This window comes from Gracilinanus agilis, chromosome 5 (genome assembly GCF_016433145.1).
Source record: "Gracilinanus agilis isolate LMUSP501 chromosome 5, AgileGrace, whole genome shotgun sequence".
Taxonomy (NCBI): Eukaryota; Metazoa; Chordata; class Mammalia; order Didelphimorphia; family Didelphidae; genus Gracilinanus; species Gracilinanus agilis.
Genome location: NC_058134.1, coordinates 14,932,002 through 15,076,180, shown reverse-complemented (window position 1 = coordinate 15,076,180; position 144,179 = coordinate 14,932,002). Strand labels below are relative to the sequence as shown.

General features: G+C 40.0%; 1 protein-coding gene across 1 annotated transcript; it reads right to left on the bottom strand.

Moving 5' to 3' along the window:
* Window positions 1–81,055: 81,055 nt before the first annotated feature.
* On the bottom strand, window positions 81,056–138,037 carry STK31 (serine/threonine kinase 31). Its single transcript, XM_044678340.1, has 23 exons — window positions 137,995–138,037; window positions 137,861–137,913; window positions 136,020–136,118; window positions 133,962–134,036; window positions 130,621–130,779; window positions 125,806–126,152; window positions 124,718–124,892; window positions 123,012–123,127; window positions 121,643–121,802; window positions 117,060–117,182; window positions 109,750–109,929; window positions 107,094–107,210; window positions 105,720–105,839; window positions 103,746–103,877; window positions 100,413–100,514; window positions 99,807–99,887; window positions 97,863–97,988; window positions 96,092–96,217; window positions 95,798–95,884; window positions 94,517–94,666; window positions 89,556–89,681; window positions 84,999–85,067; window positions 81,056–81,277 (listed from the first exon to the last, which is right to left on the bottom strand). The coding sequence occupies exons 1-23, from the start codon at window positions 138,020–138,022 to the stop codon at window positions 81,056–81,058; spliced, it is 2,973 nt and encodes a 990-aa protein (XP_044534275.1). The 5' UTR covers window positions 138,023–138,037.
* Between the last annotated feature and the right edge of the window lie 6,142 nt (window positions 138,038–144,179).

The window sequence follows — 144,179 nt, the reverse complement described above, 5'->3', positions numbered from 1 at the left end:
CAAAAATTCACTAAAGAAAATAACTTTTTTAAAAGTAGACTTGGCCAAATGGAAAAAGAGGTACAAAAGCTCATTGAAGAAAATGATTCCTTTAAAAATAGAATTTGGCAACTAGAAGCTAATGACTCCTTGTAAAATCAAGAAACAATAAAACAAATTTAAAAGAATGAATAAAAAAGAAAATATGAAATGTCTCATCTTGTGTACCAACTGACATAGAAAATAGATCAATAAAGAATAGGTAATTTGAGATTTACTGGACTACTTGCAAACTATGATTTTAAAAAAGCCTAAATATTATATTTAAAGAAATTATCAAGGAAAACTGATTTGATACCTTAGTTCCACAGTATAAAAAATTGAAAGAATCCACCAATTACCTCCTAAGAGATTCCAAAATGAAAAATCCATGAATATTATAGCCAAATTCCAGAACTCCCCATTCAAAGAGAAAATATTGCAAGAAGCCAGAAATAAATCATTCAAAAATCATGAAGTCTCAGTCAGATTCATACATATTTAGCAGCTTCCATGTTAAAAGAGTGAGGGCATCCAGAATATGATATTCTGGAAGGCAAAGGAATTGGGATTACAACCAAGAATAACCAACTCAGCAAAATTCAATACAATCCTTCACATGCAGAGAATAGATATTTAATGAAATAGAGGATTTTCAAGCATTCTTAATGAAAAGACTAAGACTTAATAGAAATTTTGATATTTAAAACAAGACTCAAGAGAAGTATTAAAAGGGGAAACAGGAAAGAGGAATCTTAAAGGACTTGATAAGATTAAACTCTTTATGTTCCTATATGAGAAGATGATACATGTAACTCATAAGAACTTTCTCATTATTAGGGCAGTTAGAAGTCTACATAAACATAGGGCACAGGTATGAGTTCGTTATGTTGGAATTATATCCAAAAATGAAGGGGTGTGAAATAAGAATGCACTGGGAGAAGGGAAATGGGAAAAGAAAATTGGAGAAAATTATCTCACATAAAAGAGGCAAGCAAGGAAGAGCTTTTATAGTGGAGGAAATGGGGGAGGGGTGGCAGGCACAAGAGAACCTCACCCTCAGTTGGATGTAAAAGTTTGTCTTACCCAACAGGGAAGTAGGAGGAGAAGGGTTGAGAGGATGAGGAAGGTGATTAAAGGGAACCAACTGGATATAGAGTGCTGAGGGAAAGTGTCATGGACATCTTGGAAGCTGTGAATTTGGTTGGCTTGATGAATGGTAATACTTTCAAAAGAGATGGGAGAGTAAGGAAGAGAGGCCAGTTTAGGAGAAAAAGATAGTTTTTTTTCATACATATTCAGTCTGAAACATCTACAGACCTCTAGATAAAGGTACCTATCATTCAATTTGAGATGTAGAACTAGAGTTCAGAAGATAAAAGAATGTATTTAACTCACATTTCTGCAGTGCTTTAAAACCTTTTTTATGAATATTTGATCCTTGTAACAACTTGGAATAGTTGGGTGGGGTCAGTGATATTATTACCTTCCTCTCCTGATGAAGAAACTGAGGCAAACTTGCTCAGAGACAGTAAGTATCTGAGGCTGGATTCTAACTCAAGGACTAGTATTTCCTGACCTGGCATGCTATCCACTCTGCCCTTTAACTACTCATCAGCATTATAGGGTTTGAGACAGGCTCAACTTCACAACTTGCCAGAATAGACTACCATCCCAGGGGTCCTGGCTACTGTTTTTTTCAAGGGTAGGTTATAGCTGTGGTAGCCTTTTGAATGCTTTTGAGATTGTCATTTTTTTAAAATAAAAATCAAAAGCAGCTAACTTTGATCCAATGGCCATTCACAAGACCAGACCTGCCAGAATCCATTTGTTAATTACTATCTAGTTCCTATTGTGTTTTGTCAGAATTTGAAGTGGAGTACCAAAAGCCAGTCCATTAGGCATTTGAAGATATAAATGGAAACTCATGTTCCCATGGCTGATCGTTCTTAATTTATGAGAAAAGAAAGGCTTTTTGTGGACAAACAACAACAATCAAATAGATATCCTTGCCTGGGTTCATAAAATAAAATGTAATTGGCCTGGTTTTCTCCAGTTATGATGCTTTAAGCAATCTTAATATCTTTAAGGAACTAAAAGCTTCTTCTGTAAACCAGTTCTGCTTAATTGATGATCTCAAGGTCAAAGCCAATACATTTATATTCAGCTTTCTCCTCCACAGACCTGACAATGAGGCTTACACATATATCAAATGTCAAATCAGGAAGCAGCAGGAAAATAATGCCCAGGAGGGCTCTGCATATCACAGGTGAATTCAGACAGCAAAAGAAGCAAGAACTCTACCTTCAAAGCTCTGCTCTCCCATTGATAAACTCAGTCCATCTTGGGTCTCTGGCTTTACCTCAGTCTTCCCTCCATAAAATGATTGTAATAGTACTGCCCTTACCAAATGGCCAGTGGTGGCATATATCCACCACCTAGACCTACCAAGGGTTTATAATCTGAAAAGTAAGTATAGTACACATGCTCAACACCATAATACTTAAATATGTAGAGGACCTGTAATTTCATCAATGTGGTATATTCCTGTTATGAGAATTCTCTTCTACCAATGTGGGTTGCAACCTTCCCATGACTTAGTCACTATCCTCAGAAATTGCTTGAGGAATATAGAGGTTTAGTGAGACTATCTCACTTAGTGGATACTGAGGATAGTCTTCCCACCTAGAAGATAGTGAGACTATCAATCTTCCATTGGGACTATCTATTTCACCTAAAGTCAAAGAGGACATGTCAGAGGCAAGATATGAATTCAGATCTTCATGATTTCACAGCCATCATTCTTTGCACTGTCATGTTGCTATAACACTACAATAATCTGAGAGTTCATTTAGATATTCTTTCCAGAGATGTAGTTTGCAACCCATCCATAGCTCCCCTTTCTGTGTAGTCCTCATCCATCTTTCCAAAGGTATGTCACAAAAGAGCCTTCTCTAATTTCTCTCAATACCATCAGGATACCAATGGAGTAGGTAGGTGGCACATTGATTATCCCTCAGTCTTATCATGTGACCAACCTATCCATTTTTTTCATAATACTTTCCTTTGATAGCATTTTACATCTTTTATGTCACTTCTCCTTGGCAGTTCCTTGTTATTTTTTCATGTGTTACAACCTGCTTACACCCACCATGCACCTTTTCATTGCCTTATTGTGTACCGGAAGAATGCCATTAGAACTCTCTGTCCTACTTAAAATAGATTAGTAAAGCCATCAGCCTTCCAAAAAGTATTGCCAATGAATTTCCTTTCCAATATACAATTTTTACATGTAATTTACTCATAGAATTTGAATCAAATTCATTAATGATAGTTTCACTTAATGTTTACTGAATGGTCAGTACATCAAAAGCAGAAAGAGTCCAGGGCATTTTATAGTGAGTCATCAGCAATATGCAACACTTATCAAATAGTCTCAGAGGGCATAAAATCTCACAGGGTACCATGTAGAGTCTGGCTAATTCCATGGGAGTTCTATTTGGGAAGGGTAAAGACAGTCATTTCATTGGCATAAAAAATTACACTGAGGAAACTTCATCTGTCACTACAGATCAAAACCCACTCTGAAATATGAAATCTTGCCCAGTTGACTGGGGGCATTGGGTCAGAATGTGTCAAAAGTAGAACTTAAACCCAGGTGTTCCAAAAGTCAATGCCAACTTTCTATCCACTATTCCATTCAAATGGTCTAGCTCTGAGCACCAGCTCAAAAATTCTGCCCTGGATCTTAGATGCTTCCAGAAATCAAATTATATCCATTTCCAGCCCTCTATTATTCTTCTCATATCCTCTTCTTTGGAGTTTCATATCTCTAAGATTTCTTCCATCACTTCTTTGCTCCATGAGAAAGTGGGGTGAAGTTGGGCAATCAGAAATTAAAGGCATTGATGAACTAACATCATCAGCTTGAATATAAAAGGAGAAGAATGACAAGGGAGTGAGATGATGATGATGACTGAGATCATCAGAGTCATAACTAGTCATTCGTACTCTCCAATCACTTTTATAATTCATGACATGAAAATAATATAAGAAACAATTGTGACAAATTCATTTGAGCAGAATGAGGCATTACTTTAATGGCTTCTATACAGCCAAAGTTGTATATGTATTAATTTATGGGTCTTCTCAATTTTACTGCCCTTGGCAAATGCCCATAACTGCACCCTAGTTGCAGGTCATGAGCCAAGTACTTAAGTCATTGTGAAAAGTGAGAGAGTGGTATGAATAAGAAGACAACGCAACGAGGATGGAGAAAAGTCAGTGTACATAGATTGTATGAACTTCAAAGGAGGAAAAGTTTTGAGGGATGGTAACGAAGCAAGGGTCTGAGAGCAACAGTGGGAAATATTCTTCCTAGGGTCATGAGAGAAGATCTGGCCTCCTTTGGAGAGGATTCTAAGGTTCTAAGACAGTTCTAAGATGTACATTCTCAGAGCAAAGCCCAAGCCTCAGTTAATGACTGGATGGCAGGTGGAGCACATGCAGAGAAGATCTGAGAATGAAAGGGTGTTTCTTTGGAATAGCAGTTGTTCCAAAGGGCACAGTAATGGGAGCCAGAAGAGTAGGAAACAGGGCTAGAATGGCACTGATCTGAAGACCAGAGAGTATACGAAAGAAGGCAGGAGGGGTGGGTAATTTTCATTCTAGGTAATAAAAGAGGCTATTGGACCCTGAAGATCCAGGAGGTTGGGAGGTACACAGGAGAGGTGTTAGCAATAAGGGAAGGCCATAGAATTTCAGATTTGGATCTAAAAAGGATATTGAAGGCATTGAGTTTAAACTCATTTTACAGAGGAGGAAACTGAGGCACAGAGCAGTTGAATGACTTGCCCAAGTCACACAGTAACTGAAAAGTTAGCATTTTAATTAGTTTCGAGCTTCCACTGAGATTCTCTATGAAATGTAATGTTGGCTTGCTAGAAAATGGTCACCAATCTGTTCCCAAGGTAGGCCAGAGGTCATCTCTGATTCATTGTGGATTCATCCTTTTCTGCATATTTCCACCACCTTCATTCTAGTCTATACCCTCCTTACTACAATAGTGTCCTAACTGACTTTCCTGCCTCACTGCAGTCCCTGTCCAATCCATCCTGTACAACTATTGTGGCAATTCTCCTACAGTGACAACTTCCACATCAACTCTTGCTCAAGAATCAATCATTCAAAAAAGCATTTAGTAAGCTTCTATTCTGTGCCAGTGACTGTCCAAAGTAGAGGATGTGTTCTGTTCTATCATTCATTCCATCATAGAAAACATAAAAGTAGAAAAAGATTGTGTATAAAATAAGGATAGGGCAAGGGATTGAACTTGCGATTTCATTGGCATAGGGAGCTCTCAGGTAAGGAGGCTCATTCTCTCAATGCAAGTTGGCACCTTTTCCAAAACTTAGTCCTAGCCTGAGACACCTACAGGTTAAGTATCTTATCCAGAGTCACAAAGTCAGTATGTGTGAGAAGAGGGCCTTGAATTCAGGATTTCCAGACTTTGAGGCCATGTCTTTAAACATTTTGCCATGCTGCCTCTCATGCAAAATTCATGTAAGGTAATAAGAAGAGCAACATAGGAGGGGGTTAGTAGAACATTCAGCTGGGGGCATGAGGAGAGCGTTCAGGAATCTAAAAATGCTCTTCATTTCGAGCTGATTCAAGGTGCAGCACTGATTGGTTTTTAGCACTCTCCACAAAGTCCCGGTGCCCCTTCTCCAGTGCTCTTTCCCATTACTCTCCAGTGTCTTCCTCTTCAATGAGGTCCATCTTTTCACTCTTCCTTCTCCATCCCATCACCTCTCCATCTCTCAGGGTCTCCCTCAAGGGACCACCTCCTCCATGAAGCCTTGCCATGTTCCTCAGTCCACTCTTATCCCAAAATAAATTCATAGGATTGAGAACTGGAAGGAAATCATCAGTTTAGCAGGGAAGGAAATTGAGGTCCAGAGATCCCAGGATCATAGGTTGAGAACTAGAAGGGGCTGCCAGGCTTTCCAGTCTAATTATTCCCTATTTGAGGAAGCCAAGAGGTGAAGGGATTTGCCCAAGTCTCGCTGGAAGGATTTGAAGCCAGGCCCACTGACTCCAGAGTCAACCCTTTCCACTATGCCATACTGCTAATCCAGACAAAAGAAATATCCATAATTCTCCAGTTGCTACATGCTTCTACATCTCATTTTCTTAATGCAGAATTGTAAACTCCTTGTGGGCAGAGCATGTCATTGATTTCTGTTGTAGCTTCCTCAGTGCCTAGTCCAGGGCTAGATCCCTGTATACTATCTCACAGACCTGGATCACTCTGGATGGGGAGAATCAAATATTTGGGGACCAGATTCTCCAAGGAAAGGAAGGAGTTTAAACATCACCTGTCTGCTTGAATCCTGATGAAGTGACAATGACATAGAGTGACTCATCCAGCTTCTCCCTGCCTCCCAGCCCAGAAGCAAAGCAAAAAGGAAATTCTCCTGATTTTAGGGGATAAGGAGGCCTTCTGCTCACACTGGTCATCATATCTGCTGGGCCAAGTATCCAGCATCAGGCAATGCCCAGCATGAATTAGGGAAAGCCATGCCTCAAGCTTCCAACTGGGGACCAGAGTCACCATAGCACAGGCAGACTCAGTGTCTAGGGCAGGATTGAAACTCATCTTCTTCTTCTCTTCTTACTCCCCCCTTACCTTGGCATAGACTTTTCAGTGAAGCAGATCTGAGTAGGGCCAATTCCCATCCACATAGGATACAAGACCTACAATCCCATGAGCCTCCAGGAGAGATCTCAGGTCCTTTTCTCCCCATCCTTTCTCACCTCCCCATCCAAACTAAGGCTAAAGGAATGCCTGATTGGGGGAAAGTGACCCTGCAGACTCAGACAGATCATGCCAGGGGCTCCAGCCCCTAATGCAATCAGCCTGGCTCTGGGAGCCATGGAAAATTAAGCCTCCTAAATCAGAAGATAAACCAGTAAAGAGACAGGTGGCATAGAGCCAAGCTAGTGCTAGAGGGTTTTCTGGGATCCTATTGGAACAGATGGAACACAGAGGAAGGAAGAAAGACAGGACTTCAAAAACATACAGACTTGAAGAGAAAGAACCCTTTGGTGGGAATAACTAATGAGACCCAGCCTGGCCAGAGTCTTCACAGGCCTTTTCCCTTCAGGGATGCCATGAAGCACTGTGGTTGTTTGGCCACACATCCTGGCCTGTAAAAGTAGAAGAAAAGAAGGCGTCAGGAAAGAACTCCTTCTGGGGTTCTATGACTCAAATTAATTGAATTTTTTCTCCCCAAACTCCAAATTTATGGTTCACTAACTGTCCATTTCCCATCTCCTGCCTTTGCATTCCATAATTTAAAAAGAGACACACATTGAGAGCAGCTACATCAGATGTGCAACATGCCTTGCCCTTAGGTCCAAACAATCAGGGATTCTGAGCTAGAAGAGGCTTCAGAGGTCAGCTAGTACCAACCCCTCATGTAACAGAGGAGGAAACTGAGTTTCATGGAAGTTATGTGATTTCTCCAAAGTCATGGAGGTAAGTAAACATCTGAGGTACGATTGGAATCTTCTGCCTCTTTAAAAATATGCCCATCGGCCATATGGCGTAGTAGAAATAATCTGAGCAGGCTGCACTTTATATGCAGCATCTCATTTGATCTTTATTTTGCATATGAGAAAACAGGCCCAGAGAGTTCACACAGCTAAGAAGCAACGAAGGCAGAAATCAAACACAGGTCTTAAGTTTATAAATTTAATGGTCAAAAGACCTTCAGAGGCCAGATCATGAAAAATTCCTTCATTTTACAGACAAGGAATCTGAAACTCATTGACTCAAGGTTACAGAGTATGCAGAGTAGCAGAACCTGGCTTCAAACCCACATTCTCTAAGTGCAAATCCAGTCAAATTTCCACTGTCCTGAGTATTCTATTCACGAGGACCACATCTGAAGTCAGAGAACCTGGGTGTGAATCCTTATTCTGACTCTTATTACTTGGGTGACCTTGGATGAGTCCCATTCCTTATCCTGGTCTCCGTATTATATCTAAAAAATGGGGGCATTTGACTAGTTGACCTCTAGTTCTAAATCCTATGTTCATTTGGTCCAGAGCTCAGCACTGTGGCTCATTCGAGGAATGTGAGAAGCACTGCTTCCCAGACACCCCTCTCCTCCTTCCTTCCTCCTCTATTCCAGGGCAGCTTTCAACTGCTCTGAGTCCCCAGTAGAGCATGCGAGCCTCCATCTTCCTAGAGCTGTCAGATGGAACCAAGGAGAGCTTGAATGGTTCAAGGGTCACTTTTCACATGGATGCTCTTACTGGGCAGCCTTGTTGCAGTGGACACTTGATAAAAGCAGCTGCAAAAAAGGATTTGGTTATTGCTTAGACAATCTGTATTAAAGCCCAAAGGTAGAGGCAATTGCAAACTATTAAAGACCCTCAATTTTACCTAATGTGTAACTAGTAGCAACGAATCCTGCTGAAAGGTATTGTTGATTGTGACCTGAATTTTAGTTGCCAAGGGAACCGGAAAGGAACAACAGACTAGGAATCAATCTGGCAGAATCGATAGAAAGTTGAACTTAAAAGTTTGGATGACCTGCATTCAAATCCTGATACATATATGAAGATAGATAGATAGATAGGTAGATAGATAGATAGATAGGTAGATAGATAGATAGATAGATAGATAGATAGATAGACAGACAGACAGACAGACAGACAGACAGACAGACAGATAGATAGATAGATAGATAGATAGATAGATAGATAGATAGATAGACAGACAGACAGACAGACAGACAGATAGATAGATAGATAATCTGAACTTCCCAGATATACAAAGTGAGATAAGCATCAGTTTCTTCATCTGTAAAATGGGGAAAGTCAACTTTTTGTTGTTGCTTAATTGTTTCAGGCATGTCTAACTCTTGGAGACTCCTCTTAGGGCTTTCTTAGCAAAGCTACTAGAGCAGATGGCCATTTCCTCCTCCAGTTCATTTCACATATGAGGAAACTGAGGCACACAGGGTTAAACAACTTGACCAGGTTCACATGGCTAGTGAGTGTCTGAGGTCACATTTGAACTCAGGAAGATGAATCTTCCTGACTTCAGAACCAGCATTTTGTGTACTACAGTACCACCTAGTAACCCCAGAGAATCAAACTAGATGGCTTCTAAAGTCCCTTCCAATAGTAAGTCTATGAGAAGGCAAGTAGGGAAAGGTAAAAATTAATGAGGTGCTTGTTTGGAGAGAAGGCAATAAGGAAAGGTCATGAGTTCTACCTTCTGTATGCCAGGACTTCCTTGGAGGAGATTTAGAGCCTACCATTCCTTTTTGTCTTCCTTGGCTACTCCCTGACTCATAATCTCCAAAATAATTTGATTTCATGTAATAAATATTTTTTTATCATAGACTATGTGCCAAGTGCTGAAGATGCAAAGACAAGAATGAGCAGTCCCTGTTCTCACTCTGCCATGCCTAGGACTCTTCTTGCTAGACAACATGTCTCTGCTGCTATCTGTCTCTCTAGGTCATCAGATGAAATCTTCAGCTGGTATACCATCTCTTCCACATAGGAGGAGGAATAGGCTCTGCCATTTTTCTTTTACCAGAGCCCCAGATCCTAAGCTTTAATTCCTTTGGAAGGACAGACATACCTTCAGAAGTGTTCATCAGACTAAGAAAAATCATAGCTATTCTTTTCTACATAAAGAGAGAGGTTAGCTCCCTGAGCCTGCTCCCAAGGCTATAGCTCCAGTGGAAATCAGAATAGTCAGTCAGTTAATTAGATGCCATAGACTTATATTTAAACTCTTTAAACTCACTACAAGGAATAGAATTAGATGGAGGCATTGGAGAAGGGGAACAATAATGATGTAAAAAAGGGAAGAAAAGAGCATCAGTGAATTATTAACAAAATAAAAAGTTCAGAAGGGAACACAGAGAAACAGGGCAATGTTGGAACTATTATCCTAAATTTGAAATACACAATAACAGCAACAATATCAAAAAAACTCAAGCTGCACATATTGGGGAAATGGGCAAATTGTACATTACAGAAGTTGACAGTTTCACATACAATCTCCTTCTTGTTATTTTATACATACAGAAATGTTTGTCTGTTCATGTATGTTTGTGCTTACCATTATAATTCAAAATATTTTTTTATTTTACATTCATTTTTGCTGGATTCTGGAAAGATGGCAGCTTAGATGCAGCAAAACTCCAGACCTCTGAAAATTCTTCCACACCAATTAAAAACAAATGCTTCAAGGGGACAGAAAACCAAAACTAACAACAGGGCAGAGCTGGAAGATCCTCCTGCTAGATTCAACTTAAAAGGTCCACCAAAAAAGCCTGAATTCTTAAACTGTCAGGTTACAGGGAAAGGACTCTTCCTCCACCTACTGTGCTGAGTCTCCAGTGGATCCTGGAATCTCTGGGTGGGCAAGGGCACTACTCCAGAGGGAATGCCTTGCTGACACAGCTGCACCAGGCTCAGGGTGTTGAACACAGATGTCAGGGAGGAGCTAGAGGAGAAACACAGGGAGGGCAGCTTAGCCACAGCCAAAACACTCCATCTTCCCTGCCCCCTTCTCGAAGTTTTGGCCTCAGAGCACATGCAACTCTGCAGATCAACTCCACCCTGGCTCAATCTTATCAATAAAGCCAAATTCAACAAGAAAACAGAACTGAGGGACCCTATTGCTTGATTTAATTTAAAAGATATGCAGAGAAGGTTGAATTCTCTGGTTTAAGGAAAAGAAAGAAGGAAGGTCCCAGTGCCCCTCTCCAACCTACTGTGCTGAAACTCAGGTGATCAGTAGTTCTCAGGACAAGGGCTCCAACCCAGATGGAGTACCTTTCTACCACAACTATGCAAAGTGAAACTCAGGGCTCTGACCACAGCTGGCAAGGAGGCAACTGGAGGAGAGGAGAGAAGAGGGTTGGCTGATTGCAGCCTTCAGCCACCCCACCTCCAGCTTGGGCCTTTGCCTCTGGAAGTTTTGGCCTCAGAGCACATTCAATTCTTCAGATCAGCTCAACTGGTTTAATCCAGTTTATTAGTAGTGCAGAGAGGAAGCCTCCAGAAGGGAGAGGGGCTCAATCTCAGGGAGCTGGCATAAAACCAAAAGAGGGAAAGTACAGAGTGGACAGAGAGCCAGGCTTGGCAGTGGGACAGAGCCATGGGTCTCTCCTGCTCTATCCAACCTGAAAGGTACACAAAAGTCAAATTCTCAGGTATAAGAGAAAGATCCAATACCCCTTCCCCACTTACTGCACTGAGACCCACAGTAGGAATCCAGCTGATTAGGATCCCAGGGTAAAGGCTGAAACTATGATAGAGTTACCTTAGTACCACCATAGGAAGCTCAGGGCTCTGACTGGGCAGCTGGCAGAAAGGAGTAGAGAGGAGGACCAAGGGAGACTACCTTCAGTCTCTGGCCTTAGGACACATTAATACAACTGGTCAACTCCATCAGCCTAATCCAGTTAATCATTGGAGCAGAGAAAAAGCCCCTTTAGGACAGAAAAGCTCAAACTCACAGATCCAACAAATAAACTGAGGACCAAGAATACAGCCAATAAGGAGGGGGAGAGAAGGGAAAAATATGAGTAAACAAAAGAAAAAGAAAAAAAGAAATTATAATTGGCATCTTCTATTTGGACAATGAACAAAGAACAAATGGAACAGAGGAGGATCAAGGAACACCAAGAAAAAACTCAGGAACTCTAGTAAATTGGACTCGGGCTCTGGAAGAACTCAAAACACAATTCAAAAAACAATTAAGAGATGTTAAAGAAAATTTGGAAAAGAAGTTAAAAAGCAAAATATGTCATTTGGAAGCAGAGGCACATGAACTAAACAAGAAAATACTGTTTTAAAAGTCAGAATTGACCAGCTTGAAAATGAGGCAAAGAAAGTAGAAGGTAAAAACAATGACCCACAAAGAAAAATAGATCAAAAGGAAAAGGAGGATCAGAAAGTCAGGGATGAAATTCAGTCTTTAAAAACTAGAATTGAACAATTAGAAGCGAATGATTTCACAAGGCAGCAAGAATCTATAAAACAAAATCAAAAGAATGAAAAAATTGAGAAAAATATGAAACACCTCATTGATAAAACAACCTGGATAAAAAAGACCTGGAAAATAGACTCAGACTCTCCTGACAATTTAAGAATTATTGAACTACCTGAAAATCATGGCCAAAGAAAAAACCTGGACATCATTCTACAGGAGATTATTCAAGAAAATTGCCCTGATATTCTTGAACAAGAGGGCAAAGTAGAGATTGAAAGAATCCACAGATCACCTCCTGAATTAAATCCACAATTGACAATGCCCAGGAATATTATAGCCAAGTTCAAGAACTTCCAGACCAAAGAAAAGATAATACAAACTGCTAAAAAGAAACAATTCAGTTATCATTGAGCCACAGTCAGGATTACACAAGGCCTGGCTGCATCCACACTGAAGGACAAGAAAGCACAGAATATAATATTCTGCAAAGTAAGAGAACTGAGTCTACAACCAAGAATCAACTACCCAGCAAAATTGACTATATTTTTGCAGGGGAAAGTATGATCATTTAATAAAATAAAAGATTTCAAAGCATTCCTAAAGAAAAGACTGGACTTAAACAGAAAATTTGATGTCCAAACACAGAACTCAAGAGAACCACCAAAAGGTAATTAAGAAAGGGGGGAAAAATTAAGGGACCCAATAAGTTCAAATGATTTGTATTCCTATAAGAAAAGATGATATTGGTAACTCTTAAAAATTGTTATTATTGGGACAGCTGAGTGTCCCAGTGGATTGAGAGCCAGGCCTAGAGACAGGGGAGTACTAGGTTCAAATCTTGCCTCAGACACTTCCTAGCTCTGTGACCCTGGGCAAGTCACTTAACTACCATTGCCTACCCTTACCACTCTTCTGCCTTGGAACTAATACATAGTATTAATTCCAAGATGGAAGGGAAGGGTTTTAGTGAGGGAAATTGTTATTATCATCAGGGTAGATAAAAGAAGTATAGCTAGAGGTTGCAATGATAAACTGTATAGGATGATATGTCAAAAAATATATATATATATGTGTGTGTGTGTGTGTGTGTGTGTGTGTGTGTGTGCGTGCGTGTAACTAGGGGTAAAAAAGAAGATAATATTAAGAGAAATGGGAAAAGAGATAAAATGGGGTAAATATATTTCATAAAGAAGCACATGGGGGAGGGGGAGGAAATCTTACACTCATTGGAATTGGCTCAGAGAGGAAAGAACAGTCATATCCACTGGGGCAAAGAATTGTATCATGCCCTATAGAGAAGTAGAAGGGTAATAAACAGGCTGGTGGGGAGGGGAGCAATACAAGGGAGGGAGAGGTTGGAGGGTCATTTAAAAGGCACTATAGTAAGAAGGGAATAGGAAGGTAGGGAGGGGAAGGGGGGAGACTGACTAAAAGCGAAAATTGGGAGAGAGGTAAGAGGAATAAGAGAAAAGACAGAATCAAAGGAGAAAGTCAAAATGGGGGGGGGGAGGAATACACAGACAGTAATCATAATTGTGAATGTGAATAGGATGAATTCATCCATAAAAAAGAAATAGATTGCAGAATAGATTAAAAACCAGAATCCTACCATACATTGTCTACAAGAAATACACTTAAGGCAGGTAGAAGTATATACTTATACAAGGTAAAAGTAAGAGGGTGGATCAGAATTTACTGGGCTGCAATTGAGACAAAGAAGGCAGGATTAGCAATTATGATCTCAGGCAAAGCTAAAGGATGATTAAAAGATATAAGGAAGGTAATTACATCTTGACAAAAGGCAATAAAATAATGAATAAATATCAGTACTCAACATATATGCACCAAATGGTACAGCATTCAGATTTCTAAAGGAGAAATTAAAGGAGCTTAAGGAGGAAATGGATAGTAAAACCATAGTAGGGGGGACCTCAACCTTCCCCTATCAGATCTAGATAAACCAAACCCTAAATAAATAAGCAAATAAACAACTAAATAATAAATAAATAAATAAGAAAGAAGTGAGTGAAGTGAATGAAATGTTAGAAAAATTAGAGCTAATAGTTATCTGGAGAAAAATAAATAGAGATAAGACAGGATAAGAACTATTAAAATGACAAATAAGACTAGGAGCTGGTACTTTGAAAAAACAAATAAAATAGATAAAGTACTGGTTAATCTAATTTTAAAAAAGAAAGAAGAAAATCAAATTAATAGTATCAAAGATGAAAGGGGCAACCTCACCTCTAATGAAGAGGAAGTTAAGGTAATTATTAAGAGCTATTTTGCCTAATTATATGGCAATAAATATGATAATCTAGGTGAAATGAGTCAATATTTACAAAAATATAAACTGCCTAGATTAACAAAAGAAGAAATAGAATATTTAAACAATCTCATCTCAGAAAAAGAAATTGAACAAGCCATCAAGGAATTCCCTAAGAAAAAATCCCCAGGGCCACATGGATTCACAAGTCAATTCTATCAAATGTTTAAAGAATAACTAACCCTGATGCTATACAAACTATTTGACAAAATAAGCAAAGAAGGAGTTTTACCAAATTCCTTTTAAGACATAAATATGGTACTGATTCCAAAGCCAGGCAGACCAAAACCAGAGAAAGAAAACTACAGAACTATCTCCTTAATGAACATAGATGCAAAAATCTTAAATAAAATATTAGCAAAAAGACTCCAGCAAGTTATCATGAGGATTATTCACTATGACCAGGTGGGATTTATATCAGGAATGCAAGGATGGTTTAATATCAGGAAAACCATCCATACAATTTGCCATATCAATAACAAAACCAACAGAAATTACATGAGTATCTCAATAGATGCAGAAAAAGCCTTTGACAAAATACAACACCCATTCATATTGAAAACACTAGAAAATATAGGAACAGATGGACCTTTCCTAAAAATAATAAACAGTATATATTTAAAACCATCTGCAATGGGGATAAGTTAGAAGACTTCTCAATAAGATAAGGAAAGAAGCAAGGATGCCCATTATCACCTCTATTATTTAACATTGTACTAGAAATGTTAGCAGTAACAATTAGAGAAGAAAAAGAAATTGTAAAGATTAAAATAGGCAATGAGGAGACTGGACTATCCCTCTTTGCAAATGATATGATAGTCTACTTAAATCCTAGTCTTATGGTAAAACCTGGGGTTAACTTATATTTTTATCTGGGTTCAGAAGGGTGAGTAGGAGACAGAAATGGACAATAAACTAGGACCAAACAAGTTAGGGAAATCGGGATTATTTCCACTAGCTTTTTTAGAGAATCAACTAAAAAAGCTAGTGGAAATAATCAACAACTTTAGCAAAGTTGCAGTATACAAAATAAACGCACATAAACATCAGCACTTTTATATATTTTCAATACAACTCAGCAGCAAAAATTAGAGAAATTCCATTTAAAATCACCCTAGACAATGTAGAATATTTAGGAATCTATTTGCCAAGACAAACACAGGAATTATATGAACACAACTACAAAACACTTTCCACACAATTAAAACAAGACCTAAACAATTGGAAAAACATTCATTGTTCATGGGTAGATCAAGCTAAGATAATAAAAATGACAATCTTGCCCAAATTTAATTTACTTATTCAGTACTATACCTATCAAACTACCAAAAAACTTTTTTACTGAATTAGAAAAAACTATAACAAAGTTCATTTGGAAGAACAAAAGATCAAGACTATCAAGGGAAATAATGAAAAAAAAATGTGGAGGGGGGGCTAGCAGTACCAGATCTTAAACTGCACTATAAAGCAGTGGTCATCAAAACAATATGGTACTGGTTAAGAGACAGAAGGGAGGATCAGTGGAATAAACTTGGGGTAAATGATCTCAGCAAGACAGTCTATGATAAACCCAAAGAGCCCAGCTTTTGGGACAAAAATCCACTATTTGACAAAAACTTCTGGGAAAGTTGGAAAACAGTATAGGAGAGATTAGGTTTAGATCAACATCTCATACCCTACACCAAGATAAATTCAGAATGAGTGGATGACTTGAATATAATGAAGGAAACTATAAGTAAATTAGGTAAACACAGAATAGTATACTTGTCAGATCTTTGAGAAAGAAAATATTTCAAGACCAAACAAGAATTAGAAAAAAGTACAAAATGTAAAATAAATAATTTTGATTACATTAAATTAAAAAGGTTTTGTACAAATTAAAAGGGAAGCAACAAATTGGGGGGAAATCTTTATAACAAAAACCTCTGACAAAGGTCTAATTATTCAAACATATAAGGAGCTAAATCAATTGTACAAAAAAGCAGGCTGTTCCTCAATTGATAAATGGACAAGGGACATGAATAGGCAATTCTCAGATAAAGAAATCAAAACTATCAATAAACACATAGGAAAGTTTTCTAAATCCCTTCTGATTAGAGAAATGAAAAGCAAAACAATTCTGAGGTACCACCTCACAACTAGCAGATTGTCCAATATGACAGTAAAGGAAAATAGTAAATATTGGAGGGGATGTGGCAAAATTGGGACACTAATGCATTGCTGGTAGAGCTGTTAATTGATCCAACCATTCTGGAGGGCAATTTGGAACTATGCCCAAAGGATGTTAAAAGACTATCTTCCCTTTGATCTAGACATACCACTGCTGAGTTTGTACTCCAAAGAGATAATAAGGAAAATACATATGCAAAAATATTTATAGCCATGTTCTTGGTGGTGGGAAAAATTGGAAAATGAGGGGGTATCCATCGACTGCGAAATGGCTGAATAAATTGTGGTATCTGATGAGGATGGAATACTATTGTGCTGAAAGGAATTATGAACTGGAGGAATTCCATGAAAACTGGAAAGACCTCCAGGAATTGATGCAGAGCAAAAGGAGCAGAACCAGGAGAACATTATACAAAGAATGATACATTATGGCACAATTGAATGTAATGGTCTTCTCTACTAGCAGCAAAGCAATGACCCAGGACAATCCAGAGGAACTTAGGAGAAAGAATTGTATCCACAGTGTGAGAAAGAACTGTGGGAGTAGAAATTCAGAAGAAAAACATATGATCAATCACATGGTTTGATGGGGATATGATTGGGGATTTTGACTTTAAATGATCACTCTATTGCAAATATTAATAATATAGGAATAGATTTTGAACAATGATACATATATAATCCAGTGGAATTGTTTGTCAGCTCTAGGAAGAGGGAGGGAAGAGGGGAGAGAAAGAGTGTGAATCATGTAACCATGGAAAATATTTTCAACTAATTAGCTAATTAATTTATTCTTCAAAACAAACAAACAAATAAATAAATAAGTGTAATTAAAATAAAATAAAATAAAACTTCACTTACTCCTACTACTAGACCAGTTTCCAATCCAAATTTCTACCTGATTTAGGATTAGAAAGTCCCTTTAACTCCCATATATTCCTCATTGCCAATCTGCAACCCCTTCAGATCAGTTCAGGATCTGCCAGACAAACTAAAAAGGGCTACCTGGGCTTGGAGAATCACTTTATTTCTCAGCTCTCCCCTCTCTCCTACCCCAGTCCCTTGGGTCTTGCCATGCAAATGAATCTGAGCAAACATGAAAGCTAAGCTTTTTCTAGCCTACATCCCTGCCTTTATGACATGTGTGGGTAAGGGAGCAATTTTCCCAAGCCATGAACCACTACAAGGAGAAATATCCCTGCTTTGAGACACAGAACACAAGGTATACCTTAAGCAAAGTTCTTAAATTTTCCTGATTTCATTTTTCTCATCTGTAAAATGGAGATGGCAAGATCATAAGGTTTAGAACTGGAGGGAATCCTAAAGTTCATCAAGTCCATCACTGTCATTTTATAGAAGAAACCAAGGCTGAGAAAGGCTAAGTAATTTGCCCAAGTCATACAGCTAATAAGTAGGAAAGGCAGGATTTGAGCTCAGACCTTCAAATTCCAGACCCAGGATTTATTTCATTACATCATGTTGGTGGGTCTTAAAGTCCCTCTGAGTTCTAACATTCTATAAGTATACAAAAGCAAATAAAAAACACTGATAGAATTAGAAGCTATAATCAAATCCTTGAAATAGAAAATCAGTGTGATATAGTATAAAGAGCACAGAATCACGGTGACTCATGTTTAAGTCCCAGCTCTAATAGCTTCCTAAGTAACCTTGGGGAAATCACCTTATCTCTAAGGCTCAGTTTCCTCTCCTGTAAAATGAGGAAATGAAGGAATTAGACTAGAATATACAGGATCCCTTCTATTGACAACATTCTAATGTCTAATGACTAGATCAGTGATGGGCAAACTTTTTAAAGAGGGGCCAAAGGAAAGGAAATGCTCCTCTGTCAGTCTGCTTCTAAGGCAACTCTTTTGAAGTTTCATTGTACTGTATCCTACTCATTGTATTCGTCAGATTAGGAATAATGTCAGGCAGCCCGATAAGAACATTTCAGGGGGCCACATCTGGCCTGTGGGCTGTAGTTTGCCCATCACTGCACTGGACCCATAATAAATACCTATAAAATATTTTAATTATAAAAAACTAAATGTTTCTTGTATTATATTGCATATCAGTGAAACTCTCTGTGCAAATTCAAAAGGAGGGGGTTAGACTAGATGACCTTCAATATAAAAGTCTCCTACGACCTGCTGGTCGTGTTCTAAAATCCATTTTAGTGGAGATTTCACCTTTATCTTCTCCCCACCCCCTCTCCATGACTAAAGGTGCAGCAGGGGTCTCCTTTCCTCCTGTTGTGGTGATTTACTTTTTTTTTCTGAAATCTATTCATATGTCAACATGTCAGGCAGGAACACTTGCTCATGGCATCTTCTCAGCATGTTCAGGATAATTAAATCCAAAGAACTTGTCCTAGGGGGAACCTCTGTCTTTTGGTGAATGGTTAAAGCACCTTAATTGTAATGAAAAGCTACATGTGGCCCATTTGAAGACCAAAAAAGGCCACCCTCACATTTCCTGTTCTGAGAGAATAGCATGTTGTCATCTGAAACAGTCATTTATTTCAAGATAATTGGCTCTGAAAAGGACTTTTCCCATGCCTCACTCTCTACATAAGTCTAGGTCTACCATTTCTGCCACTGACTCCAAGGCGTAATGAGAGTTATAATTAACTCATTGATGATCGATGCATGCTGGCTTTGCTTTCCTACTATTCTTCTGAAAGAAGACAATTGTCTAGTCCAGTGACTCCATTTCCAAAGACCTGATTAATTGTAAATAAATAAATAAATAAATGAGTGCACCCCTGGAAACAAATGACAGGTTAGTAATGGGAAACCCACTCTGGTCCTCACTTTTACTGTCAGATCTGACCACAATGAGTCCAGTTGCCAGAATGTCTGTTTTCAGCTCTCAGAGACATGGCCATGAATATGGATGGCTCCTTGATTGGATATTTTTGTTTGTTTTTCATTATCAGGAGAGAGACCTCCATACAAATCCTTCTTTAATGTTTCATATAAGGGAAGTGGCCATGACTTTTTGAAGGCTCTATCAACAGACCACAAACTCTAGAAGGTTCTACCAAGATAGAAAGATTTTAAATAGAGGTCCTTCAGGCCAACTATGAATTGTGCGCCTGTTACCCAAGGACCAATACAGGTAAATATGTAAAGAGACTCACTACCCATTGGATGCCCACCTAGTTCTAAATATTTTTGGCCAAGGCATCTCATGAAATGGACAAAAATATAAAATCTTCCTCAGTCTTATTTATCTTTTTTCTATTGTTATAGTTGTGGTGCTGAAATGATGGGATACGGAGCAGAAGATTCCAAGAATCACAAAATTTTCATTCCTTTTATAAAGACTAATTTAACTTAGTAGTCTCAAAGTGAAATCTCTGACCATGATCAACAAGATGACTTCCTAGAGTATCACTTGAGTCATAACTAACTAGCAATTATTAAATGGGACTCTTAAAGAATATATTTATTTTTAAACATCACATGGTACCTTTAAAAATTGTTTTCTATAAAAGATTCAAAAATGAATTAAGAAAGTCTGATATTAAAAATTCTTTTTTGGCCATAAGGCAATAAAAACTGTAATCAGTTAAGGAAAATGAATAAAACATACAGACCTAAAGTAAGAATATGTGACAGTATTTTAAATAACAAATGCATCAAAGAAAAAAATCATGCAAATGACAAAAATTATGTTAAAGATATGTTAACTGTGAAACAGCATACCAAAATCTGTCATGTTTCACCAAACACATATAAACAAAAGAGGAAAAGAATACTCAAAAATTAAGTGTATAATTTAACATTTAGAATATCAATACTTCTAAAATAAGCACAAAAAATAAATTTGAAGATTAAAGGAGAAATAGGTAAATCTATCAACAAAAAAACTATTGAACTGGTTTCAAAAGGACTTCTTAAAAATATAAAACATGATGAATGCTTAGCTAATTTGATTTTTTTTTACAGAGAGCAAAAATCAAATGACCAAATTAAAAGTGGTAATGAGGAATGAGTTCACAAAAAAACAAAGAATATTATCAGATACTTCTATTCCCAAATCTATAAGAAATTATCATGCCCAAGGGAGTATTGGATAATGGAAGAGTGCTGTATTTTGAATTAAGAGAAATCTGGTTTCAAAATGTTTCTCTTATACTTACTAGTTGTGAGACTATGGACAAATCACTTAACCACTCTGAGCTTGTTTTCTTATCTGTAAAATGGAAATAATGGTGCCTATTATAGTAATAATAACTCACAAGGTTGTATCAATGAACTATGTATATAGTTTTCTACAAACTAAGATAACATAAAATTGTCAATTACATCAGCAAAATTGATAACTTAAACAAAAGAGATATTCACAAAAATAAAAAATGCCCAATCAATTCAGAAAATAGAGATTATAAACAACTTTATCTCAAAAGAGTAGTTAAACAAGCTATAAATGGGTACTCAAAAAAGAAAAATCTCTGGGGGCAGAGATATTTATAGTGGATCTTCCAAATACTTATAAATCAATTAATTCCTATACTATTTAAATTGGTCTTAAAAATAGAGAAAGGAGAAGGTCTACAAACTCTTTCAATAGACAAACATAGTTCTGATATCCAAATGTAGAAAGAATAAAAATAGAAATTTGATTTAAGTTAATAACAAAATGTATTGAAATTTATGAGTTAGCTTATACATACTTGAAATTCATTTGATGACAACAAAATAATGTTTACAGATACAAAAACCTCAATTAGAGGTAAAGAACCACAATAGAACCTTTTTTAAAATTAGGCAACATTATAAAACAAGTCTTATCAGAAAACAAAAGGTTAAGATGTCAAAGGAAATAATGGAATGGAGAGATAAAAATGAGGGCACATGAAATTAGCATTTTTAGATCTAAAACTCTATTACAAATAATTACCAAACTATCTGGTACTAGGTTTTTTAAGTTTATTTATTTAATATAATTAATTTAGAATATTTTTCCATGGTTACATGAATCATGTTCTTTCCTTCCCCCTCTTCCCAACCCCCTTCCATAGCCAATGAGGAATTCCACTGGGTTTTACATGTGTCATTGATCAAGACCTATTTCCATATTATTAATATTTGCATTAGGGTGATAGTTTAGTCTACATCCCCAATCATATCCCCATCGAACCATGTGATCAATCAGTTGTTTTTCTTCTGTGTTTTTACTCCCACAGTTCTTTCTCTGGATGTGGATACTAGTTTTTTTAATAGAAAAAATCAATAGAATCATATAGCAAGCAAGTATAGGAGCAAATGTGCTTAGGTATTGTTATATAGGCCTAAAACATAAAAATCTAGTAGAGAGACCCCTGGTTTGACCAAAACTTTGATTAAATCAGAAAATAATTTGATGACTGTGTTTAGAGTAGCAACATTCCAAATGTGTGAAAATATAAACATTTTTTAAAATATATCATGAAATAGACAATGAGACACAATTGAAGACAAGGAAAGAATTCATAACTAGACACATGAAAGAGAATATTATAAAAGATAAAATATAATTTTGAGTACATCAGATTCCAAAGCTTTTACATGGACAAAGTCAATGCAGTTGAAATTTAAAGAAAAGGTATAGATGAATAAAAATTTCAGCATCAAACATCTCTAATAAAAGTATGACATCCAAAATATATTAACAATTGGCACAAATTTAGATAGTAGGAAGTAAACAATGAAATATCCATTTAAAACATTTTTAAAATATTTTAAAAGAAAGAAGAGACGTCTAGAAAGGTAAGTAACCAAACAAAACAATTCTGTTACTAACATGATAAATTTGATATACATTCTTTTTAAAAGCGAAGTGTCTATAACAGCAGTTCATGCCCTCAGATAAAATCCTCTTTCTTGCTCTTTGTATGTATATGAGATGTTCATGTTTGTTTCAGATCCAAATGTGATAATACATATAAAGTGACTTGTAAACCTTAAACTGCTATATAAATATTAATTATTATTCATAGTAAAGTAGGAAACTAAGGGAAGTGGAAAATGTGTTCAAAATAAAATATATCAATAAAAAAAACTAAAAATGTTGAGAAGAAAAAATACATCAGTGTTAAAGACAATATTTTGTAGGCTTCCATATACTAATTCTTACTATAGTTCAAAGAAAGAAAAATCCCGAGAACTGAAACTATCATAGAGCTTTGATCAATAGAAATTATGAATGAAAAGATAGCAGCCACTACAACACATTGCATTCTTGTTTTCTCATCTCTCTAAAATATTCACAAGAATGGATTGTGCATGTCATGACAACATCCTTAATGAAAACATTAGAAGGAAACAAATATAACCTCACTAGTGATTTTCTTTAGCAAATCATATTTTTATAGTAACGTGGCTGAAGGGAAGATGTAGAAAATACACAATCTTACTGAGTTTGTTGTTTGCTGATTTCAAGAAGTCATTTGTTACAGCTGTACAGAATGATACCTCAAAAGATCTCTTCTTACAATGTATTTCTACATACTACCAAAGTCCTATGAGGTCCGATGGCAGATGAAACTGCAGAAGGAACTTTGGCGATCTCTGATGCTGGCATCAGTCAAAGGTATTGAATAGGAAGTGGTATGTCCAACAAAGAAATTAGCATCATCATAGACCCACATGAGGGTCCTAGTAAAGGAAGAATTCTGTGGGGATAGTGACGTTCTCCAAATGCCCTTATTCACAGATGACATGGTCCTAATTGCAGTAAGTCTTGGAAGACCTCAAAGTTCCCTCAAAGAAAACCATAGTAATGTGACAACTTAGCCTAATCTTCCACACAAGAAAAACAACGTGGATGAAAATACATATTGTCTGGCTTCTGGCATACAGCTAAAGGGGCAGCCTTTATAAGTCCATCAACATATGTATTTTGGACAAGTATTGTGGACCTATTTTTTTAGTAGAATGGACTGGATTATGTTTCAGAAATTGTTCAGTGCTTTCAATGATCCCTGACTACTTACTCACTGCTAGTCTAAACTCTCTTTAATGCTACTTTTCTTCCAGGGATGATGCATTACCACAATTCCTGGATCACCACACTATCAGAAGAATTAATAATAACTGGGGTTTATATAGAACATCAAGGTTGGCAAAGCAATTTATATTCATCATATGTTATGCATTTGAGTGTCATAAAAACCTGTTAGATACTCCTCCATTAGATGAGAAAACTGAGGCTCAGAGAGAGTTTTGCTGCCCACAGTTGAGCTGACCTATTAGTTGTTCCCTACACATAATACTCTATCTCCACTCTCTACATCTTTGTACAAGTGGCACTTCATACCTGGGATGTCCTCCCTGCTTACCTCTACCTCACAGCATCCCTACATTCCTTTAAAGCACAGCTCAGATGCCACCTCTACATAAGACTTTTCCTGACTTCACCCCTCCTCAATCATTAGCATTCTTTCCTTCTTGAAAATACTTTTCATAGACTTTTTAAAGGCAGAGAAGTTAACCAGTGCTATAGTAAGCGCAATCTGCTCTATGTGAATTTTTGATGAGCCTTCTTTTTGGAAGGGTATGAAAATGTATTGAAAGTAAGAGCCTTACTTCAGGCTAGAACATGTGCAGGAAATCTGTGATTATTTCTTGTCTCCCTATAGCATACAGAAGAGAATCTTTTTAATTGGTTGCTGAGCTAGAACTGAATCTGAATACAAAAAACTCTAAATGGACAAATAAGGTTCTCTAATTATTCTCCCTCTCTCTTAATTCCTCCCTCTCCCTGTCCCTAAAACCCTGATTGGCAGATATAGTCAAGTTCTGAAAACTTAACTTGCCATTGGAATTAGAGCTGGAAGAGCAAACCAAAGAGCCTTTATTTTCATTACACCTTGTATATATTTATATCCCCTATCCCTACCAGAAAATCTTTATAAGTATGGCAGGGACTATTTCATTGCTGGTTTTGTATCCCTAACTAACACAGCCCTGGCATCATGTATGTTGTTGTTTGTTGTTGAATCAAAGGTCTATTGAATTGAAGGGAAAGGATTTCAGAACAAAAGGTTTGTTCTCTATAGGTCTACTTATCTCTCCTAACTCTGTTTGGTGCTCTTGGCTCACATTGAGCTGGTCTCTGACACAATCACTATTATAAGAAAATAATATGATACAATATGAGTCTTTTATCTCAGCTCCTCAGGCACCAAATTTATTTTGGTTTATTTGTGTCTTTTTTTTAATGTTCCACAAGACATTATTGGTTTCTCTTGATCAAGCTGAACATTTATGAAAAAAAATCAGCTATTACCAATGCTGAGATCATTATGTTCTGGGACTTGACCCAATATAGCATCCCAGAAAGGATGATGTCCCTAAAAAGGAAGGATTCATAAAAGAGCATTTTGCAAGATACCTAATAACCCCAATAACCGCATAAATCAAATACACCCCCTAATACCTGTAGACAACTGTCTGATGTTCACAACTACCCTCTGAAGTAGGAAGTGTACCACTCAAATACAACCACTGCAAATTAATTTCAGGAGCTAATTTAATTTAATCTAAAATTAAGTTAATATAATAATGATAAATATAAATAATCATTGAATTTAACACAGTGGGGGTTTTAGAGAATACCAAGAGCCTCTCGGTAGCCCTTTCCATGCCACTATCATGTCTCCACAAACACCTAGGCCATCCTAAGGGCTCTATAGATTTATTTGGACCTCTATCTTTCACTCAAAAACAGGGTAGTTGCCCCTCTAAATGCCTCCTGGACCAGACCCCTACTCCTAGAGAGTCATCAGAATTCCAGAAGTTCACCAGAATGGATACCATTTATGGCCAATGAGCCAGCATCCCAGACTCCCATATTTATATTCAGATTACCCAATAGACACGTGAGGCATGAGCCCAGGGAGTCCTCAAGTTTGGCATAACTACAGCTCCAATCACCAAGGCTAGCAGAAGTGAAACCAAGCTTCCTCTCATAGAAACCATGGAACACAAGGAGGTTCTTTCCATGTTGACCATCCCTCAACCTCTCCAACTGTTGCCTTTCAGTCAAAGTCAGGCTTCAGGACCCAAAAATAGCAAGTCAAATCAACTCACAGAGCATTAAGTGTCTACCATGTGACAAGTGTTAGGCTAAAAATCGGACAATTCAGCAACTACAGGCAAAAGACTCCTTTGGAAAGTAAGCCCCATCACCAGGCATGGCTTCAGCTGTCTCCCTTTCTGCATCAAACTGAACTTGACCCACGTTCATAGACTGCGAACTCTGGGCGCTGCTCACTGAAGGTGCCTGTCTTCTCTACAAACCATGTTATCTAGGGGGAGACTTTGTGTTGTGACAGACTGTAGAATGGACAGTCAGTCTCACATTGTCTAGAGAGGAAGAGAGAATGCACTATTTTTTCAAATTATTTTTTTCATTTAAAAGATCATTCACCTTTCTCAGTGGCATTTCCTGCGCAAGTATCTGCCTTTCAGACCTTACCACTCACCTGATAATGTCCTACCCAAAAGTCCTCCTCTCCTGCTTCAATGGAGCCCAGAGATGATTCCAGCCTCTCCCCAGTCCTGCAGGTAAAGCTGACATGCTAAGAAGTCCTGCCAAGTCCCAGAGACAAAATGCCTTTCCTGTCTGGATCTGAGACTCCATCAGATGCCAACATGCTTTGAATCTCCCTAATGTTGGCAAAAGAACTCATCCCCACTTGGTACTGACCCCACCTCCAATTCTGATGGAGGACAAGAGGTATGGAATGAGAGCCAAAAAATATGGGAGCTCTAAGAGAAGTCATTAGTTACGTTATAAGCAAATGTCAGGATTTAACAAGCATATGAAATAACAGTCAAAAGAAAATTCCTAGTTCCATACAAACATTTAATGCCATCAAAAATTACTCCTATAGGGTCTTGATCAATGATACATGTAAAAACCAGTGCAACTGTGCGTCGGCTAAGGGGGTTGGGAGACTTGGAGGAGAGGGAAAGAACATGAAACATGTAACTATGGGAAAATATTCAAAATAAAAAAATTTTTTAAATTACTCCTATAGGATGAAAGCTATGTAGACTCATTGCCCAGTGGTCAGAAGTTGGTCTCACAGTCAGGAAGACTCGGTTTCAAGTCTCATTTCTGACACATGCTGATTACACGAAATTGGGCAAGTCAAATAACATCTAAGTGCCTCAAGCACTCTAAAAGCTTTGACAGAAGGCCTCACAGAGAATTCTCAAAACCAATGAAATTGAAGATCCAAAGAGAAAAACAGTAGCACAAAATAATGGAGATTGACTCCACAGCAATATTTGTAAAAATATAAACCATATATTCATTTATCCTGAGAAGAAAGGAGGGCAATGGGAAAACAAAGAAATCACAAAATGGAAGAGATTGGTCAGAACTTCTACTATGATTTGTTCTTATTATCAGTAAGAGGTGAGCCCCAACAACATCTCAGCAATTATTGTGCTATATGTATGATGAAAGAGAAATAGCCAGAAGAATATGAAGTTTGGAAGAGCAACTAAATTGGACCAAATTTTAAGCAATACATCTTTGATGGTGCTCAGGAATTGATTTTCCAGATTTCTCAAAAAAAGGAAGAAACCAAAAGAAAAAGAGTCAGAGGAAGGAAGAGAAAGCAAGTGGAAAGGCATAAAAAATTACTAGACCAAATGATAATAATAATAATAATAATAATAATATTAATAGCAGACTTTTGTATAGCATTTACAATGTGCCAGGCCCCCCTGTACTAAGTGCTTTATAATTATTCTCTCACTTGATCTTCACAATAACTTTGGGAGATAGGTGCTATTATGATCCCTATTTTAAAGATGGGGAAACTGAGGTAGATAAAGATTGTGAATTGTCCAGTCACACAGCTAGTCAGTGTCTAAGGCTGAATTTGAATTCAAGTCTTCCTGACTCCAAGCCCAGAACTCTATTCACTGAATCACTCATGAAATTTTTTTAAAGGACTAGTTAAGGGATAGTTTCAAGATAGAAGAGAAGGTACACAGACCCACCCGATCTCTATAAAATTATTTTTCAAAAAACTATAACTCCTCACAATGAATTTTGAAGTCATATAACCCACAAAAAGGACAGGATGAAATAAGTTATTAGAATAATATTAGAAATAGAATAAAATTAGAAATACGGATTAACTTAGAATGTTGACATGAAACCTCTATTGTACTGAGGTGAAAATGAAGTGCAAAGCAGCAAATCAAGGCAGGCCCCACCACAGCAACAGAACTTGGGGTGACTGAATTAGCAATAAAGGCTCTCAGAACTCTAAGACCCAGATAGCAAGGAGGTCAGATAAATGGTCAGAGGGAGATAACAGGGGTCCTGTTGCTAGCTCTGGGTGAAAGTCTCTCATCATATTACCCATATGTAATCCAGGTCATAGTTCTGGGTCATGATCTCAGGGTGAGGAGGAGCACTAGCATACACCAGTGCTTGCAGTCACAGGGGATCAGGGTCCCTGGTCACAGTCCCAAGGAAGAAAAGAGTACATGTGGTTACTCAGAGACCAGAGCACAACCCAGAAGAGTATTAAACACAACTCTCCTTACATCATACTACCTTGGAAGAACTGAAAACTCATAGATTTCCAGGGCCAGGTCTGAAGATAGCTGCACAAAAAACATAAAGTTTGGAACAGTTCAGCCTTCAACTCACAGAACCCAATTTTAACAAAAGAAAAGAAAAAAGGCTTGAAAATGAACAAGCAACAAAAAAAGAAACTCAAACTAAAAAGTTATTTTGGTGACAGGGGAGACAAAAACACAAATTCAGAAAAAGAGCCAAGTCAATATTGCTGGATCCAAAGTCTCCAAGAAAAATATTAATTGCTCTCAAGTCCAAAAAGAATTAATGGAGTAGCTCAAAAATGATTTTTAAATTAAAATAAAAGAGGTAGAAGAAACTAGGAAAAAAGAAATGAGAGTGATACAGGAAAATCATGAAATCATGAAAAAAGAGTCAACTATGTGACAAAAAGAGACACAAAAAATACTGAAGAAATTAGTACCTTAAAAAAAACACAAAATCTACTGAAGAGAAGAACTCCTTAAAAATCAGAACTGGTCAAATGGAAAAAGATAAAGAAAAATGCACCAAAGAGAAAAGCTTCTTGAAAGATAGAATTGGCCCTTTGGGAAAAAGGTACAAAAAAAAGCATATGTTTAGAATATGAACAGGCAATCCTCAGACAAAGTAATTAAAGTTCTCTATAGTCATGCAAAAAATTCTAAATCACTATTAATTAGAGAATTAATTAGAGAAATGCAAATTAAAACAACTTTGATATACCACCCCACAGCTATCAGATTGACTATTATGACCAAAAAAAAATAATGAAAATGGAAAAACTTGGAGGGGATGTGGGAAAATTGAGACACTAATATACTGCTGGGGGAGTTGTGAACTGATTTAGTCATTCTGGAAAGCAATTTAGACCCATACCCAAAGGGCTATAAAAGAGTATATATCCTTTGACCCACTAATACCATTACGAGGCTTGTATCCCAAAGAGATAAAAAGTTAAAAAGGGAAGAACCTATAAATTGAAAAATACTTAAAGAAGCTCTTTTTGTGGGGACAAAGAATTGGAAAGTGATTGGGATACCCATCAATTAAGGAATGACTGAGTAAATTATAGAATATAATTGTGTGAGAATTTACTTTTCGTATACTGTATTAATTCCTATATGTTAGGAAGAATTGCTGTGTATTTCTGAGTCTGGGATCTGAGTCAGATATAGATTATCACCTAGTCTGCTGCTTCTTGCATTTTCTTTGTCCTTTGGAATCCCAAAGAATGTCTCTGTTTTTAAAAGAATTTTGTTAATAAATGAAAGAGACAAGAGTTCCTTTCCAATGAATATGACTATCCACTTGTCAGTTTGGGGAAGGACTGAAGGTCTGATGTGCCACCTCTTAATTAGCTATCTCCAATTAAAGATGTCTCAGAATGGTCATAATAGGGGCTAAATAATTAGCTCCAAAAATCTATTTATCAGATAAGAAGGTCATGAGAGGCCACCATAGAGGACAATATCACATTATCAATTATGATGTTGGCCTAACCAACAACCCTGATATGATCAATAAACTTATATTCTTACCCAAAAATCAGTCTCTTGAGATAATTTTAATTGTAACAATTGTAATGGAATACTATTGTGCTGAAAGAAATGATGAGCAGGAAGTACTCAGAAAAACTGGAACAACTTACATGAACTGAAGCAGAATGAAGAAACAGGAGAACGTTGTTCAGTGACAGAAACACTATACAATGAAACCTGTGAATAACTTAATTATTATCAGAAATACAATGACCCAGAATAATCCCCAAGTACTCACAATAAAAAATTCCATCTGTTTCCAAAGAAAGAACTGATAGAATCTGAATCCAAATCAAAGCAAACTATTTTTACTTCCTTTCTTAAATTTTTATTCAATTTTCCTTACACAAAAAAATTTCTATGCAAAGATGTTGTACATGACTGCATAGGTAAAATCTATATCAGATTGCTTACTAGCTCAGTGGAGGAGGGAAGGGAAGAGACATAATTTGAATTCAAAATTCTTTTTAAAATGTTGGAAACTATTTTTCCATGTAATTGGGAGGAAAATTAAATTAATTTTTTAATGTTTAATTTTTAAAAAGACTTGTCAACACACAACTCAGTTAGTGTCTCTCTCTTCCCCACCAAGCAGAGTATCCAGTAATTCCTTGGCTTGCATGAATACTAATTATCCTTCAAATAATATATTTCCAAAAGTATATTTCAACTCCAAATAGAGTTCAACTCCAAGTAGAAAAACTCCAAAAACTCAAGTGAGAGAGCACCTAGCTGACCTTGATAAGTACAAATCATCAGGCCTAGTCAAACAGCCTAGTTTCCTGAAAAACACTGTAAGATAAGATTGTAAAGTCACTATGGATGATCTTTGAAACATGAATTAATGATTGAAAAAAGCATTATTGGCTATTTATTATATCCCAAATACTGAGATAAGTGCTAGGAATACAAATAGGAAAAGTAAGACAATTCCCATTCTCAAGAAGCTCTCACTATAAATGGGTGAAGACAATATATAAAAGATAATTCAGCTGAAAGAAGAGAAGACCTAAGGATATAGCTGTGGGACAGATAGCAAGGCACACAAGTGCCTTTACAATTATATATGTAAATTATATATGTAAAACTCTTTGCAAACCTTAAAGCCCCATAGAAATGCAAATTATCCAAAAAGAATTATAGAATGTTAGAGTTGGGAGAAATCTTGGGGATTATCTAATCAAATTCTCCAAATGAGGAAAATGGGCAGATAACTTGGTCAAAGCCACATAAATAGTAAGTAGAAGAATTAAGATTCAAAGACTGGTCTTCTGTTCTCTAGTCCTTACACTTTTTTATGTCAGATTTTGACTACTTCTTTTAAAACTCATATCCTAAGTAAATGTTTCAGATTGATGGCTTTGGTTCCTCCGTGACCCCTTTACCATCACCTATCTGTAGCCACTCCTGGCCCCACCAGTGACAGTGGAGGACTCCCCATTTTCACCACTGACTTTCCTAGACCCTCCCCTTCAGCTCTCAATTAGAAACTACTCTGCAGGGTTTCAATCCTTCCTCTGCTGATTCTTATGAAGTTTCACAAATCTGATTCTCAAGATTATTTCAGATGAAGGTCTAGGAGCCCATCTTGGAGTGTGAACAGAGACAGAGCTCTGAACAAAGCATAATTTTTGCATTATTATTTACTACCCCAAATGTATTTAGCAGCTACAGTGTGCTGAAATAAAGGATTTCCAAATAACCTTATCTGCTTTTCAGCTGCTGTGAGCACAGTAAGCCCTGTACTTTATTCTCTTCTATTTAACCGCCTGTGAAGTTAATAGGGAGATCCAGGGCTGTAGCTGGGCTGGGTTGACTCTGAACTCGATCTAGGGCTTCTAAGGGAAAGCACAATTCTCCTCCCTGAGACTGCAAAAATCCAATTAAGCCTCACTTTCCCCTGCTGGTAGGCAGATTTGGTTACTGGCTGGAATATTAATGGCACCCCACAAGCAGCCCGGACAATCTCCATGGCTCTTGTGCTAAAATCAGAACTGCAATTAAACAGGAAGTACCCATGTGCAAATGCATCTCCCTTCCCCAGCTGCACCTTCTGCTGTCAAGTGAACTCTTTGGGGAAAAGGGATGATAAACCAGAAAGAAAAATGAGGCTGATTCTGTTTTCCTTTTCAGAGAAGAAAGATTCAAGGATGGCAAGATAGAGGACACAAGACATTTGTCCCCAAAGATGAATCTAGGTCCTCTCAGTCAGCTTGCTTCTTCAGGCAATCTATCTCTGTCTTCATTAAGATGGTCTCTACACAAGCTTTCAGTGGGTACTGATGGACAGCTCCCAAGGCATCCTGAGAGTTAACTGCTGGAAGTAAGGCACTTGGTTAGCCCTTTCCCTTGCAAGCCACCCCTCAACATGTTGCATCCCTCTGTCCCCCAAACACACATTGCACCCTACCTTGCAAAAGAGGGTGGCAAAAGAAGTTATTGGGAGACAAGCTGAAAATCAAAGAGGGAGTGAAGTAGTTTCTGTGGAAGAGGAGAGGAAAACAGAAGAGGTACTGTGGAGGGAAAATTTACAAAACTTCTCAAATGGCTTTATGTGAGGCATAAGGGAGAAAAAAAGAACAAAGATGACATAAGCCTCATGACTAGAAGGAAAATAGTTTCAACAATAGAAATCAATAAGGGGAGGGAGCAGAAGGAAGAAGATTCGGGAAGGAAAACAACAAATAAAGTTTCTGACATGTTGAATTTAAGGCATCATCAGAACATCCAGATGGAAATGTTCAGCAAGAAACTGAAATTTAAAGTCTGGAATTCAGGAGGATGGTGGAAGATGGAAAGAGAACACTGAGAAGTCATAGTTGAAGTGGTAAGAAAGAATGAATTTGCTAAAGGAGAGAAGGTAGAAGGAGAAGAGAAATCTAATGTTAGAATCTTGGAAAATAACTACATATACAAAGTGAAAGGAAGAGGAGTCAGTAAAGGAAACCCAGGAAAATGGTCAGAAAAGAAGGAAGATAGGCTACAGAAACAAAAATAGAGGAGTTTTAGGAAGTAAGAAATTCAGGAAAGTGAAAGTTCCTAGTGGGTAAGGAGTATTTTCTTTTTTACTTCCTTATCTACAGAGCATAGCACCAGTTTTGACACATGGCCTTGAAGAAATGCTTATTGAATCAACAGTACCAGATGCCTTAAGGAGGTCAAAGAGAAAGGGACTAAGAAAAGGAGAAAGAGATTATGCATATGGCAATAGGGTGGATGGTCAAAGAATGATGGAATGTAGAGAGAAGCATGGCTGAAGCCAGCCCAGACAGTATATGCCATGAGAAGCACCCAGTCAGGGCAGCAGAGGTCCCAGAGTAGGAGACACCAAAGGCTGAGAATTCAAAAAAAAAAAAAGAAAAAGAGAGAAGGAGCAACCAGGGAACCAAAGGAAAAGTTAAAGTCAGAAGGCATTTATTAAACACTTACTATGTGCCAGGCACTGGACTAAACACTAGGTATACAAAGGGAAAGAACAGCCCCTATCCTCAAGGATCAGATTCCAAAAGAGAGGCACATTTTAAAAAATCAGTCTATCAAAAAACATTTATTAGGCACTAACTGTGTACCACCCACTGTGATGCATTAAAATCGTCCTAGCTATGTGACTATACACAACGTCAGTTTATTTTTCTAAGCCTTTTTCAGTTTGTAAGATGAGAGTAATAATGTTTCTAACATCTCCCTCACCAAATTTGTTATGAAGCTTAAAATGAGATGATGTCTATAAATGCTTTGCGAATTTGATAGCACTATATGAATATCTATTGTTATTACTGCTATTATTGTTATTGTTATTTGGGAGCTCTCCAGTGAGGCTTCCTCACTAAGACCAAGAAAGCAGGAGCAACTGAGAAAAACAACTATTGAACTTTGAAGGAGGAAGTAAGGAGGATAGAGGAGATGACAGAATGTCACTTAACATAAATATCTCTGGTTATAGTATTCAATAAGCTATAAATGGCCCCAATCCTACCTAGGAGTTTGATTCAGGCTTTGACTTTACTTTTAAAACCATGAAGCTGTGACAGCTAGGTGCCTCAGTGGAGAGAGAGCCAGACCTGGAGATGGGAAGTCTTGTGTTCAAATCTGGCCTCAGATACTTCCAAGCTGTGTGATTCTGAGCAAGTTACTTAATCCTAATTGCCTAGCCCTTACCTCTCTCCTGCCTTGGAACCAACACTTAGTATTTTATTCTAAGATAGGAAGTACGGGTATTTACGAATAAAAAAAAAACATAGTCATGTATCTCTCACTATGAAGTAGGCTGTAGTAAGTAGTCATATAATATCTGTACATCACTTAGCACAGAGCCTGGAACATAATGGTACTTTATGTTTATTCCCTTCCTTTATTCTTATATGGACCCCAGAGTCCCCAGGGTCAAATAAGGCAGAGAAGTCAAGAATGATGAAAAGTGGGGAAGACTACTGGATTTATCTATAAGAAATCCTTGGAGGAGCCATTTCAGTAAAGCAAAGGACTAAAGGCAGGGATTAGAGGGTTTGAAGGGGGGGCCACTAGTGGGGACACAGCAAGTATGAATTATTCTTTCTAGAATATTGATAGGGACTCCTCAGATCAAAGATCAAGAGATTGAAGGGAATCTTAGGATCATAGATTTAAAACTAGGAGTCTTTGAGGTCATTCAAACTAAGAGGAAACTGAGATCTAAAGAGGCGATGTGACTTACCCAGCTTTCCTGGTCACAAACCCAGTGTTCCTTCTATTATAACAGGAGGCAAGAAATAAGGCAATGGCAAAAGAGGATAGCACTGACCACTTTGTTGGAGAGGAGAATTTGGAGAATACCATGCTTTGGGAACTCTCTTCTCAGGAATTGTATCTACTAAGGATCAGTCGATAAACATTTATTAATCTCCTACTATGTGCTAGGAGATGTGCTAAGCGCTGGAGATCCAAAGAAAGGCAAAATGAAAACATGCTAACAGTTATGGACTAACACACTAGAGACAGGATAAACCAAAGACTGCTGAGAGAGAAGGCATTGGGATTAAGGGGAATAGAGAAAAGCTTTCCATAGAAGATGGAATTTTAGGTGGATCTTAAAGGAAGTCAAGGTAGCCAGGAGATGTAGATAAGGGAAGAAAGCATTCCAGGCATTGAGGACAGCCAATGAAAATGCCCACAATCAAGAGATGGAATATCTTGTTTAAGGAACAGCACAGAGGTCAGTGTCACTAATCTGAAGACTAAGTAGGCCATTTCCCTAGGGTGTGAAATGAAAAAAGAATGGAAAGATAAAGGTACCTATGTTGCTCAGTGGATAGAGAGCCAGATCTGGAGACAGGAGGTTCTGGGTTCAAATCTGGACTCAGACACTTCCTAGCTGTGTGACCCTAAGCAAGTCACTTAACCCTAATTGCTTAGCCTTTAATGCTCTTTTGTCTTGGACCTGATACTTAGTATTGATTCTAAGACCAAAAGTCAGGGAAGAGGAAAGAAGAAGAAGAGGAAGGAGGAGGAGGAGAAGGAGGGAAAAGAACAGGAGGAAGAAAAGGAAGTTGAGAGAGAAGAGTCAGAGATGACACTTACATTTTAATCCTGAGAGATTGAAAGGATTGCAGAGCCCCCCAACAATAATAAGTATGTTAGGAGGAAGAGAGAATTTGAAAGATGAAGGGGAAAAGTTTTCAGTTTTGGCCATGTTGAGTTTAGATGTCTACTGGACATCCAGTAGACTTTCAGAAATCCAATAAGTAGTTGAAGATGTGAAACTAGAGGTCAGAAGGGAGGGTAGGGAAGGAGTAAATAGATTTGAGAATCTTCTTCTTAGAGATGATAATTGAATCCATGGGAGCTAATAATACATCAAATGAAATAGTATGGAAGGAGAAGAGAAAAGGGTCCAAGACACAGCCCTGTGGGACAGCAATGATTCATGAGTATTATTTGAATGAAAATTCACATTTATAAAAGGAGTCAGAAAAGACTGAAAAGTCATCAGAGAGGTAGAGGAGAATCAAGAGATATTAGTGTCTCAAAATCTAGACAGAAAAGAATATCAAGAAAAGAGTGATAAACAGTGTCAAAAGCTTCAGAGAAGTCAGGAAGGACAAGAATTAAGGAAAGGTTATTAGACTTGGCAATTAATAGAACATTAGAAACTTTGGAGACAAGAGTATCAGTTGAATGATGATGTTAGATGTCAGACTAAAGAGAGTTGAGTGAAAAGAAAGGAAGTAGAAGCACCTATTGTAGATGGGAGGAAAATATAACATCTTTTTTGTTTCTAGGATTTTTTTGTCATTACAAAAAAGAGCTGCTATACATTTTTTATATATAGGACCTTTTCCTATTTCTATGATCACTTTCTGATATATGCCTAAGCAACAGTATAACTGATCAAGATGTAATAATTTCTAGGTACAATTCTGAGTTGCTTTCCAAAATGGTTGTATCCATTTGCAGTTCTATTGATAGCACATCATGTGTCTCTTTTCTCACATCTCCTCCAAAATATATCAATTTCCTTTTCTGTCATCTTTGCAAATCTGATGAGTCTGAAGCGGAATCTCAGAATTGCTTTAACTTGCATTTCTTCAATTAGTAATAATTTAAAGCAATGGGATTTTTTTGGTATGACTATAGGTCATACCAAAATATGGGTTTCTTGGAATGAGGAGTGATTTGAGACAAAAAAACATTTAAATAGTTTTATAACTTGAAGATATTGTAGAAAAAAGTTAAAAGGGAATGAGTGCATTAGAGGAAGTAAGAAGAAGGAAGATGGAATTTGTTATCATATATTACCAATATGCACAAGTAAAACTATATATAAACATGGAAAGAGTGGGAGTAATAGGCATTAAACTTCACTTTCATCTAGACTTGCTAAAAAGAAAACAAAATATATACACGAACATGAAAATTTTGGAATAGAAATACATTCAAATCTACAGGAATACCAATAGGAAAGAAAGGATTAGATTCAGAAAGGGATTAGTCATAAGAACAACAAGCCAAAAGTTTGGAGAGGGGAGAATAAAAAGAAGATTAAAAGTAAACTGAGAAAGGGTAATAATTTGAAATAATCATGCAGAAAGAATATAGAGAAGAAAAAATACAAGAGAATAGAATGGAAATAAAAAAACCATTTTAACTAAATGTAAATGGAATAAACCCACCCATAAAACAGAAGGTAATCAGAAAAGATTAGAAAGTAAAATCTAACAATACAATGTTTACAAAAAACATACTTCATCACCAGCACATAGCACAATTTGTTCAGCCAGTCCCCAATTGAAGGGCATACCCTCATTTTCCAGTTTTTTGCTACCACAAAGAGTGCAGCTATAAATATTTTTGTACAAGTCTTTTTATCTATGACCTCTTTGGGGTACAAACCCAGCAATGATATGGCTGGATCAAAGGGCAGGAATTCTTTTAGAGCTCTTTGGGCATAGTTCCAAATTACCATCCAGAATGGTTGGATCAGTTCACAACTCCACCAGTAATGCATCAATGTTCCAATTTGGCCACATCCCCTCCAACATTCATTACTCTCCCCTGCTGTCATTTTAGCCAATCTGCTAGGTGTGAGGTGATACCTCAGAGTTATTTTGATTTGCATTTCTCTAATTATTAGAGATTTAGAACACTTTCTCATGTGCTTATTGATAGTTTTGACTTCTTTATCTGAAATTGCCTATTCATGTCTCTTGCCCATTTATCAATTGGGGAATGGCTTGATTTTTATACAATTGATTTAGTTTCTTAAATATTTGAGTAATTAGATCTCTGTCAGAATTTTTTGTTATAAAGATTTTTTTCACAGTTTGTTGTTTCCCTTCTGATTTTGAATGCATTGTTTTTGTTTGTACAAAAACTTTTTAATTTAATATAATCAAAATTATTTATTTTACATTTTGTAATTTTTCCTTACTCTTGCTTGGTTTTAAAATCTTTCCTCTCCCAGAGATATGACAAGTACACTATTCTGTGTTCACCTAATTTACTTATAGTTTTCTTTTTTATATTCAAGCCATTCACCCATTCTGAATTTATCTTGGTGTAGGGTGTGAGATGTTGATCTAAACCTAATCTCTCCCATATTGTTTTCCAATTTATGATGGAATACTACTGTGCTCAAAGGAATAATAAACTAGAGGAATTCCATGTGAACTGGAAAGACCTCCAAGAACTGATGCAGAGTGAAAGGAGCAGAGCCAGAAGAACATTGTACGCAGAAACTGATACACTGTGGTAAAATAGAATGTAATGGACCTCTGTACTAGAAGCAATGAAATGACACAAGACAATTCTGAGGGATTTATGGAAAAGACGCTACCCACATTCAGAGGAAGAACTGCAGGAGTAGAAACAGAAGGAAAAATAACTGCTTGAACACATGGGTTGATGAGGACATGATTGGGGATACAGACTCGAAACGACTACACCAATGTAACTATCAATAATATGTAAATAAGTCTTGATTGATAACACATGTTAAAACCAGTACAAATGCGCATCGGCATTTGGGGGGAGGTGTTGGGCGGGGGTGAAGGGGAAAGTAAGAACATGAATCATGTAACCATGGAAAATTTTTCTAAAAAAATTAAAAATCAATTGAGTAAAAAATAACAAAAAAAAAACATACTTCAAACATAAAAAATGCACAGTTAAAACAAAGAGTTAAAGCAAAATCTGTTATGCCTTAGATCAGTGATAGGCAAACTATGACCCACAGGCCAGATGCAGTCCCCTGAAATGTTCTATCCTGCTGCTGCACAACATTATTCCTAATGTGATGAATACAATGAGTAGGATACAATACAATGAAACTTCGAAAGAGTTGCCTTAGAAACAGACTGGCAGATGAGCCTTTCCTTTGGCCCCCTATTTAAAAAGTTTGCCCATCACTGCCTTAGATGAATACAAAAAAGCAAGGAGTGATTATGATCCCCCAAAAAATACAGAAAAAAAAGATTTAATTGAAAAGGATAAAGAAAGAAATTATATTTTCCTAAAATTTTTGTTGTTGGTGGCGGTGTGTCATTTCAGTGGTTTTCAACTCTATGTGACAATTTTTTTTTACAAAAACACCTTCTCTTGTTTATTTTACAGATGAAGAACTAAGACAAATAAAGTTATATAACTTGCCCCGGGTCACACATTAATAAATGTCTGGGGCTAGATTTACAATGAAAAAGTTGAGATTTTGTGACTCCAGGTCCAGCACTATCCACTGTGCTACCTAGATGCCCCTAAAAGTAACATATATAATGAACTGGTGAGAGAGAGAGAGAAAGAGAGAGAGAGAGAGAGAGAGAGAGAGAGAGAGAGAGAGAGAGAGAGAGAGAGAGAGAGAGAGAGAGAGAGGAAGGTAGACATATTAATATACCTATATATACAATATTCATATATATGCAATGACATAGCCTCTAAATACTTAAAAAAACTAAATTAATTATAAGGATCAATAGACGAAAACTAGAAGAGTGGGGGACTCAATTTACTCCTTTCAGTTTCAGATAAATCTAACCAAAAGTAAACAAGAGAAAAGTTAAGGAAATGATTATGATTTTAGAAAAGTAGATATGATTGAAAGAATTATAGATGTCTCTCAGCTGTGCAGGGTGTCTTTCCAAAAAACAATCATGTCTTAAAATGTAGAAACCTCACAAATGAATTAAAGAATGCAAAAATATTTTAGACTTAGTATATTGCCCAAATCCAATCAAAATTACATTAAATAAAGGGTTGTTTTTAAAAGTATTAAAAGTCAACTTGAATCTAAATAACTTAATCCTAAAAAATCAGGGGGTCAAAGGTCAAATCATGGGAATAATATATAATTTCTTTAAAGATAACAATGAGATAACATACCAACATTTTTAGGATTCATCTAAAACAGTGATTCCCAAAGTGGGCGCCACCACCCCCTGGTGGGTGCTACAGCAATCCAGGGGAGTGGTGATGGCCACAGGTGCATTTGGGGGCGATGAATAACTGTAAGGGGGTGGTGATAGTATGTTACAGGGGGCACTAAGTAACATTTTTTTCTGGAAAGGGGCCAGTAGGCCAAAAAGTTTGGGAACCACTGATCTAAAACAACCCTTAAGGGAAAATGTATATCTCTAAATACTTTCATTAACAAAAAAGAAAAAGACAAAAGATCAACAAATTCAAAATGCAACTAATAATATTAGAAAAGCCAACACATTTTAAAACTCCAATTAAAGGCCAAAATAGAGATCTTAAAAAATGAAATAAGAGCTTGACAAAACTGAAAACAAGATGTCTGTTTAATTAGAACAAATCTAGGAGCTGTTTTTTTAAACCAATAAAAATAGATATCATAGCTACTTTGATTAAAGAGAAAAATGGAAACCAGATTAGCAGAATTAAAAATAAAAATAAAAATTCACAATCAATTAAAAAATAAAGGATATCATTAGAAGCTATTTTGCCCAACTATATGCCAAAAGAACTGAAAGAATAAATAAAATAAATGAATATTTACCAAAATATGAAATACTTAAAATAACAGAACCATATAGAAAAAAATACAAATAACTGAATTTCAATGGAAAAAATTGAAAAAGCCATATACAAATTCCCGAAGGGGAAAAAAAAACTTTGGGATTCTCTAGTTAATGCTATCAAACATTCAAAGAGCAATTAATTCAAATGCTATATAAACTCTGCAAAAAATAGCATAATATGAATTCCTATCACAATCCATCTCTGACCAGAGATGACCTTTATACATAAATCAGAGAGAGTCAAAACTCATGCAAAATGCTAAATATATTATTAGCAAAGATTATATACATTTTGACCAGACTGAATTTATAATAGGAATGCAAAGTTGATTTAATATTGGGGAAACTATAAACTCAATTAACCATATTAACAACAAAATAAAAACATTATTATATAAATAGAAGCAGAAAAACAATAAACACAACTGTGACTATTAGAAACACTAGAAAACATAGAAATAAATATAGCTTTACTTAAAGTGATAAGTATCTTAAGACCAAGAAAGACAATTTCATATAGCAGAGATAGACTAGAATCCTTTCCAAAAAAATTAGGGGTGAAATGATTATGTCCATAATTATGTCTATTTGCCATGGTACTATCCGGCTATAGCAGTAAGACAAGAAAGAGAAATTGAGGGAATAAGCACAATCAAAAAAGAAAACAATTCTTACCTTTTGCAGATGCTATAATGATGTACTTAAAAACCCTAAAGAATCAATTAAAAGTTCATTGAAATAATTAATAAATTCAGCAAACTTGCTGAATATAAAGTAAACTCACACAAATAATCTATTTAATATTAAAAACTAGAGAGAGGGGGCAGCTGGGTAGCTCAGTGGATTGAGAGCCAGGCCTAGAGACGGGAGGTCCTAGGTTCAAATCTGGTCTCAGACACTTCCCAGCTGTGTGACCCTGGGCAAGTCACTTGGCCCCCATTGCCTACCCTTACCACTCTTCCACCTATAAGTCAATACACAGAAGTTAAGGGTTTAAAATAAATAAATAAATAAATAAAAATTAAAAAAAAAACTAGAGAGAGAAAAGCCATTTAAAATTACCACAGAATGTATTAAATGATTGGAAATCTCCCCTACCAACACACATAAGAATTATATAAATATATCAGCAAACCTACTGTTTACAGAAATACAGAGCTAAATAATTGGAAAAATAGTAATTATTCACTGATAGGATCAAACAATATAATTAAAATGACATTTATTTGATGTCATATCAATTAAATGACAAAACAATTTCTTTATAGAACTAAAAAGAATAATAATAAAATTCATTTGAAGGCCAAAAGAAAAGCCAAGGATCTTAAGGGGAAAAAAGCGTAAAGAAATTAGAATGAGCAGTGTCAGATCTCATACCTCAAAGAAATAATTGTCAAAACAATTTGGCATCAATTAAAAATAAAAACATCAATCGGTGAAATAGATTAATTACACAATATACTGAAACACATTTATCTAGTATTTCAGTCTTTAATAAACACAAAGACAACAAACAGCTAATAGGATAAGGACAAAGACTGCTGGAAAATTGGCCAGCACGATGAGAGAAATTAGATTTTGGCCAATATGTCCCAACTTTTGCCAAGATAAATGCCAAATGGATACATGACTTAGATATTAAAGATCACATCATACATAAATTAGAGAAACATGGAAAATTACCTTTCAGAGCTATAAAGAAAAGTTCTTGACTGAACAAGGGCTAGACAGGGTCACAGGAGATAAAATGGAGAATTTTGATTACATATCTTTGAAAAGGTTTTGCGCAAATACAATAAAACTAATATTAAAAAAGAAACAATCAACTGGGGGGTGGACTCTTTATAGCAAGTTGCTCTGATAAAGGTCTCTTTCCCAAGATATCTCTATCTAGCTAGCTAAGTGGCTATTTAGATACAGACATATATAGATATGAGAGAGAGAGGTAGGTAGGTAGAGAGATGGAGATAGGCTGTTAGCTATAGTATACATAGAGAGATAAACTGATCAAAATTGATAAGAATATGAGCCATGCCCTAATTAATAAATGATCCCTCATTAAAATGTAAGTTCCTCGAGGGCAGGGACAATACTTGGTGCCTGGCACAGGGTACACACTAAATAGATGCTCACTACCTAGCCTTGAACTGACCGTCTGGAGAGGCCCCCTGAGTTGCAATGATATGTCTGTGGTGGCCGTGGGCAGCACGTTTTCTCCAGACTCTTGCAGTCGTTTCTGTATTAGGAGGAGGGCAGGGATCAAGGTTTGGCATCTTGAGGATAGAAGAAATAACGTCTCGTGTTAAACTGAATCACTCCATATCAGACATAGATAGAGGTTCCTTGGCTAATGCTTGAAGAGTTTATTCTAGGGAATAACTGTCAGTTCCACCTTATGAGACAGACCCCACATATCCATCTTCTCACAGCCAGATGGAGAATCTTCTGACTTCTCCCTGGGTGCTTCTACTCTTCCTTTGGCTGCTCCGAGCTCAGAACTCGATCAATTGGGACTAGAATTCAGTCAATCGTTAACACACGCAGCTGGGAGCCGTTGTCAATTCTGTGCAAAGCCAATTGCCTTTCAAGGCATGCATCCCCAGGGACTGCCCTTAGCTTCTTCCACCATCGCCAGAGGAACTCAATGCCCCGGTGCTTTTCTATAAGGGGAGAAAACAAGTGAAGTCTAGCGGTGTTATTCTTGGGCATCTTACCAACACGTCCAAAATTAAACTCATTATCTCTCCCTCCAAAGCCTTCCTCCCTCCTAACTCCAGGATTACTATAGAGAGCAACACCATCCCCAAGGAGCACAGCCTAGAAGTCATCCTGGATTCCTCACTCGTTCTCATCACCCCAAACATCCATATTGCCAAAGCCTGTAGAATTCACCTTTGGAACATCTTTTGAATATGCCCCCTCCAGTCCTCTGACACTGGCACCTTCCTGGTGCAGATCTAGGCATCGTGTGCTACCTCTGAATTCTCACTCTTGCCAGCGATAGTGGGCAGATTTATGGCAGAGGGTAGTCCAGGTTTGGGGGAGATATTTTATTGCTCTTTTTCTCACTGCTACTAAATGCTTTCTTTTGACACTTTGAAACATGTCCTCTGACAACTAGTGAAAGGAAGCACCAGGAGGGGCTCGTGATACTTTGGGAATGGAGGCAGCCCCACTGAGGCCACTGAATTTAAGGTAGCTTTATGAGGGGACTGGCCTGCAAGTTGGGGAGGGGATGCCCCCTGTTCCCATACGTACATGAAGAAACATACTCAACGTATCTCCAGCTGGACCTGCCAGAGCCTGAGTTCTTCCGGCACACTTGTCAAGCCGGCTAACCGCCATGCCAGGATGAGGAATCAAATTGGGACTTAATTAGAGATTTGAAACCTAATGGGGTCATAAAACGGTCCATTTTTCACACCTTCCTTAGCTCTGAAGGTAATTTAGAATAAATTCTTTCAAAATGGTCAAGATTACTGTAGAATTGTTTTGTTTTCCATTAAAATAGTAGCAAGTTGAATTTTTTATGAGAAAAAAAAGCCTGTTTTTAGATTAGCTAATGCTCTATAAACACTTGACTGCATTAGGGAAACTATTTAATGGAATTTGGGAGCCAGCCTGTTGTCCAATGAGAGACCTCCTTGCATTATGAAAAGTCACTTCCTAATTTAACTACTTTGAATCGAGTTTTCCCTACTGTGAGTTTTCCTGGAGCAGGGCCTTCAGGGGTCTTCAAAACATTCCCTTTAGCTTTCTGAGGAGTCTGGCTCTTTCCTCTCTTAAGTCTCAATTTGATTCTTTATCATGGCATAGTGGTTAGCTGGCTTGACAAGTGTGCCAGAAAAACCCTTAATTATCTAAAGAACCTCATTACTCATTTATAAACCTTTTTGCATCTGACTTGGGCTTGGGACATATATGTCTGAGTGAGTGTTTAGCCAACTATAACTCACTGACTGGGCAGAATCTCACATTGCCTCTCTCCTCCTGGATCCAAATGTGCCATTATCTAGTTTACTACAGATTCTTACCAAACCTTCTCAAAAGTTTGTGGTCTGGAGCAACAAGGTGGCATAACGGATAGAGTGCTGGGTTTGGAAACAAGAAAACATGAATTCAAATTCAGTCTCAGCCACTTAGTAGTTGAGTGACCCTGGGTAAGTCACTTAACCCTGTTTGCCCCTCCCAAAAAAAATGTAGTTTGTGGTCTTTTCCAAAGTATTTTCCAATACCTTCCCTAAACTGGGCCAGAGCTCCTAAATAATGGCCACCCTCAAAGAGCCAGATATGCAAAAGTGGAACTAAAAAAAAAGATCTCCATTCTAACACTGGCTGTATGTGGCTGGACAAAGCACATAAGCTCTCTGAGATTCTGCTGAGACATCTGGAATGTAGAGATGTTCATCCTTTTACTACCAGGCTCACAGGGCTGTTGTAAGCAGGTCTTTTGCAACCTCGGTGTGCTACATAAATGTGCATCATGTCTATCCTCCAATCCCTTCAGCCAAAGCACTGTGTGCCCTTGAATAAGTAATCTCCCATTCCCATCGCTGAGCCTCAGAGTCCTCCGGAATAAAATGAAGGGTGTGAACGAGACGATCTAGTCCAAAGGTTCCTTTCTTACTCTAGATATGAGTCTCTGCAACTCAGACTCATCTGGCTTTGGGGCAAGGGGGAGGCTCCACTCTATTGAAACCAGGACACATTCCAATGCCTTGGCCATTCCAGAAAACCAGCTCAGGTTCTATGTTCACATCCATTTTTTTCTAAGTTCCTGAATCTAATTTTTTCTATTCACATAAAATAATAATTCATGTTAACATAGAATCACATTCTATTCACTAAGATAGCCATAATAGCTTTTGTGTTTTGATATTTTCCTCAGGTGCCTCATTGGGACAAAAGGAGAGGCTGAGTTAGCAGAGCCCAGATCCTGGGAGGTTCTATCAGGATAGACCACCGAGCCTAGAGATGGGAAGACCTGGGTTCGAATCTGACCTGTCCTGCCTGTGTGAACCTGGGCAAGTCACGTAGTCCCCATTGCCTAGCCCTTACCATTCTTCTGCCTTGGAACCAATTCTAAGATAGAAGATACAGATTTTTTTTAAAAAAAAGGGGGTAAAACTGGGTTGGGAGGGGCAAATACACAGGATAAATGTAAGGTCATTGGTTCATATAATCTTTTCACCCAAAGGGATCTTTAAAATTATTTCCTTCAATACACCCATTTTAGAAATAAGAAAACTGAGTCCCAGAGATCTCCAACACTATTGAGTCCTCTTGGGAACTAATGAATCTTACTGTTCTTAGCAAAAGGATTTAGTCTAGTTTCCTTTAAACAGCAAGTCACCCAGAATGCAGTTTAAATAGAAAAGAGCATTAGCACCAGCGTGTAAAGGGCTTGAGTTCCAGGATGCTCTGCTAATGACTGCTGTCGTGTCCTCTGACAAGAGCCTTCCCCTTCTTGAGCTCAAATGACTCATTTGGGAAAAAAGGGAACAAAGGCTGCCCTCGTGGTTTGGGAAGCCCCTTCTAGTTCCAGGTCCTCTAGTCCTACGAATCTCCCCTCCTCGGAGGAACTGGGCTAATTTTATAAAGTGAGGGGTGCCATATGGAAAGAGCCACCCACTGAACAGCACCCCCCTCCCCACGGGTATGTCCGTGCCTCATGTGCACCCATGTATGTAGGAAGAGATGCAAGATATCATGTCCAGAGAGACACAATGACAGGCTCTTGCCATAAGTATTGATGTGGCTTCTGCCTCTCACATCACTTTAGGAAAGACGAAGCTAAAATACCAGGTTTCTAAAGAGATGCTTCTGTGGTTCTCTGACAGCTCCCAAGCCAGGAGCAAGAGATCTCCAGAACAAAGGAACTTCCCCCCACCCCCACCCCCACCCCCCAGTGACTTGCTCCAGAGGAGAAGGATAATGCTGAGTCAGAGGCTGAAGGACAAAAACACACCCCTTGGGTCCTCCAACCTAGGTTAGTCATTTGCTATACAGTCAGGTTCATCCTTTTAAAAAAAAAAAAAAAGAAAAAAAAGAAACCCTCACCTTCCATCTTAGAATCAACACTGTGTATTGGTTCCATGGCAGAAGAGGGGTGAAGGCCAGGCAATGGGGGTTACGTGACTTGCCCAGGATCACACAGCTAGGAAGTGTCTGAGGTCAAATTTGAACCCAGGACCTTCCATCTCTGGGCCTGGCTCTCCATCCACTGAGCCACCCAGCTACCCCCAGGTTCATCCTTGACAGCCTTGATTGACAGATATCAATGGTATGAAAATCATTAACTCAACATTTGGCACTTTCCACCACTTAGGACTCCGGAGCAGAATAAAACTCTGTTCCTCTTCCTCATTCTGCCTGCATACTTTTACACACACACACACACACACACACACACACACACACACACACACACACACACATACACAGAGCTCCCTGCCAGAATGGGTTTTTATTTAGCACTTTTTAAAGCTCAGCACCATTATAGTTCTTTTCCAAATTTTCCAAAATGCTCACCAATTCCCTATAGGATAGAATTTCTAACAAGCCCTCAAGTTTTCCACATAGAGAGAACCAGCCCTGAGCTATAAAAATATCCTATATAAATAAGACCCTGGACAAGTCATTTAAACATTCTAAGCCTCCGTTTCCTCATCTATAAAATGGGGATGATAGCATCTCCCTTTTCCAGTTGTTTTAAAGATCAAATAAAATAATTCATGTAAAAACACTTTATAAACCTTAAATTACTATATGAATGCAAGCTATTATTAATATTACTATTATTACTACACATTTGATCATCTGATTATTAACAATAATAATAGTAGCTAGTATTCATATAGCAATTTAAGGTTTGCAAAGGTTTGTTTTTACATGTGATATTTCATTTGATCTTTAAAACAACTGGGAAAGGAAGGAACTATCATTATCCCCATTTTACAGATGAGGAAACTGAGGCTAAGAACATTTAAATGACTTGCCCAGGGTCGAATACCTAGTAAGTGTCTGAGGCAGGATTCTGAACTCAGGTATTCCTGACTCCAAGCCCAGGACTCTATTCAAAGAGTCATCCAATTCTGCTTTATACACAATTTTATGTAGCCTTTAAAAAGTCCCTAATTTTTTAATGTATTTAAGTGTCATTCCTACAGTCCTTTCCAATATCCCATGGATTTCCCATGTCCTTTGGGTATGAGTAAGCCGTGGTATATGGCCAAAAGTATCATACGTGCAAGAAGGGGCATAAAACTCATCTTCCAGGAAACATACATTGTGAGATGGAACGGGGCCATTTGGGAGACAAAAGCCACAAGTCCTAGTTGGGCAGTGGGAGCATCCTGTGATGTTCCCAGAAGGGTAAAGACCTAGAAGAAGGCTTCTATCAGGTTGGGCAGGCCCCCTTGGAGGCTTTAAGAGGGTATATGGGCAAGAATCCAACAGGATGAGACAATGTGGTGGGTACAAGAGAAATTGTCTTGGAATTGAAACAAGTAGAACTGGATTCAAATCCAGACTCCACTACTGATCATGTGTGTGACTTTGGGTAAGTTATCCCACATCTCTAGGCCTCAGTTTCCTCATCTGTATAATGAGGAGACAGGACAGAAGACCTCCAAGACCCCTCCCAGCCCTAAATCTATGAGGTTATGATAGGTTGCTGCGTGCGTAGCATAGGGAGTTTCCACATCACAGTGTCTCCCTTCCCTAAAAGAAGGCCACTTCTACTATAGCTCCTTTGAATGTTTAAATCATTTTACAAATGTTATCTCATTGGAGCTTCATAACAACCCTGTGAATCATGTACTACAAACTTTATGTAACATTTGAGGAAACTGAGGCTACTCAGAGGACATGCCCAAAACCAAAGAGTTAACCTACACCAAAGAGTTGAACCTAGATCATCCTGACTCTAGGAACAACACATGATCCAAGCTCACTGGGGACATGAGCTGTCTTCTACAGGTCCATGAAGGAAAATCACTAACACACACACACACACACACACACACACACACACACACACACCCGGCACAGACAAGGCACTCAAAAAAAACATGTCAAATTGAGTTGAGTATAGAGGGCACCCCAAAAGTCACAGTGCAAACACTTACCTAAGAGGTTTAAGGCACCCTGTATTCCACACTCTATTTCTATTACTTCTTGGTTTTAAAATAAGGCAACAACAATTCCATGTACTTACTGGCAAGCAGCAGGCATTTCATAAGTGTTTGTTGGATAGGATTTACATAAGTATATGATTTAACAGTTGGTGAGGGGCATTATATATATATATATATATATATGTATACACACACACACACACGTATATCAAGACCTATAAAATATTCTAGAAATCATCTGGTCCAATCCTTTTATTTTACAAATAGAGAAACTGAGACTTGGAGAATTGAAGTGACTTGCCCAAGATAACTCAAGTCAGAAATAGCAGAGCCAGGATCTGGAGCCAGAAGTTCTGACTCAACCCAGTTCTCTGTACCCCATGCCATGAATTCTCACTGACCATTTATGTCCTCCTTTTCCTGCATTGACCTTCCTGGCACTTCTTCCTTCCCACCCTGGCCCGGTTACACACTTGTTCATCTTGAATCCAACCATTTTACTCTAACATAATGTAGAGCAGACAGCTTCAAGAGCTAAGGTCTCCAGGAAAAGGTGCTAAAAGCCTCTTATTTCTCTGCTTCATTGCAAGGCTTGTCATTGCTCTGACTTCCTCCATAACTGTTTGGAACTGTTCCCAGTGACTGTGATGAACATGAGCTGAGCTAGACACCCTTGCACACCAATGAGGAAAATCTCTGGTCAGGGTTTGGGGCAGAGTCCATCACTTTAAAATTACTTTGGGGGGCAGCTAGGTGGCTCAGTGTATTGAGAGTCAGGCCCAGAGACAGGAGTCCTGGATTCAAATCTAGACTCAGAAACTCCCTAGCTGTGTGGCCTTGGGCAAGTCACTTAACCCCAATTGCCTAGCCCTTACAACTCTTCTGCCTTGGAACCAATACACAGTATTGATTCCAAGATGGAAGATAAGGATTTAAAAAAAATAAAATAATAAAATAAAAATAAAATTACTTTTGTTTGTCTAAAGTTCAAGTACCAGAATAAAGCCCCCACCCCAACTTTGGCTTTGTTTTGTCCCACCCTTTAACCAGTCCAGACTGAGATCTCCAGACACCAAACATTTTATCCTAGCAGCACCCACCTCACACAGGGTCATGGAGATCAAATGATATGATGTTTGTAAAAAGGCTCTGCAGACTTCAGAGTACCACATTGATACCAGCTTTTATAATAACTCTCAGGATAACACTAAGTTCAAATGAAGCACCTGTTGAAGAATGTTAAAAAGAAATTTAAAAAGGGATATCAAAGTGGCATCCATCTTGTCCCAGATCATGATTTTAACAAGAATGAAATTTAAATTACTGTTGAACTTAGTCTCTCAAAGGTGAGAGTTGAACCCAGGACTTCTGACCATAAACCCATGGTTGTTTGAGCTCCCCATGAAAGATTCTCTCTACATATCCGTAAGTCACTTGAGATTTCATGATTCTTCTGGCATTCATTCTCTACCCCTTGAACTTTCGTACCCCCAGCTCAGGAATGGAGGAAACAAGGAAGGCTCATGAGAATTTAAGGGTGAGAGATTAAGGTGAGAAATTAAGGGTGAGAAAGCAGAGCACCCACTATCCCCAAGCCAAATTATAGGTTTCCTCTATGACCACCATTCAGAAACAAATATCTGTCTAGGTTGGAAAGGCAGCAAGGAGGAGAAGCATCCTGGGAAATGATGAGCCCAACACATCAGTTTGCTGGTGGGATCACACATCATCCTTCTCACATTAACATCAATGGTTTCACCCTAGTGCAAATATCAATAATATGGAAATAGGTCTTGAACAATGACACATGTAAAACCCAGTGGAATTGAGTGTCAACTACAGGGGGAGTGGGGAGGGGTTGAAAGAACATGAACCTTGTAACCACGGCAAAATATTATAAATTAATTAATTAAATATAATTTTAAAGAAAAACAAAAGCATCAATGGTTTCCATGAGATGAAGCCTCAGGATTCTGAGACCTACGATGGTCTGTTCTACTCCCTGAGACCCTGGTAGTCTTTGGAAGAATTCCTGGGGAGGGCACAGCAGAATCCAGCAAGTAGCTACTTCCCCTTAGTGCAGAGGGGAACATTGGCAGTGACTGATGCTGCAGTCAACATCCTCCCTGCCTAAAGAGGAATAAGCAGACAGAGATTGGCACTAGGAGGAGCAATCACTTTAGCCATCTCAAGGTGGAGGGCAGAAGTGCATGCTCTTTTGTGACCAAGGTTTCCCAGGCATCCTTCAGCTAATGCCTAAGACAGAAGAGATGGCCACATTCCACATGTGATAAAACAATCTCCAAGAACAGCGTAATCAGAATGTCAGAAAAATCTCTGAAGCCCATAATGTGATCATTTCTCCCAGAAACTTGAGAGAGAAAAAGAGTCAACTAGAAAAGGAGAAAAGGAGACCCCAGAGGACCTGTTCACCAAGTGACAGGCTCCCTGGGGTGGACATACAGTTGTCAGACAGCCCTCTTGGAAATCCCATCAGCCTCCTCCCCCTTCACCCAGTGTGCCTCCTGCCTCTAGCTGTGCTTGTTGGATTCATTTTTGATACCAGAGACAAAGATTTAACTAAAATAATAGAGCAGCTCAAAGTCAGCCAAACTTCCCAGTTTGAAAACATCACCCCTAGATTCCTAGAAAGTTCAGCTGGGCAAGGAAGCCATCAAATGTCTGCTATTCTTCTCATCCCACACAGGGATCTCTTAATTAGTGCCTGTTGAGTGACAGACAGTACTTCTCTTCTACTCACTCTGGCCTCAAGGTCAAAGCCAAGGCATAAAGCTTCTTCCTAGGGGCAATGATAGACAACACCTTAGCTCAGTACTTACAGTCCTTCCCAGACTCTCAAGAATTTTAGGGGGTCTCCATCACCACCTAGTCCTCTGAGTACCTGAACACGAATCTCCAGTATGCCAAAGCTACTAAGTATTTACTACCTTTTCCTCAAAAAACTCTAAGTGAGAATCTCATACTCCCAATGGCTCCACTCCCAACTTTTAGAAGCTTTTCCTTCTGTTGTTGAGTCATGTCAAGCTCTTCATGGCCCCATGTGGGCTTTTCTTCCCAAAGATACTGGAGTGGTTTGCCATTTCTTTCTCTAGCTCATTTTACAGATGAGGAAACTGAGGCAAACAGGATTAAGTGACTTGTGCAGAATCACACAACAAGTAAGTATCTGAGGCCAGATTTGAATTCATGAAGATGAGTCTTCCTGATTACTAGCCCAGGGCTCTCTCCACTGCACTACCTCACTGCCCCTAGTTACAGTAAGCCTATATTTGCTTCTTTGTATCTTCAGCTCATTTCCCCTGTTTCTGGGCCTGAGGCCAAACCAATTTAAGTACGCACCCATGTGACAGTTTTTCAAATCCTTTCAAATAGAAAAACAAGCATCATACCCCACCCCTACCAAATATCTCTACTTCCAAATCTTTTCTCCCAATCTCATACAGGAAAATCTCAAGGTATTTCGCTATCCTACATGCTCTTCTATGGAGGGTGTCTAGTTTATCCTATCTGCTGAAATAGCTTACCAGGTGTGGCCACTGCACATGCTACAGCTTCTTGGATCCACCAGTGAGATTTGGGTGAGAAAGAGATGGACACCAAAGGTGGATGGGCAGCCCTGCAAAGGGTTTGTCAAGCTCTCATGCCAGAGGTACTAATCCTCCCTGCACACAAGGTGGTCTCGCAAGTGGAGAGAATAGTGATGACTGGGCTTCCACCTCCCTAGCACTGGACATCATGCTTTTTAGAAAAGTCTTGGGTCAATCTAGTGTTTCTGACTTATGTACATCACTGCATTTATCAAGGACCTGCTATGTGCCAGGTACTGTGCTAACGCTGGGAATACAAAAATGGAACTTCCCTTCCCTCAAGGAGCTTACAATCTCTATGAGGGGAAAACAATGTTAACCCAGATAAGTAAATACAAAATATATACAAATTAATTCAAAAATATTGAGCAATCCATTAAAGCCTTATTTAGATGAACTGTCTAGCCACAAATGCCCTATCTTGTACTTGTGAAGTATCCCTCCCGACTTTATATAATGGACACATTTGGTCAAGATACCATCTCTTATCTAAGTAGGAAAAGGGAAGATTTAGAAAGAGAAGAGGGGGGAATAAAAGAAAAGCCACAGCTCACACTGCCAACAATACCTTTAAACTTCACAAGATGACCAAAAAGGAAAATTGGGACACTAATACATTGTTGGTGGAACGGAGAGCTGACATAGCCATTCTGAGGCACAATATGGAAACACACCCAAACTTTGGACCCAATAATACCATTACTGAGACTGTAATCCAAAGAGATCACAGAGAGAGGAAAAGGACATACTTGTATAAAAAAATATATCTTTAGTAACTCTTTTTGCAGTGGCAAAGAATAGAAACTGAAGGGGTATCCATCAATTGGAGAATGGCTGAACAAACTATGGTATATAGTTGTAATGGAAAACTATTTTGCCGTAAGAATTGATGAACAGGATGAGTTCAGAAAAACCTGGAAAGGCTTATATGAATCAATGCAAAGCAAAATGAACAGAACCAGAAGAGCAATGTACACAGTAACAGAAATATTATACGATGACCAACTGTAAAAGACTTACCTATTATCAACAAAACAAGATTCCAAGATAAGCCCAATGGACTCATGATAAAAAAAATATGCTATTCAAAGCCAAAGATGGAACCATTGGAATCTGACTGCTGATCAAAGCACATCATCCTCCAATTTATTTCCTTCATGAGTTTTTTTATTGTATATGCGATATGTGCCTTCAGTCATAACATGGGAAATATGGAAGTATATATTGCATGAAAGCACTGGTATAAACTGTATCAGATTATTTACTGCCTCAGGGAAGAAAGAAAAGAGGGTGAGAAAGAATCTAAATTGCAAAACACCAGAAAACAATTGTCAACTGTTTCTACATTTAATTGAAAAAATAAAATGTGTTACTTGCAAAAAAAATTTTTTAATTTTCTAAAACTTCACAAGCCCTTAGAAAGTGTAAGAAGAAAATATTTGAAACTCTGCCCAGGAAAAACTAGCCCATTAAGGCAAGTGGGAAAGACAGACCAGGGACTCAAAGCACTGAGATTATACATCCAAAACTCCCAGTCTTGAAGTTCATGTAGAATGTACAAGTGCTTTCACAAACATTGGGTCTAGGGGGCAGCTGGGTAGCTCAGTGGATTGAGAGTCAGGCCTAGAGATGGGAGGTCCTAGGTTCAAATCTGGCCTCAGACACTTCCCAGCTGTGTGACCCTGGGCAAGTCACTTGACCCCCACTGCCCACCCTTACCACTCTTCCACCTAGGAGCCAATACACAGAAGTTAAGGGTTTAAAAAATAAAATAAAATAAAAATAAAAAACAAACATTGGGTCATCTGAGTCTCTCAACAGCCCTGAGAGCCAGGGTTTCAGAGCCTGACTTATGACTCAAGATTGACACATTTCATGAGCTCATGCTATACCTTCTGGGGCTGCCATGTCAAAGAGGACCTGTACAATCATCTCTCATTTGCCAGAGAAGGAAATTGAGCCTTGGAGAAGTTGCAGTTTGCCCAGGGTCATACAGCTGTTGAGTAGCAAAGCTAGGACTCTGATTTCAAAGTCAAGCCCAGGTTTTTTTTGACCACCACTTCGCCCCAGCACTGCCACCACCCTGCCTTCTCATTGGCAGCATTCCAGTTGTAGGCAATTCTTATTTCCTCTTCCAAGGCAGAGAGGCCTGCTTCCTGCCAGGCCCTTTCTGTTATTACAGGAAACAAAACTTGACATTTTCACAAAGCCCTTTTCATAGTTCTTTGCATCTTGAGCTCTTTGCATCCTATCCTAGATCTATTACAAGCTAAAAAAGGAAAATAATCCAATGGGACCTACTTCACTCCTTACTCCAAGAGCATCAACATCCCAGGACTTGTAACTGGGGGGCAAAGATGCCCTTTCTCAGCAAGTGATGTGGGGAAAGGGATCTTATTACAAAGAAGAAATCCACTTGAATGAATACAGTTCATTTCATTCTTAGGAGAAGCAGTAAATGCCTATGCCTGAATGAAGATAAGATTCTCTGAAGCAAAAGGCAACAGGAAATGAGTCATCTCACCCTTTGTTCTATCACCTGATATTGTTCATCCAAGCAAAACTTCATCCTCTTACCTATTTGGAGGAGAGACAAAGTTAGCCCAGATAACAAACTCCAGAATGAGTATGCAGACAAAACTTGATTCATTTTGACACCTAAGATGAATTAACTTAATTTCCCCATTTTTGGAGGAGTGGGAATGGAGCGCTATCTTCTGGTTTGGAATTTCATTCATGTGAACAGCTCCCAATACGGAGATTTCCTCTACCAATCTTGACCTCAGGAACTCATTTATAGCTTATGGTCTTAGTAGCTCCCAATAGAATGTAAGCTCCTTGAGAATAGAGACTGTTTTGTTCTTTTTGTCTCTTCTCAGTGCTTAGCAAAGTGACTGTCACATAGTAGGTGCTTCATAAATGTTTGTTGATTGACTGCCTGGTGCGCCAAGAAGGTAAGAGACTTGCCCTCATCACAGAGCCAATATGTGTCAGAGGCAGAACTTGAGCTCGGCTCTTCCTGACATCAAGATGAGCTCAGACTTTTTCTAACCACTAGAAAACACGACTTAGAACCCTGCAATATGAGTGATTTCTACCCGTGTGTCATTCACTGCACAGAAAAATAGGTTGTGCTCAAACACACACAAGATTCTTTTAAAAAAGAAATTGGTGATAGAGGGGGAGTTTGGTTAATAAACGGGTCAAAAAGTTGGAGCACTCATGACATGGAGAGAAAGACCCCTGGAGTGGAGGCAGCCACTCCACTACCAGACAAATCCATCCTTTTGTGTTTCTAGGACAATGCCAGTATTTGCAGGCTTTATGTTGTGATGATGATATATAGCATCCAGAATAACAAAGGCACTTGTTAACAAGACCTTAGCTGGAGGAACTTCCTACTAATTGGGCTGTCACCATGCCTGAGGGTCCCACAAAGAGCCTTCTTCAGTAGTTGATTTACTCCAGAGTAATGACGCTCCTTAACAAAGATTCATCTCCTGCTTGTCTCTCTGATGATAAAAAGGAAAAAGTGGGGCAAGAAAATGTTGAGGATTTAGCAGCTCCCCAGATAGAGAGAATGATGGTTCTGAACCAAGGGCAGGCTGACAACCTGCCCACAGACAGAATTGGGAGGGGGCCGTGTGAAGATTCAACTCCTGCCTCAGTTTTTCCTAGCTACATGACCTTGGACAAGCCACAGATCACAGAATTGGGGATTCTGAAAGGGCCTCAGTGACCATCTAGTCTAATCCACACGTGAAAGAGTGCCCCATAATCCCATATACAAAAAGCCACCAGTCTATGGTCAACATGTCACCTCTTCTTTTATTCACAGAGGAAGAGAGGGAAAGACTCAAGAAGAGAAGAGGGAGGATGAGCATCTCCAAGAATGGGGAATTACAACTTCACTGACAATCCTATTCAAGTCACTGGCCTATAATTTGCAAACTCCTTTCTCTTCCCTCCTAGAGGGAGCAGATAGAACACTGAACTTGCAATCTGGAAAAACTGAGATTGAATCCTGCCTATGACCATTAATAGTTCTATGACACTGGGCAAGTCACACAAACTCTGCAGGCCAAATTTCCTCATCCATAAAGTGGGGAAAATAATAGTACCTACCTCCCAGGATTGTTATGAGGATGAAATGAAATGCCACATGTAAAGAGCTAGAATACTATAGAAATGGGAGATAATGGGGTTTCCCCAAAATCTGAAAGACACACACTCTTTCTCCAGATCTGAAGTTCCTCTTAAGTATCTCTCTAGTGGGGGCTCAGTCATCACTCCTGCCAGTTCTTTCAATATCTAATGATGGAGTTAATCTGGGCAAGAGTGAATCAAATTCATTAAGGGCAGATAGGTATTTTTCTTACTGCATCCTGAACTTATCTTTGGTAACAATTCCCTGTTAGCCACTTCATCCTTTCTAGCCCAAAGACTGGAAATCCAAAGGCTGCCATCTTACTTGGCATCAGCAAAACAAGAATAGGGGAGCTTTGCACAGTTTTCATTGTGTGATTCGTTGCTTTTGGAGGGGTAACCAATGGAAGGAGGAGGTTGTAAAGCCTGATGGAAGTCCGTGTCCTGTGGCCTTTGGGTCACATTGCGACCCTCTATTTGGAATATCTGGCATGAAAGTGGGCTGAAATTCAACAGAGGAAGAGTACCAATGTACTGGCAGGAGCTAAGGTGCCTGCTTGTTACAGGGATCATAAAACTGGGAGAATCTGCCTCACAGGAATGTTATGAGAAACTAGTAAACAAACAGTTGGGATGTGTTTTGTAAACCTAAAGTACTATGCTATTCTGGAAGGGGCACACAAAGGTTTTAGGGACCAAAAACATTTCTCATGTTGTCTTTCAGAAAAAAAAAATAACTCCATTAAAAGTAATATTCTGGATTCAAAGTCAGAAAAACTCTGTTACTTAACATTCTATGTAACCTTAAGAAAACCTCTTTCCCTCATGGGAACTCAGTTTCCTCATCTATAAAATGGGGGGATTATGGTAGATGGACTTTAAAGTCCCTTACAGATCTGGTTTGATGAGTCTATAATTTTAGTAACTATTAAACAATTGTATTTTATAAGTAAAAAATATCAATTTGTGAAGCTTCTTCAAATTTCTGTTTTCTCCTTTCTCTACCAAGCCATGATACAATTAGACCAGGTGCCCAATCAGTCATTCCTATGAAAAATATGCAAGCTATTTTTATTTAGGGCAGCAGCATCCATTCAAAGAAGGAATCTCGTCTGTTTTAATCAGTCAATCAACACTTATTCAGCACCTACAAGAACCAGGCACTGGACTAAGCACTTGGAATACCAAAAAAGGACAAAGAATAATCCCTGCCTTCAAGGAGCTTCCAATCTAATGGGAGAGACTATGTGCAAGCAAATGTATACAAAGCAAACTAGAGACTCAAATAAACTGGAAATGATTAACAGAGAGAAGGAACTAGAATAAAGAGGAGTGGGAGAAAGTAGGTTTTTTCCCATGTTGTTTACAAAATCCCTGATGAGAATATTCAGTGTTACCCTATAGGTGCTTCGGCTTTTATGACAAAACTAGAAGCTAGATTGAAATTTCTGTGTGTGAGAGAGAGAGAAAGAGAGAGACAGAGAAACAGAGAGAGAGAGAGAGACAGAGAGAGATTGAGAGAGAGAGAGAGAGAGAGATTGAGAGACAGAGAAGAGAGAAAGAGAGAGACAGAGAGACAAAGAGACAGAGAAGAGAGAGAGACAGAGAGACAGAGAAACAGAGAGAGACAGAGAGACAGAGAAGAGAGAAAGAGACAGAGAGACAGAGACAGAGAAGAGAGAGAGAGAGATTGAGAGACAGAAGAGAGAGAGATTGAGAGACAGAGAAGAGAGAAAGAGAGAAGAGAGAGAGATTGAGAGACAGAGAAGAGAGAGAGAGATTGAGAGAGAGAGAAAGGAGAGAGAGAGAGAGAGAGAGAGAGAGAGAGAGAGAGAGAGAGAGAGCGCTAGAGTTTTGAAAAATCATTCTTTTCCTCTCTCCCTTTAGCCCTACAGAGGGTGCCATTCTGATTCTCTGAGACACTGAGACATTGAAGAATGGTCACAGAAAAAAAAAGGTGGGGGACAATTGCTCCAAAATGTTGCCAACACTCTCAAAGTCTGGTCAGTATATTTTACCTTTTTTCTTGTTACAAATGTAGCTCAGTGAAAGTGAGAGCCTCCATTGTTGAGTCTCAGGGTTACCTTTCCAGGGTTCTAGGAATAACCCTAAGAGATTAAAGGGTTTTCCTTAATTCTACTGACCTGATCACCTATTCTACTGGTTCCACCCAATATCAGATAGCTAGTATCTCCCTTATATCCCCAAATGACTCAGTGATTAGTGCTGCAAAAACATTTAACCAATAAACATCAATTAGCTTTTACAAAAGGATGTTTATTAAGAAGACACCAGGACCAGCCATACCATGGCTGGGTTTGTACCCCAAAGAGATATTCCTGCACCTAAGAACAGATAAAAGATAAAATAAGGCTAAGGCCCAACATAGGCACCATATGGCTGTGACAGCATATTGCGACCAAGTTGTGGAAGGGCTACCTCCCAGAGCTTACAGCATTTCAGATTCCATACTCAAACCCAGCCAGGAAATAGGAGGGGATCAATTTGGCCAGTTTGGGCCTTTTGTATGCATAACCAGTTCTGGCTTAGCAGCTAATTTAGCAGCAGCCCTTCTGGGCCATGCAGTAAGTGGATAGGAAACCGACAGAGAGTCTAATCTAAAGCTCACATGGCAGAGGATGGAGGAAAGAGGGCATTACGCCAGGCTGAGCCCTTCATTAGACAGTCCTCTTTTACACAAGAGAAGGAAGGTCCTTTGTGCATGGGGGCCTTGGGTGATGATTCTGAAGCTTTTTTAAGGGTATCAATACTTTTTTAAGGAAATTTGAAATATTGAGGTGGAGGTTCTGGCATCCTCCCTACTTCCTACTTAGAATGCAATTCCCTATGGCTGTCTGGAAGGAAGGATGTGCCCAGCATTCTCAAAGAGAAGGTATTCCCTGCCATGGGACAGCTGCCGTCCAGAATGTGTGTGATATTCATATGGAAACAGTTTCTGTATGGCCCAAAGCAGCCTTAACTTCCCCTTGAGATCTTTATAAACAGAGGCAAGAAATATAACATTTAACGCCTCCCTCTCCTTGAAGTTTTCTATTAGCACAAACTCCCAATATTTACTTAAGGTAGCTAATAAGTAACTGGCAGCGATAGGCAAGTCAACAAAAGTAGGAGCCAAGAGTCAAAGAACAGGGTCCAACACAGGAATGGACAGCTGAAAGGAAAGATTTTCTAAAGGCCACACTGGCCTGAAGGTGGGAAGCTAGGGACCACAGGAGAAAGCCCAGCAGAGAGCGAGAGAGTTTCCCCAACCATCTGAAAAATACAAAAGCATCCACAACTAGATGGCACTCTGTACTCATAAAGTAAAACAACACTGAGAACTAACAAATATCACAAATAAAATCAGTTTGAATGGATGAAAGAGAAGATCACACAGGACCCAGTTGCCTTAGCTCAGGTCAAAAAACACTCACATTTCTGAAAATGGTAACAAGCTTGGAATTCCCATACCATGGAATCTTATCCCCAAACAACATGACTCCTTTTATTAGGGCCTTCCAAAGTCATTCAGTACAAAATCTTCATTTTACAAAGGAGGAAAATGAGGCTTCAACTCGATCAAAATTATACCAGTAGGGAATTCCAGAGCCACGATTTGAACCCTGAACTTCTAACTCCAAACCCCTGTGTACCTTCTATTGCTCCACTGCTGCCTCCCTCATGAGGTCTTGAAAGGGGCTATATGGCAGGTCCCTCTGGGCCCTGGCAGAGGAACACACCTATGATGTACCAGATGGAGAATCACAAGGTTGGCTCGCATATGGAATCTCCTCTCACTTTAGTTTCAATAGCTTTGTGAATCTGGCAAGAGGACACATGCTAAGAACATCTAGTTCTATTTTCAGGAAGAGATCACTGGTCCTGGACACATGTGACACCACATGAGCCTGCCCTTCCTTTTATCCAGTCTTGTGCTGCTCTCTATTGGAAATGCCGGTGCTTGGCATGTCTCTGCAGAGAGCAGGAGCTCAATGAATACAAAATGGTAGGGAGTGTGCAAGCCCTGGATTGGAGTCATTTTCTTTCCGAGCCTCTCTTTCTTCACCTTTAATAGGTGGACGGGGACTTCAAGCAGGGGTTCTTAACCTTTTTTGTGTCTTGGGAAGCTTGGCGAAGCCTTCCCAGAATTATGGTTTTCAAGTGCATAAAACACATAGGATTACCAAGAAAACCAATTATACTGAAATAGAACTATCAAAGTATCTTTAGAAAACAAGTTCATGGACTCCAAATTAAGAATCTGTCAACTGGATGGTCTCCGGGTTTCCTTCTAGCCCTACATCCTGTGAGTCTGAGTAGTACGCCTGACAGTCAGTCCCCAAAAGAGAAATATCTGACTTACAAAACTAACTTTGATGGGTCCAAGAGCCCAACAATTCCAGATCAAAACTGATCCAGCCCAGCAATTCAACACTTATTAACCAATCCCCTACTATATGCCAGGCACTGCATTAGATGCTAGGGGACATAAAGAGAGAAACAGAACATTCCTGGCCAGCCCTCAAGGGTACTTCTGTGATATAATACAAAGCCTTCTTCTTCTGGTGCCTCACTCTGGCCAAGAGGGGACTCCAAGTTCTCACAGGTTCTGCCAGTGAAACACAATACCATAAGGGTCTACCAAGTTGGAATGGCTTTGAGGCTGGATTTTGTGCCTGTTATCTAAAGAGAAATCAGCTAAGTCTGGAGAGACAAGGTTGGCTCCGGGGAGGGGAAAGACTTTTCATTCACAGCAACTCTCAAAGATGATGGATTCTGATCTGCATCTGAATAGAGAATCGCCTCATTAAAGAACTCTCAGATCCCTATGGTTATGACATAAAGCTATTTAATTATTTCATTTACTATAACTCCTATCTGATTATCGTTATATTATATATGACACAGTTATATTATGACATGGTTACTTAATGTCATTCCCTATTAGCCTTGCTCTGTTAGGTCCATGAAAAAAAGCTAGGAATGATGGATATAAGTCACAAGAGGGAATATGACATACATACCAATTAGGGCTGTCTGGAAGTAGAAGGGGCTCTCCCTTTCTAGATGTCTTTAACCATGAGCCAGATGATCATTAGGCAATTATATTTTAAGGAATATTCCTCTTCATGTGAGAGTGGGAGGAAACTGGGGCTTGGAGAGATACACTGGCTTGTTCACCATCACACAGACCAGAAGTACTTGGGACAGGATTCAATCCCAGGTTTCCCTACCCTGAGTATAGCATTCTATCCACTACGCCATGCTGAGAAAGAAGAGATAGTCCTTACCCACAAAAAGCTTACAAACTACATGGGGAGGCAGAACACAGAATACAGACATGAAACAGAGTCAAAATTGTTAACCAATACCAAGCAGTCCCAAGGACCATCAGGTCAAATGGGATGGAGACAACGGGGGCAGGATAATCGAGACTCTGTGCAGAAAGGTTTTTAACGAGAAGAATATTTCACCAGATCTAGAGAAAGCAGTGAAAATGAGCTGGCAAATCACAAAAGGCATTTAAGATGGTGAAAGAGATTCAAGATGGTAATAAACACACTTGACAGGGAATGGGGAGAAAATGAATTAGCCAACATTCTCATCTTCTCAGTGAGGAAATACAACTCTGAGAAGTAACCACTTTTAACATATTGTCCATTTCTCAATAATATCATCAGGATTCTTCCAAAAACCAGGCTAATTACATATTTTCGGAGCTGAGTCATGCTTATATATTTGAATATGATCAAGACTAAATGCATCCATGAAGACAGCAGAAGAGTTTATGTGGGAGGAATTTAACTCTGAAGCTTGACATCGATGCTATGTTCTTTACTTGCATTCAGAGCTTTAAGGGAACATTTTCTGATTATGCTGTGAATTTATTTTATCAAGAAGTATCTAATTCAAAATGAGAATGCCTGATTTTATGGGAGGAGGCAGTTTGGGGAAGGAAAGTTCTTGATTTAGATTCAGGAGATCTAAATTTCAAATCTCAGCTTTGCCACTAGCCACTTGTTTGGGGGAGGGGGCAGTTTACTGTTGATTGCTTGTGTCCAACTCTTCATAGCCCCATTTGGGGTTTTCTTGGCAAAGATAATGGAGTGGTTTGTCATGACTCTGAGAAATAAATGTCCACAAGATCCCATGCATTAATAAAGCACTTTATTTGTTAAGGTTTATAAGTAACATATAGCCAAATGGAAACATAACAAGGTAGCATTTTTCCCTTTCCACATAGCAGTGGTTCCCAAACTTTTTTGGCCTCCCGCCCCCTTTCCAGAAAAAATATTACTTAGCCCCCTGGAAATTAATTTTTAAAAATTTTAATAGCAATTAATGGGAAAGATAAATGCACCTGTGGCCATCACCGCTTTCTGGATTGCTGCAGCACCCACCAGGGGGCGGTAGCTCCCACTTTGGGAATCACTGTCATATAGACTCTTCCTTTGGGACACATTATGACCTAGCAGAAAGCACACTGGATTTGGAGTTGGTAGACCTAGATTCAAATCCTGGCTCAGCCACTTTATTCTCTGTGTGATCTTGGTCAAATCATCACCTTTCTACATTTACTCATCTGAAAATGAGTAGATAGGACTAGGTGAGCTCTAAGGTCTCTTCCAGGTCTACATTCTATACTTTTAAGTTATTTTTAAGTGCAAGAATCTATGCAAATCATAGGCAGAATTCCTATATTATGCCTCCAGGCAGCCAATATCTAATCCATAAGGGAGGGTTCAACAAGGAACCCATCACTGTCATCCTTTGCTCCACCCCAAAAGACAGCGTTATGAACATGCCTCCTCCTCTAAGTCTGCAAGACAGTCTTTCCCTTTCTCCTTCCTGCAAACAAGTCCCAAAGAAAGTCTGGAATCATGTATGTCTGTCTCTTTTGAACAAGAATTAAAGAATGGCTTTCCTCTTCAAAGCTCTCGTTCCAACTTTGTCCCTTAGGCAGTCACAGAAAGTCACATCAGCATTCCCTCCACCAATTAGGAGAGCCTCATGTAAAATGCTCCAGGCTTGGCTGGAAGCTCAAACTACCTAAGAACAGGTGTCAGAGAGAGCTTTAAAGTTTGTAAAGCATATTGTGCACATTGTGCCTCATTGGAATCTTAATAACAAATTAAAGAACATCCACACAGTGAGGTAGGAGTCTCCAGCCTTATCCCTCAATGCCATCAGTAACCACCATCAATGGCCAAAAGCAATGGGGTATTCTGAGAACTGGAATAGAATGCTAGGGGGAATTCTTGATCTTCCCCCTAGCATTCTAGTCCAGTTCTATTCCAGTAAAAGGTCAGCCCAAAGCAGTGCTACTTATTATATTCCCTTTAGCTTTTCTCCTCTAACCCCAATGCTATCTGATCCCACCAAACCAAAATGACAATATGGCAATATATTACAAAAATAAGGTGTCAGGGCCTCAGACACTTCCTAGCTGTATGACCTTGGGCAAGTCACCCCCCCTCCATTGCCTAGCCCTGACCACTCTTCTGCCTTGGAACCAATAGATAGTGTTGATTCTAAGATAGAAGGTAAGGGCTTTAAAAAAAAAAAGATAAGTGTCAGGGAGATGGAAAGGATGAGCCAATCAGAGACATAGGAAGATGAAGGAGACAACAGAAAGAGAGAGTAAGGAAAGGGAAACAACTACCCATATGCAGCTCCCATATGCTTTACACCCCCACCAACATACACCCACACACATCCTTGTCCCTAACCCAATAATAATGTAATGGGCCTCTTAATACCTATACAATATCTGCACGAGCTCTGGGGAAAGGGGTCTCCATTTCATCACTACCACCACCATCCCTATCAGCACTAATAATAACAAGCCTTTAAGTGCCATGCCTATTTTACCTCCACTGATCCTTGCAACAAGCCTGTGAAGTGAGTCCTGTTATTACCTCCATTTCAAAGATGAGAAAACTGAATCTGAAAACAATTAAGTGACTTGCCCAGAGTCACTGGCAATGGCTGAAGAATTAGAATTTGCCTTCCTGACTCCAAGTCATTCACTATGCCATGTTAGCTCTCAATAAAGGAAAGCATGAGCTGTCCATCACTACTGTTATCTCGGAGGCCATCCCAGCTTCTACTCGGATTTCCTCTGGTTCCCCACCTGAAGAACCACATTGTGACAATCCCCGTCTTAGTGAAAAGTTCTGAGACAAGAGTCAAAAAGACTCTAATTCTAAAAACTAATATTCTGGGCCAATTCAATCAGTAGCTCATGTGGCCATGCCCCAATAGATTCAGGGTCTCCAGGACACACAGACATCCTTTGTAATACAAATCACCTCCACACACACCCATCCATGCCTGCCCATCTTGTGGGACTTGCACATGTCTTTCCATCAACTTATAACCACAGGAAGCAACACCCAACAAGCTACAAGTCTCCTCATTCTCTTGATCATGGAAGCCCATCATTAACCTTCTCTCCTGTCATCTGACCAGCCCCTCTTCTTTTAGGATTGCTAGTTTCTTCAATGATATCCTTTACACTGCCTCACACCACCTCTACTTTGTAAGTTCCCTCACTGCTCCCAAGTACCTCTCCATTGCTCTTTGGGTGACCCAAACCTCAATTTTCAGAGTCTGGTCATCGGGTCTCACAAAACTTCATCTCAGGCTAGAGCTGGGAAGAGGTTGGAAGGGGATAGCTAGGGTGTCTGTCCTAGAAAAGGGAAGCATCTGCCTATCCTTCTCAGAGGCAGTGTCCGAAACAGAGTTAGGCATCTTGCAAAGCTAGTTAACAGCTGTCCTGATTTCACACCTTTTTCATAAAGCTGGGTCCCATCCAATTCAAGCTCAATGCAGAACATCCTCACTATCCTGCTTTTAATTTGCTAAAAATGTAATTGACAGAAGATGCCCAAGAAACTCTCCCTACCCAGAGATGAGCGCATTCGAATGGGCAAAGAGTCATTTACCATCTGGGCAGAGAATCAATGCTTAAAAACATCCAGAAAGCCTGCACTAGGTGACTTTGGGCTGAGCCAATCAATATCTCTGTCCCATTAACTATCACAATTAGTAGGGTAATTATTCAATATCGATCCTTTCTGTCGGCTCACATTGGGGTAATTTTGCGCCATCACCTTTATTAATAAGTTTATTCACCTCTCAAAATTTAGCCTGTCATCATAGCTTAGTGCCACAAGATGGCAGTGCTGCCCCTTGCTGGCAAAAATTCAACTGCTCAAAGACCCCCAGAGCTAATCTTATTCATCAGATTGTACTCTTTATCAAAATAATAGCTAACATTTGTAGATGAGAAAACTGAGGTAGGAGATAAGTGATTCACGCAGGGTTGTGCAGCTAGTTAAATGTCTGAGGTAGATTTTGAACTCGGGTCTCCTTCACTTCCAACACTATTCCCTGCATGACCTAGCTGCCTCTGAATTATATATGGCCAGCTCAGGTGGTACAATGGATAGAGGACAGGGACTTGAGTCAGGAAGAATTAAGTTCAAATTCAGTCTCAGATACTTATTATGTGACCCTAGGCAAGTCCCATAATCTCTGTTTGCCTCAGTTTCCTCATCTGTAAAGTAGAGACAAAAATAAAAACCTACCTCCCATGGTTGTTGTGAGGATGAAATGACATCATAATTGTAAACTGATTAGCATGGTGCCTGGCAAATATAGTAAGTTCTTTATAAAAGTTATTATAATTTTTGAATCTCTTCTTGTCCAATCCTGGCTATAATATGAGAATTATTATTATTGTTATTATTATTATTATTATCATTATTAGCAGCAGCAGCAGCAGCAGCAGCAGCAGCAGCTTCAATAATCCTAAAAGGTATTTTGGTCCCACATTGCACAGTCCAATAGATCAAGGATCCTTAAGGCTTAGAGTGGCCAGTCCAACTGTCCCTACTGTTGGTTTAGGTTCAGTCCAACACTGTGCCCCCTGGTGCTGAGATGTTGCTCTTGATGCTCACATTCTCATTACCCAAACCTGATAGCTGCTTCCCACCTGGGCTTTGTCTTCCTGATTCTGACTCTTCCCTTGCATCTGGTTACTAAGACCTCAGACTTCTCAGTCTATCTTGAGCTCCTGAATGTTTTCTAACTTCTGGTGGCCGTAGGGGCTTGTTCCTGGTTTGCCAAACAGGGAACTAGATGTCTGGTTCCATCCTTTCCTAGTCCCAGTTCCCAATCCACCTAACCTGAACTCGTTTATTGTTTGACTGTCAGCATGATAATAAATATTAGCCATAACTAATCATATTTTCCTTTATTTCATGAGTTAAAACATATAATTTCATCCAGAAATCAAACTGATGAAAATGGGTTGCTATAACAAGGAGACTGAAAGAGCCCAGGTAGTGCCATAGTAACTAAATATCTGATTTACTTGCTAAACAGAGAGAGAGAGAGAGAGAGAGAGAGAGAGAGAGAGAGAGAGTAGCCAAAGGCAATACCAAGTTAAGCTGTAAGCACATCTGTACATTTTTTTTGGAGGAGGGAGATGGATAATTATGAGTGGTGTTTTATCCTACAGCAAAGAGAAGCAGTGAAGAGCAAAATCAGTATAAAGAAAATGTGGCACAACATCCAACTAAACAAAACCATCTCATCTCAAAGCACATTCAAGCATAAAAACAGAAGAGGATGATAAACATGAAAAAGTAGAAAAGATCTACAAAAATCATTTCAACAAGATGTTTTCTGTATTAAGTACAAGTACTGTGAAAGTACTGTGCTTGGAATCCTCTCTGACTGCCCAGGTTCAGAACTTAAGCCCAAGCTAACATTCAGAATCTGAGATCCTGCCTGGGTAATAGTGGTACAAGCCAACCCACACTCCTTGCCATTTCAAACCTGTGTAGAAGTCAAGAGTCCCACCCCAGGTAGTCTGGGCTGAAGTGGGCTGATCTGTGTTGGACCCAGGGCAAAGCCAGGATTTCCAGTCTGGGCTTGAGATAAAGACATAGTACACAGTTTGGGGTGACTGACAGTACTAAGTACTGATCTTTCTGCCTAAAGCTCAGGGTGGAGCTCCAAGACAGGGGATTCGAGGGTGTGCCTGATTGTATCAAGTACACAGCAAGACCAAAAACTTGAGTCTAAGCCTGGGGCTAGAATTTGATCAGCCTCTGGCCTGATCAAGGTCAGAGTGAGATCAAAAGCTTATACCCAAGCCTGAGGTAAGTCCTTAAGCCATCAGCATCTCAAGGGTCAATTGAATCAGCAGGGGGAGGGGGACCCCAGAGCTCTCAGACCTCAGACCCAGAAAATAAGCTGAGAAGAACATCAAGCAAGGACTGAAGTTTAAGAGGTACCCCGACTTAAACAGAGCCTACCTATAATTAGATAGGGAAAATGAACAAACAACCAAAAAGCACCTAACTCTAAAGAATTTCTATGGAAATTCTATGGAAAGAGAAAGGTATAGACACAGAAGGGGACAGTGAAAGCAAAGGAAACACATGCAAAGTTCAAAAGAAAAATATAGATTTGACACAAATTCTCAAAGAGCTCAAAAAAGACTTCAAAAACCAACTAAGAGAGGCAGAGAAAAAGTGAGGAAGAGAAAGTAAAGTGGTGCAAGAAGAAATGAGCCAATTGAAAAAGAAGAACCAAACTGACAAAGGAAAATCAGGCCTTAAAAATCAGAATTGGGTATCTAGAAACTAATGATATAATGAGAAATCAAGAAACAATAAAGCAGAATCAACAGAATGAAAAAAAAAACAGAGGAAAACATGAAATCTCTTATGGAAAAAAACAACTGAACTAGAAAATAGATCTAGGAGAGACAATTTGAGAATTAGTGAAAAGCCATGGTCAAGAAAAAACCTTGGACATCATATTACAAGAAATTATCAAAGATAACTGCCCAGAGACCCCCAAACAAGAAAATAAAATTGAAATTGAAAGAATTCACAGATCACCTCCAGAAAGAAATCCTCAAATGACAATTTCAAGGATAGTTAATAGGTAAATTCAAGAGCCACCAAGCTAAGGAGAAAGTTCTTCAAGCAGCCAGAAAAAAAAATTCAAATACCATGGAGCTACAATCAGGATCACACAGGACCTAGCAGCTTCTACATTAAAGGATCAAAAGTTATGGAATATGATGTTCAGGAAGGCAAAATATTTGGGTTTACAGCCCAAGGTCACCTATCCAGCAAAACTGAGTATATTCTTTCAGGGGAAAAATGGGTATTCAATATGATAGAAGATTTCTAAGCATTCATGCAGAATCAACTAGACCTAAACAAAAAATTTGAAGTCCAAACATGTAACACAAAAGAAGCTCAAAAAGATAAATAAGAAAAAGAAAATTTAAGGGACTCATTAAGGTCAAAATGTTTATATGTCTACATGGAAAGGGATTTCTGTAATTTTCAAAAATTGCTCTTAATAGTAGAGAATATAGAAGGAATTTATTCAGAAAGATGGTGAAGTAAGTTGATTATGATGATATGATGTTTTTGATGATACATGATGACATGATGTGTATGTAAATGTGATAATATGGAATATGTATATATGATATGTATGCATATTAATTATAAGTAAAAAAATCAATCAAGTGCTGAAAGAGAAGGTTGCATTGAGAGAAAAGGGAAGAGAGAGATAGAATGGGATAAATTATATAACATAAAGAGGCATGAAAAATCATTACAGAGAGGGAAGAATAAGGGTGGTGACCAGCAATGCTTAAACTTTACTCTCATCTTAACTGGTTCAGAAAAGGAAAAGCAAGTATACTCAGTAGAGTATAGAATTCTATCTTACCCTACCCTACAGAGAAGGAGAAGGGGAATAAGACAAGGGATGGTGATAGGATTGGGGTTTTGGCATTAAAAGATCACTTTATTGCAAATGTGAATAATGTGGAAATGGGATTTGAACAATGATACATGTATAACCTAGTGGAATTGCTTGTTAGCACTAGGAGGTGGGAGGGAAGAAGGATGGGAAAAATCATGAATCATGTAACCATGGAAAAATATTCTAAATAAATAATTTTTTAAAAGTACTGTGCTTGGATTCTAAGGTTCTATAGCACTTGGGACACTTACAAAGGAGGCAGAAATGCCCCCACCCAAAAAAAAAGAGAATAATGACATAGAAAGAAACTTATTTGGATCAATTATATAAGGAAGAGATCTGTGGTAAATAAAAATTGTGATGGAACTGATGAACCAATACATAAGGTCTCTAAAGGACAGAAAGACACCAGTGGTGCAGGGAAAATGTCAGATCTAATTAATACCAAAAAAGGGGGGGAAAGTTGCTGAGAGAACATCAGCATATTGGTCTTCTTTTCCATCTACACAATAGCTTGATGAGAATCATTGATCTTGAAGTGAGGACATTTTCAAAAAAGGTTATTATGAAACATTAAGCAGGGCTTTTGCAAGAGATAAACAAAGAATGAATCTTATCTTTACTATCTCGCATTTGACTGAAAATGTAAAGGATGTGAGTTTCTATTGTGTTTATCATTTATCAATTATGAAAAAGCATTTGATTTGATAGAACAAAACACCAACTTAAAGACTTTTTATAATAAGGTATCTCCCAATGCAAATATCAGGTGATCCAGAATTCCTTGAAAGGTGCAACAACAGAACTCACTCTGTTTAGTGACCATAAACATCAGGCAAAGCAGAGAGCAAGGAGACATACTCTCCCTGTCAGTATTCTCCACTGTGATGGAAGGCATCCAGCACAGAGTCCAGGAGAAGAACAGATTCCCCAGGGGCAAGGTCCTTCAGATATATTCCTGTTTTCAAATGGCATTGTGATAACTACATGAAAGTCCAAGGCACTAAAGAACATGCTGGAAAAGATCTAGAATCACTCAAAGAAATTTGCCCTGCCTATCTACACAGGAAAGACCATGTAGATGAAGAAAATCTATCACCCAGATTTCCTCATGCATTTTGAGTGATACCCAAAAGTCTGTTCACAAGAACACATATCTGGTCCAGATAGTATAGAGAGACAATGAGCTGAGCCTAGAATTAAACAGGACAGGGAGGAAAGGATGCTAGATTGCTTTGGGGAAATGGCAAAGCTCTTTTGCTGACTTCAATCTTCCTATGCAAGTATCTTTTCAACACTAACATTTTACAAATGTCATAGGAAAAAGAGATATAAGCATTACTGGTTCTGAAAAACCAACAATGAGTATCACACATACATCAATGGAGAGGTTCATGGTGGGCAATAGTAGGCTACACCAATATAACTATCAAACTCTGAAGAACAGGCAGGAATAAAGGAAATATAGGATAGGAAAAGAAGATGGGCTGGTCACATGGCATTAGTAAGGTGTGGCAAGTGGACAATTAGAGAGGTAGGTGGCTATACTGCATAGGTGCTGAAGTCAGGGGTAGACTCTAGGACCCACAGTGCTAGGTTTAGAGTCAGGAAAACCTGAGTTCAGATTCAGACTCAGACCCTAGCTTCCTCAATTGTACAACTAGGATAATAATAGCACCCGCCTCCCAGGATGGTTATGAGAATTACATTAGAAAATTTTGGAAAATATTATTAGCATATGGTAGGTGTTTAATAAAGTTTTCCTTCCTTCTTTGAAGGCTCTACTGGTACCCTCACAATATCAAAGAAAGCAAAGAAGACCACAAAGTACCTTGGTGGACATCCTGCAGTGAACTTAGAGAAGGACAAGACATGGGCCAGAAGGGCCCAGGATGGGCAGGCAGTGACAGGCTGCAATGTGAAATATTAGATGGAAATTCTGGAATGAGATTATAGATCAAGTTGAGTAGAATGTTTTCAAGAAACTACTGTGGAAAACCTCAAATACAATTTGATGTTTCTAATTCCCAAGTTTCCCTTTATATACCCTGAGTCTGAGTTTTCTAGTCAACTTACCCCCACCCTGAGTCTGTCCTCAACCTTCAGCAGGCATTCTCAGCTCATTCCTCTTGAAAACAATAACCTTTTATCTCCATCATGAAGGATGTACTTATTCACTCTGCCCAAAAGTCCTTGATCTTTTCTCCCTCTCTGCCCTTTAAGCACCTTTATCCTTCCCTGCACACCTCTGTAGAAAAGAAGGAGACAGAAAAACTCAAGAAGCACCATGATAGGGGTCAGGGATACAAAGACAAGAACCACAGTCCCTGCCCAAGAAGACAGAGACCAGATTCTCAAACCTCTCTCTTTCATCAAAATCCGTGAAAGGGAAGGCCTTCACCATGGTCCAGCCAAACAGGCCTTCTTGCTATTCCTCACACATGGTGCCATCTCCTGTCACTGTGACTCTGCAGGATTCCTCCTCCCTTCAGCCTCTTAAAACCCCTGATTTCATTCAAATTCTACCTTCTACCTAAGCCCCTTTCTGATTTTCCCAGCTGCTGGTATCTTCAATTCCCACCCACCCACCCCCCAAATAAAGTAAACTAAAATAACCTCTTGTGTATTGGGCATATATCTATGGGGGAAAACTTTGGAATCAATCTTCTTGAGAAAGGCTGCTTAGCTTGTCCCCCAAGCCTCCAGGAGTGTGCCCAAAGGGAGGGGTTGAGAATGATTTGCTTAAGACACTTTGTTGTTAAGTGCCAGTGATTGGTGCCACAGTTAGAAGTAACCAAGTGATATCAATCAGCACTTACAAAGACATAATGAGGGGGGGAAAGTTACAAACATTCCTCCCAACAGCTGGGGGGGACGAACTCCCCTACACCTCCTGGTTCCTGAGAAGAGTGGGCTCACGCCTAACATGATTTCCATATCACTCTCAAATGCAGCATGGCAAATGGAGGAATGAATACACATCTCAGCAGTCATCACTCATCAGCAGGCTTCCTGCACATCTCAGCATGGATTCCACCTCCTAGGCTCACTCTGTTGTTGCTTGGGAATCTTCAGCCTCCTTCACCTAAAACAAGAAAGAATAGACACAGCAGAAACCAAAGCAAAGCAGAGTCTTGTGCCAGATCTAGGTGGGAATGTGTCCAAGAACACCCATACCTAGAGGCCTATAATGACTCCTCTGGATGCAATGCCAGCCACGTTTGGAAAGTATCAGATGCCAGAAACTCACCCGGCTTTGGGTCTTTTTTTTTTTTTAATCCTTATCTTCTGTCTTAGAATCAGCACTGTGTATGAGGTCTAAGGCAGTAGAGCAGCAAGGTCTAGGCCAGTGATTCCCAAAGTGGGCGCCACCGCCCCCTGGTGGGTGCTGCAGTGATCCAGGGGGAGCGGCGATGGCCACGGGTGCATTTGGGGGCGGTGAATAACTATAAGGAGGCAGTGATAGTATGTGACAGGGGGCGCTAAGGAATATTTTTTCTGGAAAAGGGGTGGTAGGCCAAAAAAGTTTGGGAACCACTGGTCTAGGCAATGGGGGTTAAGTGACTTGCCCAGGATCACACAGCTAGGAAGTGTCTGAGGTCATATTTAAACCCAGGACCAGGTCCTGTATCCAGGCCTGGTTCTCTATCCACTGAATAACCTCGCTGTCCCCTGCTTTGGGTCTTTTGAATACAACTCAGTTTGGCTACATGGTCTACAATCTAACTCCTCCTCATTTAGTCCTCAGACTAGAACCAGGGAGAGGGATACTTCCACCCCAATCCAAAAGTTCATGGGGGTGGGGTAGCCTCCTCATCCTCTCTCCCTCTAAGGAGATTGATGAGTCCATCAGTCTCCTCTTACCCTCATTTGGGCCCATCCTGCCTCCCCCAATAGAATAGAAGCCCTTTAAGGGTAGCAAAGACCTTGCTTTGGTCAGGCATCAAGAAAACGCATTTTCTGGGATACTTGCTGGTCTTGTGTCACAGAGCTCATGATAAAATATTTTTTAAAGCACATGAAAATAATTGTGGCTTATTTACTTATAGCTGTTACAGAGGGAAGAAGAGATAAAGAAATTCTTTTATAAACTCCAAATTAAAGCAACATGTATTCCTGATGCCCAGAAACTTCCCTGCAAAGGTAGGTCCATGCAAGAATGGAGGGAATATATTAGAAAATATATTTCAAAAGTAGGGAATCAGTGAAAGGCCAAAGATTTGCTGACCACCCAGAAGCCTCGTGCCTCTACATCATAAATACTCCATTTGAGGAAAGAATTGGGAAGCACAATGTCTACAAAATAGGGAATTGGTAGGAACAGGCAGGAAACAACTCACCACTGACAGGGGAGTCATCCTCAAACTGTCTATCTGTATAGACACACTACCAGCTTGTTACAGTGTCTGGTTTCTATTGGCAGAAGGCAATGATGTGATTATATCAATGTCTACAACATAGCCCAGGCTTCTAAATGAGATTAAAAGAATTCAATGTAACAAATCACCTAAGAAAAACAAAATGAAGGCAGAATGCCTATTGTCCAAGGCTACCACAGGCAGGTAGATGGACAAGCAAGATGGTAATAATAATAATAACAGAGAGCTATTCTATCATTTACAGAGCCCTTTAAGATTTACAAAGCAAAATATATAATTTGATCCTTACAACCACTCTGTGAAGTAGGTGCTATTATTACTACCATTTTACAGTTGAGGATACTGGGGGGAAAAAAGTTAGGTGACTTGTCCACAGCCACACAGCTAGTCTCGAAGGCAGGATTTAAGCTCAGGTCATCCTGACTCCAAGTCGTGCGTGTGTGTGTGTGTGTGTGTGTGTGTGTGTGTGTGCACTGCATGTGTGTATGTGACAATTTAAATGGCAGTAGATAAAGCAGAGGTGATAGAAAGATAAATAGGCAAATAGATAATCTTCAAAAAACAGTAAAACATAGACAATGAACTGGATCCAGAATTGAGCAAATGATTCCCTTTCAGAAAGTGCCCATTTCTTTTTTTAATGACCCTAAGCTTCTCCCTTAAACAACAACCCAGACTTTTTTTACATTTTTTATTCTAAACTTGAACACCAGTTAAAATGAACATTTCCAAAGAAGAGCAGGACAGGAAAAGATCATACATAAAACTGCAGATAGTTTTCTTGTCTTTTAAAATATACAATAAACATGTAGCTTTCAAAGCTGTCCTATTTGTTACTTTCTAGCCTTCCTTCTGCTCTCTTGTTTATATTTTTTTAAATACTCCAATGATCCTCTTTTTTTAAACATTTATTAATATTCATTTTTAACATGGTTACATGATTCATGCTCCTCCTTTCCCCTTCACCCCCCGCAATTCCCCCACCCATGGCCGACGCACATTTCCACTGGTTTTATCATGTGTCCTTGATCAAGACCTATTTCCAAATTGTTGATAGTTGCATTGCTGTGGTAGTTTCGAGTCTACATCCCCAATCATGTCCGCCTCAGCCCATGTGTTCAAGCAGTTGTTTTTCTTCTGTGTTTCCACTTCTGCAGTTCTTCTGAGTGTGGGTAGCGTTCTTTTCCATAAATCCCTCAGAGCTGTCCTGTGTCATTGCATTGCTTCTAGTACAGAAGTCCATTACATTCTATTTTACCATAGTATATCAGTCTCTGTGTACAATGTTCTCCTGGCTCTGCTCCTTTCACTCTGCATCGATTCCTGGAGGTCTTTCCAGTTCACATGGAATCCCTCCAGTTTATTATTCCTTTGAGCGCAATAGTATTCCATCACCAGCATATGCCACAATTTGTTCAGCCATTCCCCAATTGAAGGATATACCCTCCTTTTCCAGTTTTTTGCCACCACAAAAAGCACAGCTATAAATATTTTCTTACAAGTCTGTTTATTTATGATCTCTTTGGGGTACAAACCCAACCAATGATCCTCTTTTAAATTTTTGGCTGTTTCTCCATCCTCTCCTCCACCACCACTTAAGTCTTAGAGGGAGGAGTGGGAAGGAAAAGGTAACACTTATTTAAAAAGTTATAAATTTCCACATTGGCCCTGTTCCAATATATGTGTTTCATTCTGCATTTTGGGTCCATAATCTGTCAGGAGGTGGATACCAAGCTTCAGCATCTGGAGTCCTGGTTGGACATTACAATGATGAGGCCTCAAGTCTTTCAGAATTGTTTCTTTATAATGTTGTGGCTATTTTACAAATTATTCTCCTGGTTCTGCTCACTTCATTGTGCATCAGTCTATACAAGTCTTACCAGGTCTTACCTCTGGTTTAAGAGCTTGGTTCTCCCATTTCAGTCCAAAAATTCATCAGGGGACATTTAGTGTCCACCTGACACCCAATTCTCGCCTACAGCTGCAAAAAAACTGTAGCCTTGGCAGTGGCTGCACCCTGGTAAACTGATTCTGGTAGATGGGCTATATCGGGTTGAAGGTAACAGAGAGGCCTCAAATCTATCAGTGACTTAGGAGGATGTCGGCCCCAAGCATGGGAAGACTTCCCCCCTCAGAATGGGAGGATGAGAACAATTTGTTCCAACAGCCATGACAACAACTGAAGCAAAGCCTGTAGAATGCTTAGAGCTTGACAATGAAGAAGCCAACATCATCCGCTGCAGCCTGAGCCATCACAAGTCATCTTGACTTTGTTTTACCATTAGACTTCGATGACTAGAAGAGCGAGTGAGGCTGATGATTTGGCACAATTCTGTCTCACTTAAATCAAATTCCTGAACAAGTCAAGACTTCACCCATTATCTGCTGTTTTACTATTTTATTATTTTACTATCTTATTACTTTACCTGCCTTAAAGTCCTATGGCCATGGCTAAGTGAGGATGCAGCAGGTACAGCTGTACTGGTACCTGTGGTCCCAAGCCTGTACACAGGTGACCCAGGGCATAGAGTGGTCTTATCACTGGACTGAAGCATTCATGAGATTCAGCAGTCTGAGCAGCTTTTTTAAAGGACCAAACTGCTCACCTCCTGAACTGAGGAAAGGGCTAAGAAGGGACTAGAGAGGTACCCTAAAATTTGTGTACTTCAGCCAACCCTTTGCGGAATTCCCTGAGGGAAATAAGTCTAGCAAATGAGGCCGGCTCATTGAAATCAGAGTTGGATATAGGTTTTTCTGGGGTGGTTACCGTAATGAGGTGCTCTGGGAAGCTGGCACAGGTTTTGGAACTAGATCTAATCTATTCACCAAGCTTGTATGACTCCCAAAAGGAGTGAACAATGAGCACTCATGACGATGCAATTGCCATTTGCAGGGAAGTGCCATACCATTATCATCACTAAGTATGCTCTCAACATGATGAGCCCTGATGAGGTCAGAGGAAGCTAGAGGAATCACAGACATCAGACATGGCAGGGAATACTTGAGATGAATGGAATCAAAGAGCAACAGCAATGGTCACTTACTGGTGGAGACCTTTTCAACATCAACACCATTCTCTATTTACCTAAACACATCAAAACACCATGAATGCCCTCTCACAGTAAGCATTGGTAACTGTGAGAAGAAGAAATGAGCAGTATGTGAAAGTGACCAAGGAAATGTGCAGCACAGAGTGCTGGACTAATCATAGACTTATCCTCTCCAAGCTAAACAATAGCATTCAATAAAAGCGGTGGCCTCAAGACAAGTTAACTATTAGGAGATTCAACATGAACAAATTAGAGCACTATCTGTATGTGTGAACAGTTTATGATGACCTGGAAGGAAAGCTAAGTGAGCACATAGTTAGCCTCACTGGGCAACAAAAGGGTTAGGCAGCTCACAGAGAGTTGGGTAGATAGCACCAAATTTGCTCATCTAGCCAGAACACTTGAAAACATCAAAACTGGTCTGACCAAAATGATGAGAAAATTCAAAAGCTACTAAATGAAAAATCAGAACTCCATAGGGTTAACAGCAGGTCAATTAATTTGTCTCTTTAAAAAGGCAGTGTTTAATTCCACCAAAAGTGAAGTGTTATATGATAATATATGTACAGTCTAAATCATGTTACCTGCCTTACTGGGGAGGGGGAAATATGGGAAAAGGGAGAAAGAATGACACATTTGTGGGCATAACTAATGTGAAATTTTATTTCTCTTGGATGAATGAAGCCACACTGTTCAGTGATAAGGACATGATCCCAGAGAGACAGGCTGAACACCTCCATAGTATTCTCAAGAGATCATCATCAACCAATGCTGAAGCCCCTGACCATATACTTCAGGTTGAAATCAATCTGTCTCCAGCCAAATTTTTCCAACTGAAGAAGAGGTTCTGAATGCTTTTAGATTCCTCTCATGTGGCAAAGCACCTGGTGCTGATTTCAATCCAGCAGAGATCTACAAGGTCCACCATTCAAGTAGAATGTGCCTGAAATCTTCAAGGTGATATGAAAAGAGGAGATTATCTTTCAGGAGATCAAGGATGCCTCCAACCATTGTCCATTCTGTAAAAGAAAAGGAAACAGCTCTTCTTGTGGTAGACATAGAAGGCTCTCTCTCAGACTCATTGCTGGCAAGATGTTTTCCCCCTTAATAGGCTGATCCTTCACCTGGAAGATGGTCACCTACTCAAGAATCAATGAGTGTGTTTCAGAAAGGGCCGAGGAATGGTTGAAATGGTATTTTCTGCCTGACAACTCCAAGAAAAATACCAGGCGCAGAACAGAGGTCTGTACACAACATTCATTGAACTGACCAAGGCCTTTGGAAGAAATTGGTTGGCTAGAGAAGTTCATCAGTATGATATGTCTAATTCATTATGGCATGCTTGCATAGACTGGCTCTAGATGAAAGACAGTACTCTCAGACTTTCTTAGTCACCAAGGAAGTACAGCAGGGCTTCTTGCTGTCATGCTTTTTAGCATGATTTTTTTCTTGATGTTATCTGGCACCTTCGATGGGGATAAAAATACCATCGAGGCCAGCTACCCCACTGATTCTACACTATTTAACTTGTAAAGGTTACAAGTCAACACTAAAGTAGAGGGAGAGTTGGGGTTTGACTTTTGGTTTGACGACGATGGTTTACTCCATGCATCCTCTGAGACTGAGATGGCAACAGAAATCAATTATCTGCCACTTGGGCTAATTTTGACCTGACAACCAACACCAGAAAAACAGGTTCCCCACCAGTCAGCTCCCACACCATCCATCCATTGAATCACTGCTTTTACTAAATGGAGAAATTCCGAATGCTGTGGATAAGTTCACTTGCCTTGGCAGTATACTTTCCAGGGATGTCCATATAGATGATAGGGTTGATAGATGCATTACCAGAGCTAACAACATTGGGGAGGCTCCAAAAGAAAGTGTGGGAGGAGAGAGATATTAAGCTGCGTACCAAACCAAAGGTCTACAGAGCTATTGCCCTATGAAACTTGGACAGTCTCCGAGTTCCATGCCAGAAAATTAAATGGCCATTTGAACTCTTAGGAGGATTCTGAAGATCAACCAGCAAGATAAGGTCCTGGACCATGAAGACCTCAAAATGACTTCAGAGTCACAACTCTGATGGGATGGCCATGTAGCTCAAATGCCCTTTTAACCTCAAAGCCTTACTTTATGGAGAACTGACACAAGACACATGCTCACATGAAGAAGCAGGACACGTATAGTCTCAAGGTCTCTCTGAAGAACTTTATCATTTGTGAGACACGGGAGATTCTGGCACAGGACTGCCCAGCATGGTATGGCTGCATCAGAGAAGACATTGGGCTCTACAAGCAAAGCAGAACTGCAGTAGTCCGAAAGAAACGTGAGATGTACAAATTTAGAGACCTCTCCATCCCAGATGCTCCTTTGGGTTATTTGTGCCCAGCCTTTGGTAGAGAATTCCAAGTTCTCACTGGACTGATCAGCCAGTCGGACACACTGTTTCGTGACCCAGCTTCATGATGTCACTGGTTCTCTTCAAGTACAAAGGATGAACAAACAGCTCATTATAATCATATGCTATCATTTTCTCAGCCATGTGAGCAGCCCTTTGATTTCCAGTTCTGTACCTTAACAAATAAGTGATGCCATCTCCTTTGATCTCTGGTGTAGAGGGCTAGAAGTGTTATCTCTGAGCAAAAGTACATGCACAATTCAGGAACTTTTTAGCAAAGCTCACTTTTTTAATGTCATTGATGATGTATGACTCCAAGTCATAAATTCTTCACATTTTTGCTATTGTGGATCCTTTTGGCAGTCGGGTGAGCCCTTCTCAGAAAAATATTCTTAAATGTATGAAATATATAAGATTTACCAAAAAACCCAAACAAATTGAAATAGGTATTGAAGTATTTTTTTCAGGGGCAGTGTGTTGGACCCAGAACTTGCCTAGAAAGAATGAGAAGCAAAGGTGCTCTACTTCCTTTGGGTCGTTGCCCAATCAATCACTAAGACAAATGCTGCCCATGACTGAGGCAAGATTATCATCTCCTGAATTACACTTGCATCCTCCCCAGCTAGTGCAATTTGCATTTCCTAATTGGCAGCTGTGATGAAGCTGTTAACAGATAAAAATGAATCATGGCATTTAAGGGAAAGCAGATAAATGTCGAAAGAGTGATGCACACCATACCTCTGAGCAGTTATGGAGACTCCATAGTAATAAGCTCAGTTTCTTAACTGGTCTGAAGAAGTTTTTCAAGGAGGAAAGGTTTCATTCTTTCAGAATAGATTAAGCTCAACAATTTGGATCTGCTAGCAACGTATCCCACTTTCTTTCCGATGGAGGACTGCAAGTGGTGGCAGTGACAGGGTGTGGTAGATCAGACACTCTTTACAGCCCACAAAAAGTAGAAGGGAGACACAGAGACAGAGAGATGGTAGGGGAGAAGGAAGAAGGGCAGGGGGAAAGGTAGGAAAGGCAAAGAATGTCCCTCCCATGTGCCAATCCACCCACTTCCTCTGCACAGGCTGGTGTAAGGGGGGGAAAGGGGGCTTTTGGGGTTCAATATATTAAAAGATGGTCGCCAGAGGATTGAACTATTATCAATCTTCAATTAAGAATAATCTCAAGTCAAAATTGACTTTTATGGAAATTTATTTACAATTTAAGTAGAGAGAGAGAAAGTAAGAAAATTAGAGAGAATAAGATAGGATAAGTGATCTAACACCCCTGGCTCAAACCAGGCAGATTTTACTAGTCCTTAATTGGAAAAGATCAAGCCTTGAGCTGAGGGCAGGAGGCCCCAAGACCCATGAGATATATGAAGCAAAGCTTCAGTCACAGAGTCTCTTTGAAAGGGAAGTTCCTCAAGAGAAGTTCAGGAGGATTCAGTCTTCACACTCACCATGTGGAATTCCAAAGAAGATATTAAGAGCAGTCTCACCAAGTTCTCAGCATCCCAGACCAGAAGAGCTAGAAGACTGAGCCCAGCCGACTGAGGTCTCTTTTAAAAGGGGTCACTTATGCGTCACTTCCTGTGCCTTCATCCTAGTTTGCGTGTCCAATCACAGCAGACTCTTCTCTTAGGACTGCCTAGGGGGCAGTCAGTCGATTCTGATTCGTCATCCACTCTAGCACACATGGGTTACAGACCTCCCAAAATTGGAGGTGTTCTCACCTTTGGTGATTAAATCTAAAGATGGGCAGTGTAGACTTAATCTAATTATCACACTGGCTACCTCCCATGCTTGGAATCTTCTCCCTTCTCACTTCAGAACCTCAGAATATCTGGCTTTCCTGAAGTTCAGGACCAAATGACACCTGCTAAAGAAGGTACTTCTCACAGTGAAAGAACAAGTACTTATCTAAATATATAGTTGCCTAACTTTTGTAGTAATGCTCCAAAATTGTATGGAGGAAGCACTGTAGAATGTGATCTACCATTAGTCATGATGTAGTATAATACCTGGGAGAAATTTTAAAACTTGGTAGGGATGTTTTCCCTGGAAATCCAACCCCTTTTCAATGGCTGCGAGTTCCTAATTTGATTATTTAATTCCCAAAAGCAATAATGGACTTGAAAATGTCTCTAATTATTCCAAATGGAATAACATTTCCAAATCATACAAAACAGTATTCTGTTTATCCAAACGTCTTTTATTTTTATATTCAAATACATGAAAAATAGGAAAACTTGTTCTACACCCTTCCAGAATATATGTATAATAATGAACATTTTTTAGTTCCTTTAATTCAAACTAAACAAATGAAAAAAAGTAAACTCTGAGAAGCAAAATGAAAAACTGTTTTACTGGTCAAAGCTGTCTTCACTGTTTCTTGACTTTTCATCATACATGTCCAAGTTCCCCTCTTCAAACGCTCCCTTCTCTTCACACTCAGAATTTTTTTCTGGGTATGCAATTAATGTTATCTTAGGTAGTAAGAAGCACTCAGCATTCAAGACCTGCTCAGCAGTCATTGAATTTCTACAGTAGATTAAACTGGACAGCAGAGTCTTGACATCATCATCCTGAAAACAAAAGAGAGTAGTAAATAAGAGGAGGACCACCTCGAGGAGCCATGAAACCACACTTATCAGTGACACTGAATGATTAAAAACCCATTTTCCCCCTAAATATTTTGGTAAAGCTCACAGAACTCTAGAGATATTATTTACACTTAAGCCACAGACACATCAAGCATATTCCTGATCCAAAATAAAAACAGACTTTTTAAAAGGGATAAAAATTTGCTACTGAATGACTTGAGCAAAACAAAATTTCAGATCAGGTACTCCTCCTCTCACCCTCCTCCCACAATCCCTTAAACTCCCCACATACCTTCCCCCCCTCCTTTAAACAAACAACAAACAAATCCTTCAAGGAGACAGACAGTCTGGCATTCAAATGTTTCTATATTGATGTCTCTCATTCCAAGTCAGCCATTTACCACTTTCCTCATCCTACTTTGAGAGTTTCTCAAAATAATCTCATGCACAGGGCAGCTGGACAGAACAGTGGGTAGAGTACCAGGACTGGAGTCAGGAGAACCTGGGTCAGACACTTTCTACTTATGTGATTCTGGGCAAGTCACTAACCCCCAATACCCTAGTCTTCTGCCTTGTATTAGATTCTAAGATGAAAGTATTAGATTCTGAGATGGAAGATGGGGATTTTTTAATCAAACAATGGAATATTGTGTTCCTTGTACCTCTTAATCAACTGCAAGTCAATGAAGTCAGGTTCTGTGGTAAAAAATACTGCAAAATGCAGACAGTCCCTTTCTCGTGTTTTCATCAAGCCCATCTCAAATGCAGAGGGATAATCCTCCACAATTTTAAAGAAATGAAGGCATAAGCACACTCTTCCTTAGTTACTGATACTCTCTAAACTGCTTTTCACTGGCAAAAATCTTTGGTGTTTCCTTCCAAATCATTCAGTATCTAAAAGAAGGAAAGTTACTTTGAAAATTAATCCCACAATTTCCTCAAAATTCTGTCTCCTCTAAGACAGATTTCGAGTTTGGCCATTCAGGTTTAGCCGCTCCTTCCATCATTTCATATGCTCTGGTTACTTCTTCATATAGTACATTGGGTACTGAGGTGTCAAGAGTTCAAACTTAATGGCTCTACTGCCAGAGATGAGGGGGAAAAGTTGGTCCTAGAAATAAATGTTAATGAACTTCTACTTTTCATCTCTGCTTTATTCTTCCAGGCCCTTTGCATTTCTGCAATCCCCGGGTCTGGCATAATCACTTGCATAATTGGTGAAGTGAATAAAAGAAAAAAGAATCAGATCTAACTGCAACTGAACACTAGATTTCATCCAATTAACTCTGAATACTTTAAGCACTATGGACAAGGCACTGTGCTAGACCCTGGGGACCCAAATTCCTCTGCTCTCAAGAACTTCAAGTCCAATGAGGGAGGAAGTGCTCAAGACATATAGAGAAATAATTATATGAGTTAAAATGCAATAAACATATGAGGTCATAGAGGCAAGAGAGTTTCGGGGGGTGGAGAATGAGAGGGAAGGGATGGATGCTTTCCAACTTGGAAAGAATCTTCTCCCCTCCCCAGAATAGACCTACCAGTCTCTGCCTTTCTACTGATCCATTTCATTAACCATTTCAGAAGCCCCCATTCTATTAGGGAAAAAGCTCTTCCTTGTTCAATATTCTTCTCAAGTAAGACTTCAATCTTGGTGTCGTCTCTAATATCCCTGCCATACTTCCTGATGACTGTGATTGTGCTACTTCTGGAGATTTCTTTTACCATCATCATTCCATCGCCTCTTCCTTGGGAAGGTATGTCATCAAATGCACCTCACTTTTCCCCAAACTCTTCAGAATTAACATGTTTTGCAGGACTCTGCCCTACCTTCTTCAAAGATTTCCTTTCTCTACCCCATCTCCCAATGCATATATAAGGTGATGGCAGGACATGGAAGATCAGACAAGCCTCATGCAAAAGGTGACACTCAAGTGAGCCTCAAAAGCAATCAGGGGTTCTTGCAGCAGGATGAAACAAAGAAAGAAAAAAGGGGTATTGGGGACAGCTAGATGGCTTAGTAGGTAAAGAGCCAGGCCTGGAGATGGTTGGTCTTAGGATCCAATCTGGCCTCAGACACTTCCTAGCTGTGTGACCCTGGGTAAGTCACTTAACCTCAATTGCCCAGCCCTTGTCCTTCTATTTTAAGAGCTATTGCTAGGACAGGAAGTAAGGGGTTAAAAAAGAGAATTGAAGTTAAGACACTGGTAAAATGGGTGATGATGTGAATCAGTGTTGGGATGATGGCAATAAGAACAAAGGGAATTAGTGCCATAGCAAACAACAAACCAACCACTTTATGAAACCAGACTCTATATAATTCTCAATTCTTTATCACCACAAAAAAGAGCAGCTGTACTTTTTTTCAGTGGTGGTATTACAGGATCAAAAGGTATGCACAGTTTTATAGCCCTTTCAGTATAGTTCCAAATTACCCTCTGGAATGGTTAGATCAGTTCACAACTCCACCAACAATGCATTAGTGTCCTAATTTTGCCACATTCCCTCCAACATTTACCGTTTTGCTTTCTACCATATTTGCCAATCTGATAGGTGTGAGGTGGTACCTCAAAGTTGTTTTATTTTGGATTTCTTTAATCAAGAGGGATTTAAAACATTTTTTTCATATGATTATTGATGGCTTTGATTTATTCTTCTGAAAATTACTTGTTCATATCCTTTGACCACTTGTCAATTAAGGAAAGGTTTGTATTCTTATAAATTTGACTTAGTTCTTTATAGAGTTGAAAAATTAGACCTATATGTCTGTTATAAAATTTCTTCCCCATTTATTGTTTCCCTTCTAATCTTGGTTAGCTCTATATAATTCTCAAAGGGTTTATCTTTATATCACCAAACTGCCAGCAGCCTCATTGCCAGTTTGGTGAGTGCAAGGTAAAACATCAGAGAGATTTTTCACTCAAATTCCCTTTATTAAGGATTTAATGCATTCCTTCCTATGGCTCTTAATAGCCGCAATTCTCTTGAGAACTATTTTGTTCACATCTTTTGATCATTTATTTATTGGGAAATGGCTTCTGGTCTTATATTTTAAGAAAAATACCAAACTCTCACCTGAGAGATGGTGAGCAAATCTCCTACAGAAATACAATAATTACAAACTAAACAACTATAGTGTCAGCTTATATACACTGGTGAGAAAATGAAAAGTTTGTGTAACCATAGATACAATAATAAAGGTCACTGCTTTGCAAAAGTCTGTAACACAAAACCTTTCAGAAACTTTACTATCTATAAACTCACCAATATTTGATTAGAGATCAATATACTGAAAATATAGCTTCTACCTATGAATTTAAAAAATGCAGAAGAGACAATGCCCAATATAAACTTACACAAAAAATTAGTAATATTTGAACATATAATAGAGTGTTTTCTTCAGATATTAATTGCATAACCAAAGGGAAAAGCAAAATATGCAATATAATTCTTTAATAAGTGGTAAAAGAAAGCTTATGGCAGCATTATCTTCCCCTTCTCAAAGTGCTATCTGCCATCTCAGAAAGACATTCCTTTTTGGGTGATTAAATTGAAGCATACAGTCTGACAGATGAATGAAAATTTTATTGCCCTTTCCAAACTCAGGGAAGCATCTAAAGGCATTAACAGACTTCAGACATGAGTATTAGTATAAAATTAATCTCTGAATTCCCAATCAGCCAAATACAAAAAGTTTACATACCAGATGAAGTCTATCTACTTCTGGAATTCCCTCCTCATTGATCTCAAATTCTTGATTTTGAACACAAATCTGTAAAAGAAATAAACAAAAATTTGTTATAACTTTAGGAAGTCAAAAAGTTTTATGGCAAAAACAAGCTTTCAAGCACCTTTGCTTCCAACGATGTCAAGAGAACAAAGAGATTGCACAGAGGAACCCAGGGGCTCTGGGCTTTGGCTATACCCTAACTTCACCACGAAAGAGAAAGATTCTTTTAATTTTATTCCTTCCTCTCCCAGCCAGATTTGTGCTAAAAATGATTAGCCTGTACCAAGCCAATTTCACCAGTTGGCTTATAAACATTTAACCTCATTATTTCTACAAAACTGTTAACAACTCTGGATAATTCCCAGTTCATTCTCTCAGCATGACTTCCTTCCCCATCCATCACCTTCACAGACTTTTCATTCAATATATCCATGGACTATAAACATTTTATTAGTCCAATAAAATGCAGAGATGAATGTATCATGTCCTCTAAAATCACTTATATTCCAAAGTTATATGAGTCTTTAAAATATTTTCTTCTTTCCCAAAAAAATCTTTGCAGCAAGTTTCTCTAATAAAGCCTAATATCCAACTTATATAAGGAACTGAAGCAAATATTTATGAGCAAGAGTCCATTTCTCAAATAATAAATCATCAAAGGACATAAAGAAATAATTCTCAAAGGAAAAAATACAAGCTATCGATAACCCTATAAAAGGTGCTATAAATTATTCACAATTTGAGAAAAACAAATTAAAACAACCCTGAGAGTCCATCTCCTATTCTTCAGATTGGCAAAGGACAATAAAGGAAAAAGACAAACAGTGACCGGCAGAAGGAGGGTGAGAGGAGGCAGCATATTAACCACCATTAGTGAGACTATGAATCCAACTAGCCATCCTGGAAAGCTTTCTGTATCTCTGCCCCAATCACACCTAATGACCTGGCAATACCATCACGAAGCCCACAGCCCAGAGAGATCCAAGAAAGAAAAAGGATCCACATGCCCAACTGTACTCCTAGAAGCCCCTTTTCATTTAGCAGAGGATCAGACACTAAGGGAGCACTCAATCAACATGGGAATGTCTGAACAAATCATGGCATGTACATGTGATGGGAAAGTTTGTGCTGTAAGAAATTTCAAAAAGGTTGATTTGAGAGAAATTTGTAGACAGTTTTATGAACTGTTGCAGAATACAAAGAGCCAAACTTAAGGAATAATAATGTATGTGATAATATCACAAAGGAAAAACCAACTCTGAAAGACCTTAACCCAGATCTGCTCCGGGTCCGTCAGACTGTGGACACCACACAAGCTGGGACTCTTTTACTTCTCTGGGAGGGGGGAAGAGGGAAAAGAACTTTGAGGTCCCACGGTAAAAAAACAGAAAACATCAAGACAAACTTTCTTAAAAGGAAAAGAAGAAGGGGGCAGCTGGGTAGCTCAGTGGAGTGAGAGTCAGGCCTAGAGACAGGAGGTCCTAGGTTCAAACCCGGCCTCAGCCACTTCCCAGCTGTGTGACCCTGGGCAAGTCACTTGACCCCCATTGCCCACCCTTACCAATCTTCCACCTATGAGACAATACACCAAAGTACAAGGGTTAAAAAAAAAAAGGAAAAGAAGTTAATAGAAAGGTGCCTGAGGAGGTTTGATAGATAGCAACTAGGAATCCTAGAAGAACTGGGACAAAGATGACCTATGTCGCAGTAGCGAAAGGGCAGATGAGCCGCTCCTGTGGCAAGACCAAGGGAAGCCCCACAGGGCAGCCTCCTCTGAGTTCCCAACAAGCTCGAGCCACAAAGGAATGAGGAATGTCTGGCATCTTTCATGGTCTTCCAGGCTGCCATGGTTGAAGAATGAACCACAGAGAGGCTGGGCAGCAGAGTCGGAGCTTCTCTACCATGGTTGGACCTGTCACTCCACAGCTAAACCTGCCAGGAGAGGTGGGGAATGAGTGCTCTGTGCCAATCAGTGGGCAGTTCTCTCTACCTACATACAAAGCCAAGAGGAAAGGACACTGCTGCATCACATCAATGAAGTCACATCATGCACAAGAACAAAATCTAGCATCACATCATGGGGTTATATGGAAGAATCCAAACGACATCCGCACACATTTTAGCAATAACCTCTTGAAAGTGCAGGTCTTGTGTCCAACTTGGAAGCCTGCTGCTTCTCCTTAACCTTTTGTTCCTCCCTTCTGTCTCAGAGGAGATACTAGGTATTGGTTCCAAGACAGAAGAATGGTAAGGGTATGCAATGGGAGTTAAGGGACTTGCCCAGGGTCACACAGCTAGGAGGTGTCAGAGGCCACATTTGACAAAGCCTAGCTCTCAGTCCAGCTAGCTGCCCCACTCTCCTTAACTTTTAATGTCCTCCTTTTAAAGATTCTTATTCCTGTCTCATCTTATGCCCTGCAGGTGGCCTTGGGCTAAGTCCACCATTTAAGCCTCAGACAGGATTCATGAAACCAAGAAAGGCTTTTTTTGATAATAGGCTACATCAGGGCTGCTGGTAGACTGTGTCTGTCATTCGAGACCTATCCTATGTCTGGAAAGGCTTGTCCCTGAGTTCCCCTGCAGGATGACCATAGCAGTTCTGAAACAGTCTTTACTCAGACATTAGATACCATCCTTACCTGCTTAGGGAGGACACATACAAAAAATCACAGATTCTTTAAGAAGTAAATATTTCTTTCAAAACTGTTAGCAGGGAGTCCTGTACTTAAAATTAAATAATGGCTCACATTATTCAAAGCCTTTATTTCCTCCCTTCTCTAAAGACAGAACTGTGGCAGGAAAAGTAGAAAATACCAGAACTCCCTTTTTGAAATACATTCAAAGAAACAAAGCAACAAATAACCAATGAGAACTCAGCTTGGGCTTAATTTCTAAGGCTTGGAAAATTATCTCTATCCATGTAGCGCTTTCTAGACAAATGGGAAGCAAGCAGCCTTTTACACAGAGTTCACACTAGCATACGTGCGTTATCTGCAGGGAATGGGAGCTGTGGTTTGGCTTAGCATGTTTTAGGTTGCGTTCTTTTTAAAGGAATGATGTCTCTATTCATTTAAGAGTATCATAAGGAAAAGGAGCAAGTTCGTGGAGTCGTATTCCCTAACAAAGTGGCTGTCACTCCCACAGGTGCCAAGTGCTTCTGAATCTCTTCTTTTGGAAGCATTGGTTCAATGAACTCTCCAAACACAGGGAATACCAACTAAGAATGGCCTCTCTGGAACATTTCTATTATGCTTCATCAAATTGCAGAAGCCAATTCCTCCTTCTGGGGGAAAAGAAGCAAATAAGCCGAGAGGCAGAAGCCAAGAGAAAAAGAACTAAATTGATAAACAAGTACCGCCATCTCTTAGACTCAGACGCTGATTAGAACATGGACCTAAGGGAAAACTCTGTGATGTGCACATTCATCAGACCAAGGGGCCCAAAAGAGGAATGCTGAATCAGCCCTCAGAAGAGTGTCTCTAACAAGCACTTTTTAAATGAATGGCTGCATCCCCCAGAAGAATAGCTTCACTTTGGGCAATAGCTGTCCTCTGAGGAGGACACACACAACATGACATACAAATGTCCACTCCAGTTCCTTCCCCCCCACCAGACTCACTGCACCAAGCCTTGTGTGCCCTCAGAGGGCCCAAGCCCAGGACCAGAACATTCCTTTGTCCCCTCTGTCAAGACAATTTGCTGACACTGGTCTAGAGTCCATGGACCATAGGAGGCCTCTCCTGGAGTGTCCATGGTTCAGGGCAGTCTCCTTAGTGACCCCCTGCTGTCAATCACAGAGCTCTTTCTCACACTGTCTCACTGGAGAAAGGGATCTCCCATCACTCCATGACACAGTCTAACATTTGCCTCCTCCTGATCTGGGCAGCAACTGCAACTGATGGAGGGAGAAATAAGGAAAATGATTCCAATATATTTATTCCTGCAGAGAGTAGGAAGGAAACCATAAAAACCTTTTTTTTTCCTTCAAAGAAGCATCAAAACCAACAAGGCACAGTCGTGATTGATTCTGAAAGACATAAACCCTGAGAATGCCTTTTACTTGCCTCCTACTTCACAAGAGAGCAGACTTAAACCAGGTAAACTGAATCAGAAAGAGGATTCCAAGAAGCCCTGGCAGATGGGCGGCATCCATGGCTCCATGGGAAATGAGGGAATTGGCTTCATTTCTAATCAGGGGTCATATACAACCAGAGCAACTACATTATGTGTTTTCTACAGAAAGTAGTCTGTCTTCAACAGACTTCTCTGGGAAGGAAATGTGTCCAGGGATGAGGAAGACATCAGGAAGAGAGGGAATGAGGCAGGGGACAAAGAAATACTTCTAAAAAAGAGAAGCTTCATTTTCTAGCAGAAACTCCAATGTTTTATACATAGAGGAAAAAAGAATTTACAGTGAAACCAGCTTGGAAGAAAAACTGTCTTTTAAAAGAGAGCACATTCTTGGTCACTGCTAAACCTTCACATTTGGAAAACAGGCATCAGTCACCATCTCAGTAAGAAACAACATACCCACAGCAAAAGACAGCCATAAGCATACAAGTCTGAAGATGGAGAAGCTGGCTGGCCCACTTTCAATTCTGGAGACATCAGGTTCAAGCCACCAATTGACATGGAGTTCATAGCGGTTCGCTGGCTCTGCACAGAAGAGAAGGCACACATTCTTTAAGTGGCATAAAGTTTAAAGTCACTTTTTATTCAATGCTTTTCACTCCTCTAAGATGTATTTTATAAGCTCCTTGCAGACTTCTTTACATTCCTTCTTCCTGAACTCAAAAATGACCAGATTTAATTTTATGCCCTGAAAAATCGCTTTTGCTTAGTTCATCTTTAAATCAGTCCCACAAAATTAAGAATACTCACCAATGACTCTGCTCTAAGTTTAAACAAAGTTTCAGTTATATAGTTACTATTAACATTACTTTTTGACTCACTTGATCATTTAATTTGACTTTTTATTTTCTAGTAGACTTCTGGGAGGCATAATATTATGTATTAATGGATAGAATGGCCCTTGGAGTCACAAATTGAGTTATGCCACTTTCCTACACCCATTACCACAACCCTAGCCAAATGACTCCTCTTCCAAGGACAAAATGACAATGACCCACCAAAATCAAGCAAACCAAAAGACCCTCAAAGGTCCAGGAGGGGTTCTGAGTTCTAAAGAAAGTCACTTCTCACAGCAATCTCTAAAATCCCTGAGTCAATGGTGTTTGTACATATGAGCTATTCTGCTAGAGGCAATAATGCATCACTTTATTATTCCTCTTGGGGCCAAGCCTTGAAATCAGAGAGGCAAGGTTATACTCGCACCAGGACACCATCATTGGACACTTAATGGTAAATGCTGACACTATCCAAGCTCCACTTCCACTAAATAGATCTACTATTTTTAACTGAAATTATTTATCTAATTTTGAATTTTTTCCTAATTTGAACACAATCTAGATCAAAGTTTTTGTGCTATGATCTAAGGAGTTGATAAGGAAATCCAAAGGGAAACAGTATTATAGAAGGAATATTTGACAGGATCTCGAGAAGCTATTTTTTAATCTATTTATCCAAATGTCATGCAATTACTACCACTACTAATAGCTGCCATTATTTGGTACTGTAAGATTTTTAAATGTGTTGCCTTATTTGATTAATGAATTAAGGACAGAATCTATTAGTTTACCACCATGTGTGCTTGGAAAATGAAATGTCATCTTTGCAAAATAACAGACATAATGCAGACTCCTGGTGCCACTGATTCTGCCTGGCCTGACTCTGGTCATTATTTTGTGAGTACTTTATCAATATACTGCTCTCACACTAGGGGCCCTGCCTCCAATCTTCCACTCCCCAGAGCACATTCTACCAACAATCTCTTCCATCAAGTTAACTTCAATTAGCTAAAAAGTCAGTTGCTTAAAAAAGTTATTTCCCAGATATTTGCTATGTATGCAGCACTGAGAACAGAAGCAAAACTTTCTCCCCTGGCAAGGCAGATAATGGAGTGATGAAAAAAGCCAGATTCCAGAAGGGCTGCAAGTTCTAAGTCTCCTGGATGTTAACGCACTCTGCCAAGCCTCATTTTGAGTACTGTATTCAGCTCTAGGCTGTCTGAGAAGAGTGGAGCCACCCTTCCTGAAAAACCCTTAAGCAGGCTCTAGATGACCACCTGTCCCTGATGTTATAGAGGGATTCTTTTGTGTGAGAGTTGCCAAGGTCCCTTCCAACTCTACATTTCTATAATTCTGTGAAAAGGGGCAGCAAAGTAGCACAGTGGACAGAGTGCCAAGTCTGGAATCAAGAAGACCTAGGTTCAAATCTGGCCTCAGACATTAGCTATGTGACCCTGGGCAAGTCACTTAACCCTGTCTGTCCCAGTTTCCTCATTCATAAAATGTGCTGGAAAAGGAAATAACCAACCCATCCAGGATCTTTGTTAAGAAAACTCCCGATGGGATCACAAAGTTGGACTCAAATAATCAACTAAATAACAATAATTCTGGTTCAAACTGATTGGTTGGGTGACCATCCTGAATTCCATATGTAAAACGTCGACAGCAGCACCCATATTGACTGCCTACCTTGCAAACCCTTGAGCACTCTCCAAGGGAGGTGTCATAAAAGTAACCCAATTATCAGAAAAGATAGAAATGTGGATGATGTCAATCATTATAGAGACATAGATGATCCTTCTCCTCTGACACCAACTCCTTCCTTCTCCCACAGCTCTTATGGCTAAAGTGACCTTCACTCCCTGCCTAGTCTGATCTTATGGGGAGATGCACTCAACATAGAGAAATGGCTCCAAGTAGAGAATATGAAAAATTTCAGGCATTTCTGTGAAAGGGTCCATAAGAAGCAGCTTTTTGGGTCTGTCCTTAGTTTAGGCTTTTTTTTTAAGCATTTAACATAGCAGTGTTAGAACCATCCTCCCGACAGCAAGCCAACCTCGAGTGGCCTCTTGGTGTCTTCTTCCCATTCTCCTGTTCTGCCCCATGGGGCTAATTTTGGAACAAGGCTCAAAATTCCTCCATATAACATCCCTTTAAATACTTGAACAGAGCTATCATGAGTTGCCCCTGAGTCTTTTTTTTCCCTCCAGGCTACACATGTCCAGTTGTCTTTATCTGATCCTAATATGCATTTTTATTTAAAATTCATTACTCCACTTTAGAGTAATCTTTGATTTCTGTGCAATATTAACGTGCTGAGCAAATCTCTTTTATGTCAGACTGGCTTTTGATCAGAAAACTGGAGGTCTCGTTTCATTTGTCTGTTCATTTGGAGAAATGCAGTAAAAATTCATCCCAGCTTTGTACAGATGGCATTACTTTATGATCTGCAGGTGACCATGTGAAAGTTAGCCACTATTCAATCCAGAATGGACAAATAGAAATACTTTTCCTTCAGCTTCTTGTGAATGAGCCCTTTAACAAAACACTGGCAGGGGGCAGCTGGGTAGCTCAGTGGATTGAGAGCCAGGCCTAGAGACGGGAGGTCCTAGGTTCAAATCCGGCCTCAGACACTTCCCAGCTGTGTGTCCCTGGGCAAGTCACTTGACCCCCATTGCCTACCCTTACCACTCTTCCACCTATAAGTCAATACATAGAAGTTAAGGGTTTAAAATAAAAAAATAAAAAAAAAAACACTGGCAGTGCTAAGGAAGCCCTTTCGGCCCGAATGCCATCAGCTGAGACTCTACAGAGGCAAGCCAAGCCATCACTTTCTCCAACTGGAAAGCCACCCTCCTTAATTCAGAATCTATTATGAAAGAGTCACTTCAAGAACGCCCCCAAGTGCTGCTAAGGCAGCTCCTGCCAATCAAACAATGCCAATATGTGCCCCAGACCTGTCATTTGAGCACCTCCACATGGCCCTCCCCAAGGCCTCCCAGGGGACTGACACTCTGTGGCTCTCCTTAAAGTTGGCAGCCCCTTTGGCTGGCTTTCATCCTCGTCCTCTTCACTCTGTACATGGGATCCGACTTCCATATGTGTTGTCACAGCCCTGCAAGAGGCTGAGGGTTTCTGGAAGGGAGGAGCCTGTCTTGTTTCTTGCCCGGTATTCCGCAGTCCAGCAGAGTGCTTTGTATGAACATTGTCTGAAAAATGGACTGTACATTCTGTCCCAAGCTTCCAAGGGGCTGGTCCAGCCCAGCTCTGCAGGTGATTAGACTTTCCAAGAAAATGCCTTGATTGTGGCGAGACTCAGTGAACACACTAAAGTGGGAGTTCTTGGAGAACAGGGAGTTTCATTCTCTGTATTTGTACACTGAGCCTAGGACAGTGTCTGACATGTAGAAGGCTTTGAATAAATGTTTGCTAACTAAATGACATCAAAACTGCCCCAAGCATTCTTTTTTTCAAAAAAAAAACAACTTCCGTTCCATCTTAGAATCAATATTGTTTATTGGTTCCAAGGCAAAAGAGCAATAAGGGCTAGACAATAGGGGTCAAGTGACTTGTCCAGGGTCACATAGCTAGGAAGTGTCTGAGGCCATATTGGAACCCAGGACCTCCCATCTCTGGGTCTGTGTAGGAGGCCAATAAGAGAAACAGAGTCTCAAATAGATATTTTTATCTGAACCTCATCAAAAGGTCAACGCAGTCCAGCAGAGCCGTGTGTTAACCCTTCTACTCTACAAGTTAAAGCAAGACAGGGTGGGCTATCAAAGGTAAAAATCTGAGATTCCTCTTTTGACTTCTTTTCTGATCCACACCTTTTCTTATTAGAAAAACAGTATAGTCTTATTGGAAAGCTTTAAATTCTTAGCAGACCAACAGTCAAGAGGTTAACATTTTCTCCCTGGGTCAGAAATGCAGCTGCTTGATCTCAAAAGCTGTTTTAGACAGCCAAGGTCAAAACCTCATCCAGCAGAGGCTATCTGCCCCAGAGAAAAGTATTCCCAGACTTAGCTTACTGATAATAAGGAGGCTAGAATTCAACCTTGGACCTTGTTCTATTCCAGGCTAATCTCTACCCCAAAACCAATGAGGTTTTTTTGTGCTTTGATATGACATAATTTGTATTTCTGCATAACTTCAAAGTTTCTTTGTGTCTTTGTGTGAAATGGGGTTTGAATTCTGTATATATTAAACTTGTGACTCAATGGCACTTGGGAGAAGCAGCCACAAGCTGACAGACAGACAAGATCATCTCGTCTCCTGCTTTTTTCTTTATCACCTAAGCCGTCCTTATCAGAATCTAGGAGCAGCTGGATAGCTTTCAACAGGTCTGACTCTCCATCCACTGAGTCACCCCAGCTGCCCCCCCCAAGCATTCTTACTAGCTCTACACTTAAGGTTCTGCCCCATCCGCTCCTAACTCAGAAGCAGGAAGCCCATAAGAGCAAGATGGAGACATGAGTGAGGCTGGGTGCATCCATGAGTCTCTGCTCTAAGTGCACAGCCAACATCAAGCCTCCCTTCTGAGAAGAGTCTTCCATTTACAGTAATTCAGAAAAACTAGACTTTTACCACAGATTTGGTGAAGTCAAAATCTCCCACAATTCCTCGTTCTCGGTTCAAGACGAAGATGTTGTTATGATGTAGGGAGCCATGGATGATGTTAGCTTTATGCAGTGTGTGAAGTCCATGCGCCACACCTTTCATGACCTTCAGAGCTTCCTAGAATTTAACAAAGAAAAATTTAAAAAAGGTCAACTCATTCTACTCTCCAACCTTCTCTGATCATATCAGGGGCTCTTAATTCTGTAAAGAAGCCCTCCTCAAAAAAACCAGGGTGAATTCTCAAGTAGGACCTAGTCAGAGGTAAAGAAAAGTGACTCAACCAGGACCAGATGAAATTCTAGGTTTAAAATTGAAGAGACAGGAACATTTTCCTACTTTTCCAAGATAGCAAAGCTTCCAAATCCTGTTTAGTCATTATTTCAATGATGATCATTTAAGAAAAGAAGATCAAGCTTACACTGATATAATAAGAGGAATGGAAAATACTAAATATTAATATGGCTAAAAGTAAGACTCAAGCCATACTTCATACTATACATTAAAAATCCAATTGGATTAATTAACTTGAAGTTTAAAGTCAGAAAAAAGCAGAAAGAAAGACTTGTTCTCTATGATAGATAAAAATATTGTAAAATAGAAGAAATTATAAGTAATGTTTAAAAGAAAAAGAACAAGTTAGGAAAAAATTGGGATAAATACCTGTGATAAAAATACCCGATAAACATCTGGCATCCAGAATCAAAAGGAAATAGATACAAATCCCTAAGAATAATGACCATTCCCCAGTGGGGAAATGGTTAAAATAGACAAAGCAGGTGTTTTTCAAAGGAAAACACAAATTATTAACAATTAAGTGAAATGCTGTTTAAACCCTAACAGACTCAAAATGCATATTAAAAACTTTAAGGCACCAACAAACACCTAGCAAATTGGTCATGAAAACAATTACATTCAATATGTACAGAAGCCAAAAGGAAAAAGGCATTCCATTACATTGTTGGTGAGATTTTAAATTAGGGTGAGATTTTGAGAGCAAGATGGTAGTACAGTTAGCCATAATAACTAATAGATATAGATTATCTAAGCGCGCGCACACACACACACACACACACACACACACACACACACACACTTGAGGTACTTAAGAAAAGCAGGTTACTGGAGATTTTGTTCCATGTTCCTGGCAAAGCCGTTGTTGAAAATTGAGAAGTTTTGAGAAATAGAGCATTTGTTAGGAAAGCAAGGTTTGGTAAGCAACACACCAGAGCTGGCTGTTCCACTACTTACTTCTGTAGACAAAGGAGTGCTGGCCTGGACAGTCCCCAGACTTGCCCTAGGGTAATAGGGGACCATCAGATAAGCCAAAGGATCAGACTAAGAGCAAAAAGAAGAAACTGTGTGAATCATGAGCAACAATGGGACCTACACAATTTTTAAAGCAAAGAATTGATGTCTAGCATATTAAAAAGAGTAACTTTTTCTCATGGAACCTGAAACAGTAATTTATATGAAAGAAAATCTTTCCCAGGTCTCAGAAAGTAAAAACATTCCTGAATTCAACTTGAAAAGTCTGTCTTTTACCTTACACAAAAAGAGGAACATCAAGGGCAACAATCCCGACTCTTCTTTGGTCTCTCTCCAAGCCTTGTGGTAGCGGGCAGCTCTCTGGATCACCGTGGCCTCTGTGTCTGTATCGACAGAATAGCCCTAGAACCAAGAGATAAGGCTAACTGGCACAGCAAGAAGAACAGTGGCCAAGGAACCCCAAGTATGGCATCTGTACCCCTCTGCTACTTACTACAAAGAACGGCTAACAGTACAGGGCAGTGGGGGACCCATGGCGAGGTCATTCCAACACCCAAGGTTTCCAATTCCTTAGCAATAAAATCTGGATAACAATATTAGCATTACAAATGGGTGGGTTTTTTTTTTTAAAAAGCAACTTTGCAGCAAGGATTCCTGATATAGGTAGGTGTGGTATCCAAGATATCTAAGTGTTTAACAAAAATATCTACGACCAAAAGCCATTTATTCATGTTCTGAAAATTAGACAAGACCAAAGATGGGAGTGGCCAATGCTGGAGGGGCTGCAGGAAGGCAGAAAGTCTGCTAAGGCAACTGATAGAGGTGTGATGTTGCGGTACCATTATTCTGGAAAGCAATTTGGAATCATACAAATAAAGTAACTAAAATGTTCATACTCTGTGATCCAAAGATGCCATTACTAAGCTTATTCCCCAAGTAAGCCAATAATAAAAAGAAAGTCTACACACACAACCAAATATTTGAAGCAGCACTTTTTGTGAGAGCAAAGAACTGGAAACCAAGCAGATGGCCATCAACTACAGAATACTAGCTAAACGTACTGCAGTGCATGAATGTAATGAAATGTAACTGGGCTGTAAGAAACGATGTGTGTGATGAAGACTGAGAAACACAGAAAGAAAGATCCACATGAACTGATGCAAAGTGAATTCAGCAAAGCCAAGAAAACAACAGGCACAAATGACCATAATAATGAAATGGAAAGAAAAATAAGTCAAAAGTGAATGTTGCAAAATTATACAGAATCAGCACAGCTCAAAAGAATATATGAGATGACATTCCCAGCCTACTCTCTGCAGGAATGAGAGGTCCACATTACACAACTTCCATATTTTTCTTTTTTTTTGTTTTCAAAAAATAATATTTATTATATGGGATGGCTTTCTGGGAGAGAGAGAAAAATCAATAATAATTTAATTAAAACAAAAAAATTAACTAGCACTACCAACCTCTTGGGAATTGTTATGAGGATCAAATGAGATGACATAACAAAGCATAGAATAGATGCTTAATAAATGCTCACTGACACATAAACCATTTAATGACTTATCATACTAAAAATGCAATATGGAATGTCACACTAAAGACTGTAAACTCCCATTTTAGTAAAGGAAATGATATTGCAAAGCCTCTTCTTTTCAAATGTTCAACTATTTCACTACAATTTCTTTAAAACATTTCATTTTATCTGATTATCAGGTCAACAGCCTCCGGTACAATGCACTTCCAGGAACAGAAGGGCAAGTACATCTCTGCAATGCGTTAACTAATCATCTTAGCTAAGCTTCACAGTAAGAAAAGCAGGAACTTTGATTCTAAAGAGCCTCCAGGAATACAATATCCCAAAAAAAGAATGATTGGCTAAGGGAAAAAATCCTCTCAGTGGCTATCCCTTAAGAGAAGTTAGAGGGAAAGGAGAGATACTTGTACTGTAAATGTACTCTTCCAAGGAGAACCCTCCTTACTTTGAGGTTGTTTAAAGGGAATGCCCCTTCCACCTCCATCAGCCATAAGAACAAGGACTGACCTTCAGAAGAACCTTCTGCCCATCCACCTCAGAACACACCAGCGGACGCTTGCTGCTAAGCTCTTTCATGGGCTCTGCGTCCAAAAGGTCCCGTTCCAGGCTAACAGTCAAAATTCCTCCAGAGTTCTGAGAAACACATGTGGTTTTGTTATCATAAACCAAAAGCAAATATACAAAGCGCTGCACAAAACAAAGCTTTCTTGCAATGTAAAGTATTTGGTCGTGGATTCTATTCGTTGCTGTGACAGTGTCGTTTTATAGCCCACGGCCCTGCTGCAGGGGTTGGTAAGAAGACCATGTTTCTCCAGAACTCTGCTGGTGTCATGGCCCAGAACCCCCTGTGCATACAGAAGGTCCCTCCCTTCTCCCAGAGCTCCCAAAGTGCCTTTCCTCAAATACAGGACTGACCATTGTAAGGACAGCTAGAGGCCTTCCATTAGAGCAAAGCTCTGGAAAAGCCTTAAACTCCATCCAGCCAAGCTGTGGAGAAAGTAGCCCCCCATCATGAGAGTGGACCCCAATAAAATCAAAGCCAGAGTCTAGCTAGATTCAGGCATGTAGCCCCATAATCTTACCTGAAGTTTTGAACCCCTCCCTGTTGTACCTTGTTGTACTTTGTAGAAATGGGATGTTTTTACAAAGCCCACTGACATAAACCATTTTCTCTGGGAACTTGAGCTAGATGGTCACCCAATGACATATTGATTTATTAGCCTGTAGAAAACTCTGTCTAGATTCTATGAGGTAAACTAAGTCTATTGTAAGAGGATGATAAATCATTGACATTCATTGGGTATGTATATGGCACTTTTTCAACAACAAAAAGCTGTGATCAGTAAACCTCACCCCTGACTGTTTCCAGCTTCAGTGCCCTTCTGACCCCCCCAAAATGTCTGCGCCATTCTCCTTGTCACCTTTTGGGAACCCTCGATGATTTTTGTCAAGCTAACCCAGGCTAGAGTTGACAGACCATGTTCCTCCTCTACCCCCAGAAACTTCTAGGACAACTCACTACTTCTAGAATCAACCACAAACTCCCCTCCAGTCGCAATGCACATCGATGCCCCTCGAGTCTTCTACTATCCAGCCAAAATAACCTAGCTCTTCTTCCAACATGAATGTCCATCTCTAGACCTTTGCCCAGGCTGTGCCCCACTCCTGCAATGTTCTTCCTCTGAGTTTCTACCCTGAAGAATCCTAATCTTCCCTCAAAGTTCAGTTCAACGCTGCTTCCTTATAGTGGTTTCTTTCTTCCCAATAAAATGTTAAGTTTCTTTATCAAAAGAAAGGCTCCATCTCGCAATCCTCTATGTCTAACAGCCCCCTGCACATAGTGGGTGTCTGGCTAGTGCTTGGTGAAAGAATGAACAATGAAAATCAAATGTGTCTACTATGACCATGATCAAGGCCCAGATACCCCAAGTGGAAAAGTGAGGCCAAGCAAAAAAGCCCCTGGGCTTCTGGCATCCCATAGTGCCAACCTCCAATTCCCTCAAAGATACAATAGTGCCTCCCTCCATGGCTGTATCAAAGATGGCAGAGAAGAAATTGCTTTTGCCAGAGATCTGCTCAGTGGATCATTGTTCCTCAACCCCCTGAAGAAGGGAAGTCTTCCCTGCTTCCCTACCTACCTCTCTCCTAGGCCTCCCCAGCCCCCTGTGGGAAGCACCCAAACTGCTGCTGACACTGATCCCTTCTAATAAACCTGGCAATAGGGTCAACCCTGAGAAATACCTCTCACAAGGTCTCAGTCCTTGTGAGTCAGATAGGGAACAAGGGCAGGAGAACAGCCATCACACTGTTACTTCATTCAAGAAGCTTAAGTAGAGACACAACCCAACAACTGCTGCCTGAAACTTTTCTTCTTTGCAATGAAAAATCAAGACACTGAAAAACTTCATCTTTCTAACCTTTTCTTCAGATTTCTCAGTCACCAAAACTTACCATGTATTTAAGTATTCCTGCTTCTGGGTGAAGAAGAGGTAGCTCAGGGAACCACTTCTGCACCAAACTAGTTAGCTTCTCCTGAAATTAAAACAACTTGTCATTATTTGAAAAATATACATATTTAATTTACTTATTATTTCTCTTCAAAAATATCCATTTTACTGTTTACCTTCATTTCAAAAGTTTTAGAGCTTGATTCTAATCGTGTATATATATATATATTTATACATATATATTAACAATTTTCAATAATTCACATCACACTTTTATTTAAAGAAAGATCAGAACAAAATCTAAAAATAAATAGCCCTTCCCTCTCCAAACTTAACAAGTAGAAAAAATTTCCTCTGCTTTTTTGGGGCAGACTCTATGTAACTGTATCCTAGCATCAGTAGCCCGAGAGAAGGGATGGCCACTCTCACTCTAAGTGGGAGACATTCCAGGTGCCAGGGGAGTGACTGAGGGCTGGGATTCAGTCAGGCCTCTGGGCCTCCCCATGACAGGAGGCACAAAAGGGCACACACACAGAGCTGGGCACCACCCAGCAGCCAGGGATCCAGTTCTTAGAAGCAAAACTCAACACAAGCCTTGGCCAGAACTTACATATTCCTCCTGCTCATGGTAAATTTTCTCAAAAACACGATGACGCAACTGAGTAATTTCTTCTTTTATTTTTTCGATTTCAGATTCATCACAGTCATCAGCCTTTAATCAGGAAAAAAATCAAAGCTATTCTACATGTTTTTTAGAGAAAATTGAGCTAATATTCTGGAATGCTAACACAAAACCAGCATATTATCAGTCAATTCATTTTGGCACAACTTCCCATAAGATTTTTCCCAAGAAAGGGTAGCAATCAAGGAGGTAGAAGCTTTTTCATCTTGAAGATTAAAGTTTACTACAGATTTTCTTCAGCAGAAACAAAACCATTTGCTGTCATCAATGATGAATAAGAATGGGATTTTTAAATGCTTCGTTTTCTAGTTGCATTCTTATGTGTGACTAGATTAAAAACTCAACCCAAAGAGTAGGTACCTGACAGCATTGTGGCAATAGAAAAGATTATCTAGTCAGTTATCAAGGTCCCTCAATGATTCCTTCTTGTCTCCCCTTGAGAAGCAAGAATAGTATGGATAAGAGTGCTGGACCCAGAGTCAAGCAAACCTGAGTTTGAATCCCACATCAAATTCTGATTTGCCAATTGATCCTGGGACTCTAATTTCCTCATCTAGCCCAAGCTCATCTGGCTCTACACTGAAGATCCTTCCTCTCCATTCCCAATGACTTAATCCAAAACAAATCCTTTCCTTCATATGGACCTGCTGATTTCTCCAACTTCTTTTGGTCTGTAGGATTCTAGACCCTGTTGGCTGGTTCTCCATTCCCATTTCTCTCCTCTAATAGCTCTGCCAGGCTAATATTCCCAAATCATCACTTCCAAAGGCATTACTTACTCTCCTGCTTAAAGATCTTGAATTAATTGTCTCTCCCTGGCATTCACAACCTGTTTTCAAGTGATTTTTGCAATCTCACCTTCAATTACTCCCCACAGGTCAATAACCGTTGGCTCCAATTAAGGAGACCCTATACACATCACACCTACCTTGTCACCATCCCCCTTCTGCAACACCTCCCTGACTCCTAACTACTAATGACAACCATAAGTTCCAGACCTTCCCTAAAACATCTCTATGTCCAGATCTCTCCCTGGCACTTGGGCCCCCTTGCCCTATTAGCGAACATTCCATGAGTTCTCATTTCCTCCACTAAATAGTAAGCTTCATGAGGGCTGAGACAATAGGACACCCATTGCTTTGCTAAACAGCTTTTGAAGAAGTAATTCCATCTCAGTCTAGGTAGGAAAACATAATAAACACACAGTAGATGTGTTAACACAGAGATAGTAGGAACTGAGGAAGGGAAGGGATGCTTGGAGACCTGCTGTTTAAATGACATTTGGTTTATCAGTTAAGTTCTTCCATCATTACAAAAACAATCCTTTTCTTCTACACCCTTTTTTCACTGATATAGCAATCCAGTCTCTCTGTATAAATAATAAAATAGAATTATAACTTTTAAAATCAACCAGTATTAACCCAAGAAACACTCACATGATAGATATGTATGTTATCACTTAAAATTTTTTAAAGATAAAATAATTTGCCTTAAAAGAAGTATTAAAATCAATGATTAAAATCAACAATTTCCTGATCTCGTTACATAGAGATGACGCTATGAGAAATCCTACCACAGAATCAAGCCAATTGACGTTGTACAGTAAGAATGAGACATTCTTAGTCCTCTTCAAAGGACTTTGAAAGTTGGCTCTCCCCTAACACCATGAACAAATAAGAAGAACCAAACAACTCTTCCCTCAAGGTTCTGCAACTTCCAAGCACACATCTGTCCCTAAATTGGTGTTGGCAACATTCAATCTGACATTTGTAGCATGATACAATTTCCAACCAAGCCTTCCCAAGAAGTCTCTCACAGGCTAATGCCCTTAAATCAACGTGAAACTATCAGCATCTTCTCTTCTAAAGTAATAGCATAATGCTCATTTCTTTTCCCTCTGAATTGCCCGTACATTTAAATGTATCTTGTATATTCACAAAGCAGCAGAGTCTCTCCCAAAGCTCAACCAATAAACTCTTTTCCTACAGACAGGCTCAGCCTAGGGAAGAACTGGGAGCCCAAACTGGATGTGGGCAGATGAGTTCTTAAATCTTCCCTAAGATTCCAAGTGCTGCAGGAAAAAAATAAATAAATAAGTTCAAGTGTGGCCTGGGCCCCTCCAGACCTTCCTACCCCACCCCCTCTCTGCAATCCAAATCTTCAGGAGGAAAGAGGGATGGAAGGGGAAATATCCTCCAAAGGAGAGGCCTAGTCCCGGCATATCAGTCAGGGTGCTTTTAAGCACTATTGCTCCATAGAAATTATTTAGGAATCAAGAATGGTCCCTCCCTGCCATGAAAGAGAGGGTAATAAAGTGGCACAGTGCCCAGAACATGGGCACTGGCATTGGGAGGACCCAAGTTCAGGCCTAGCCTCAGACATTTACTGTGTGCAGCTGCCACTTAACCTCTGCCTTCCTCAGTTCCTCATCTGAGAGTAACAGCAGTCCCTACCTCACATGAGGAGGTTGTATGGATCGAATGAGATCCTGTTTTAAAACACCCAGCACAGAAGAAACATTGAGTAAATGCTTTTCCCTCTCATTAGTTCACCCTATTCTAGCAGTCACCTGCAACTAGTCTCTCTGGCAGTACCAATTACAACAAGAAAAAAATATATTTCTGGATTAAGGTTTTCCATTTCCACAAACTGACAAGGTAAACTAAGCCCTAGGCAGCATACAAAGGAAAGAGAAGGAAATGAACTTGCAGAACCAAGACTTGGGAAATGAGCATCAAATGATGAATGAGCGGTTCCAGGAAGAACTTTTCAATAAAAGATGACAAGAGAGAGATTTTGTTGATATAAAATCACATTTTTCCTTTCTTTAGGCTTTTTGCAGAAACATGATTTTTCAGAACGCCTTAGCCTTTTAGCAACATGATCCATATTGTTTATGATCAAACATAACAGAAATGAATAAAAACGTCTCTGAAAGCACAAGCCATAAGAAAAATCTTCCCCCCCCCCCCAAGTTTTCAAACCTATAAAGACAATCTGGAAAACTGTAAAAAGTTGTTTGGGGTATGAAAACTTTTAAACAGTGCAATTTTAACTCCACTTTTTTTGTAAACCAAATAAATGAAAATTGTGAGGTGAAAAACCATTTTCAGTGGTGATTATCATCTGCATTATAAAAGATTCATCATTAGATTCCTTTAAAAAGCAAGCTATCCTAATGGAAGCCAATTTGCCCACAACGACCGTGAGAATATTTGTTGGGTAACTGCAGACTCCAAGTGCAAGCAAGGGTTTCCATACCTCCTCCAAGTTGTTTTTTTCAACCAGTTTCCATCTCAGTTGAGCTTTTAAGCCTTTGAGAGTCTTCTTAATAGAAAGCAAATCATCCACATTGGGGCTTTTATTTAACCATTCCATAATCTGCTTCTTAAACTATGAATAAAAAAGAAAACAGTTACAACACTGTTGAATAATTCAATCTATCAACAATACTTTAGTGTCTATTAATAAAGAACAGTATCAGGCACTGTGCTACATTTAATTTTTGAAAGGGACATAAAATACTGCCTTTGTGAACAATGACCACTGGATTTTATTGGGAACAATAATTGAGTAAATTACAATTTTAAACTATCATACATATGTGCGAAATAAGAAATCTCTCAAATCATGGGCACCACAAAAGTTTACAAATTTGTTTTTTCTATAGTAAAAGATATTAAAGGAGAACTGTTTTGGGTTTTGTTTTGCAAGAGTAGTTAATTTGGTTATTAAGAAGAACCTGGTTTGGTAAAGGTTTCTTTTAAACAAAGTTACTTAGTTACTAGATTTGTGAGTTACATAGATCTTGTCTAGTTCTACCAGTTTCTCAATTAGCTAATTCTAAATTTCAAATGAAGAAAACCCAAATGTTTTAGTTTATTAATCTAAAAGATATTTAGTATCTTTTTTAAAAACAGAAGTAGAATTTCAGTTGGAGAAAGTCATTTCTATAGATTTACCTCAAAATTCAGTAGAGCAAATAATTGTTAGCAAGTTTTTTTTTTATTCTTTTATTTGCTTGTTGGTACATTAAAATTCCTGGGTATTTCATCCCCTCCCCTACTCCCTGCACCACAAAAGGCATCAACTAACCAAAAATATCTATATATAAATTATGTCTTTCATGTTTCTAAATTGGTTCTTTTTCTGTAGCTGGACATTCACAAGTCATTCTTCAAATATTAAATCTGTAGCTGTATATATAATGTTCTCTTGGTACTACTCATTTTGCTCTTCATAATTTCGTGGAGGTCTTTCCAAGTTCTTCTAAAATTAATCTGCTCATCATTTCTTATGGCACAGCAATATTCCATCACAATCATAGACCACATATAGCCATTCCACAATTGATGAACAGTCCCTTGATTTCACAGTTCCTTGCCACCACAAAGAGAAATTCTATAAATATTTTGGAACATATAGAGTCTTTTTCTTTTTTTCCCTGATGTCCTTGGGAAATAGACCCAATTGTGGCATTACTTGGACTAAATGTATACATAATTTTATAACTCTCTGGATATAATTCCAAATTGCTCCTCAAAATGGTTGGACCAGTCCATAATTCTACCAACAGTGTATTAGTGTCCCCCCCTTTTCAATATCCCCTCCAACATTTGTCCTTGTAGCCAATCTGAAAGATACGAGATATCTCATAATTGTTTCTATTTGCATTTCTCTATTCAGTAATGATTTAGAACATTTTTCATATGCCTACATAGGGCTTTGATTTCTTCAATCAAAAATTGTTCATATCTTTTAACCATTTACCAATTGTAGAATGGTTCATAGTCTTATAAATTTAATAAAGTTGTCTACATATTTTAACTGTGAGACTTTCCATCTGAAAAACTGTCCATAAACATTTTCCCCCAGTTTCTACTTTCCTTCCAATCTTAGCTACATTCATTTTATTTGTACAAAACCTTTTTAATTTGAGGTCATCAAAATGATCCATTTTACATCTCATAATGCTCTCTTTCCTCCCTTATCCATAAATCTGATAGCTATCATGTTTTCCCTGTTCTTCTAATTTGCCTATGGTCTCCCTTTATGTCTAGATCATGTATTCATTTTGATCTTATCTTAGTGAACAGTGTAAGATACTGGTCTATACCCAGTTTCTGCCAAACTCCTTCCCTAAAAAGACATAAAATATTTTTAAGAGAAAAGGATACATGAGAAAAGTAAATACTGGAAACTATTACCCAAATATTCAAGTCTAAGCAAACTAACCTCAATACTGGCCTTGTATTTTGCTTGTACTATAGTGATGAGTCTTTCCTCTGACCGAATCTTCTGTAGAACTTCATTATATGTATTTAAGATGATCTCCTTGTCAGTATCACCTTGCTCCTAAGTACACGAAATACCAAAAGTCTTGAGTTAAAATGGAAGAAGTCAGTGGTAATACCACAGGTTCATAACTGTAGTGCTGGAGGGGCAATGGAGTCCAACTTCCCATTTTATAGAGGAGGAAAGGCTGAGATCCAGAGAGGAAAAGAAACTCCCCAAAGACCACACAGCCAGAAAGTATTTAAGATAGGTCTGCTAACTCCATGTTATACACTTTATCTACTATACACCAAGAGGTCACTAAGAAAAGGTAATAATTTTCTTCCCCTTGAAAAAAAAAGTTTTTTCTTAATACCCTTTTATTTCTACTTAAGATAGAACACTAACTTTTAATCTAAAAATGTGTTTTTCAAATCTTATAAATTCATTTCACTTCTATCATTTAGTAATCCAGGGCTAAGAGAAGGAAGAAATGAAAGCAAAAGGAATGAATTGATGAAAATGCAAATTAAGGGGTGATCTTTATGACGGGAGGGAGTTAAACCTAGAAATGCTGCAAGTACTTGAACATAGAAAGGCCAAGAATGAACAAGCTGCTTAGACTTAAAACCAGTAAGCACATGACCACCAATGACTACCAAAGACTTTGGAAAACCATCTCTTGACACCAGGAAAATCACTCCAACTCTGAGGAGATGATTATAAAAAGTAACAAATGACACTTAATTCTAAAACAGGAGAGCGATGGGGCAGGGATAGAGACAGCAGAGCACAATGACTGCAAGGCCCTGGAGTAACACACAGCAACTGAGTTCCAGTATCACCTCTGGGCTTCCCTCCCTCTTTGGTTCTAGTGTCCTCTTCTGTAAAATGAGGGATCTGGGTTAGATGACCTCTGAGGTCCTTCCCTGCTCTAAATATATTATTCTATGACATTTCCAAAGGAGGGAAAAGGACACTACTGAGCCTTCTCCATTTCAACCCTCTCCCAGATGTCATTTCCACATCAGGTTTCCACCTAATCCATAAGGAATTCCTTCAAACCAAAAGATTGGCTGGACGGAGTCATTTATTGGAATGGAAAACTCACCCATTTAAAAAGATTAGCGTTAGTATTCTTCTATTTAAAAAAGAAACCTCAAAATTTCAGCTTTGAAATTAAAATCGGTAACAGACCTTGAAAGTATCTGAAACCTCTCCATCACCAGACATTGAATAAAATTATTTTTAAACTCATAAGTCACTTCACTTCCTTTCAGCTGTTTATGTGTCACATAATGATAGTCTATGTATGTTTTAATGGCAGTAACTCACAACAAGAGAGATCTCCAGCTCTTTGCAAACATCAGACTCAATCTTCTCCAATATTTCATCAACGTTGCCAATTACTTCTTCCGAACTCAGAGATTCTTCATCATTTAGATCAAAAAACTTAGTTGAAAAAATTGAAAGAATAATTATGCATAGTCAATATTAATTTGTTGGATTTCCTTAGATTTTAAATTGTTCTAAATTCAGCAACTAATTGTTGAGAAAATTAACAGGTAAAACTCAAGATAAGTAGGAAGTGAGTAAAAACACATTCAAGTCATCCAGGCAAGACAAACTATACATTAGGGCAGAGTGAAAAACTCTCAAATGTGATGACTAAGCAACTATAATCTTTCAAAGCTAATGAAGAATAAGAAAGGAGCTAAAGAACCAGAAAGAAACAAGTATGGTCCAGATTTACAATGAAGGGAAGAGAATCAAATCTGCAAACTAAAGGCCAGTGAGCTTTGCCAAAATTATAAAACATTATTTTAAGATTGTGAATGGCTAGAAAATGGAGAAGTAACCATAATGACATAATTCTCCCTCCATTCATTGCAAAGGTGGGGGGAATGATGAGTTTGAAACACTGTAAGATTCAACTGAATGATCACTTAGTTTTGCAATTTGTTTTCCTCTTTCCTTTTTATTCTTTGTAAACAAAAGATTGTTCTCTTGGGTGCATGAAGGAGAAGAGATATTTGGAAATGAAAGCAACAGAAAATCAAAGGATATCAATGAAAAGTTTTAAAGAAAAAAGAAAAGGTTATGTGTTTCATGGAAACACTCTAAATCCCTAATATAAAGATAAATGCAAATTTAGAATTGAACTCCCACAATGCAAAGTAACACAAATTGCAAAAGAGGAGATCATTGTTCACTCTAGGAAGACAGGTTGCCATGCTGCTGGTTTTTCGGGGAAATGGTTCAACCATTTAGGATTTCAGAACTTGGAATGTACAAGAAAAGAAACTAAAACATCCACATCCTTTAGCCTAATCTATCAGGGTGTGCCCCAAGAAGGTCAAAAAGAAAGAACAAAAGTACAATGTATAACAAGAATATTCCTGACCACCCACTCTGTGTAGCTAAGAACTGGAAACAAAGTGGCTGAAACATATTGGAAACAAAGGTTATATGAACATACCAGTGTGAAAGTCATTGAATATGAACACTCTTGGGAAACTCAGCAGGTCCCAAAAAGGTTACCTATCATCTCTATGTAGAAGACTCACATATGTATAGAGACAGATTGATAGATGAAAGGAAGAGACACATGGAGAAAGAGAGAGAAAGAGACAGAGATGGAGAGACACAGAAAGATGGTCACTTAAAAGCAAGTCAAAATCTGAATAAATGGAAAACCAAAGATGGTGCAAAAAAAAAAAAACAGGAAACACAACAGAGCTCCCTCTTCAAAAGGGAATTTTGTCTCCTCCAAGGACAGGCTATTATCTACAGTGCTAGATGTACTCTCTTTTTGGATCAGATGTTTAGCTTAAATGTTTTCCTCTATCAGAGGAGGGCTCAGTCTCAAAAGGGAATGTGAAATGACTATTAAATGGATACAAAAGCCATCAATAAAATACTTTTAAAGTTTAAAAGAGACCAAGTCATGGAAAATTATTTTTTTTCTTTCAACTGGATTATAAGACAGATGGTAAATTGGATAGATCTCTACTTTACCTAGATTTTTACAAACTTTTGCCAGAAACTCTCATGCTATCCTACCTATGAACAAGAAATGAAGAGATATGGGCTAGATGGCAGTATACCTATTAAATTTAAAACCAGTTTGGAGCAAAATCTCCAACACAATGCTTTAGATATCAGTTCTTGGCCCATTATTGTTTAACTTTTTTTTTTAGATTTTTCTTTATATCTTTTAACATCATTTTTTAAAAAGAAATCCTTCATCCTTTTTCTGTCCGTGGGGCCTTTCCTTGTGACAAAGATTATGGAGGAAAATCCAAACAAATACATCAACTTTTCAAAATTTTCATCAGTTACCTTTAAGATGGTATGTTTATGAAAGATGCAAGTGATTAAAAAGAGCTTATTATTAAAGAAAAAGGCCTTCCAAGTAATTAAGGCATAATTATTTTATGCTACTTTACATAACACCTAATCATTAAAACATGTTAACTCATGCTCAAAAACACAGGACTTTTAAAACCTAAAGCCATAAAGTACACATATGTACATTTGTACTTAAAAGAGAAAAATAGCAAATGCTGAGAGCCTCACTATGCCCAAATGGTTATTCAATTGTATGGCCCCTATGACCCAGCAATCCCACCTCTATACCTTAAGGGGATCAAAGAAAGAGGAAAAGGACCCAGATGTTCAAAGCTTTGTGGAGCAGCTCTTTTTGTGGTGGCAAAAACTGGAAAATGAGAGGAGGCAACCAAAACTTGAGGAATAGCTTAAGCATCCTGCTGGTAAAGCACATGATGCAGGGTTGAGTACACAATAGGTGCCACATGGATACTGTCTTTTCTCCTTCTCTCTCACAAAGTTGTGCTAGAAACCCTCAAGGGCCAAGAAAATGATGAGCCCACACATATGGAGTTAAAAACTGTTTAAACGTTTGAAAAAGAGGACAAGACAGAAAGGGCAGGAGTCCTCTATGGTCTCCTGAGGGAAAGAGCTACTTTACCTTTATAGTGGAATTAAACCACTCAGCAAGAAGCTGCAGGGAAGCATCTGTCTCTGTTCGGACTCGGTTGAATTCCTCTCGTTTGCCCTGTTTCCACTCATAAAACTTCTGCAGAATTTCTTCAGCATTTGTCACTTCTCTGGTTTGCCCATACACAGCTTCTAAGGAGGCAGACAATTCCTAGGAAGGTATCAAATACAATTTGTCAACAAGAATTTAATAGATATCTACAATACTATAAATCAAAATATGGTTCATGAATGTTTATATATTTTGTTCATTGCATTTGCAGTTGTCCTACCTATTTTAAGTTATATTTTTAAAATATATTACAGTCATCCCTCACTATATTGTAGTTTCACTTATCAAGGCTTCACTGTATTGCAGGTTGTTTGTTTTTTTAACCCTTATCTTCCATCTTAGAGTCAATACTGTGTATCAGTTCCAAGGCAAAAGAGTGGTAAGGACTAGGCAATGGAGGTCAAGTGACTTGCCCAGGGTCACACAGCTAAGAAGTGTCTGAGGCCAAATTTGAACCCAGGACCTCCCGTCTCTGGGCCTAACTCTCAATCCACTGAGCTACCCAGCTGCCCCTGGCATATCTCAGGTTCTTAATATATATATATATATATATATATATGTACATATATATAATTCTATATCACAGAGTTTTCACTCTATCATGAGATTTTGTGGATGAATACCATACTGAACACAAAAGAAGTGGAGCACATGTGCCACTACTGTTTGCACAAGTTTGCCAACGTGAGATTGCACATGGCATACTACTGACTGATGGAATGAAAGGCAACCAACCACAGCCCATTGTTCTGTATCCTGGGCACTGATTGGCTCAGTGACTGCTAATGGAAGAAATGAATAACACAACCTTGACATTCTTAATATAAATAAAAAAAACAGAAGCTATATAGAAGTCATTATAAATGAAATAAGTATAGCAGATAGCTCGCAGCAGTTAGACATTTCTACTTGGGAATTAGACATTTTCTATCTGGGAAAAGATTTTCCTTGGATCCAGTTGTGGTGTAATAATACTTCACTAGTGAGTACACATTTAGAATTTTATATGTTGTTAAAATTATATAGGTTTAAGTGTATAGAGGGTTGTCTGGGAATAGCTGAACAAATTGTGGTATCTGATGGTGATGGAATGCTATTGTGCTGTAAGGAATGATAAACTGGAGGAATTCCACGTGAACTGGAACAACCTCCAGGAAGTGATGCAGAGCGAAAGGAGCAGAACCAGGAGAACATTGTACACAGAGACTAATACATTGTAGCACAATTAAATGTAACTGACTTCTCTACTAGCAGCAATGCAATGATCCAGGACAATACAGAGGAACTAGGAGAAAGAATATATTCACATCCCAAGAAAGAACTGTGGGAGTAGAAATGCAGAAGAAAAACATGGGAACCACGTGATTCAATGGGGATATGATTGGGATTTTGATGTTAAAGGATCGTTACTGCAGATATGAATAACATGGAAATAGGTTCTGAACAATGAGAGATGTATAACCCAGTGGAATTGCCCGTCACCTCTAGGAGGGGAGAGGAAAAAATCATGAATCATGTAACCATGGAAAATTAATTAATTTTTTTAAAAGATGATGAACAAAGAAATGTTGATATTTGATACATGGTTCTCTGTGAGCATGGTGTCATTAAAAGGTCTACACATTTTCAAAAAAAAGCATATGAAGTATTATAAGTGCGGAAAAAGTTTATAGGAGAGTGGGTTTATAAAGCCTTAAAATGTATATAAATATAATACCACTACTTCGTGGATTTTCACCTATCATGGGGATCTCTGGAATAGGATCACTGTATTCTGAAAAAGGTTCCAGAGGCTCACCAGACTGCCAAAGGGGTCCATGACACAGAAAAGGTTAAGAACCTCTGCAATAAACAGATCTTAAAAATGTATCACTTCTTGCCTCTGAAAAAAACAGAACTCTCCAAATTAGAATACAGAGTTATGTTTTAAAATTGGAAATCACCATTCTTCTCAGTCTAACTCTGCATCTTCACAAAAATATAGTACATTTCCAAAGGCATGATCAGAAGGTCCTGCTGTGTATGAGAATGAGCATGCCCAGTAATTCAGTGTGTACCAAAGGGCACGTTCATTTCTGGACTTGTAAAAGCTGTCTTTGACCTCTCCCTGGCCAATATTAAAAGGATCTTTCTCTTAAAAAAGTAACTTCCACATGACAATTCTTAGCTTTGAGTCACAGAACAGCTCAGCTGAAAAGAATCAAAACTGCAGATGAAATATAATGCGTGTCTAGCATTCTGTATTCTAGTCTGCCACTCTGCTAACCCTGGCCAAAAAAAAAAAAGGAAACAGACCCACTGGACTCAGTACACTTAGCACTTAGCACAGATGTGGATTCTCTCTCATGACATCATTGTGAACAAGCTGCACAGATATGGGCTGGGGCACATTCAGTAGATTCAAAACTGGATCAATGATCAGAACCCAAAAAGTAATTACTTATGGACCTCTTGTCCCCTGGATGAAAGGTGTCCAATGGCTAGCCCCAGGGATTGGCCTGGCGTGTCAGAATCTATCATCAATGACTTGGAATAAAGGGACAGGCAGGATGCTCATTAAATTTGCAGGGAAGAAATAGCAAGCAGGAGCAGTTTGAGACCATGACCATCCCCAATACAATCTTCACAAACCAGAAAAAGAGGCTGAATATAGGAGTTGATGTTCAATAGGGACAAATAGAAACTCTTACTCTTATGATATGGAAGGCAAGTGTTCAAGACTTCAAAATTGTTTCTAAAATGTAAGCTATTAAGCATTGCATGAAAGACTGCTCCACAGAACCAGAACACTGTAACCAGTAACACCAATATTAACAATGATAGATCATGAAACACTTGGCTACTCTGTTCAATTCAATGTTCCAAGACAATTCTAAAGGCCTCATGATGAAAAATGCTCCCACCTCCAGAGAAAGGAGCAATGGCCTCGGAGTACACGCTGAAGCAGACCTTTTTCACATTCTTTATGTGTCTTCCTTTTTCAGTTTTTTCCAGTTCTGCCAATGTGGAAATCTATTTTGCATGACTCCACATGTACAATTGCTGTCGTGTTGCTTGCTTCCTCAAGGGCACAAGAGGGAAGGACAGAACTCAATTTTTTTTTAAATATTAAAAACAAATAAATTGAAACAATAATTCAAAGAAGAAAAGGTTACTCCACTCCAACAATAAGAGAAATGAAAATGAAAACTGAGGTTCAGCAAACTGACAAAGATGACAAAATGAGTAAACAGTTACTATGTTTGACACACTGCAAGAAGGCAGCACACTTGTAACAGCCGCCATGTGGATCTATAGACTGAATCCCAAAAAGCAATCTGTAACTTTGGGAAGAGAGTTTAGCCCAATGATCCCTCCAGGGTTGGCACACACCCAGAAAGAATCAAATACAGAAAGAGCCCATCAAGGCCAAGTATTCCTAACAGCACTTTTTGTGATGACAAAAAGACAGAATACAAACTGGGTGGCCATTGGCTGGTGAATAAAGCATAGCCCATGAATCTAGCCTCTGGCACTGCACAAGAAATGATAAATACAAAGGACTCCAATAACTAGATGAAGATGTGCACAAAGCACAGAGGGACAGACAAATACAATCTATGACTACGAAGTATAAATTAAAAGAATGTTAATACCGAGGCACACTCATAACTGTCTCAGTCCAAGGTAAGACAAAAACATGCACCTCCCACCCTCTCTCGGTTGGAAAGGAAGCAATGAGGACAGAATCTTGTGTGCGCAGTTGGATGCACTACCAGCTGGTTTAACTTAATTGTTTTTCTTTATTGTAAAGGAAAGCTCATGGGGTGGATGGTGAGAGAGTGGGAGGAAGAATTGAGTTTGAGAAAAATGACACAAGCAAATAACATATGAAAAAATGCTCAAAAATCATAATTAGAGAAATACAAATTAAAGCAACTTTCAGGTTCTACTTCATACCTATGAGATGGCCAAAAAAGAAGAATGCCCAGCGTTGAAGAGACTGTGAAAACAGGTACATCAGGACACTGTCGTTGGCTCCATGAACTGACCCAGCCATTCTGGAGAGCCATAAATGCTGCCCTAAAAGCAACTCCCCTGTGCCCGTCCTGTAACTCAGCTATACTCCCACCAAAGAAGTAAGAGAGACAAAGAAGGCTCATTGGGCACCCCAAAATCCAAAGCAACTTTTTTCACAGAAGCCAAAAACTGGCAACAAAGTAGATGCCCATCAATCGCAGGCTGGCTAAATGATGAAAACAATAGGAAATGATTGTGCCCTGAGAAATGCCAAAAAGGACAGTTTCAGAGAAAACCAAAGAGATTTCTATCTATGAAGTGATTCTGAGTGAACAAAACCAGAGAACAATTTATACAACGAAAACACGACAGAAAATAAAACTTCGAACGACCTGGGAGCTCCAATCAGTACAATGATTAAGCCTAAAAAAGGACCAAGGAATGAAAAGGAAGCTGTGCTCCTCTTCTGGCAGTGGTGACAAGGTTCAAGTGAGCAGAGGCATTAGATTGTTCAGACAAAGCCCGGGCAGGAGGCCACAGAGCAGGGGCCAAATCGCCGCCGGGGGGGTTCTGAGAAGGGCTTCTTTGGCTCAGTGGAGAGGTGGAGCTGGTGGGAGGGATGGGACAGGCGTTCCCGGGGCAAACTGTTATGCTATTATGAAATACGATTGTGACTGACTGGTAAAATGGCATCTACAGCACTGCGTTAGTGCAATGGGCTCCCGCCAGTAATACTCCACACAACAAGACTAACCCAACCTCAGGCTACGAAACAGGCAGTAACAGGCCTGCAGCGCCGCATTTGTCATGGTCAGCCATTCTTGGGACTCTTCCGGCACTGCTGGGAATTCAATAGTCCCAAAGCCTCCCCCCCCTCCCCCCCCGCCGCAGAGATGACCCCACACACACACACACCCGCCAACCACTCCTGCACATTCTCCTCCCCTACCTAAACCTTTGCCCAGTAAGTTTCTCAATGCGCCTGTGTATGCATAGCACTGAACTCATCATTGTTTCGCCATGTTGCTTTGCAAATCTGGGTTCAAAAAGCTTGAACCTTTCCCCCGAACCCCCAGAAGAGCCCTATAACCCTGGCGCCCCTCTTCTGTCCCCAACCCCACGTCCTTGGAAGGGTTACTTAAGAAGTTCGGCTTAACAATTTGCTCCATGCGGAGATTTGGGTGGGTAGAAAGAAGAAAAAGGGGTTCAGAACACCCCTAGAAAAGGAAGAGAGCTGCTGCCCCCCCCCGTTTGCTCTGTAGAGCAGCCCCGTTCCTCTACCCCACCCCCAACCACCTTCCCTAGCTCTCATCCTGGGGGAGCCCAGCGGGGCATAGCGGCCACCAGCTCGTTCCCATTGCCTGAGAGTTGGACCTCTATAATAAAATGTCCCGACACCCCCAACATAACTATTTGGAAAGCTGGGAGCTACGCGCCACCTTGAGGCCAAAGGCTCCACTCTCCAAGCAGCCTCCCAGGGTCTCTTGGCCATATGTCGCTCCCCACCTTCCCGGCCCCCAAACTCCAGGGCTCTCCATCAGCTCCCTCCAGGCTCAGACCTTGCCCCGCATCCCCCCAGGCTGCTCTCTTTGCCCAGACACACACCCTTCCATCCAATGACACCAGCTTCCAGGCTGTTCCTGGAGCAAGATTCTCTCTCTCTGCTCTGGACATTCTCCCTATCTCCCAGGCCTGGAACATTCTTCCTCCTCAGCTCTGCTTCCTGTATTCTCTGGCTTCCTTCAAGTCTCAGCTAAAGGCCTTTTCTGACCCCTCTTCATTCTATGCCTTCCCTACAATCATTATAGAGAGCTTATTTGGCATTTTCAGTCTCCTCCCTTACGTCTGTGGGCTCCAGGGCAAGGACTATCTTCCACCTTTCTTGGAGTCCTTAGTGCCTGGCACACAGTAGGTACTTAATAATTGTCTAACAACTGCTAAGAATTTAGCTGCTTTTTTTTTTGTTTGTTTTGCTTTTAAGAAAAATAGTCCCTGCCCATACAGAAATTGCATGCTAATGGGAGACAGCCATGTAAATGGCCCAAAACGATCCAGATTATTTACAGAGTGGGGAGAGGATAATTTCAGACAGGAAGGCACTATCAGCTGGAAGTACCACAAGAGACTAATTATTATTATTATTATTATTATGCCCATTTTTACTCAGTGCTTCAGAATGTCAAAGTTGTGTGACATCCATTAACTTACTGGAGCTTCGTCACAGCCCTGGGAGGCAGATTTTTTTTTTTATTTTACAGATTTTTTCTTTTTACAAATGAGGCAAAGAACTCAAGGGAATTGCCCAGGATCACACAGATCACTCTAATTCTACCACCTCCCAAAGTCAAAAAGAAAGAAAAAATCCTTGGAATATGCATAGTCAAGCCAAACAAATTCCTACATTGGCCATGTCCAGAAAAGAGGCCTCAGCCTGCACTGAAATCCATCACCTTTCTCTGTGAGGTGATAACATTAGCGTGCATATTTCATGGGCCATCATGTTGATCAGATAATTCTTAAATTTTCAAAGATGTTCGTCTTTACGATGTTTTTATTAAAGAAATTGTTTTTCTGGTTCTGCAGACCTCACTATGCAACAGTTCATAAAAATCTTTTCAGGTTTCTCTGAAAGTCTTGTTTACTTAGCACAATGCTCACCCAGAGCAGGCACTTAATAAATGCTTACTGTCTAGCTGTCCTCTTCATCATTTCTTATATCAAGATAGGAATCATTTCATTACATTTCTTCTTTCTTTGATCTCTTTGAGGTACAGACCTCAGAGCAGTATAGCTGGGTCCAAAAGGTTATGTGCAGCTTAATCATTGTTGGGGTATAAATCTAAATTACTTTCCAGAATAGCGAGACCAATTCACAGCTCCTCCAAGAGAGCTTTAATATACTTGTTTACCCATAGCCCCTCCAACATTTATCATTTTTCCTTTTTTATGAATTTTATTCATCTGAGAAGTATTCAAAGTTGGAACCAGAGAATTGCTTTAATTTACATTTCTAAAACTACTGTTATCATGAAACATTTTTATGTAGCATAGTTAATTTTATTTTAAATGCATAAGATTACTTTTAAAACTAAAATAAAAGAGTAACAACCAAAAGAGTCGAAGCCATATTAATTCAAAAAGAAAAACACAATGTGGAGTTTCTAAGAAACAGAATCTTATCCTCATTCAACGTATGTTTTAGTTTGAAAATAACAAATTATATTCCTAACCTGCAAAATTTTCAAGCGCTTATTAAGGGACAATTCATCCACTTCAACAATGAAAACTTCAACAGCTGTATATAGCTTCTGTCGGACCTCATTTCTCTTGGCTATCAAGATATCACCTTCATTCTGTGAGAGAAAAAGCATCATCAATGGACTATCTGAACTCCATATATCAAACTACTCTAAGAAAAAATTCACTCTTCAATTATAGACATATATGTATATATTTCAACATTGTATTCTCAGATCAAATACATAAGTCTCTTTCCCTGGGTCACCAAATAAACATCAAAACATAAATATAGACTAATTATTTTCATTAATCTAAAATTAAAAAATGAGAACAATTACATTCAATACCCTATTGTTGCTGTTAAGACATTTGAGTTGTGCCCAACTCTTTGTGACCCCTTTTGGGGTTTTCTTGGCAAAAATACTTGGTTTGCCACTACCTTCTCCAACTCATTTTGCAGATGAGGAAATGAAAACAAATAGAGTTAAGTGACTTGCCCTAGGTCACCCAACTAGTGTTAGAGGCCAGATTGGAACTCCAGAAGATGAGTCTTCCTACTTCTGGCCAAGCACTCTATCCATTATTCCCCCTAGAAGCCCCCTAGTAACCTGCCTCTCACTGGTTGTTGTTTTTTTCTAGTTCTTTCCCTAACAATACATTTTTCATTTCTTTTTAAAAAAAAAAAGATTTTACAGTAGTAGTTACATTCATTTACTCATCAATTTGGTACAGAGAAGGTTAACCTTTAATCTATCTTTTTTACCCAAGTTCTAGCTTATCAATACCTAATAGACATCTTTAAAATCTAAGACAGTGATGGAATATTCTTAAAATTTTTTTCTTCATCAGGAAAACCATCACAAGAACTATATTCAAGACTGAGGAATCCAGAGATGAGGGGTAAAGGGCCAGCTCTAAGGCTCTCTACTTGTATGATGGCCCTGAGATCTCAGTCCCCACCAGTCAGTGGTGACAGATGACCCCTGAGTGGTGCCTGAACACGGAGGAGGGCCACAGAGTCTAACAACTCAGAGTCCAAAAAGGGGGCTCTCCTGGCCCTAGACTGTAACAGGAAGTCATGCACTCCCAACCTGGGTGGAACAAATAGCCTGAGAGCCCGTTCCCAGCCCTGCTCCACTCTCCTCCAGTAGCTACTCCCTCTTCAGCTTCATTAGCACAAAGGAAAGGTGCAGAAAAACCCTAGGGGAGGAGGAAAAAGAGAAGGAACAAGTGAGGCTGTCAGAGAAAACCAGTGCCAGGAGAAGTCCCTCAGGGTGGAACACCCCATCACAAGCTCTCCTGTTGCTCTCCATCTGCTAGAGGAAAGTTGAACTGTGCAAACTCATACTGGATTGTCTTGTGAAGGATTTTATGGTAAATAGCAACAAGAGGGAATTCACAACAAAAATACTCTTTTATCAATCAAAGATTATGAATGAGAAGGAAATGACACTGTAAAACTGTTAGTTGGGGAAAACTATCCCCCAGTTTAAAAGGTTGATAAGCAAAAAAATGCTGAAATACGTTGGGGCATGTTTTACAATGCAGGACATACAGTATCACCTATATATGTATATCTTATTGTGTATATACATACATGTGCATATAAAAAAATAGAAACCTAGCTTAAACTAGATCCTCACTTAAAGTCAAACTATATTCACTGAGTTCTGAATTAAAACAGGCAACTACAGATAGTAAAAAGGTCACAAAATTTCAAAACTTCTCTCTACCTGCTTTCTTTTACCTACCAGATAGAGGAAAGCTCTGTTCTTTTGCCACGTCCTACAGTAAAGATCTATTCCTAAACAAAACTGGAATTAGGTTGGAAGAAGTTAAGAGGGTCTCAAAGTATAACTCTAATTTCCTTTTCAGGGGGAACTAATGCTGAACAGTGACTTAATGAGCATCTGAGGGCACGAAAACAGGGACCTTCTTACCCTTAAGTTAACCAATCCAACCCTCCCCATTTTTTTCCTATGGATAGTCAAGAGATAATACTAGGAGAAAAGGAAGGGAGGGAATCCAAAATGAAGAACTCAAACAAGCTTCCAAAACCGAGGGAGCTCCTTCTTGTTTGTTTCGTGAACACTGGACATCAGCTTATCAAAGTTCTCTCAAGTCACTGTCCCCCCTTCCCTTGGAGCCTCAGCGTAGGAGAAAAGGGGCCATGGGAATTGTTCATGTCAAAAGACCTGTGAGGGAGGGAGATAAGATGGAAAAGGGGCCTCCCCAGCAGCTTGATTTAAGATACTTATTCAAACCCATACTTTTCAGTGACTGGTATTCTCCATCACCTGCTTCCTAGTCTAACAATTGTAACAGACAACTCGATTCTATACACTGCCTTTACAAACAGGATGGAGATGGCAAGTATGTTCAAGCTCTCTGAAACCCAGAACTCACTTGACTAGTGCACGAAGAAAGGGATTCTCATCTGAGAACTGAGGCTCTGAAGTTGTCTGGCTCTGGAGTCTCAGCTTAGTTTAGGGAAAAGAAGAAAGATGGCTCCCTCTGGGCACAAACAGCATAGCATGATGGTCAATTATGTTTAGATAACTCTTTAAGGTTTGGAAAGCCTTTTCTATACACTCCCTCATTTGATCCTCACAAGAGTGAGTACTAGATAGCGGGATCCCTGGAGGCCACATTTTCCCCTTTGCTCTCACCCACAAGATGGGCTCAGGTTATGTTGAGCTTTAGATTCAGGCAGGATATCCTCGTGGCTGGGGCTAAGCTAGGCTATGGAATGCACTTTGGCAAACCTTAAAGAGCTACATAAATGCTGGTTGGTGCTGCTACTCTTATCATGGGCTCTGCCTCAGGCTCTGTTAGATGGATTCAATCTTCTCTCTCTAGGCAGATGACTCACAGACCTGTGTGTTATCAGGCTCTCATCTCTCCCAAACTCCAACCCCACCTCACCAGCTCCCTGATGGACATTTCAGACTACATTTCCCAAAGATACATCAAATTCAATTTGTCCCAAACAGATGCTTCATTCTCTTTGCCTTCACATAACCCAACCCTCTTATGAATTTCCTATCTCTTATGTCAAGGGCAATCTAGTTCCTCCCAGGCCCCAGGCACCCCCTTCAGAACTTCACTCTGTCTTTTCAAGCTCTAACTCTGAAAGCCATCCCCTTCTCTAGTCACAGAGCAGCCACCTAAATTTGGGCCCTAATCCTCCTGCCTGGAATACTGCACTTGGTCTGCCCTACCGCTAGTCTCTTTCCTTTCCAATCCATCCTGCACACTGTGGCCATTGTGATATTTTCCATAAAGTTCAGTTCTGACCAGATCACTCTTCTGCTCAAGAAGCTTCACTGGCTACTCCATTAGTATCCAATACAAATCTCTCTCTCTCTCCAGCTTTTAAAGTGCTCCACAACAGCTTCCCAACCCATCTTTCCAGCCTCGTTCTACATTCCTTCCTCCTGTGCTCTAGGAGCCTCCCAAACTAGCTTTCTTATGGTTCTTCTCATAGGATGCAGTAGAGGATTTCCCCTAGACCCGAGTTGGTGAACATATGACACAGGTGCTGGAGATCCTTTCCCCCTCCCCACCATGCCTGAGGATCTTTCTCCCATCTCCTGCCCCTCTGCCCAGCAGCCCAATGGGAGCGCTTCTTCCCTCCCCTGACAGGGGTAAGGCAGGGGGCTCTCATGTGACATGAAGGTTGCAGTTTGGGCACTCAGCCTCTAAAAGGTTCCCCATTACTGCCCAAGACCATAAATGCACTGCCTCACCCACCCCCACTGCTTACAGTCCCTAGTCTCCCTCCAAAGTCAATTCTAGCATTGCCTTATAGTGGGCTGACTCCCTAAACTATTCATGATCTATCTATCTCCCCCCAAAAAAGTGCCTTTACTTTTACTATACTGGTATTATTAAATGCCATCTCCCCTAACAGAATGCAAGTTCATTGAGAGCAAGGACTGTTTCATTTTTGTCTTCAATACCTCCAGGATCTGGTACAAAGTGGGCACTTGATGCTTGTAGTCTGGAATAATCAGTAATGACCAGACCAAACAATAGGCATCCTTCTCAGCCTCAAGACTCGTCCTAAAGTGTCAAGCACTTCTTCTAACAGAAGAGGGCCAAGGGCAGACGTTGGGACTAGAAACCTCTCTCTAGCCTGAGCCTAGTCCTAATCCACATCCCAAGCCAGCCCCAACTCCAGCTGTCACCTAGCCCACAGTTTCCCCAGGTTGTCCCTACGGGTTCTGAGATATTTTGTCAAAAGCTCTGGTGGAAATCTAGTCATGTGGTAACTGAAGGTATTCCCCAATCTACCAAAATAAGTCTCTTTTTACCCTGAAACGGTTTTTAACCCTATAATAGTGATGGGGAAAGACATGAAGTTAGCCACTGGCCTGAAGAGGGCATTCTTCATATTCCTCATGTCTACTGCTCCTACCACACAGGCTTGATTATGGTGACTGGATGATCCAATCACCCACTCTCTCTTCAAAGGTGCCACACAAATACAAGGTAGACCCAGAGTGGACACAACAACTCCACTAGCTCATTCCCATGCCTAGAAACAAAGCAACAAAACTGTCCACTTTACCACATTTTGACAAATCTGAATCTTCTCTTGAGCCAAGTTGTACTCCTCCCAGATCTTCTCCAGATTGTCTAAGGAAGATGGAGTGACCAGGTGACCTTCGGCCACCACTTTGACAGCATCAGAGAGGTCGTCTCCACAACGAACATTGATGTTCACTCGTCTGTTAACATTAACCCAGCAGGGATGGGGGGAGACAAGAAACCAAATTTTTAGAAAACAAAAGTTTCATGATAAAAAAAAATGACTACCATTTAAAATCAATGAGCTCAAAAATTTTTAACCTCCCATCAGGCTTAACTAACCCAAACAAAAATTTAAATTCCTCCTAACAGCACTTCTAGTAGCTATAACATGCTAAATGATTTACTTATTAAGTTATTATTAAGTCTTCTATGTTCTTCCTGTCATGTCACCGCATGACAGTACAGTTTCCTATTTTTTCCTCTCTATGACTAGCTACTTATACCTTTCTACTCTTACTTTATTGCTTCTTCACAAAAATAAAAACTCAAACTCTGCTAGGACATCCAAGACTCTCTCTTTTACCCAGTCCATACTTGTTCCGGCAGGTACAATCTGTCTTAAAATCACATACTCACAGCACCAACCTGGCTTAGTTCAGCTTCCAAAGGGCAAAGAAGACAGGAGAGAAGTAACAGCTTAGGGAGGTATGTTTGCTTTAAATTAAAAACAAACAATAGCTTCTTCTTTCTTTAAAGAACTGAGGTTCTCTTAAATAAACTAACAATCCTCTCACTTTTTTATATTGAATGCAAAAAAAAAAATCCCTTTAATTTTGTCAGTGGAGAGAGAACAATCCATGACTTTGTCTTCATGAGGAATTCTCACAACCAATGACAATCCATCTAGAACTTTTCAGCTAGACTGCTAAAGAGCTGTTTAACCCATAAAGAAGTTTGTCCATTTGTCCAGATTACACAGTCATCTTCAGAGCCCAGGTTTTCCTGTCTAAAAACCCAATTTCTTACTATCTATGAGACAATACCTTGATTTTTTTGGTAATTTTTCTTAAATCACTTTTAAAAATCCAATCAAATAAGAATTTAAGTGCCTACTGCAAGCAAGGCAATGTGCTAGGTACCAGGGATGCAAAGAAAATACATCCCTTTCCTCTATCCTAGAGTTGACCTTGTTCACTGTGCCTAGAAAGAGGAGCTACTCTGTAATGAGTCAATCCACCACAAGGGTGCTGCTGCTGGATTACACCAAACTCCCTGTGGTAGTCAATATATAAATCTTTGTGAAAAAGAACTTGGTTGTTTTTTAATGAGCAAGAGAAAGCAGAACAAGCCCCAAAGTGCAAAGAAAGTCGTCATCTTTGACTTCATTTAAGAGGGATTTCACCTACCTCACTTCTTTTAATATTTCAACTTTTGCAGCAAGACTCTTCATTCTCGTCCCTACGTGTGTATGCAGAGTGTTCTCCAAATGTTTAGTCAGTTCCATGGAAGTCGCTTTTGCTCGCTACAAATAGGAAAAAATACATGTCAGTGTAGTGACAGGATAACTCAATTCTAAAACTGAAATGACTGGGTTCTGCCTTTTTAAAAAAAGTAAAACACACATGTCTAGTCCTGGCTCAGACGTCACCCAGACAGAGCCCTTTGTCAGGGAGCCAGCACTACCTTCATTTCATACTCATGGCAGCTTGAGGGAGGAGGCAGATCATTTTCCTCTCCATACTAAAATCTGCCCTCACACCAAACTCTAAAGTTTTGCTTTCCCCATGAGCCTGAGGTCAGTTTATACAATCAAAGGAATGGAAATATTTCCCGGATTCAGAGCAGGCACAATTTCCCTGGTTTTCTGTTATTCCAAATTATTGTTCCCACTAGATTTTCTAGAATTAAGAAAGCAGTGGTATTAAGAATACTGAATTATTTATTTTTAACCCTGGAATGAGTTATGATTTTTCTCAGAAACTTACCTTGATATTAAAATGGAGTTTGCAACACCATTTATTTACCAGCTCACAAAAGATAGCCCAGAAGCAGGCCTGAGTAGCCAATTCACAGCAGATAATTCAAAATTCACCTAGTACAGCTACACTCTTCACAAAGCAGCATAGTTTAAAATGTCAGAACTACCTTATAGATTTATTTCAACTCCAGTATATATAGATGATGTGTCAGGGTTACATTAAAAATGTCCATTGAAATCAAATCATTACGGGACAACTGGGAAAGCCAGGCCTAGAGACGAGACGTCCTGGGTTCCTATCTGGCCTCGGACACTTCTAGCTATGTGCCTCTGGATGAGTCACTTTGCCCCCATTGCCTGACCCTTATCACTCTTCTGCCCTGGAACCAATACACAGTACTGATTCTAAGAAGGAAAGTAAGGATTTTAAAAAGAATCAAATTATTAACATTAAAATGAATAAAAACTATATTTGAAATTAGTCAGCTCTTCCCTTGTTTCCCCAAAGTGGACTGTTGCCACCACCCCACCCCACCCCTAACAAATGCACGTGGTTCTCTACCTCAGTAAGTACAAGCTACCAGTTCTGTAGCTAAAGCCCATTTCTCTATTCTCCTCCTATTGGAGGGTTCAAGGCATCCTGCCTGTAACCAAGTTCCACCACAAAAGCTTAGAGCGAGTTCTTTTAGAGAGTTTTTATGGAACCCACCCAACAAATCTTTGGTGTGGAAGTCTGTCTTTCCTTTCAACCCGACTAATTAGAATTATTATCCATTCAAAGACAAAAGAGTGGCAAGGACTAGCAATCGAGGTGAAGTGACTTACCCAGGGTCTCACGGCTAGGGAGAGTATTCCTTCTACCTAAGGTCCTGCATGGCCTATGTCATTGGGGAGTTCTAGCATATACTTTCTGGATAAGAAGACTTCTTTTCCTAAATAGGACTTTTGACTCTAGAATTCTGTCACTTGTCTCCTTTCAAAGCGAGAAAGGTAAGAGTGAAAGTAGGATCTGGGATGGCCATATCCTCCTGAGAAAACCAGCCCCCAAAATCAGGCATCCAGAACCTCTGGAGTGGAGGAACAAGGAGCAAGAGTGGGACGGGGAGGCAGGCCAGAGAGATGCCCATGCTGTACCTGCAGCTCCAGGGAAGCCTGTTCCACCTTCATTTCCAGCTCTTTGTAATTCTCAAGGAGGACCTCTTTCTCAGCTTTAAGCTTTTCATTCTCTTCAATCAGTTTCTGGTCCTGTTTGATCTTCTCCAGGCTAACATTGGATCCCAAATTAAAGTCTCCAACAGCTAACCTTTCCCTAATAAAATAAGAAACAAAAGTATAAAAGGAAATTCGCTCAAGTTTTCAAATGTAGCTACCGGGGAGGAGGGGTACAAACCCTGCCCACAGCCCACAGTAACACTTGTGACTTTGCCAAGGCAGACTTTAGGACTGACCCATCCTGACCATTAACTAGACAGACATGGAGACTTCTGGGAAGAGAATGCAGACTAAATTCTAGGGTTAAAATCATACTTTAAAAAAAGCTGCAGCAACTCCTACCATAGAATTGTCAATGGGAACCTCACAATAACAAAGCTAACCACAGCAGGCAGAAAGGAGCTCTTCCACCAATGGAGCTGAATACCAACGGCCCAAAAGGTGGCAAACCTTGGCACGAGGGTCCAGGAGAGTCTCCACTGAGGTGCCAAGTCAAGCCAGGCTTTCTGCATCCAAGGGAGTCACAACTTCAGAAACCTAAGCATCTTTCACACTAAGCTATTAACTGATCAAGAATTTGTCTCTGTTTCATGAAAAAAAAAAAAAACAGGCGAGTATAAAAAAAAAAACCTGTCTTTTCAAAAAAAAAAAAAGAAAAAAGAAAAGAAAAAACTCCAAGATCTTCTCTACCTCTGCCTTTGCAATGGAAGCTTTAAGTGGTCTCTTTAAATGAAGTAAAGGAGGGCTCTGACTGAACCAGAGAAATGTAAGAGCACCCCCTCCACCACCCCTATGAAGAAGCAGGCCTTCCCTGCAGGAGCCTCCCACAACAAAACTCATCCTCTCCCTGTGGAGGTCCACACATGCACCGTTATCTACTGACAGAATTGGAAACGGACACCGAGTCCGGGGTCAGATCAAAGTCAGCCCCTACACGGACTTGGCTAAGGGTCATCCCGGCTAGGGGAGCTGCTCGGTAGCAAAGCCCATCCCACACCCCAGAGCCTTACTTTGGGAATGTGACCAGAGTTTTCGTCTTGAGGTCCGGAACCATTCGCCCATTGAAGCGGCCCTTTGGCCTGGTGAATGCAGATGGGTTGGGCCTATGTCCCCAGAGGGGAATAGGGCTCTTGAGGTTGCCCAGGCCAAGCTGACCAGGGTCCGTTTTCTTCTCCTCAGGAATGTTATTGTTGGAAGGCAGTTTGCATTTCTCCGCAAACCCTTTCTTGGCCACTTCTTCCCCAATGTCCACGTTACCATACTCAGCCTGAGCAACAATGGTACCATCTTGGTACGTCGCTTTATGTCGCATTTTTATTTCCTTTTCAAAAATCAAGCTCCCCAAAAATGATCTGCCCTAGGAAAGCCAGGAAAGAGGAAGGCCGTTAAATTCTGCCTAAATCTGTCTTCTTGAGATCAGTCGTGGACCCTGAAACTAGAAGGACCCAAGAGATCACCTACTGCACATTACATTTTACAGTGGGAGAGACTGTGGGAAGCTGAGGTGCCCCGCCAAGTCTGGGATCCAAACCTGGGTCCTTCACAGCCATCTCCATGCAAAGGTTCCTTGTGGAACATACAGAATCAATGCCCATTAAGAGTGGTAGGAACATCAAGGATCATCTAACCAAACCCTCTCAATTTATAGATGAGGAAGCTGAAGCCCAGAGACAATTGGTTTGCCTGGAGCCACATGGCTAATAAAGAAAAAAAAACAAAACTCTGACCCAAGCAGAATGCTACATTTGGAATCAGGAAGTCCCATGTTCTAATTCTGCCCTCATAGCTCTGACCCTAAGCAAGTGATTTAAATTTTCACAGTCTCAATTTCTGCATCTGTAAAATGAGAACAGCATCTGTTATGCGGTTATTTAGATGTCAAATAAGATCTGCAAAATACCTTGTAAGCCTGAAAACATTCCATAAAACTGGGAGTTAGTCTTCTCCTTCCACTATGCCTCATTGGGGCTCTGAGGTTTTCAGTCGTGTCCAATTCTCGGTGACCTCGTTGACGTGTTCTTACCAAAGATGCTGGCATGGCTGCCCTCTTACTTCTCCAATTCACTTTACAGATGAGGAACCCGAGGCAAACAGGGATAGGTGTCCCAAAGCCAGGAAGTGTCTGAGGCTAGACTTGAGCTCAGGCTTTTCTGATTCTATTTCTGATATTCTATCCACTAAGCACCATCGAGGTGCCCCCTATGATGCTATGTAGCATATCAAAGATCATTTAACAAAAGTTTTGTTAAAATAATCACTTTGCCTTGCTGTTAATTATATAGAAATATCTAGCTCTAGAACATTAAAATAATAATTCTTAAGGATGATTTTAAATTTTGCTGCTAGGGGAACCCTCCAAGATTCAGGAGTCATCCTCAGGGAGAGACACTCATGCCTTCCCAGGACAGCTAAGTAACCATCCTGGACCACAAAGGAGTGCTCCCAACTCCCTCAGCATCTTCTTCAAACCCAGGATCAACCATGTCACTCCCCTTCTTAGGAAGGACCACATCTCCTTATTGTTTTATGCAAGGTTTGGTTTATGTGCCAGCTCTGGCCAGACTTTAAAAACAAAAACAAAAACAAAACCCTTACCCTCTGTCTTAGAATCAAAGTCTTGTATTGGTTCTAAGGCAAAAGAGCAGTAGGACTAGGCAATAGGAGTTAAGTTACTTGCCCAGGGTCACACACCTAGGAAATGTCTAGGATCCAGATCTGAACCGAGGACCTCCCAACTCTAGGCTTGGCTCTCTATTCAATGAGTCTCCTAGCTGCCCACTCCCAAGGAATTTCTAAATTCATTTTAACGTTCTGGGAAGCCTAACTTCCCCTGTGATTGGAGTTTGCTACTAATAATAGTTTGCCCAGGTTAAATTGTCCATCCTAAGTCATGTGGCTACAGGTGGTCTAATTTACACCCAGGTTCTCTGTCTTTCAATCCAATCCCCCTGCCACCACTGAAAGTCCTACACTTCTAATTCTCCATCACCCACTAAAAGAACTTCAAAGATTCCCCCATTAGACACTAGTATAAGAATGCATGAGGCATTTAAGGAAGGACTGAGCTCTTTCTCATGTAAACAACTGAGGAATTCTCTCACTTTCTAGAAAATTCAAACAAGAAAATATATATAATTTTATAAGGCAACTCAGTTGTTAAGAGATGTATTTTAAATGTCTCCTTTCCATCAACTCGAATAAAGGGATTTTCCCTTGATCCAAAAACAATTCCAAAATTGTTACATGACAAAAGTTACGTGAGGACCTGGGAAAGAAGAAAAGACATTAAGACCTACCACGACATAAGGAAAAGCTTCATAACAATGATGGTTGTCCAAAAGGGCTGCCTCACAAAACAACACCTTCCTCACTTACAAGAAGTCTGTCAAAACCTAGATGCTCACACTCCAGGATTTTTACAAATGATCTCTGAGGGTTAATTAGATGAGATCTGAAGTTCCTCTGGACGGCCTCTGCCCATGCAGTCTCATCTTCAGACCCTTCCTCCTGAAATGACCTGATCTGAGTCACCAGGGCTCCTACAAGATGGGAAAGCTGTCAAAGAATCCCAAGCAGCCCAACTTTGTTCTCTGGCATGCAAAGGAAGTCAAAAATGATTGATCCTAGGTAGAGACTTTGACACTGAAGACAGCCGATCTCCTCCCCTTTCTTCTTCTTCTTTTTCCTCTACTAACACTGCTTTTTTCCCAGCTCTACTTCCCCACTAGAGGCTATATTTTTGATCATTTGGGTTGTCAAAAAGTCATAACAAAAGGATCTTGACTTCCTGACATTTGATCTTTAAACTGTAGCTGCTGCCGAATCTCATGACCCATGTGGTCTCCTGTGCTGCCTAGTTTAGAAGGGAAGTTCTTTAAGATGGGGGCCTTTATGGATGCCTCACTCTGCATGACTCCTACAAGGCTAAGCAGAAATCATAGCTCCACAAAGATGAGTTCTCATCTGGCATTGCTCATTTAAAAAAGAAAAAGCTTAAATAGCAGCTTTCCATGACACAAGTTCAAAGTAGTGGCGTTGCTGTAATGGGGGGTGGGGGGGGGGGGGGGAAAGTTACTGCTTAAACCAGTTTCCTCATATAAAACCAATAAAATGAGAGGATTTAACTAGATCATCTATGAAGTCTCTTTCAGCTCTACAACTGTTTGATGCCAAATAATATGGGGATACAAATAAGTTTCTATCTTAGTAAAGTTAGACTGTAAAAGCACCAAAGGCTTGACTCTTCAACCCCTCAAATTCAAAGCTTTTAAATCTCCAATCGATCACATAACAACTACTTTAATCTACATTTGCCTCAATTCGGCATAGAGAAATGTTTCTTTTAAATGTTTCTCTTCTTCTTTAACAAGATTGAGAAGCCACTTTACACAAAACACCTGCAAGATTCTTAGGGAGAAAACGGGTAATTACAGGTACCAGAAGGAATTTTAATTTTGTGTATTATAATCTCAATTAAATCACTTTTCACAAAAAAACACTTTGCTAAGTAAAATGGAATCCCAGAGCAAATAAGCGTGTAATTTAATATCCCTGAAAAAAGTATAACAATCACTGCAAAACAGAGAGCTGGGGCGAGGTTAGTATGAGAACAGGCTCTGTAATTATCATCTCCTTCCTTGGGTTATATGTCATTACAACAAAATCCTAAAGAAATGAATAAGCTGGAATGTAGTTAAGCACGACACACTGTGTTCTCAGCTGCAGCTTGACAATGTGAGAGTCTGCCAGTCCCCAAACTAATTCTGGTTCTACTAACTTGGAATTTGAGATCCTGAAGAGTGGCAAGTTTGCCGCCTTTGTTCAGAGACAGCAGAAAGCAAAAATAAAAACAAGGTTAGAGAGAGAATGCTTGAAATGTTTTAGAGGATACATTTTCAGGGCTTGGCAATCAGAATCACTGATTTATATGCAGATATATAGCAATTGCAAACTCACTTCTACATTTATTTAAACAAGTACATTCAAGACCTTTTTACAAGAAAATGGTTACATTTATTTCAAAATCTTATAACTTCCTCCAATGAGATCAATCCCAGCAATGTGAGTTATGCAACCCATCTCCTGATAAAGAGGTGATGGACTCAAGGTACAGATTGAGACACCCTCTTTTTTATTTTGAATACAAGTCATTGGAGGAATTTCTTTTGCTTGACTATAAATGTTTCTAATGGGCTATGTTTTTCTTGGCTTTCTCGAATGGGAGAAGTGAGGGAGGGAGGAAAGAGAATGTAAACTGAAAATAAAATAAAATAAAATTGAATTTTAAAAAGCAACTCTGACTCGGCAAATAAACTTTACGGCATGGCCAAATGGTCTTGCCCAATGTCACAAAGCTAGAAAGAGTCAAGAGGAGAAATTGGAACCAAGTCTTCCAAGTCCAAGCCAGAACTATACACCATAGCACCCTTCATAGCACATCTTCCTCTTTTCTATAGTTTTGTCTAACCTGAAAAATAAGGACATCCAGTTAAGGGTGAATGCCTCTACGGGATACAGAGTATTGCTTCTGAAGATCTCCTGGCATGCTGCACACTATTGCTATCTGTTGGTCAAACTGCTAGGGTCTCAGTGCTTTAATATCGTATTTTGCTTAGGTTCACTTGTAATTCATAGTTTTATATAATTCATAGTTCAGACATTGACTAACCTTCCTCCCAGTCTAAATTAGTGAGATTTAATATACTCTTATTTCACTGAGAGTTACCAAATATCTCTCATGTCCCCTTTCCAAGGAAAGGGCCTCAACAACACCTACAATTCATTTGCTCGATTACATACAATCTTAACAATTAAGAATTACTTGCCTGGTCAAACTGAGTAACTTCTTGTCCAGAAGGAATCTGTAGTCCCCAGAGTCTATATTTTTTGGCTACATCAGGAAACTGTAGATTCAAAGGAATCTCAACAATTTCAGAGCGATTTAGAATCTCTGTATTTCCATAGTCAATGTACCTTACCAGACACTGTGAGAGGAAACACAAAGGAACAATAGAAACAGCACAGAGCCAAAATCCAAGTCGTTTAGCTCCAGTCCCAAGAGAAAAACTGACTTATTACTTAGACACATATTTATGTTTCCACTCTATCAACTACCTATAAGCTTCATAATAAATCATGTTGCCATAGTCTCTCAAAATTGCCAAATCAGTAGACAAACATTTACTAATAAGCACTCACTATATGCCAGGCACCAAATGCTTTTTGAAATGAAGCTAAAAGAGCTAAAAAGTTCTGTTCTAACCTCAAAATGAATGAAATCCAAGGCCCAAGAAATCAGTGAAACTTCAGACAATATTAGTTTGATTTTTTTTAAATGGTATTTCTTAGTTTGGCATCCTTTAAAAGGGGGTTGCAATGCAGGATTACAGTTCGACAATGCACAGGCCTAAGAATTTCACATCTATCTCCTACTTCTAATGTCAAGTCGATGTAATAATCCCACATTCTTTACTTCAAGGTAGGAACAAGTGTATCCCTCTAAAGCAGGGGTCGGCAACGTATGGCTCTTTCTGCAGGAGCCATAAAGTCCATTTTTTTTTTCAGGCTCTGTTACAGGAGCTGCACTGCGAGCACTGCATGGCTCTCACGAAATGACATTTTTAAAAATGTGGCATTTATGGCTCTCACAGCCAAAAAGGTTGCCGACCCCTGCTCTAAAGGAAGAAGGAAAGATGAAAGAAAACTCAACCAGTATTTATTGAACATCTACAGTGTGCAAAACACTGAGCTAGATGCCTAGGATACAAAGACAAAAAAAGAAAAGAAAAAAAAAGAAACATCCTACCCTCAGATATACACCAAAACATGAAGCATATACAAAGTAATTTCAAGAGTAAGAATATGCTGGAGGAGAAGGGAAGAAGAGATCATGAGCACTTCAGGCAGAAAGTAGCACCTGAGCCATGCCTTCAAAACTCCAGATTCTAAAAGATGGAAGGAAGAAGTACACAAGAGACTACTTGTGCCAAAGAAGCTTCATGCGGAGAACCAGAAGGCCAATTTGCCTGGAAAGAAGGTGGTAATAATCTAAAATAAAACTGGAAAGGTAGTTGGGAGCCAAACTACAAAAAGGTTTTCAGTGCCAAACAGGGAGTCTAAGTTTTGTGCTACAGGCAAGGGGAAGTCAAGGAAGATTCTTGAGTAAGAGAGTGACATGGCTGAAGTCATGTTTGAGGAATATTTATTGGGCAGTGGTGTAGAAGTAGTCTATAATACTGCATGAAAGTAGGCAGACAAATAGGAAGCTACTGCTATAGCCTAGACAAGAGAGAAGAGCCTGAAGAGGCCTAGAGAAGGGCATACATAAAAGTGGTTGGGGAGGAAGACTGGCAAGACTTGCAACTGAGAGAATAAAGAGGATAATAAGAGAATAAAGCTTTGAGGACATAAGTTACAAATCTCAGCAACTAGAAATATTTTTTAACAAAAACAGGGAAACAGTGGGGGAAAGAAGGGAGGAACAAACATTTATTAAGCATCTACTATTTACCGCTAAGTGCTTTGTATATACTAACTCATTTTATCACCCTTCGAAGTGCCTTAGTCAAAACTGTGAAAGAAACAGAAAAGAACAACACAAACAGCAATGAGTCAACACAAATCACAAAAAAAGAAAGAAAAAAGAATGCAAGTGAGAATAAACAGGAATTCCATTTTGGAATATATTGTATTTTAGATTCTATGAGATCACCTATCCAGCCTACATCTACAGCTGGCAAAGCAGTAGTGGAGCTCTAGAGATGAGGGTGCCATCTCTAGATTGGGGAGTCATCTGCATAGAGTCGATATTTGAACCTCAAAGGAGCTAATGAGTGGACAACAGGAAAGAATGCAAGAAGAGGGACCAGGATATACTGATGGGGCAAAACATAGATGATTCATTAATAAAGAACGGGCACGGAACTAGAAGAATGAGGAGACAGTGTTGAAGCAGTGCTGAAGAAGTCAACGGAGGCCACAGCAGCCAGAGGGAGGGAGTCAATATTATCAGATGATGCACAGATACTACCCAGAATGAGGAAAGTGGGGGAGAGAGGGAGAGCAGCATTTCCTTCCTAGTCCCAGTTATGATCAATTATACTCTAGGCCCTAAATAGGGCTTATATGTCATTTTCTACAGCTTACTCCTATTTCAGAAACTTGGCCAAATCACTAATATTTCAAAATACATTTTATTTATGTGCTACAAAAGTCAATTCCTCAGGTTAATTATATGAATTGACTCCTTTCAATATTTTTCTTTAATCACACCTAGGCATGAAGTTCTGAGGAACCAATAATGTGGAAACCAAAGAGGAGAACACTCACAAATTTAATCAATGGATGGTAAAGGACCAGGCCTGAGGACAGAACAATTATCATTGTACCAAGTAAAGCCAGGCATTAAGGCCCACTACCATCTGATTCCATCCCACATTTTCTATTCTTCTTATGACTCTTTTTCCCATGTAACAGCTCAGCCAAATTTGACAATTGGCTGCTCCCTAAATGCAGCATGGAAGGTGCAATGCATTCATACCTGAGAGGCCCCAAACCCCAAACTCGCTCCCCTCATTTCTGTTCCTTAGGAGGCTGCTCTCCCAAGTCACTTACTCACTGCTCAGCTTAGGTTTGGCTCCAGGAAGCTTTCTCACCTCTCTGGCTGTTATTAATTCCCTTTTGCCCTCCCAATCACCTTGTAATGACTAATCTGTGTATTCTTTCTATGTCTCTCATAAAATGCAAGCTCTTTGAGGACAGAGTCTACTTTCCATCAGCCTTTATGTTCCCAGCACTAGTTTCACTAATGTTTGCTAAACTGGCTGTTAGCCAGAGGGCCTCTTTCTACTGGCCAAAAACCACTATCAATGAGGACCTCAAAGATATCTAGTCTTAATATCCTCATTTTAGAGAAGATGAGGAAACCGAGGCCCCGAAAGTTTAAATGTTTGACTCAAAGCCCTATTTCTTCTCTCTCCCACCATTAACCATCCACCTCTAAGAGACACAAAGTGATTGTCTAATCCTACTAGGTAACTTTAAAAAGTCAAACACAGGAACATTCTCCAATGTGTAGAATTCACTGGCTGATTCTCTAAATCCTTTGATTCTGCATCCCAGAGTTCATATATAACCAAAGCAAAAGAGTGAAACATTTGTGTCCTGCCTTTTCATCGCTGATGACTTTCTGAACTTTACATCTGTACCAGCATTTATCTTCAGAAAACAATCCAGCATAAATCTGCATAAGAAAAAATAAAGCAAGATTATCAATCAATCTATAAGCATTAAGTAGGCAACGTGCTGGATGCTGAGGATACAAAGAGGAAAAAATGAAACGAGCCCCATTTTCAATGAGCTCACCTTCTACCAAGAGTTAAAGTTATCCAAAAGTCTCAGGACTAAGGGTACTAAGACTTCTGGGAAACCTTGAATATACTATTACTTATTGAGTAGCTTTAAATTGACTACATTAAGCAAAACACCAATTGAGGCATGAATGATTATAGTTTGGGGGTTTCTTTTTTTTAACCCAGAAGATGTCAACAAGTCTAATTCTAAAACTTCAGTTAGGTCCAAGAAAGATTTCCATACTTCACTGATGTATTAAATTATCCGCAGTAAACCTCGTTAACAGGCTCTTAAATGATAACCGGCTGTATCCTTTAGTCAGCTCTTTCACAATAAACATTTCTCATTAAAGTATATACTTTGAGCTACAAGGGCAAAAAGAAATCCTGTAGGTTGCATCTATCCTTGGTTTGAGGTAAAGTGGTCATCTATAATCCATCTTTACTGTTCTGATTAAATCAATGGTCAAAAACCCAAACTCTGGAGGCCATTTCCTGCTCCCTTGAAGATTCTCTGAGTCAAGAGAGTGACCACACAAAGGAGGAACCGCACTAGAAATATGGCACATAACAAAGCAAACAAAGCACTTTGGAATGAATTCAGAAACAGACACTCATTGTTCAACCCCAACTTTTTCCTGAGCCACTCCCGCCCCCACCACTGGTGGTCAGGGATCAAAAATGCACAGCATTTATTCTGTAACTCTATCATGCATTTAGGTAATGCTGTCTATTATAGCTGTGTTGGCTTCTGACCCTTCTCCACTGCACTGTTAAGGCCCTTACGCAAGGAGGAGGTTTTATCTAACATCTGTAACTCCCCCTCTCCCCCTAGCAAGCTAATCTGTACACCACAGGAATAATGTTTAATGAATTGGACCACCTGGAAGGGAGAAAATGACAGTGTTAATTAAGGCTCCACAAAGAAGACAACAAATCCATAAAAAATCCTCAACAGTTAGGTTACAATTTCTAATCCAAAGTACAAAAGGTTATTAAACCTTCCTTCCTTTAATCAGCCCGAATTTAATATAATTTGGATGTTCTCAAAGCAGAAAAAAAATTTAATTTAACTTAAACACTTATTAAGTGCCAATTATATTAAAGGTAAAAATGGTCCATTTTGGCTAGATGAAGGGAATTAATATGAAATGAGAGAAAAGGCAGTTTGGAGCCAGACTGTCAGGGCCCTAAATGAGGTGTCTGTATTTTATCCTAAAGGCAGCAAAGGGCCAGGGAAGGTTTACTAGCAGGACAGTGACCTCAGCAGACCTGTGTCTCAGTGGTCTAAATTGGAGGCCAGGAAGAAGGTCAATCAATTAGAAGGCTATTAGAATGGTCCAGTCTTGTGGTGAGGAGGAACTTAGCAAAGGAAAAGAAAAACAGATCAGTTACGGTGAACACAGCCCCAGTGGCAAAGCCAGACTTGGTGTCCTCCTTCCATAACATCAGCCACTAGGAAGTGGCCACTGTTTCCAGTGCACATGGCAATGGAGCTAGATTTAGGCAACTTGAAATTGCTTTCCTTTGCCCTCACTTCTGTATCCATAAGGTTTGCTCTCTGTATTGTCAGGAGGGAGTACTCAGCCCTGAGATCAGACCTGACAAAGCACAGACATGGTGAGATTTCTGAGGCACGCCATGCCTCAATCATGTCCTCTCCTTTGAGCATTTAGGATGCGACTTTTAGAGCTGGGTACATTTACTAGAATTACAGTTCATACAGATTCTAAACATGGATTTCTTACCAAATATCAAAAATATACTATGATCTATCTAGAAATTAAGAAAATGGGATCTCACATCCAGGTAAAAAAGAGGGAAAATAAGAGGATGAAGAAAGAAGGGAATAATTACACTTGAAAACGGCTTACCTTGTTCAGGTCAGGATTCCCAAAAACTGAATTGGACTGGGGGCAAACTTCAGCTAGAGCACAACCTATCTTCACAATATCGCGATTTCTATTGATACTCTAAGGAAGGATAAATGGCGTGGAATCAAGGAGGAGGGGGAAAGCAAGAAACAAATGTGTCAACTACAATCCAGCAGGCTTATGTTCATTTTATGCCACATTAAGCACTATTTTTCTCTAGGATGCACCATTTCATTGGCGTGGGTACTCTCTACACTGCCACAGATTGCTTCTACATCTTGGTAAATGGTCTTCATGAGGTGCTGTGGCCCCCAAATTTCTCCACCCCTGTAGTTCCCTAGTGACCAGCCCTTCTGAAATGAGCTTCTCTAGCTCTCCAACCACAAGTGATTGGTGCCAGGCCCTGTGCCCCTTGGGGCTTGACTCTGAGAAGTGAGGATCCTCTCCAGCATCACCTCCATGCCACAAAGAGATATGACAAGGAGACCATTACCAAAAATAAATCAAAGCCAAACAAAAACGACTTGGTCTCTGAAGACCTGGGAGTTTCAAAAACAGACCAGATGTCTTTACACAGAAGTTTCCCCCAAGCTTCTCAACAGGACACTCCAAATAGGAAGGAGATGAAAAGGCTACTTCTCTGAAATTCCTCAACTCACATGGGATGAAGATCTATTAATGTCCTATTCATTAGGCTCTTGGAAGACATTAATTTTAAGATAAAAATTCTGTGGATTAAGAAATCTCCTCACTGCCTCCCAGGGATGCCTGGAGTCCGACTAGAAAAGAAACACCACCAGAATTGTGCACTCCCTTACTGCTAAGAACAAAATTTCCAGCTCCCCCCAGCTCCAGGCCAATAGGAACCTCAAGGCTTCCAGTCCAGCAAACAAGAATCCTCTATCAAAAATATACTGAACAATATCCTGAGCGGCATACAGCCTTTGCTTGAGGATAAAGAGGAGCCGCTCCATCTGACTACACTTTGGAACATCTCTAATAGTAAATTTATGCCCCGACTTCAGGCACTCCATCCATACATTACTCCTAGTTGCCTTTAGGAACTCTAGTGGTGGTCCCGGGTTCTCAAGAGTCAGAGCCCGCAGAGGCAGAGGGCCTGGCAAGTCTTACAAAGGGTCATACAGAGGCTTGCTTATAAGTGTGTGGTTCAGGCAACCACAACCCTGTGGTCTAAGCTGGAGGAGCTGAATGCTGAGGGGCTTATCCCTTAGGCTCCCCCCAGGGCTGGAAAGTATGGGGGCCACAACAACCCATGAAGACTTTGGGGCAGGGTAGAAAGGAAAAAACAAGCCTGATGTCTCTTGTATATGACCACCCATCAGACACCTGAAGCCAGTTTCTAGGTCCAGTTTTCTAGTTTCTAGTTTCTTCCTGCCCCCACATCCTTTCTTCTCCAGGTGAAACACTCCTATCAGCCAATGTAGTATGAATGAGTTCAACATAACTGGACAAGCTCCTCCCTGGTCCCAGACACTATGTCTCTCTCCATTTAGCCAAAGAATGCATTTGCCTCCTAGGCTGCCTTATCGCATGCTAACTTCATATTGAATTTATGGTCCACTGAAGCCTCCAGATCTTTTTCAAACTCTCCCTTGCCCCACACTGTAATCAGGAAGCCTACTTCTTTAGTCTAAATGTAAGATTTTGTGGTTTTCCCTATGAAATTTCTTCTCCAGAGAATCTGCAGTAAATTTCATGTGAATTGTGGTCTTTAACACTGCCTTAGTCAATAAAGATTGGAGGGTGAGGAGAATGGCTGATGTGAGCCTAAAATGTTGCTTACACAAAATAAGGCTTCCACATGCAGATGGCATTTTTACCTGGGCCCAAAATGTGACTGCATCTTCTACATGACTTCCAACCACATCCTCAACTGAAATCAAATGACAAGGAAAAATGAGAACTGATTCAACATGAAGTCACTCTTAAACACAAGAATTTGTAGTATCAGTACCTTTATTATAGGTTACGTCTTCATCCATGTTGGCAGCCCCTGAAAAACTAAAATCATTCAATACCTTGAATAGAGTCATGATCATAGGCTCAGAGATTGAAACCCTCAAGAGTCACCGAGATGACCCCTTTCATTTCACCCATGAAAAAACCGAGGCCCAGAGAAGGCAGGGAAAGGTTTGCCCAGTATTTCCCAGGTAATGAATATGAGAGCCAGATTCAAACCCATGATCGCTGAGCTGACTGAAACTGCCCCCTCTAACTCCTTCAGGCACTACGTATTCTAGCATTTGTGACTTTTAAAAACACGTGTCGTTGGGCAGGAAAACTGACGGGCCAGAAGACGGCGGACACCTGGTTTCTGCACGGACAGTTGTTTCACATGCGCTCCTTCACCACAGACACCCTCTTCTTTTACCCAGCATTCCCTGCAGCTCCGAGAGAAGCCGAGCTCTGGTCAGTTGCACTCGGGTCTGATACTGACATCACCTTCTTCCACCAGAAACAGTGCAGAAAGCAAAGAGCCTGGCCGAGATCAGCAGCCAGCAGGCAGGCAGGCAGGCTGCTCTGGGACCACGAGAAACCCACCCAATTTCTTTAAGCCTCAATTTCCTCACCTCAAATGGGTGATACCAATATTTCCACTACCTAACTCTGAGGGTTGTAGCCTGCCGTGTAAATATTTAAGGCCATCTTACTGACCCTTGGGCTAGCTGCTACAGGCGGTGGGGGTTCACACACAAAATAATCATAGCCTTAAAAAAACAATAGGAGGGTCAGGTGGAAGGTGCAATGAATAGAGAACCAGGCCTGGAGTTGGGAGAACCTGGGTTCAAATCTGGCCTCAGACTTCCTAGCTGTGTGACCCTGGGCAAATTCCCTTGCCCTCATTTGCCTAGCCCTTGCCTTTCTGTCTTTCTGAGTTGTTACTAGGACAGAAGGTATGGGTTAAAAAAAAAAAAATCAAAGGGCAGCTTTGAAAGTGTTACTAAGGGAAATGCTAAAAATGCAGTATGGAACTGCTGAGGTTGGTTTGGGCCTTTTTCATTAAAGCCTTTGAAATCACACTACAAAAGGGATCAAATATCCCCAGTTTTTCCTCTTATATCCTGGATGCTAGGTTAAGGGTAGACCAACTACTTTATTAGAAAACAGAAAGAAACAGAAACCAGAATTATTAGTTTCTCTTTATCAAATTAAAAGGCTGTACTGTCCATTCAGGACTCAAAGGTCTTAGCAATTCTTAGAAGGAAGCTAAAAACAGGGCACTTTGAATATGTACAACTTCAGAGGATTTCTCTCACATCAAGCCTCTAAGATGGCCAAAGAAACGTCCATAAAGCTTCCAGCCCTTTTTGCTAGTGTCCAATAAGGAGAGAGAGGAAAACTAGCTTAACTTTCTTTCATTTTTCCCAAAAGGAGGACAAAAGGCTGCCCAAACTTTGAAACACCATCCCTTTCACAGACAGCTGATAAGGCGAGGCTTTGAATGAAGTGCTTTACTTCAAAGCCTCTCACAAATACCAATTACTACACTAGCACCACCAGGGCATGGGAAAAGTTTAAATCTTTAAAAATGAAATTGGGCAAAAATGCGGTAGGATCTTGTCTAAGATCACCAGTCAGGAAATCAGACTAGAGCAAAGTTCATAACATTGCATCCCAAAACTTCTTGGGAAAAAATGTTTTCCTAACAGTATTTGGATATAAGTGAATAGAGCACTGGATCTGGAGTCAGGAATAAATTGGCTCAATTCCTACCTAAAGCACTTGCTACTGGGACTCTGGGCAAGTCACTTAACTTGAGACCAAGTTTCCTCCTCTGTAAAAGGAGGATAAAAAGCCCTTTCCTCCCAGTGCTGGGGGATGAAAGGAAACGTAAGAAAGCAAAGCACTATGTAAATTCTAGCCAGTAACCATCCATATCCTTCCTATTCCCAGGTAGTTTATCTTGTGCTTTTAAAAACTGCTCTGGGAAGAGGTTTAAAGCCTTTCCACCCGATCCAAGACACAAAAGAAGGTGAAGAACTGGACTAGACACTCCACGGCTGTGTCTGGTAGACAATTCTGCAGGTATCTCAAGATGGGAAAGCAGAAATGCCCCCCAAAACCATGAGGGGAGTTTGGTTTTGCCAGCTTCTACAAGGGACTTTTTCATAAACAAGCAAAAGGTAAACCAAAAGTCCATTGTGGGGGAAGAATCATAGGATGATAGACTGAAAGCTGGGGGGACTTTTCCAGTGCTGGCCCATCACGCCCTGACTATACAGATAGGGGAAACTGAGGCTGGGGAGGAGATGGATCACAGCAAGGTAAACTAAGGGCTAGAAGGACCTTATCAGTGCTGATAATCCACCCCTTCACTATACAGCTAAAGAAACCTAGGCTGGGAAAAGGATGTACCACAGCATAATGGACTGGGGCTGGAGAGGCTTTACCAGTGTACCCTGCCAACCCCTTCACTGTATACACAGGCAAACCGAGGACAGGAAGGGGATAACCCACAATACAATGGACTGGTGACTATTAGGGCCTTACCAGTACATCCCATCCACCCCTTACTGTACAGATGGGTAAACTGAGACTGAGGAGGGGCCCCTGGAAAACCTCTAGTCCTCCCCCACGGGTCAGAAAAGTAAACTGAGGCTCAGGAAGGAGATCACTCACTTCACGACAGACTAGGGACAGATGGGGCCTTCCCAGTGCATCCTGCCAACCCCTCCCCACTGTACAGACGGGTAAACTGAGGCCTGGAGGGGCGATGTGGCACCAGAGGGGGACTCGGGCTAAGCCCCCCTGCGGTACAGACAGGTAAACTGAGGCCGGGAGAGGTGGGCCCACGGTCGCGGCCCCCGCCTGGCCACGAACCTCTGGGCCCTTAGCTGGGCTGGTCCTTGGTCAGCAGACCCAGGGTCCATCTCGGGCCACTCCAGGCTGCGGCGGCCCAGCCCGGGCTCCTCGCACACTCCCGCGGACACTCCCACGGACACGACACCACAGGCGGCCCCCTCTGCCTCGGCCGCCCGCCCGCTGCTCACGAGCCCGCCCGCCGGCTCCCCCGCAGGCCCCTCGCGCCGCTCCCCCTCCCACCGCGAGGGCTCGCGCTCCGCCCACGTGACCGTCCCCTGCCCCCGCCCTCGCACCTCTCGCGCCGCCACCACAGCCGGTTCACCTGGCAGCGGGGCTCCGAGCTTGCGCCTGCGCGCTGCTCCCTAGCTGTCGTGGCGCGGGAATGGCACGTGCTTTGGTCCCTGCAGCCGCTGCTCCAGGCGCGCGCTCTGACGCCACCCCACCCTGCGCGAGGCCAATTCAGGCATGGAGACTGCAGGCCAGGCGGGGAGGGGCGGGGCCAGCGGGGCGGGGCCCTCGGGACGCTTTTATTAGGGCCAGGCTGGGGCTGGCGTGTGCCACGGGGACCCTCTACCGCGCAGCTTCGGGTGGGTCGGGGAGGGTGCTAGGAGTGTGGCACACCGGGGGCGAGCAGAGGCAAAATACGGGACCATCCCCATCCCAGATTGGCATCAGCACCCACACACACCATTCCTGTTTGGGAGGGGCCTAGCGCACTTCATCCCTTATGAAAAGGAGGAGGGCTGATCAGCACCCACACGTAAAAATGCTGGGGGGGAGGGGGGAAATGGGATTAACGCCCCCGCATACCATCCCTAATGGGGAGGGGCCTAGCACACACCTCTCCCCTCGCACACTTCATCCGTGATGGAGAGGAGGAGGGCATCAGCACCCCTCCCAGCCCCCACACACACGGAAGGAATCACCACAGCCACATACCCCATCCTTGATGGAGAGCTCCCTAGCACCCCGCCTCCTCCTCCACACCCACGTGGCCTCAGGTCCATTGGATCGTTGGTTCTTCCTCCTGACCCAAGGAGCCGCAGACTCGCCATCTCCACACGGGGCTTTTTGCGCCGCCAAGGGCCCTTGGCCCTAGCTCTCCACCACCCGGACCTCATCTCCGGGCAGCGGTTGCCACACCACACGTAACCCAACGCCCCCACCCTAGCCTGTGGAATTGACGATCACTTTGGCCAGCCCGATACCCTTCCTGCACGTTCCCTTTTGTTTCTCATTTGTTACCCAGAACGTGGGCCGGGGGGCCAGCCCTGGTCATCAAGCCATGCCTCCAGCCTCTAGAGGCCAAGTGAAGCTGAGCGAGCAGCCCAGGGGCTCCAGGTGAGTCTAATCCTGGCAGAATTTATCTCCAGAGCTGGGTGCAAGGAGTGGCCTCGCTCATGTTGCCAGTTACACTCTTACTCTTCCTTATCGCTTTGGAAAGGGCAATGGGCTGCCCTTTCTGCCTTAGACAGCGCACCCCTCGGAACCCCAATGGGTAGATCTAAATAACCTTGGTGTAGTGGAGAGAGGTGGAGAGCCTGAATTTATGAAGCCCAGAGTGCCATGCTCTGGAGACAATAGCCCCAAAGCCCCAAGTTCAACGCCGCTCCCCCACTTCATCTAAAGCACTTTAAATAAAAAATGTTTTTTAAACATGCCTAGGTCACCAGTGACATTTAAATGAGGTAATGCATTTAAAGGGCTTTCAAACACCATAGACAGCGAGCTTTTCTTCTAATCTCTTGTTGCTGATTTTAAAAGTTTAGTGTATTTTTTTTACTAAGTGGAAAGATAGTTTTGTTACTGATGTTTAAAAAGGGGGGGAGGGGGTAAAGAGGGGGCGGAATGGGAAAGCAATCAATGATTTGATTAAATTGGATTCCAGCTGGCTAGTTCTTTTAAGAACCTGCAGGTGATCTGACTTCTGGTGGCTCTTATAATTCAATTCATTTACTAAAAGATTTGATAAAGGTTAAATGCCTGTTGAATGAGCTCATAACTAAAATGAAGTACTATATATAGATTATCTTTGGGCTTATGCTGTGGACCCAGTGAATTCTTTAATGCCCCCTGAAAACTAAAATGTACCTTCCCACACTGAAGAGAGTTTATTTTTCATTTAACTTTTCACAAAAATAAGAAAATGTAAATAGCTCAAAAATGAAAAGAAAAACAACCTTAAAACATTATATAGGGGCAGCTAGGTAGCACCCTGGATAGAGTGCCAGACCTAGAGTTCAGAGGAGCTAGGTTCAAATGTAGCCTCAGACATTTCCTTACCCCTGCAACCCTGGGCAAGTCATTTAGCCCCAATTGCCTTTCTGCTTTTCTGTTTTAGAATTCATACTAAGAAGGTAAGAGTTTTATTTTTTTTTATTAATTTTTAAAAAGACCACTAAGTAGTTATCTTTAGATGCAATGGGAAGCCATATCTTGGCTCCTAAACAAACCAATTAATGCTTTACCCCAGGGTTGGCAAACCTTGTCCCCATTCGAGTGCCCAGAGGGCAAATTCAAATAGTCTGTGAGCCCCCAATTGCTGGAGAGAGTTGAGGGAGAAAGTGCTTGCTTTGGGCTAGGGGACAGAGGGGTGGGGCATGCAAAAAATGTCCTCGGGCACTGGGAAGAGGAGGAGTGCCAGCTATGCACAGTGCCACAACTTCACCAATAAGGAGTTTTTGGTCAAAGGTAAAATCTTGAAAAAACAAAAAAAAAAAAAAAACCTATAGGCCACAAAAATATTAAATCCCATTTCAGTTTGAAGGGTTCTCAAAAGTAAGAAAAATATCCCATGCTTAAAAAAAAAAAAGATTTTTGTTTACTCCTAGTTTCATCTATCATATATTCAGCGCTGGACATTTACACTCGTTTACTTTGTAGGTGGAGGGGAGGGGAGTTCTGTTTTAATGCCAATAAAATTGTTTTCCAGTTGGATTTGTCTCATTTTCACAATTTTTGTACATATGCTGTATTTTTCTCAGTTTATATGTAAACAAAAAAAATCTAACATTCATTTTTTTTTAATTTTGAGTTCCAAATTCTCTCCCTCCCCTCTCCTTAAGATGGCAAGCAAGGTAATCCAGAGTCTACAGAATTTGCACTCATTAAAAAAAAATAATTTTGTGTAAGAAAAATTTGCATTTAAAATTTTTAAACTAATATTTGATGATGAAAGTGCAAGATCAGATAATCTGCAAGGTCTTATTGAATGAAAACCAGTTTTTAAAGACTATTAAAATAAAAACACTAGTAAAGGCATCAACTTATTAGTAAACATATTTATTTGCATCTTATTCAAGTTCACAGACCCCTGAAATCTACTCCCCTCCCCCC

Excerpts from the sequence above, each read along its gene's own strand:
- STK31 (XM_044678340.1), bottom strand. The coding sequence starts at position 138,022 with ATGGATGAAGACGTAACCTATAATAAAG. Across the intron at positions 134,037-136,019 it reads GGAATCCTGACCTGAACAAG|ATTTATGCTGGATTGTTTTC; the intron begins GTAAGCCGTTTT and ends TTTCTTATGCAG. Across the intron at positions 130,780-133,961 it reads AAGTCATCAGCGATGAAAAG|TGTCTGGTAAGGTACATTGA; the intron begins GCAGGACACAAA and ends TTCCTCTCACAG.